The sequence below is a fragment of the Globicephala melas genome, chromosome 14 (assembly GCF_963455315.2).
Source record: "Globicephala melas chromosome 14, mGloMel1.2, whole genome shotgun sequence".
NCBI lineage: Eukaryota > Metazoa > Chordata > Mammalia > Artiodactyla > Delphinidae > Globicephala > Globicephala melas.
In genome coordinates, this window is record NC_083327.1 from 80,342,656 (window position 1) to 80,483,478 (window position 140,823).

At 45.5% G+C, this 140,823-nt stretch overlaps 1 protein-coding gene across 4 annotated transcripts; it reads left to right on the forward strand.

Annotated features, from left to right (window-relative positions):
* The first annotated feature begins 2,581 nt into the window (after window positions 1–2,581).
* On the forward strand, window positions 2,582–116,776 carry FNDC1 (fibronectin type III domain containing 1). Of its 4 annotated transcripts, XM_030853027.2 has the most exons (23): window positions 19,499–19,607; window positions 45,876–46,070; window positions 48,409–48,495; window positions 48,921–48,989; window positions 64,562–64,768; window positions 69,615–69,713; window positions 71,202–71,319; window positions 73,246–73,433; window positions 74,147–74,254; window positions 76,916–77,104; window positions 78,562–81,162; window positions 82,965–83,065; window positions 84,992–85,103; window positions 86,221–86,607; window positions 94,103–94,171; window positions 95,607–95,750; window positions 98,431–98,661; window positions 103,494–103,602; window positions 108,303–108,382; window positions 110,446–110,475; window positions 111,252–111,413; window positions 112,772–112,894; window positions 116,029–116,776. In XM_030853027.2, exons 1-23 carry the CDS (start codon window positions 19,499–19,501, stop codon window positions 116,142–116,144), a joined length of 5,634 nt encoding a protein of 1,877 aa, XP_030708887.2. In that variant the 3' UTR covers window positions 116,145–116,776. The 4 variants fall into 4 exon arrangements, with proteins under 4 accessions (XP_060139894.1, XP_060139895.1, XP_030708887.2 ...); XM_060283911.1 differs by lacking the exons at window positions 19,499–19,607; window positions 45,876–46,070; window positions 48,409–48,495; window positions 48,921–48,989 and adding exons at window positions 2,582–3,015; window positions 3,177–3,349; XM_060283912.1 differs by lacking the exons at window positions 19,499–19,607; window positions 45,876–46,070; window positions 48,409–48,495; window positions 48,921–48,989 and adding an exon at window positions 3,930–4,012.
* Window positions 116,777–140,823: the final 24,047 nt, after the last annotated feature.

Below are 140,823 nucleotides of genomic sequence, written 5' to 3' on the forward strand. Positions count from 1 at the left end.
TCATGGTAAGTGGAGCAGTTAGGGCTGATTTCTATAAAATTACCCCAAATGTTCTCATTCATCTAGTTTGTCTAGGTAATTTTCTGCTAAAGGAGGTCTGGAAGACAAAGCAAATCAAAACCTTTTCTTCGTGAGTTTAAACAAAACAACGGCGTAACCTACAGATAGCCTTGCTTTCTCAGCTTCCTCAGGCACCGTAGCCATTATTCATGCCTCATTTGTGTGTGGCCCTTCGGTCTCTTACCCATCCGTGAACGTTTCTTATCCAAGCCCACAAGGTGGTGGTTCCACCTCTAGTGGCCCCAGCTGTCTTTAACCTGGTGTTTGAAATAAAAATAGCCGGTACGGTGAAAACTGCGTGTCAAGTCTCTAACCGTGGTTTATTTTACACATTTATATGCACACGTTCACACACACACGCATGCGCACGAAGCCTTCAGCTGAATTATGATTTGCAGGTGTACCTGTCTCCTCAGCGCGCTGCGTTTTCCAGGATGCAGATCACGTTGTATTTCTCTCTGTAGCTCTAGGCTCAGCAGGATGCCTGGTATTTTGTAGATATACAGCCTTTTTTTTGTTTTTGAAAGAATGGACGGATGTATACTCATGAGGAAATCGAAATCCCAACTTTATAGGAGTAAAACCATTTACCAAACTCGCCTACCCAAAGGGCAGGGTTTGTCTCTCAATGCAAAACTTTGTGAGTAAACTAGATTTGCAGTGACTCTTGGAGCAGGCTTTGCTCTACACACTGATTTTGATTCTTCACCCTGGTCTCTCTGCTTGGCTCCTTTCACAGGGCGTACACTGCTGTCAGGGTCAGAGTCACTCACAGTATCCGGGATCAGCCAGCTCTCTGAGGGTCACACGGAAGAACAAGCTAGTTTGTGACTCCTTGTGCGCTAACAGGAGATGAGGTTTTCTTTAGTGGCTGAAGAGAAGAGGGAAGTTTTGGGCAGAGAAGCCTGGGTTGAGAGGGGAGACAGGCAGCAGCAGGATGGCTCTGGGGACCATTCTAGAGAGAGCTCTGCAGGCTGGTACTGGTGGTGGGTCAAAGGAGCTGCTTCTTGAGACCTGCAGCCCAGGTGATGTGGCTTTGGGGGCACAGAAGCACAGTCCCCCAAAGAATTTGAGGGGGCATTCTCTTCCCTTCCGACCTGGTGCCCAGCTCAGCAGCAGGGAGCACAGGGCACAGGAAGTGGTAGGTCGCTCTGATGTTGCTGTCATGCACTTATGGGCAGAACAGACTGGGGCGGGGGTGGCGGTGGGATGGGGCAGTCCCGAAGCCTGGGTCCTGATGCCCGCAAGCCTCGCTGCTCACTGCAGGCAAGTGAGGCCTTGGGACACTTCCCCTCCACAGAGGATATAATTTTTTTGTTTGTTTTTCAGGAAGGTCAAATAGTCATAGAGATACATCTGATAAAGCCACATCGCCTCACACCATCATGAGATGAGTGCATTTCAGGTATGATTGTCCCCATTTCTCCTTTCCTCCCGTGCCTTCTCCAAGGGTCCCTTCGCTCATAATTAACAATGGCGTCTTTCCCTTCCTACATTCGTTTATTTTTCCCACCACTCAGTTTAGTACTTATTTCTCTCGTCTTGCATATTAGTTTGGTTCACTCATCTAGGTTATATAGGCAGCTCTTTGAGGATGGGAACCTGGTCTCACTTTTCTTTTCAATACCCAAACCATCTACTACATTCTGAGTACACAGCTGATATTCCAGAATTGTCTGTTACCTGAATGAATGGCTGGAAGCAGAGTGATTTTCTACAGGGATGAGCCCAGGAGGCAGTAAAGCAGTGCGCTTGCTTCCATCCGAGTACAGCCACCCGTGGTACCCATACCTCTTTGCTTTTTTCAAACAATGCATCCTTCCCTCCTACCGTACACTCTGTATGCTCTGTGAAGATCCTAACTAGTGAGTTTTGGAGAGAGAATCTCTGAGAACTGTCAACTCAGTTTAGCTTAGAAATGTATTTAGAATTCTGTGAACAACTTTTTCTTTTCACGTCTTTTTCTTGCACGCAGTAGGCATCCAGTGAAAGTTTTTTCAATAGATGCAGATAAATAGAAATAAACTAATAAAAAGAGAACACTCCTCTGATTTGAGTAAAAGAATGAATTCGTATTATTTGTACCCCTATCACACTTAGCTTGGTCAAACTATATCTTTAGGACCCGCGGGAAGAGGAGGAACAGTTGCCAGCAAGCTCTTTGCTTGGCAAGTGTAGGAGGAAGTGACTCCACGTCGCCGCATCTTTACTGTGATGGCTCTCTATTTCCCTCTGGTGGCAGATCTGTGCACTGCAATGGGTGTTTCTGAGGCTCCTGTGAGGTTAGATTTGAACAGAACGGACTTGAAGGGTTTTAGAGGTTTTTGATTCCAGTATTTCTCCAGCTGGAGTGTTGTGACAGATCCTGGAAATGCCTCTGAGTTCTCTACAAGATCAAACCTTTGCTTGGATTTCGGTGATAATCTGAAACAGATGTGTATTCTGGGTTATGTGGATGGCCCCCTTCTAAGCGCTGCCCTGCTGCTCTGTTTTCTCATTTGTGTTTGTGCTCATGGTCAGGCTGGTGCCACGTATTCCTACTTCAATTGCCAAGGGAGGCCCAGTGAGGTTCGGGCTCCCTGTAACAATACAGGTTTTGCACGAAGCCACTACAGTAGAAGCACCCCCGTGCAAAAGACTCCCACTGTCAATACTGCATTTGGAGGTGCGGGGGGAGGTGAGGCGCAGGGTTGCTTAGAAACGTGACATTCTCTCTCATGTCGGTTTTGCTGGTTGAGTCCTGTTGACTTGTGGCGTTGCTACTATTTATTTTTAAAATGTTTTAAACAGGTGCTTTAGTGATACCTAAGAGCTATAAGCCTAAATGGTTCACACCTTACTTTATCATTGTGTAAATTTATGTGTTATTCCAGAAAATGAAGTAATCCAACTGTGGGGTGGAGGGAGCAAATTTTCCCTTTAAAAGTGGTCCAAATGATGCAATGCGGGTCCCAGGTGAGTGACGTCATTCTCCCGGCATCAAGCAGTAGTCGGGGGCGGAACCGGAAATGCCCAGAAGGGATGAGGCTTTCGGACCCACAGCCCTGTGTGGTCTCCACCACCCACCTGCACTATCTGGATTTTGTTTGTTTGTTTGTTTTTTCTGCGGTACGCAGGCCTCTCACTGTTGTGGCCTCTCCCGTTGTGGAGCACAGGCTCCGGACGCGCAGGCTCAGCGGCCATGGCTCACGGGCCCAGCCGCCCCGCGGCATGTGGGATCTTCCCGGACCAGGGCACAAACCCGTGTCCCCTGCATCGGCAGGCGGACTCTCAACCACTGCGCTACCAGGTAAGCCCGCTTCACTTTGTCAGTGGAGACCTGATCTGTAATCATTTAAAAATAATAGGCATTGGGGTATGTTCCTCCTTTTCATGTTGATTCAAGTCAAAGTGTATTTCCCATTGTTCATAGCACTTTTCTTAGTAGTTTAAAAAAGTATAACATGTGATTCTTGCCCAAGAACAGTTTAAAATTAAATTTGGGGGGAAGACATATGTGGGATTTTAAAATATTTAATGATAGTGCCGCAAAGTAAGACAGTCAAGGAGCGACACTGTCCCCTTGGTCCAACCTGCCAGGTGGCCCTTGACACTGCGTTCCTTCCTTGCATCCCCGCAGTAACCCTTTTGTAAAGTCTCCTGGGAAGTCGAGAAGGAAACCCCCAGCTCCCTCGGTGCCTCAGGTGCATCTGCCGAGGGCTCTGGAGCCTCACTCTTGTCACCTGGAAGTGGCCCGGGAGCGGTCCTCAGGTCCATCCGTGGGAAGACGGCAGGATGGCCTACAGGGGGAGTTCAGTCTCTGCTAAACCCGCTGCTTCCGAGGTCTGATCGCGTGCTAGGCTCCTCGGGAAGAATCCAGGCCCCTGCAGTCGGGGTCTCCTTCTGTCAGCAGCGTCTCTGCCATCGCGTGGCCCAGTCTGCCAGGCTAAGAAAGCAGCAGCCTCCCGCCAAGGTGGGCCCATGGCCTTTGTCACCAGTGTCTGCACGTGCGCGAATGTGTTGGTGCAGGTGTGCCTGTGCGCGTACAAGTGCAGGCTCGTGGGAGGCGTGGCTGGTGTCCGGCCCTCCTGGGGAGTAGAGCAGTCCTGGGTAGAGGATGGGTTTTTCAGCCTGTGAGGAAGGGTCCATCGGGGACCCCGAGTCCCGACTTCGGTATTCCTGACTCCAGAGGTGATGTGACTCTAACCCAAATCCCCAAACACAGGCTTGCGGTGTTTCCTAATCCCAGGCTGATTAGCCCGAAAGCCAGTGAGTGTGGCTCTATCTCTCCAGGACCTACAGACACAGGTCCTGTATCTACAACATAAGGAAGTATGTAAGCAGAGGTTCCAGAGTTTGTGAAAACTAGGACAGTACCCGTTCTTTTCATGCGTAAATTAGCCATTGTTCCTCACACAGGGGCATTTTGTGATTTCTCACCTCTCTCCAGCTAGTCTAGGGTAGCTTCCCTCCTGGGTCGCTGGTTGGATGCTGTCACACCTTGTTCTCTGTCAGGCTGGCCTGGCTCCTTCCTGGGGTACCTGTCACTTCTGCTGATGTCCCATTGACCCAGATGCTTCACATGGCCAAGCCCAGCTTCAAGCGGGTGGGGAGTAGACTCCACTTGGCAAGGCAGGAAGAAACTGCAAACTCACAGCCCAAAGGGGTGTGGGTCCAGGGATTGAGGCTTTGGGGGGAATCTCCCCCACATCCAAAGAGCAAGGATGAAGACACTGGCCCCATCTTCACAGGACTCAGAGTCTGGGTGGGGGGCAGGCAGGGAGATATACAGTTCCCACGACCCAGTGTCAGAATGGAGCAAACCCAACAGTGGCCCACAGTGGGCTCCATGCGGTGGGTGGAAGCGCCAGCAGGCAGGAAGGAGACTCTACAAGGCGGAGCCAATGGCAGGAGAGAGGGGCTGGGTCTGCAGCCCCGGCAGCTGCACAGTGAGGTGTCTGGGATGGGGGGCCGGCTGCAGGGGATCCTGGTGGGTAGCAAGGAGGAGAGGTGGAAGATGAGGCCACCAGCTACAGCTAACCGACATCATTACAGACAGGGTGGAACCATGTTATTATTTTTAGTCAGTCTCACATTCTTGGTCAGGTGATTCTTGAAATTTTAAATACTTATAATAACTCCAGCAAGTTTACTGGAAAGTTGTGCAGTTGGCATTTACTGGTGCAAGTGACACAGGATGGAAAAGATGTGGATGAATTTATATCACTAGCCTAAGGATGATTTTTTTCATCCTTTGTCAATTTCAGATGCACTTTGATATTTCTGTGGGAGTTACCTTTCTTATCCCAATTATATGGTCAAAGGGAAACACATTTAAAATTTTGTAGCCGAGGAGCTTGCAACTTCAGCTTTTCGGATTAAATTCAGCCCAAGAACTCTGCCGACATGAGGGGCAGAAATTGCTGGAGATGTGTTTATCATGGCCTGCAGCCACTTTAGCAGAAATGGAATTTTGTTTGAGGTTGTAAAGAAAAAAATGCAGGATTTATGGAAGCACAGATTGCCTGGGTATCTCTGGAAAGGGTGTATAATGGGTGCTCCGGTAATGAGGGGCACCAGGCAGCAGCTTTGCTTTGCTCTGCACTTAATGACACAAGCCTGTGAAAAGTTCCCACCTCTCTTCCACCCCCTTTCACTCTCTGCTTCTCCACTGTCTTCAATTTCCCTCTCTGTTCCTTTTCCTCTCTTCTTTCTTGCTTTACCCTAAAAGAGGAAGTAGCCGTTTCTGCCCCCTTGGGAGTCCCGTCCATAAACTTTAAACAGAAATTGACAAGATCTGCCTAGCGGTTCAGTTCAGGAAACATTATGGGCTACTTTTTTAGAGAGGCAGGCAGCATTTTTCCGCAGGTGGTAAAAAGAAAATGCAAGGAGATGGATCAAAAACTAGAGTTCTTAATATAATCTTTGAAATGAGAGTTGTTAATACAATCTTATTTTTGTGTTCCCCTCCCACCCGAGTCCCCAGCAGGTATTCTGGGCTTTGTCGTAGAGTGAGTGAGAGAGGGAGAAAGAAGCTGAGTCAGGGCAGTTTCCTCATTCTTAAAGCTTCTGTTTGAGAGAGACAAAGAGGAGGGAGAGAGAGAGAAAGAGAGAGGTGCAGAGAGAAGAGATTTACAAAATATCTACTTGACTGCACAAAGGTTCTAGTACAAGGATGTTCACTGCAGCATTGTTTACAACAGTGAAATGCTGGAAACAACTTATATATCCAATAATAAGGCACTAGTTTAAAATTATCGTGGGGTGTGACAGCTTCCCAGCCCCCAGAATTTCTGACTCAGTCCATCTGGGATGGGGCCCGAGAACCTGCATTTTTAACAAGCTTTCAGGTGGGCTGATGCAGCTGACTTGGAAACACCCTTATATCACTCTGAGAACCATTGTTCTAAAGGAAAAAGGTGCTTCAAAGTTAGAAGCAATAATCTTCTTTCCAACTTTTCCATATTTTCTAGGAGTGCTCCTTTAAAATATCATATGCAAAATATTATAAAAGCATTCTGGAATTTTTATGAGACCAGTTTTTTCTTAAACTGAATAACACATCTGCATGAATAAATATTATTTACATACTACCTCCCAATATCTGTAAATTGAATTTCAGATAAAATTCATTCTCTGCTCTGTGTCCTAGCACTTGCCAGCTGACGTCTGTGTATGTTGACGACCACTATGTGCATTGTGTGGTGTTTTGCTGTTCCAGTTGATAAATTCTTGGCCCAAAGCCATGGCTCAAAAAGTCACAGTACTGCTGACATTATACATGAAAGGATCTCAGTGAACCAGAGGGGTGCACACCCCTGTTTGAAGAGTTTTTAAACATTTTCTTCTCTTCCCTCTGTTTTTTTTTACACTCACAGCCACTGAATCATGTGTTTCGGCGTCAGCACTTGCCTTCAGGAGTTCTTGTCCTGGTCAGTGGGGCTGCTATACTGGTCAGTGCCCAGGATCTGCTCACATCCTCTTGGACCCTCTCCCTCCATGTCTGTGGGCTCCCCAACCTTTTTTAAAGGACTTCCCTTGGCTATGGGAGGCCCTTATCCCCAATACCAACAGGCCCAGCTCCCTGACTCGCGTGGGGACCACCCTGAGGTGTAATTTATCCTCTGAGGTTCCTCTGTGGAATCAGGCTGCAGTGACCCTCTGTGGGGCGTTGGCTTGAGACTGAGCCTTTGCTGGACCCCCCGTCTCGCCTTCCTCACCTCCCAGTCGGCCCTGGGAGCACTGCTTTCACAATCAACACATCACCTGTGTATGAATCTTCATCATGGGGTCCACGTCTGGGGAATTCTGACTTAAGTCACGGGTCCTTGTACGGTGTATGTAATCTACACAGGATAATTGTCAACAATAAAAATGCATTGGTTGGTACTCTGCTGACCAGTAAGGACATAGAGTTATAAGGCACAGCTGATGGCCTGGAAGGAATCAAGATCTTGTTTGGGAGATGTAAAGCACGTAGAATAAAGTTCAGTGATCGCTGGGGGCAGGATATTATTTGAGACATATTTGCCCCTTTGCTTTCATCTTCAGGTGGCTCTTCGCCATCCTCCCCTCCCACCTGTGGAGTGCTGGGGGCGCCAACTTGTCCCTGTGTCCCACGTGCAGCACAGAAGTCACAGGAAGACCCACGAGTATGAAGAATGGTGTGGTTAGGCACGTGAGACGTCTCGGTGGGGTCTCATGTGACTAGATGAAATGGCCAGGTGGCACCTTCCCAAAGGCTGTGCACCCTCTGAGCTTCCTAAACTTAGGAAAAGGAGGGGAAAGTGACCGAGATTGTTTCTCTTCAGAGATTGTTTCCCTTCCTCTTGATAGGAGGAGGTGTCAAAATAGAAATCCAGTCAACACAGAAAACAAGAACTGAGATCGACGCGCAGCGCAAATGCAGGGGCGAGCGCCAAATCGATGCAGCAGGCGGCTCTGTGGCTCGAGCTTATGACAGCTTTATGGGCTCAGGGAGGCTCTGCAGTGCAGGTGTCTTCTTGTATCAAGTCTCTCTATCTTAGACCTTCAGGGAAGTCAAAGAGTTGGTTAAACCAATAAATAAGAAACATCCTGTGCAAAAATCACACCCTCGTGTTAGCTTTGCTTTGACTTGCTTCACTTTCAAGCTTGCCCAAGGCCGAGTAATCCCCAACTCAAGCCTGGTTAGAGCTAATCAGAAGAGTTTTGTTTAACAAAGCAGAGGGAGGTCAGCTCTTCAAAAGCAAAATACTCAAAGGATTTAATTTTTATACACGTAAATGCATCCTATTTACTGAGTCCCTAATTTGGCCCAGAGCTGAAGTGGCCCTGTGACCTCTTCAAGGGAAACAAGGGTGAGGGACTTGTTTGCTGGCTAGTTACTCCTCCTTGGCCTTCCTTCGTGGTATCTCTTGGAATGAAAGATGGGTGTGTCAGACCCTGGCTCCTTAAGGCCACGGTCCCCAACCTTTTTTGGCACCAGAGGCCGGTTTCGTGGAAGACAATTTATCCATGGACCGAGGTGGGGGGGAAGGTTTCGGGATGATTCAAGCACATTACATTTATTGTGCACTTTATTTCTATTATTATTACATTGTAATATATAATGAAATAATTATACAACTCACCATAATGCTGTCAGGAGGCGGAGCTCAGGTGGTAATGCGAGAGATGGGGAGCGGCTGTAAATACAGATGAAGCTTTGCTCGCTCGCCTCCTGCTGTGCGGCCCAGTTCCTAACAGGCCACGGACTGGTACCAGCCCGTGGCCTGGGGGTTGGGAACTCCTGCCTTAAGGGACTTCTGTTGTCAATTACTTTTCCTATTTGTAGTATAAGGAGGATGTCATTCGCCTTGCTAATTACTGAGAATAGAAAAGAGATGAATCCTTTTAGAGACTTTGGCTGGTACAGAGTATGACCTGAGAAAGCCAGTGCTTTTATGATACATAATGTTAACAGTGATATTGACAGTGAGATGCTGACTAGCGCCTTGTGTCAGTCAGGGTTTGATCAGAGAAGCAGAGACACTAGGGGAGATAAATATATCTCCCTGTCTGTCTATCTATCATCTACCTGTCTATCTATCCAATACCTATTTGTAGATATAAATATACACATACATACAGATAGATATAGTAATAAATATAGATACATAAATCTTAAGGGCTCAGTTATAGAGATTTGACCGTGGGCAATTCTGGGAGCTGCTGCAATGATCTCTCTGGGAGCTCGTGCCTTCGTGCAATGCTGGAGCTTGAAGTCTGAAAGGCAGGCAGCAGGGAAGCAAAGATGGATGTAAAGTCTTGGAAACCAGGATCAAGCTGCAAGCCAAGAGCACGACACTGGAAGCTGTATCCACTTTCATCGCCTCTGACCTAGATGGTGTGGCGGCCCTGCAGGGACTGGGCCCTTTGTCACTCAGCTAGTCACTCTGGCCCGGGGTCAGAGAAGCTGGAGGGGATCTGCGGATCAGGGTGTTGGCAGGGGTCCATTCCTTCTGGAGGCTCAACGGGACAATCTTCCTAGTCTTTTTCAGCATCTAGAGACTGTGAACATTCCCGTTTTGTGGTCACATCGCTCTGACCTCTGCTTCCATTGTTGCATGTCATTCTCTGACTCTCCCACCTCCTTCTTCCATCTTTTAAGGACCTTTTGATCACATTGGGCCCAACTAGCTAATCCAGACAATTTCCCCATCTCGAGATCCTGAATTAATCACACCTGCAAGATCTCCTTTGCCGTGAGAAGGTAACACGTTCACGGGTTCTGGAGACTAGGACACCTTTGGGGGCCATTATTCTGCTACTGCAGGGCGTGGGTTCCAACTGTTTAGTGCCACACTGCCATGTATAACTCTGAAATGGCCTGTGCTGAACTCTGGTTAGCAGTGAAGTTTACTTAGCTCTAAATGCTGGTAAGCACTTCCTGAGTAATGTAGGGTCTAAGGCATGAATTAAGCGCTAGATCACTGGACACTATTGGACTCACAGAGGAGAACCTCATATGCTGTACACAACCCCATCTGCAGTCTAGAATCGTGTAGTTGTGACTATAATTACTCAGTGTATTTTAAACTTTTCTTTAAATTACAAAAACAACCCATGAAGATATGCTCGTTGTAAAAAACTTCAAAATGAAAAAAAACAGAGCTATAAAGAATAAAAGGCAGACAAGCCTCTTAGATAGCCTCATCCACCAGAGGGCAGACAGCAGACGCAAGAACTACAATCCTGCAGCCTGTGGAACAAAAACCACATTCACAGAAAGATAGACAAGATGAAAAGGCAGAGGGCTATGTACCAGATGAAGGAACAAGATAAAACCCCAGAAAAACAACTAAATGAAGTGGAGATAGGCAACCTTCCAGAGAAAGAATTCAGAATAGTGATAGTGAAGATGATCCAGGACCTCAGAAAAAGAATGGAGGCAAAGATGGAGAAGATGCAAGAAATGTTTAACAAAGACCTAGAAGAATTAACGAACAAACAAACAGAGACGAAAAATACAATAACTGAAATGAAAAATACACTAGAAGGAACTGGCTATTTAAATCCTGTCCTAGAGGGACAACTAGGTCAACCAAGAGAATCTGTGTAGATCTGACTCCCAAAGAAACAGGTGTGAAGGGATCAGCCGTCATGGAAAGTGCAATTGAATGTTCCCCGAGGGGCGCTCTGAAGTATCCACAAAGGTGCCCCTGAGAAAGAGTGATGTCAGCCTCCAGGACCCTCAGTTGGCCAAGAACTCTCCTGCCCACCTTCTTCTCACTCTCTTCCATACTCTTGATGCTGGAGGGGTCAGAACTCATTAGCAAGCTGAGGGCTGTAAAAACCTCAGGAGGGCAAAGGGCAGCAGCTTCAGTGTCTGTGGGCTTCTAGGTACAGCCGGCTCCAGGAGAGGTCGGGAGAAAGTCTAATTCAAATCAAGTTTGGAATTTTTATGACTGTACAAGATTAGACATTTTTAAGTATGGAATTGACACTGTGTTTATGACTTAGAGCAACCATAGGATTTGTTTTCTCCCTATGAGTTCACACAAGTCATGACACTGCCTGAGTTTTCTCCCTGAGACAGAAGAGGAACTGATCCCACTGTAGATATTTTAAAGGAACAGCGGAAGACAAAACTAAAGTCATTTTCTTATCAAATCTTATGAGGCTTTCCTGTTCCATATACATCTCGAAATTTTTTACTTGACCTTTACTAAACTTTATACAATCTTCTGAAACATCCTCTAATCACTTACTGGCATGCATTAGACATCATCCTGCGTCAGTATGGTTTCAATCCATTGATTTTCCTGGCTGCCTAGAACTCTAGGGTCTGGATGTACAGTACTTTCACCAGTCCTTTATTCCTATTATTTTTGTTATTTACTATTAAGAATAATATTGCAAAAATATTTGTTTACCACCTGTGTGACACCTATGAATAGGTTTCTCTGGATGGATCACTGATGTGGAGCTGCTGTCACATAGAACATGTTGACCCCATGTGTTTTTATCTTCGTACCCTTCGTGCTCTTTCTTTCTGATAATAGCATCCCTCTTTTCCTTTGGGGAAATGGAGATGTAATAACAAAACACCTCAAATTTTTGTCTTCTGCTGTTATTTAAAAGCAAATACAGTGGGGGCAGTGCTTGCACTGCCTGGGGAAGAAACTTAGCATCCTGTCCTCTTGTGGGGAATTGGAGTCATATGATCCAACTAAGCCAATGAGATGCTACCTCCCGAGAACACAAACAATGGAAAACGGTTGGGGATGGTTTGTCCCCAAAGGGGTACCTTAATCAAGCTGGCTAAACATTTCTGCCCTAAGGCTCTACTGAGTCCTATTTTTCCTGAGATTTTGTTATTAATTCTTATTCTTCTAATACTGTGGGGGGTTTTGTTTTTTAAATCTAGCCCAGGTGTGTCTCTGTTGTTTGTTCATGATATAAAGAATATGTGTATTTAATATTTTGACAAATACCTCTAGTTGTCCTCCAATCTGAAGTAGCTGTTTAAACTTCCACCAACAATTGGCAGCTTTGGGACTTCATTTCACTTTGATTTGCTTTAAACAGGTGTGTGGTGTTATTCAATTTTTCTAATACAATAACCACTTCGATTTCCTGATAGAGTGATTCTGCTTCTGAGTAAACTGTCATTTTCTCCTGTAGGTCAGCCAATAAATAACTTATTATTCCTAGAATGCGACAGACTTGCATTATCTTGCCAGAAGTATGGTTGATGAAATGGCCCAGGGTCAAGTTAATTTGATTTATAACTGGAGTGATTCACAAGGACATGAACTACAAACTTTGGACTCGAAGTATTCCGAACTGAGTATTCTCGCATGGTCACCTTGGCAACTGTAAATAATGACATAATCATCAAAGATCAGCAAAAAGAACGGTCAAGTACTGTACAAAAAGTTCCTTTAATTCACATCGTGTTTGCCAATTATTTTATTCTTACTTTAAATGTACATTAGAAAAACCAGCTGTTGAAGGCATATGAAAAAAAAGTCAGATCCTGCCACTGGGCAAATACCGTCACTGAAAGTAGTACATGTAGGATTCATTGCCCCGTGTGAAGAAGCATGTCCAGGTGACTTATGGACGATTGGAGCCATAAGTAAAGGTGAAAGAAAGAGAGCACTCCGTTACCAAGAATTGTCCCAGGGAGAGTGTGGAGGAATGAAATCATGCCCACCACCAACTTCTTGAAACACTTCCTGCAGTGTGAATAACGGGGGAAACTGTACACTTTTGACTTTTATCTCCTCTCCTCTCTCCACCTACTTTTGTTGAAATTTAGAGAAGAATGGAAAATGTCCAGAGAAGAGAGAATTAAAATATCCTGGCACAGGGGCTTTGCAAGGTTTTGCCTGAGAGCTGGAGTGCTATTCAAAATAGTTGACAGCCAGTATGGTAACGTAAATGAACATATAAGGCAAAATTAAATCAGTTACCGCCATGTGTTTTATAGGCTCTTATAAAGGAAGATCACTTGAGTAAATAAAGTTGTGTTGTTTTGTTACTAAGATACGGGGAAAAGACTGCCTTTCACATGACAAGCAGTACAACTGACAGCGGAGAGATGGCCAAGTGCCTGAAATAGATAAGGACCAGTTGCCAGGGCCTCCAGCATAGGCTGCTGATGAGAGTGGACACCGCATTCTGCTCATACTCCACAATTAAGAAAGGTGTTTTCTGTATGGAGTTTCTTTCTTTCTTTCTTTTTAAATAAGAGAAAATCAAACAAAAATTTAATAGCATGTGTATGTGGGAGAGACCCAAGAAAACCGAGTAACCCCTGGGGGTTCTTTATAGATACTATTTCAGTTTATGGGCTCTGCCTTGTGTTTTGAGTTTCTTAAGAATTTTTTAAAACATGAAGTGATGTTAAGTTTCATCTAATGCTTTTTCTGAGTCAAATAAGAAGAGCATATCGTTTTTCTCCTCTAGTCTATTAATGTGGTAGAGTACATTTCTGCTAATGCTAAACCTCCCCTGAATTCCTGGGAAAGAGCATATTTGGACAAGATATATTTTTGCTTTTATACTTGACTAGATTTGGTTTGCTAATGTTGTTTAGGATTTTTGCATCAACGTTTATCAGTTAGAGTGTCTTTAATTTTCTCTCACCTTATCATCTTTGTCTAGTTTTGGCATCAAGATTATATTAACCTCATGGAATCCTCCTAGGGGAGCACTTCCTCGTTTTACATCTTCTAGAACGGTGGTCCCCAATGTTTTTGGCACCAGGGACCAGTTTCCTGGAAGACAATTTTTCCAATGGACCAGGAGTGGGGGGGTGGGGAGGAAGATGGTTTGGGGATGATTCAAGCACATTACATTTATTGTGCACTTTATTTCTATTATTATTACATGGTAATATATAATGAAATAATTATACAACTCACCATAAAGCAGAATCAGTGAGAGCCCTGAACTTGTTTTCACTTGCCACTCACTGATTTTTGATATGAGTCTGCAAGCAGTTGATCTATTATGGTCTCTGTGCAGTCAGACCTCTCTGCTAATGATAATCTGTATTTGTAGCCATCTCCCAGCGCTAGCATCACCACCTTGACTCCACCTCAGATCATCATAAGCAGCGAGCAAGCTAGATCCCTCCTACACCCAGTTCACAGTAGGGTTCACGCTCCTATGAGAATCTAATGCGGCCACTGATTTGACAGGAGGCGGAGCTCAGGCAGTAATGTGAGCGATGGGGAGCGGCTGTGAATACAGATGAAGCTTCGCTCGCTCACCCGCTGCTCACCTCCTGCTCTGAGGTCCAGTTCCTAACAGGCCATGAACTGGTGCTGGTCCGTGGCCTGGGGGTTAGGGACCCCTGTTCTAGAAGATAAGAACAATTTTTCTTTGAAAGTTATGTAGAATTTGCTCATAAAATCGGCTGAACTTGCTATTTTCCTCGTAGGAAGATTTTAAACTACTGATTTAATTTCTCTAATAATTGGAGGACCATTTGGGCCTTCTCTTTCTTCTTGAGTCAAGTTTAATAAGTTATAATTTTCCAGGAATTTATTTCGTATAAGTTTTCAAATTTATTAGCATTATATTTATGAGCACATTAAGTAATTATGATGAACAGATAAAACAGCTATGACACTTCATAATATTTTCTTTTCCTTTTAATATCTGCTGTTTATGTAGTTGTGTCTTCTTTTTTTTAAGTTCCTATTTACCCTCTATCTGTGCCTTCTTTCCTATTTTTTCTTAATAAATTTCACAAAATATTTAGTTATTATTCTAAGGACCATTTTTTATTTTTATCTTTATTTATTTATTTATTTATTTTGATAGGTAAGAAGTGGATTTATTTAGAGACATACACATTCCATAGACAGAATGCGGTCCGTCTCAAAAGGCAAAAGTGGCCTTGGGAAAAACACACTCCACAGACAGAGTGTGGGCAGGGATTTCCAGGAATTGAGCCACCACATACTTTTGGGCTTTTATGGTTGGCCTTGGAACTGTCATGCCGCCTGTGGGTATGTCAGTTAGCAAGTGCATTACAGTGAATGTATAATGAGGCTCAAGGTCTACTGGAAGGTGAATCGTCTGCCATCTTGGACCTAGTTGGTTCTAACCAGTTTATGTCATATCCTCAAGGGCTATGTCATTCTTTTAAAGGTTGTGCCCTGCCCCCTTCCCTCCTGTTTTATTTCCCCCTCAGAGATTTTACTCCCATATTCTTAAGGGAAGCAGAGGGGCAATGGTCCGTCTTCTGTAACTGCTTCAAGGCTGAGTAGGGGCATTGACCCTGCCTGTCAGGGAGTAAAGATCTCTGGATGCCTGATCTAGGGGCCCCAGTAAGGACTATTTTTTAAAATTATACTCTCTGTTGTTGCTGTGGATTTCTTTTCATTAATGTCTGCTTTTTTTTTTTACTATCTCCTTCCTTTTCCTTTAAAGAGTTTATTCTCTATTCTTGTTCTTTTCTTAACTTCTTAATTGGGCATTTAGCTTATTTTCAATGTTATAATTTTAAATCCAGGTGTTTGAGGTTACATATTTTTCTTATATATGAATATTTAAGGCTACACACTTTCTAATTTTGCAATATCCGATGTGTTATGATATGTACAGAACTTATTATTGTTCAGTTCTGAGCATTTAACAATTTCTGTTATGATTTTGTCTGTTTAATTTCTAAATATAGATTTAAATTTTTGATTTTTTAATTTAATTTTATTATTTTAAAGAATAAATTTATTTATTTATTTTTGGCTGAGTTGGGTCTTCGTTGCTGCATGTGGGCTTTCTCTAGTTGCGGAGAGCAGGTACTTCTTTTCATTGTGGTGCTTGGGCTTCTCATTGTGGTGGCTTCTCTTGTTGCGGAGCATGGGCTCTAAGTGCACGGGCTTCCATAGTTATGGCATGTGGGCTCAGTAGTTGTGGCTCGCGGGCTCTAGAGTGCAGGCTCAGTAGTTGTGGTGCATGGGCTTAGCTGCTCTGTGGCACGTAGGATCTTCCTAGACCAGGGATCAAACCCATGTCCTCTGCATTGGCAGGTGGATTCTTAGCCACTGCGCCACCAGGGAAGTCCCTAAAATTTTATTTTTGACTTTGATTTCTGACTTCACTGCACTATGGTAAGAGATCATGGTCTGTATGACACCTATTTTTTTTTTTAATTTGAGGCTTCTTTATGGCCTAATTCATGGCCAATTTTTATAAATGTTCCATTTGCACTCAATAATAATGTATATTCTGTATATGACCGATAAATCGAGCTTGTTAGTTGTGTTAAATATTCTACAGCTTTACTACTTTATCTGATCCATAATTGAGGAAGGAATGTTGAAATCTCTCCTCTCTTGGTTTAGAAGCTATACATTCTATATTTTTTAGTTGTTACTCTTAAAAGTTTGCTGTACTTAATTAAAAAAATCTAAATTAAATTTCCCAACCTCGTTTCTGGACAATATATGTTTACTTTAACCCTCTTAAAGTAAACCTTCGATGAGCCTTCCCCTTGAGCTTCTGCACGCTATGCCATGTAATCATTTTCTTAAAACTAAACTGAAGAGTGAAATCCTGAAATTACAAAAGTCTTAATGGAGAGTCAATGACCAGGGTAAGAACAGTGTGACTTCTTGTATTGCCAATTCTCTTTCTCTGTTCCCTCTCATCCAATTCGTCAGAAAACCATCCTACCTGTACCTTCAAGCTGTACCGAGAGTCTCATCAGTTCTCATCCCCTCCATGGCTATCCTTCCAGTCCAAGCACCATCTGCCCTCACCTTGATTATAAAGCCTGCTTACTCGCCTTTCTGCTTCCACATAAACCTTGTCATGCCACTCTTCTGATCAGAGTCCTCCAATGCACTCCCCTGCCCCACCACTGTGGGATAAAAGCCTAAATCCTAATGTAGCCTTCATTGTCCTTACTACAATGTCCCCCGTCTTTTAAAACTTATCTCCTGCTCACTTTCAATCACTGCTGTTTTTAGTGTTTTAGATCCCCAGTGCCCAGAGGTGTGTCAGGCACGAAGTAGATACACAATAAATATTGGTTGAGTGAGCAAATGAATGGCAACTGATCTATCAGTATTTCCTGGAATTTACTGTGTACTTGGTACTGTGATGGCCTTTTTGGGTGGCAGACAGGACATAAAGGTAAATCTTGATTCTCATCCTCCTGAGGACAGGGGGAAGGTACTGGTTAGAACTCATGGGTTGCGAGCTAGAAATCCCACTCCAATTTAGCCAGAGAAAACTTTTGTCTCCCGGAAGCAATCTTCAGGAAGGGCAGAGCTGGGGCTGGAGCCCAGGACTTGCCCACCTGTGCGATTCTTTCTCCCTGATTCGTTGTCCTCCATGTTTTGGCTCCAGTATCTCTGGATGGTACCCTCGAGGCTGGAGTCAGACACACAGGCCCCTCTTGGCTACCGTATCAATTTCTTGTGACTGTTGTAACAATTACCAGTTTGTGGGCTTAAAACAACCCAAATTTATTCTCTCAGTTCTGGAGGCCAAAAGCCTGAAATTCTTTCCACTGGACTGAAATCAAGATGCTGGCAGGACCGTGCTCCCTGCAGAAGCTCTGGGGGAGAATCTGGTCCTTGCCTCTAACAGCTGCTCATGCTGCTTGTGTGCTTGGCTTGTAGCCGCATCACTCCCATCTCTACCTCTGTGCACACATTGTGTCCTCTTCTATATACCTCAGATCTCCTTCTCCTTCTTATAAGGACACATGTGATAGTATTTAGGGCCCACCAGATAATCCAGGATAACCTCTCCAACTCAAGATGCTTCACTTAATCACATCTGCAAAGACTTTTTTCCCCCCCTCTGTATACGGTAACATTCACGGGTTCCAGGGATTAAGACATGGACATCTTTGGCGGGGGGGTGGGGGTGGGGGGGCATATTTCAGCTTACCTCGGCTACCATCCTTCAGCATCCATGAATGACCGGAGGAAAAAACCTTTTCCACCAGCTCCAACGAGAAAAGTCCTTACTCTGACTGACCCTGCTTGGGCCACTGGCGATCCTTGGACCAACTAGGTGGGAAAGAGGGTGGTTGGGAGGGGACAGGCCCCACTGGAGCCGTTTGGTTGGAGTAGAAGAGGGGGCTATTATTCCCGGAATAAGAGCAGGGAGGGGAGGGTGCTGGGCAGACCAAGGCCATAGCTCCATTAAATGGCGGTGGGGAAACATTGCAAAACTGGGGAGTAATTAAACATTAAAATGGTTGCAAACTGCAAGAAGAGTTCTGGGAGCTCATAGACCTTGCAGGATGAATGAAGAACTGGGACCCAGGGGAATGTTTTCCTGAAAGGAAGGCCATAGAATTCTGCCTTTCCTGGGTGCTCACTGGGCAAGCGGTGCCTGCCAGGGCTTAAAGGGGCGGATGTGGTGTTTCAGTTCAGAAAAGAGATGCTGTGTTTCTTTTTCGTCAGTCGAGAATTCGTCTTGCAATCTTTTCCTCTTTGCAGAAGGACACAAGTCTGGTCAAGTTGGGGCCTGTCACGACGGAGGGCTGACTCGACCTTAGGTTGTGAGCTGCAGTCAGATGAGGTCTGCGAGGACGCTGCTGGGCAACGTAGGCATCTGCGCCCAGAGCGCGGACCTGCCCGGGCGCAGGCGTCCTGGTCGCCTCCAGGGGCTCTCCCAGTCCGCTCGGGCGGGCGGCGAGGCTTCCAAGGCGGGGAGCCTACCGCAGATAGGTGGGAATCGGGAGAGGGAGGCCTAGGCCGTGTTAGCATCATAGAGACCGGAGGAAGCGAGGCCAGGCGAGTGCTGGGCCTTGAGAGCTCCGCGCTTACAGAACGCTGCCTTTGAACCCAGTTCAGGCGCTCCGCAGAAACCACAGCGAGGAGCAGCAGTATCTAAGGACCTTAAATCCTCCTTTCCCGGGTGCGGGGTGTGGGGAAGACCAGGGAGGGCTGCAGGAACGACCGCAACAGGCTGATAGAGGTGAAGGGGCCTGGCTCGGGTCCCCAACGTTGAAGCCAGAGGTATTTATTTAAGGTGACAGAGGCATGCCTGGGCTTGGCAAGGAGATTGGACGTGATGGGCCATTCCCGCAGCCGGAAAGCCGGAGAGGTTAGACAGCGGGAGCGCACGCCCGCACAGCAATCACTGCGTTTCTAGACCCGCCCAGCGGTTTTCCCGGGCGCTTGGGCACCCTGAGCCGCGGCCCTGCGCCCCGCCCGCCTCGGGCCATCACCCCGCCACCCTCGCCACCCCCTCAGCCCGCATGCCGGCAGGGGGCGCCCGCGCGCGGCTAAAAGGCGCGGCCGGCGGCCGGCGGCCTCAGTGCGGAGCGCGGCGGCCGCGGCGCGGACAGGGAGCGAGCGGCGCGGGGCCTGGGCGCACGGGTGCGGCGCAGAGCGCTCCGACGCACACCGACGGCGGGGACCCGACGGCGGCCCCTCTGCGCTCCCACGCTCCAGCCCAGCGCCCACCCGGCAGCCGCCCGGCCCAGCCCGCCGCGCACCCCGGGCTCCCGATGGCGCCCGAGGTCGGGGCGTCCCCGCGGGCTCGGCTCCCGCTGCCCTGGGCGGCGCTGCTGTTCCTGGCCGCGCTGCTGCCAGTCGTCTCCTCGGCGGGGGCTCCAGGTATGCGCAGTCCCGGCCTCGGCCGCCCGGCTCTCCGCGCCTCCTCACCGCTTCCCTGTCCGCCTTCCGTGCGCCGCTCACCCGCCTGTCGCTCGGGGGACCGCCGGCCTGCTCTGTACTGGCTGCATGTCCTGCCACTAACTTGTGTGTCCTCATCGCTCGCGAGTCGGGGCGCGGAGGGGCGGCTGGGGACGCGGGTCCGGGCGTTCGGAGCCTCGCGCGCTGGAGGCGGGCCCGGGGACACGGTTGGCGGCATGGGGACCTCAGCGCAAAGCGGTTTCAACTTTGCCGTCGAACGCCCGGAGTCGGGAGATACAGCAGTCTAACATTCCGGGAACATTCCGGCAAAGAAAAGAAGGGGGGGGGGGAATGAAAGAAAGGCGACCTCTCGGCTCTGCGGTGGGGGGAGGGGTGACGCTTTCCTTTGCCCAGAATTTCCCCGTGGGCATCCTTCTTTCCTCCAGTTCACCTGCCCCGAGGCACGGATGCCTGGTGAAGGACGGCACTCGGGAGACCAGAGGGAGGCAGAGAGGCAGGACTGTTCTCTAAGGACACGGGGAAAGCTGTGGGCCGCCGCGGGGCAATCGGGTACCTCGGTGCCCAGGGAGAAGCCGCGCTCTTACGTTGCATCTCGGTGGGAATTTTGGAGCTGGGAAGGGGGCATCTGTCTTGAGAGGAGGGAGAGGGGAGAGGGAGGGTCATTTCGGGAGAAGCTCACCATTCCCCGAAGGCTGAGGCTGGAGACGGGGTGGATGATTGCTTTGGGGGCCGAAATGTGAGAAACGCTTTTCAGAAAATGCAAGCGCGCTGTTTTCAGATTTCTTGTACGTTTCCCGCAGAGCGAGACAAATTTTTCATCCCTGAGCCGTTGGTGGCCCTTGTTTCCACCTCCTGTGCAGGCATTTTCACACTTGACACTGTGTGGCTTTTATTTATGTCATCGGTTTGAAGTCGACATTTTTGTTGACACTGCTCACTCCCAGCTGGGTTATAAAAATTCAGATGCGATTCGAAGGAGGGCTGCTTGCTTTATGACGCTATTTAGTGTGTCGACTGCCCTCCTACTACAAGGGAAAAGGGAAAAGTTGGGGGTCCCATTGCCTTCTGAGTCTTTTTGGTGGATGCATCGTGCATAACGCTTGTCTCAGGATTATGCCAAGCGCTGGGATGCTAAATGCCACTTTTTCATAAAACGAGGGTCCAGTTGTAGGTTGTTTTCGTCTCTGTTAGCTATTTCTAGGAAAGCATTCACTGAATATTTGTATAGTACTTATCAAGAATAAAACTATTTTAAAGCCTTTCAACTCCCCCCCCACAACCCGTGGCTTTTTTTTTTTCTAAATTAAAATTCTCTGAATTGGAGAGAGTTTTTGTATCAGAAAACAGACTGAAAGTGGAGCCAGTGCCACCCTGGCATTTTGCAGCCTTGTACCTGTTAGGTTCCACTGCCACCTGCCCGACGGGTTTACATTTGCGTGGGTCCGAAGTCTGGGCGGCGTGTGATCGCTCCCGGAATCCTGCTGCCTTCCGCGTGCTGCTCCTTGGCTCGCCTTCCGCTCTGTAAATCACTGAGCTGTGGAATGTGGGAGCTGGAACGCTTACTGGCACTCCTCTCTACTGTGTTGACGTGGGATTTGCAAGAAAATGATGACCAGACTAGAAGCAGACAAAGGAGGACAAACACATTTTGAAATGCATATCTACTGCATTTAAATGATAGAAGGAAGCGACGTCGCCTGCAGAGAGCTCCACGTGCTGGGGAAGAAATCGGGGGGCACGTAATTTATTCACCGGCTTCTCTGGAAGGCTTCCTGCCTGTCTTGCTGTAATAGCTGCAGTCACTGCTCCAGACTTGTACTCTGGTACTTGCAGCAGGGCTGTGGACACACTGCTTCCTCTCTCACTGAACGAATGCGTGGGCTAAGCTGCTCGAGTCAGGCCCTCCCCCATCCCCCAGACCTTCGGGATCAGAATCCCTGTCATGAAATCACCCAGAGCCACCTTCCTAGTGGCTGACCCATCACAGCTCAGAGGAGCTTTCCTTAAAACAGGTGATTTGCAGGGCATGCTGAAGATCTAAATAAACCCTTCAACTTGGTGGTCAATTAAAATGTAAAACAAAATCAGCAAGTGATGCATGCTCCCCCCCATCCCTACAATAAAATACTACGCAACAGTTAAAATTGTGATTGCACTTGCCAGTCTGATAAGATACGTTTTTCTAAAAACACCTGAGGACACACATACTCCCATACATTTATAGTGGTTATCTTAGGATGCTTTTGGGTGATTTAAAAGCTTTTTTCTTTAAAGCTTGAGGACCCTTTCAGGGAGTCCGCAAGGTCAAAGCTATTTTCAAAGTAATACTAAGACTATTTGCCTTTTTCACAGTGGTGACGTCTGTAGGGAGGGTACAAAAGCTTAGTGAGAAAACAACTGCGGGTGCTGTAGTGTGAATCTTAGCGTTGGTGCCACCGTGAGCTGGTAGTCACTGCATTTTTCAGGCTTTTGAAGTTGAGAAAGGATATGCCAGTTTCCATGAAGAATGTCCTTGGTACAACAGTAAAAATGATTAATTTAACCAAATCTCTACCCTTGTCTGCATGTCTTTTTAATATTCCGTGTGAGGAAATGGGAAAGGCACAGAAAGCAATTCTGCTGACTGCCCAAGTTCATCAGCAATCCCGCAGAGAAGCAGTTGTGTGATAGTTTGACTTGTGAGCTGAACTAGCCGCTTTTTTTCATGGAACGCCACCTTTACCGGAAAGAATGGCTACAGACAGACCAGTATTTTGACTTGAGTATTTGGCAGACATCTCAAAAAAATGAACAAAGGCGGTCTGCCACTTCTGGTAAAATAACTGCTAGTATGTCTTGCCAGTGAGAAAATTGAGCTGTCAGGTGAAAAGTAGAATTTTGCCATGTCACCTCCAATGTCCTAAACTCGAAAGCTTCCCAATACTTAGAAACTTTCCTAACAAGTTAGGTGGTGATATAAAAGAACGCGATTTTGAAATACTGTTATAAAATGTGTCAACATTTAGATGCTCTGCATAAGCAAGTGAACTGGTAAATCCAAGTGACCCATGCACAGTGTTACAATATCTTGCCTGGCTAAAAGGTCCATCAAAGTGCAAAATAGCCCAGTGGATTTTTAATGTAACAAAATGTGAAAAATTCTTTTTATGGTTTCAGATTGTACATTGCAACTAACCTTTAAGAAACTGCTACTTGATGAGTTTTGGTGTAGTATCAAAGATTTTCCAAAATTATCTGTAAGGCTATTAAAATACCTTTCCCATATCTGTATGAGGTCAGATTGTCTTCAGGTACTTCAGCCAAAACAACATACTGCAATAGGTTGAAGGCATAATCAGATAGGAGATCCCGCTGTCTTCTATGAAAGAGATTTGCCAAAATGCCAAAAAATGCCATTCTTCTCATTTTCTTTGTGTTTTGGAAAACAGTTATTTTTCATAAAATACAGTTTGTTATGTCAGCTTGTAATGGTTTACTATTGCTATTTTAACATGAATTAATAAGTACGTAGTTTAACCTCTTCCTAGATTTAATTTCTGCTCAGTAGATACGGATAGATAAAATCCACAAAAACACAAACTCTGTGAGATCCTCATTAATTTAAGAGTAGATAGGAATCTGAGAAAAGGAAGTTTGATAACCACTGCCTATAGAGGGGATGTAGGTTCAACATCAAGGCGCCTGGGTTTGAGTCTCAGCACTGCCATTCACCTGCTGTGTGGCTTCGGGCCAGTTGGTCAATCCCCACTGGATCAAGCAAATGGAAAGATTCCTTCCACCTCTAGAAGCCCTCACAGATTCTCCTGTGGCCCAACCTACATGCAGCTCTGTAGGGTTCCCCTCCTACTTCTGTCCTCTTTGAGAGGAGTGGGTGAATACACCCTTTCCTTTTATCTTGTACATTGGAGCCCCTCCTCCCCCAGATGAAAGAACTGTTTTATTTGTCAACTGAGCACACAATTCATTAGTAGGAATTAGAGGTTGTAATAGAATTGCAGAGTGATAATTTATGTCCTTGGAAAGTTATCACTGGTCAGTTCCAGATCATCATCTTACCAAAACCATTCATAGCTCTATTTAAGACACAAAGGCCTGAAAACCGGCCCTGTTGGGGGTGAGGGGTGGAGGGGTGTATTCGTTTCCTGTTGCTGTTATAACAAATTACCACAAACTTAGTGGCTTAAAATAACACAAATTTATTATCTTACCGTTCTGGAGGTTAGAAGTCTGCAATGGGTCTCATTGGGCTAACATCAAAGGTTTTGTTCCTCCTGGGGCTCTAGGGAGAATCCGGTTCTCGACTTTTTCAGCTTCCAGAGGTGCCCGCGACCCTCAGCTGGTGACCTCTCCAGCAATGGCATCCCTGCACTTCCATCCATGCATCAGCTTCTCTGACTCTGACCTTCCTTCTCCCTCTTTCACTTAGAAGGACCCTTGTGATTACATCGGACAACCTCCCATATCCAGATGGTTAACTTAATCACATGTGCAAAGTCTATTTTGCTGTGTGAGATCACACATTCACAGGTTCTGGGGTTACGACATGCACATCTTTGGGGACCATTATTTTGCTACTGCAAGGGGTGAGGGTGTGGGTAAAGGGAGCCTAGATGTAAGCATTTCAGGAAAGGCCCCATCATGATTTGCTGATTAAGGAGCAGAGCTCTTTTCATTGGTCCCTATGGAATTTAGGAATTTCTTGAGTTCTAATAAAACTTCTATTCAGAAGCTTTTATTTCAGTTAGAAAATATGGACGTGAGTATTTAAATGTATAAAGATAAAGGAGAGAAAAGAATATATATGTATGTGTATTCACGTGTTTAACCATAGAATATTTATGTTAGGATACATCTGACATTGAGACCTTGGCTGCCTTTGGGGAGAACTGGGTAGCTGAGGGCAGAGAATGGATATTATTTCATTATTTTAAATAATTTTTAAAAATATTTATTTATTTATTTGGTTGCACTGGGTCTTAGATGCGTCAGGCGGGCTCCTCAGTTGCAGCATGCGAACTCTTAGTTGCGGCATGCATTTGGGATCTAGTTCCCTGACCAGGGATGGAAACTGGGCCCCCTGCATTGGGAGCGCAGAGTCTTAACCACTGTGCCACCAGGGTAGTCCCTGTTGCATTATTTTAGTAGACGTATTTTAGAGCATTTGGATTCAGGGAGATATTGGTTAAACACATGGCGAACATCGTTTTTTCCTAAGACACTATCCTTGTCTTAGTTACAAAGAAGATGAATTTAATTTAATTTGGGGGAATTGTGTTATTAGTATCATCTTATCAAGGAAAATTCTGCAGTATGGATCAGGTGATGAAAATTTAGAAATTGTGAATAAGGAATTTTTGTGCCCCTGAGTAGTAGGTGATGCCACGTGGAAGATGCGGAAGACACAATTTTCTCCCAGTTCCTTCCTTTTTCGGCTCCTGGCCCGGCAGGCGGCAGCACTTGCGGTCCACAGCCCTTAGAGGGCGCTCGGGGCCTTCCCGCCGCGTTGACCCGTTGCCGCCGCCCGCTGGCTCCTCGCGTTCCAGCCCCCGTCGCCGGGGCTTTACAGAGACAAGAAACTTAGGACATACGTTCAGTTACCTGCTTTGGTTTTCCCTTAGTGTTTGCCCTTTTTTTTTTTTTTTCAATTTTGCTACTCATTGGAGTTTCCTTCAGATATTAAGCTGGGAAGGACAACTCACTCACTGAGAGTGGACCTGCCTGCAAGTTAGCAATTTTCAGTTGCCCGTTGGTGACAAAGAATTTGAAGCCTAAAGCTGGGGTCAGCTGCTGGGGTACCCCTGTTATATCTGCAGGTTCTGGTCAAAGCTGCAGCAGCTGCAGGATGGGTGAGCACAAGGGACCCTGAGGGGAGGTACCTACCTCCTGGGCACTGGAAGTCAGTTTTGAGTGAGTTTGGGTGAAACCGTCTCTCTCAGTATCTCCCCTCCATGCTCACTGGATTCTCTTTGTAACCAGAGAGAGTAATGCAACTCCTAAGACAGGTTTGGAAGTGCACCGAAATAACTGGAGAGCTGCTAATTCTTCTCCTGTGGCCTCCTATATGTGGAGGCCATGATAAAATGGTAACATCATCATAATCCTTAAAGTACAGTCTAGTTAATCCTGTGTTCACCTTTATGAGGAGTTCTTAGGTTGTGCCTCGACTTTCTTTTTAATATGAACTGGCAGTTAAAAGTGCCGCAGTTTACCATTTTCCCTGTATGTCATGTCATTTCATTTTCACTGCAGCCTTGTGAAGTTGGTAACATCCTCATCTTACCCCGAGGGGACTGTCCCAGAGTCGGACATCTAGTTGAGTGGGGGTCCTGGGATTTGGACTCCAGTCTCCTGGATTGAGACCCCATGTTCTTCCTGCAGACTCCCCGGCTCCCGCTGGCTTGGACGTTTCCTATGTCGGTCTCTTCGTTAGGCCGGTACAACCGTTTCTGATTTGCTCAGGATGCCCTTCCAAATCTGTGCTTTGGTCACATTGCTGTTGAGAAATGATTCTGTTGTACACGGAAGCATGTTAAACTCTGGTAGGGCTTAACTTCAGATGGGGTTTTAGTGAACCCTATTCCCTGTTACAAAATCGATTTGGCATTTGGATATAAGCAAGATCCTTATTGTGGGGAGTGCCCTTTACTTAGTGGGCCCTGGAGGCCAGTGCTCTGTGTCTAGTTTGTTACATGAACCCTTCAACCTTTAACACAGGGCTTCTCTGGGAATGTTTGACCCGTGTGATGGAATTCATAACCCTGAGCCGCTGGCCTTGGATTTTCACCAGAAGGCTCCCAGAATTCAAGTTTGATTACAGCGGAGGGTTAAATCAAGGACCAGCACTGAGAAGCAGGAGCAGCTCATCTGTGGGGTTGACAGACCTGCACCTGGTGAGACTGTAGTATTACGAGCGTGAAGGGTTTCAGACTTCTCAGAAGAGATGCGTCATTGAAATGCTGGGATTTGTCTTTTAGGAATTATTCTCTGGTGTCACAGCTCTTCATTCACTCCAGTAGCCCTGACCCAGCCGCTCATTTGCACTGTGACCTTAGGCACTGTGACCTTCAGGCCTCAGTTTTCTCATCTGCGAAATTAGGGGATTGGACTAGAGATGTGGAGAAGGGCCCCTTCCAGCTCTCACTTTGTGGGAGTTTCCTTTGGAAGGTGTCCATTCATTCATTCATTCATTCGGCAAGCACAGGAATGCCGAGTCCAGTACACACAGTCCGTCTGTGACAGCACAGGCACGGGGAGGGCAGGGGAGGGTACAGGCAGTGGGATGCGTGTTAGGACTGGAAGGTCCAGGACAGCTGTATTGTTTCGTCGCAGGCAGATGGTTGGCCAAAGCCAGCAGACACGGATCGGGGATGCACCTGTGTTGCTGTTGTGAGAAGGGTGGATGGTGGGTCCCTGCACCCTAGTGCTGTGGCTGGAACCACTTAGCATCGTAGTAAACAATCCGAGCAGGTGTGCAGCCACGGCTCCTAATTTGAGACGACACCGCATTTGTCTGCAGGTGCAGTCCCACTGACAGTCACCCGCAGCTGGACCACCCAGCGCGGGGCAGGGCCAAAGAGGCGGGAGACCTGCTGGGTCACGTGTGGCCTCCTGGGAGCTCAGAGGAACAACCCGAGCCAGGCCAGGCCAGGTGAGGGCGGCCCCGGCCAGGTGGGCCCTGCCAGCTGGAATCTGAAGAACCAGACCTGTTGACACCGATGGGTACTTTGGGTCGACAGAGGGGAAAGCTGCCGGCACAATCTCACGAGGGCAGCACCACCTCATCCTCATAGTGTTTTTTGTTTGTTTGTTTTGTTTTGTTTTTTGGTACGCGGGCCTCTCACTGTTGTGGCCTCTCCCATGTGGAGCACAGGCTCCGGACGCGCAGGCTCAGCGGCCATGGCTCACGGGCCCAGCCTCTCTGCGGCAAGTGGGATCTTCCTAGACCGGGCACGAACCCGTGTCCCCTGCATCGGCAGGCGGACTCTCAACCACTGCGCCACCAGGGAAGCCCCCTCATAGTGTTTTATAAAACAAAATCCTCTACAGCGAAGGCTCAGGCTCTCCGGACTAGCAATGGCACAGCTGTGTGGTCGTCACACTGATGCTTCCACCTAGAAAGTGGAGAGCGTGGGTGAACCTGTCACACGGAGGCCAGGGGGGCTTGCTGTACTTATTGTAGGTCAGTGTAAAGACAGCTTTACGGGAGCATTTCCCCAGGCAGAAGGGTCAGGACTTCGGACGACATTATGTGTGTAAAAGGTCATTTTTTTTAATGGTTTTTAAAAGTTTTTATTTTCAGAGAGCTGTAGATTCCCTTGCGTCACCCAGTTTCTCCCGAAGGTCACATCTCGTGTGACCGCAGTGCACTGCCCTGGTTGGGGAGCTGACACTGGTGCAAGTCATCAACTTTATTCAGAGCTCACCAGTTTCACATGCTTTTGTGTGTGTGTTTCTGTGTAATTTCAACACACGTGTAGATTGTGCAAGCACCACAGTCAAGATACAGAACATTCCATCGGAAGGACCCCTCCTGCTTTTCTTTTATAGCCACGCCCACCTCCCTTCTTCCCCTCCTCCTTGGCAACCACTAATCTGTGCTCCATCTTTGTAATTCTGTCATTTCAAGAATGTCATATCAGGGACTTCCCTGGTGGTCCAGTGGTTAAGACTCTGAGCTTCCACTGCAGGGGCGAGGGGGCTCCAATCCCTGGTCAGGGAACTAGGGCCAAAAAGAAAAAAATGTCATGTCATATCAATGGAATTGTATATATAACCTTTTGAGATAGGTAAAAGCCTATTTTTAAAAAGTATGTATTTTTGCCCATTCTGCTTGAGATCACTACAGTTAGTTTGCAAGTATTTTGTGTGTACTGAGACATTATGGTGAGTAATTTGGCATGGCAGGGAAGTACTATGCCCACCCTGGTCCAAGCCACCTTACCTGGATTACTGCGATAACCTTCTCACTGGTCCCCCTGCTCCTGCCCTCTTCCCCTACACTCGGTTTTTAAAACAGCATCACAGGGGCTTCCCTGGTGGCGCAGTGGTTGAGAGTCCGCCTGCCGATGCGGGGGACACGGGTTCGTGCCCTGGTCCGGGAAGATCCCACATGCCGTGGAACGGCTGGGCCCGTGAGCCATGGCCGCTGAGCCTGTGCGTCTGGAGCCTGTGCTCCGCAACAGGAGAGGCCACAACAGTGAGAGGCCCGCGTACAGCAAAAACAAACAAACAAACAAAAAAACGAAAAACAGCATCACAGTGATTCTCAGGATGCATGATGTCACAGAGCCGTCCACCTCTCTCAGATAGAAACCGAAGTCCTAGCAAGTTTCAAGGCTACACATGATCATCTTCCTCACCAGGCCTTCCCTCACTATCAGCTTCAGCCCCTGGGCCTCCTTGCTGCTTCCCTAATGTGCTAGGCGCCTTCCAGCCCCAGTGCCTTTGCACTTGCTGTTCCCTTGGCCTGAACAACTCTCCATAAACATGTATGGGATATCCCGCACCGTTTTCAGGTTCTTTATGCCGTATCATCTTCCTGTGAGGCCCCACCTGACCACTCCCCACCATTTAACAGTACAATCTTACCCACACCCCACAGCACTTCTTATCCCAGTTTTATTTTTCTCCTCAACCTCTATCACTACCTGAGAGTGTGCGTATTTCACTTGTGTGGTGGTCATCGCCTGTCTTTCTCCTCTGGAACAGAAGCTCCATTTTGTCAGTTTTGTTCACTGAATTCTCCCCATTGCCTGGAACCCTGCCTGAAAATAGTGGGTACTTAGTAAATATTCACTGAATGATCAGATATGCTTTCTTTGGTATTAATTACATATGATATACATTCAATCTCTTTATGTCTGTTGACCTGAGGCCAGCAGGATATGTGTGGTTTGTGGGTGTGGGGCAGGCCCCTGCATGCTTCTCACTCTAACCTGTGGAGTCAGCACACGAATTTTGAGGAGTGTTGGCTTGTGTTGGAAGTCCCGTCTGCAGCGGGAGTGAAGAATCTTACTTACACGGTATTCTTGTTTCCTAGGGCTGCCCTAACAAAGGGCCACAAACGGGGTGGCCCTTTAAACAACAGAAATTTATTCTCTCGTAGCTCTGGAGGCTAGAAATCCGAAATCTGCAGGGCAAGGTCATACTCTTTCTGAAGGCGCTAGGGAAGAATCCTTCCTTTCTTAGCTTCTGGTGGTTTCCAGAATCACTGGTGCTTCGTGGTTTGTAGGTGTGTCACTCCAATCTCTGTCTCCGTTGTCACGTGACATTCTCCCCGTGTGTCATCTTATAAGGATATTGGTCATACTGGATTAAGGCCAACCCTGGTCAAGCATGATCTCATCCTAATTTGATTACATCTGCAAAAACCCTGTTTCTAAATCCCGTTCACAGGTGCTGGGCATGAGGGCTCAACATATCTTTCTGGAGGACGCAATTCAACCCACAACATATGGTGTGCCTTCATACCAACACAGTTCCTTTTCAGTAGGTGAAAGAATTCACACAACTTCCAGCCCTGGGCCGTAGTTGAGAAGTGGGCAGATGTGAGTCACTGTGTTGCATTGTGTGCTGAACTGTCAACCCAGAGCTCCAAACACCTACGCACGTTCAGTGAGCCTAGTTCATAGATCCAGCCTGGCTAAAGCCTTCGTTCATAAAATAAGTAATTAAATAGTTAAATCAGGTCTGCTATGGGCAAGTTACTCTGTTAGGCTCTAAGGCACGGGCTACAAAGACTTAATAAAGAAGTTGGGATTGATGCAACAATAAATAATGGCCTCAAATGTGATCAGTGTAGCAATACAGGATCATCTAGTACTTTCTAATCAACTTCCGCCTGCCAGATAGGGTGTTAAGTTCTGAATGTTTTTACACTGATAACACGTAGAATCGTAAGATCAGCAGGAGAAATCACCAGATTTGTCCGAGGACTTGGCCTGGCAGGTGCACTTGGAAGTTGACACAATCTACGTTTTTTTCCTATTTAGTAAAAGTTGGGATGTGTTGCTGTCTTTCTTTTATCGAGGTTGTATTGTCTAGTGGAGTCTTCTAGGTGGTGTGATGTGGCAGCCTTGCTCTCCCAGAGTGTCTGACTCCCTGACATTCTTTGTGTGACGGAAAGCCACCATGTTCTCTTTCTGCTGTAATGCCTCCCTGGCCCTGCTGTTGATAATACTATTTTCTACCCTACCCAACGATTTCTTTCTATTATTTTCTGATAGACTGGGAGGATTGAAGCATCTTCTTACATTGAATAACTCTCAGAAGCCACATACATAGCTACAGATCTCCAAGCAGACCGTAGTCAAAGGGAAGAGAAAAGAGGGACAGAGAACACCAAGCTCCTTGACTTTCCTGAGACCTGGGCTGATCTTATTTTACGGTTGTCATGATGACATTTTGACTGTAACACCCAGGGAGAGAGAGGCCTGGGAGATGAGGCACCCGCTACCGTCTCAGTAGACTGTGTGTCTCTTGTAGAACATGAGGGCTGTCTGGGATGAGTTCCATAGGGTCTGATGAGGCTCTGAAGTTGTAATGAGCTTTCCTTGCAGGGAGCAATTCAGGAACATTGTGAGGGTTAAAGGGTAGGCTGGGTTAGAGTCTTAAGAGATTAAGTGTCCTATTAGAATGCAAGTTGTGGAAAGCAGTGGCCATGGGAGAAACCTCTAGCAAAGGCTGTCCTTGAGTTCCACTGATGCCATACTTTGTTCTCCGATCATCCTAGCCTGAAGAGGACAGTCTGAGCCCTGATAACGTTTATTGTTAGCAGCACTCAGATGATATTTAATGTCGACGCCCTCGCTCTTCCGTTCGGATGCCAATATAGTGCTTTGCTCAGGAGACTGAAGACCTTTGCCTTTCTTGTATATCTGTGATTACCTCACTTGTATCCCTGGGCAGCACCTTGCCTAATAACCCTGCATCACCCAACTGAGTAACACATTCATAGATGCTTACCCTTGAAGGTGGGGGAAACCTATTGGAATGTGGGTAGAACCGTCTCGTCGTGGAAAGCATTGAAGACCATTTTAGACACGCAGTTGATAGGCAGATTGAAGAGGGGAGATTGGATCAGGTTACCCGACTTTCAACTGTCAAGATTTAAAACTTCTAAGTATATTATGTAAGCGTATTTCCTGAGATTGAGGGAAACGAGGACCCACAGCCCACGCCTGCTGTGTGAGGAGGGGGCGCTGGCCAAGAGCCCAGGTACTGGGAATCCTGCCGGGTCGTTTTCTATTGGGTTGTAATTGGTGACATTGGTCCTTCTGTGGCTCTTCTGCTTACTGTTGTATCTCACGTTTATTGAGTGCTTTATGATTTTCTTTCACACTTTATTCTCACAAAAATCCTTGGAGGGTAGCTATAGAAAAGGAACGAATTAAGTTTGATATTTGCAGAGTGAAACATCGGTGGCATGTTTGCTTGGTTGGGGGGCTTTGAATGGGAGTGGACACGTCCTAATAACAAGCGGAGAAAAAGTGAGCTCTTCTGAGCCTTTACTCGACACTGACGGACATTCCCTTCTTCCTGAAAACCTCTCCACTCCTGTCTTCCAGGATGCAATTTGAATCCTGATTCTCTCCTTTACCACTAATGTTTCAGATTTAAAACATTTTGGTCCCCGTCATCCTTTAGACACCAGTGTTCTTTGGGTTTCATTGGAGATGCTAAGTAGACAGTTGGATGCGCTGGTGCTCAGAGGAAAAGCCAGAGCTAGAGTTATGAATTCGGGAGCCATGAGCACATGGGTGGTGTTTGCAGTCCTGGGACTGGACATGCTAACTTAGTGAAGGCCCAGGAGGCGTACGCAGAGAAGAGGGGCGTCCAGAGCGGGGCTTGGAAGCACTGGAACGTTTTGAGTTCTGGCAAAGAGGGAGGAGCTGCTGAAGGAGACAAGTGATGGGAAAGGGAAACCAGGGAGTATGGTGTCCTGGAAGGCGGGAGACTGTGGCTCAGGGAGGACAGGAGAGGTACTTCCACGAGGAGAATGATTCAGCTGTTGCTGGAAGCAGCGTAAGTGAAGGAGCGAGAAGGAGAATTTGGCAGCATGACATCTTCCTGACACTTAGAAGAGCTCGTTCAGTGCAGTGAGCTCACGTGTCCCAGTGAACTCAGCTTCCACTAGTGACTTTCAGTTTTATACCTTTGGTTCTGATTTCTCTCCAGGCCTACATTTATTCCTTGTAGTTATAATGGCAGCTGAGAGGCAACCAGGTATAGGAGGAAGAGCATATGGTCTATGATTTCAGACAGGCCTGAGTCTAGTAAGTGACCACGATCACTTACTAGCTGTGTGCCCCTGGCGAGTCACTCAACTCTCTGAGGCTCAGTTTCCTCATTTATACAAATGAGGATACTGTTTGGGTCAGCAGATGTAAGCTTTTACATATAGAATGGATAAACAACAAGGTCCTACTGTAGAGCACAGAGAACTATGTTCAATATCTTCTGGTAAACCATAATGGAAAGGAATATATAAAAGAGGAACGTATACACATGTATAACTGAGTCACTTTGCTGTACAGCAGAAATGAACACAACATTGTAAATCAACTATGCTTTAGTAAAAACAAAACATTGAGTAAAAACGAGGATACCAAAGCACGGTTCACTGGGTTGTTACGGAGATTCAAGAGCTAGTGGTTGGTCACGTGAACTCTTTTTAACCACCTCTGGATCCCCAGCGCGTAGCCCAGAATCTGACACGTGGTAGGGGCTCAGTAGATACCTGCTGCAGAAGTAAATGAAGTGGCTGGCGCTGAGTAGCTACACAGCAAATGTTCACTTCCTTCCTTCTCTCTTGCTTCTCTATTTTTTCCTTTTCACAAATGGTCCCGTTGCAAAACTTACAACGTTTTGCTCATTGGGCGTGTTGTGCATTTTTTCATCTTCATCGGTAGACGGTTTGCCTCTGCCCATTCGTAACCAGTAAGTGATTATCTGAAATATTAAAACATTTTAAATACGAAAACGTATTTCAGAAAGTGATTATCCTTAGCAATCTGGGTTGTCACTGGGTCCATGTGGGGCTGGCTTCTGGTCATGTCTGCCTCATTTACTCTGTTTCATACCTTCCTGTCCACAACATTTGCCTCGCCTCTCTTCTAAGGGTATTTTTCAGGGAGCTTTCTGAGTAAGATGAGCGGTGATTATAGCGACAGTAATGCCCAAGTGTTTAACATAGTTAGACAGTGACTTTCACATTTTGGGACAAGGAGTGAATTTTCAGGGGTTTTTTGGCTGGCACGCCAAGCAGTTTGCAGTAGGCTGAGTTTAAGCTGCACCAGCTGTCTCTCAGCTGCGAATTGAATTTGAAGAATGTGCAAAAGATCCCACAAAAGCCTGGCAAGTACTGGGTTCTCGTAGGGTCTCTGATGCCATCCAGCAGCAGGGAGGAGTCCTATGTTCCCTTCTCACATCTAGGCATTTTCTTTTCAGGGTCCCTTGTTTTCCTGTTGTCATAGATAAATATGTCTGTGGAATTCCTCCAGTTCCATTTCCCTAAACCATTCTGGGAAGCTGGTGGTTTAGATGGGGAAGAATTCTTGTTTTTGTCTCTGGAACAGTAGCTTTTGCTTACATTGGTTCCTGAATAAAATGGCCACAAGGGCTTTAAAACCTTAACTCCTAATGTTCAAATTCTGCCAGCTCTGCTGGTTAAGTTCACCCTTTCTGGCCGCATCATGATCTGGGTAGCAAGTCCATGGCATACTGACAAATAAATCACTGACACTGTCAAAATTAAATCCCTCAGTGTGTGTGAAAAAAAAAAAAAAGACACATACATGTATAAAACCAAAAAAGAAATTAAATTCCTGGAGTGGATCCCTTAGAAACAACAAACAGAATGAAATTAAAGTTAAAGCAGTTCTCATTTAGAAATCAAGAGAAAAAGTGATTTGTGTTTATGGCTCCAGAAATGATGACATCAGGTAGCAATGGACTGGGCTGCTGATAACACGATATCTGGTGAGCAGTGGCTCAACAGGTTAGGGAATTGTTTATCTTACTCACCGATAAACTCGGGAGCAGAGAGGTTCTCAGGGACCCAGGATCTTTTTGTATTTCCACTCTGCCACCCCAGGCCAGGTCATCACTCTCAGACTTGTTACTTGATTGACGTTCCAAGATGGCTGCTGCATCTCCCGGTATCACATTGACATCCCGGGGAGGGGGAGATGAAGATACAAAAGGCGAAAGCATAGGACAGCAGATCCAGACCCTTTGATAATGCTTTCCCGGAGGTGGCGGCAGTAACTGTCTCATATGTCATTGGCTAGAATTGACCACATGACTACCCTTAGCTATAGGGGAAGCTGAAGGGTTATGAATATTCAGTATCTCAGCCTCTACTATAGAAGAAGGCAAGGGAGGAAGAAGCAGCTGGGCATGGCTCTCGGGTACCCCACCCACAGTGTCTATACAGCAGTTTCTGAATTCAATGCAAACTGCTAAACTGTTCTTAATTAGTTGGGACACTTGGCTTGAATGGGACTAATAAAAATTCAACTTAAAACGTCTCAGAAAACATCCTGAGGGAAAAGGCAGATTCATTTTAAGAGAATCCTTTGCGCTTGAGAATCTGACTTTGGCTTTGCCGCTTGCTGTTTGTTTTGAAACAGAATTCTTTGCTGCTTCATTTTTGGGTCAGTTTTTGTGTTTTTCTGCTTTGTAGATCTTTCCCAAGGTGCTGGGGGTCAGGAGAGAAGAAAGAGAGAAGATAATGAAGGGGAATAAAATGAGGTTAAACTATATTAGCAAGTATTCTGGCTTCCACTCTTCACCCCAGTATCCCCCCAAATACAAACAAACAACCTAGAATCTAGAACATTCTAAGCAAACTTTGTCCATCGGGAGCTGTTAACCCTTGAGGTGATGCGAGAGTGTTGGAATGACAGCGTTGTTTACCAGCATCAAGGGACTGTGGCTGTGTTGAGGGTGCGAGTGGCCTTGGCTAGGAAGTTGGGAGCCATCTCCTGTGGAGAAGGGGACAAAGGAGAAAGCGCTGTCCATGTGGCATTGGGCTCTTCCCTTGGGAAGTCCCCATGTGCCCACAGGAGTGCCTGGTGGCCTCAGGCGTGACCAGCTTGTGTGCGGCCCCCAAGGGGAGTAGTTTCCCGAAGCCAAGAGTGGGGATCGGCTCAGCCCATGACACGAGGCTGCCTGAAGCCGGCGCAGGGTGGAGGAGGCTTGCACACAGCTGGATGCGGGTGCAGTGGTGCTGCCAGCGAGAGAGGATGGAAGTGGACTCAGACAAACTCTACTTAAAGACTAGCCAGTGGCTCGAATTTTGAGATTTGGATGGCTTCACCATTTGGCTTCTTTGAGCTAATGGAGAAAAAATGTGATTCACAATTGTATTCAGTGACCATCCAGCACCTGTATAAGCACAGTGGCATGTACGCATATGAATTTGGCCTTTTCCTCTGACTAGAATGGTGCTTTGTTGTTATCAAAATACTGGAAAATGCCCAAGGGGCGAGGGACCTTGCGGGGAATTCAGGTTTAGCAGAGGCTGCTGGCGTGCTGAGCAGGGGTGCAGTTGCCCCCAGGGCTCGGCTGGCCCCTCTGGCCATTAGGAAACCGGGACTGATGCTCCAGCCGCACACAAGAGCTGCCCGGGCCGTTTGGAATCTTCTAGCTTCTCTACTCACATACACCCTTCCCAGGTAAATACGACAGGACATATCTGCCATATTTGGGGGCATGGGGTAGAATGTAGAATCCAGTAAGTCACTATGAACCTGGAGAAATTGACCGGGTTTTGAGGGATGTGAACCAGGGGTGAAGTCCGGAGAGCCCTGGCTACCCTTGACCTCCCGAGGGACCCAGAGCACCTGCTTGCCTTGGTGTTTCTCTCTGCGTGAGGCCGGTATTGTGTGGATCCCCATGGTGGGCTCAGAGGTTCTGTCTGCAAAGCTCTTTCAGCTCCCTGGAGTGTTTTTTATGTTTAAAGACCCCAAAGATCTAGAGTTTGGTTTCATTTTTTATTCAGTTATACCTAAAGAACTGTGCCGACCGTGGGGAGCACTTTGATGGAACCCCATGCCTAGCATGAAATGTCGGAAGAGGAGCCAGGCCATTATTTTCATACTCTGACTCTGTCTACCCAGCCCCAGATTTTCAGGTGGAAAACTCAATCAGCCACCTGTAAATTTTACTAGTATCAGATTTACTTCGCACAGTTGCAAAACACCATGTACTTCCCCCCTCCCCTTTTTTTTGGAAGGCCCTCCCCTTTTTTTTGGAAGGGAAGGGTCATAACTATTTGGCAAATAGAATTCCAACATCCATTTGAAAAATTATTTAAAGAGCAGTCATTTCAGTGTTTTGCGCACATGCTGCCAACCATCTGGTTGTTTCTGCATTTCTGGATAGCCCTGTGCTGTCTGGTATCTTATGGATAATTGTTGAATTTTTCCAGCTTTCCTGGGAATCATAGTCAGATTTGTAGATCACATTGCTTCCTCCCCCAAGCTACACTGCAATTTCAGTACGTCCTAACCTTTTTTGGCGTATCGATTGGATTTTTGGTCAAACATTTGTGGTTACACTGAGATCTGTGTTTTCTTCATTTCAGAGTCTGGGAAGTATTTGGCGGTTTTCAGTGGAAAGTCAAACTTGAATTTCAGACAAAAAAGCAGTAGAGAGACTTACACAAACCTGAAGGTTTTTTTTGCATTAAAGAGAAATCCTTGCTATACTTAAGAAATAATTTTAGCATTTGGGGGTTTTAAGGGGCCAGTTTATTTCCAAGGCTTTTAACATTCCTTTGGGGGTTTTCTCCTTAACCAGGGTTGTCCTCTCCTGCTTCTCGGCCTCCACTGCCAGACTGGGTGGGCTACGAGGCGTCCTCAGCTAAGAATGGCAGCCGTCCCTGGCTGGTGTTTGCCTTAATTTCTTTGGGTGTGTCTGCACTGGCAGCCTTTTGTGACCAAATGTACTGGCTGCTGGGGTAGCTTCAAAAAAGTTATTTTTGACTTCCATAGAAGACTTTGATTAATAGGCTCTTAATCCATTAGGCTCTGACTGCAAGTGGCGAAAACCCAACTCGAACTAATTTAAATTCCGGAATTCATGGCTTGTGGAACCGTACCTTGGGAAAGGGCAGGGGTCGAGCTGGTCTTAGGGGTGCCCAGACTCTTTCTCTCCATCTCTGGTCTCTTCGCCGTGTGACAGCAAGAACTGGTCACCCACAATGCCAACCGAGAGCAAAGGCAATGTTCAGGGTCCAGCTCCAGTGAGAACAATTCCTGGGAAGTTTTTGGGGTTGGCTGGGTCACAGGACCAGAGGTCTGTTACCAGAGAACTGGGGGAGGCTTCACTGGGTAGAGAAAAATAATATGTGTCCTTCACACAGCACATTTTTGGTTCCCTGCAGAGATTTTAGGGTCTTATTAGGACTCTTTAGGAATGTGGGGAGCTGAGAGACTTTGGATTCAATTAGTTTTAGTCCAGGGAATCCTGAAGAATCGATGCCAGTTCCAGTGAAAGATGGCAGAGGTTGCAGTTCTGAGAGAACCCTGACCCCGCTCTGGGCATTTGAATGAATCTCTCTTCTGGCTGAGGTGAAACAGGATAAGAAGTAAGGGAATAAAGCAATTTGGACTTCAAATCTTTCTATTTTATTTAAGCTGTGAGGCTGAGAAGCCTTCACTCTTGGACTTTTTTTCCCTGGGACTTTTGTAATAGGAGAGACAAATTGAAACGGGGACTTTTTTATGTTGCTAGTATTATATTTTCAGAGTATCTTCATTTTGTCATTTCATCTCGTTGCTGAAATCCCGTGGGCTATTTTGGACACCATGAGGTGGGCAAAATTGGGGACTGAAATAGGAAAGGGCAGAAGTGGATTTTCAGGCTAGAGGTCAACTTGGCTTTGGACTTGGTTAAAGAATGAGCCTTCCTCATTTCAGAGCTTTTTGGGGACCTGGGGGCGGGCAGTCCCCACCTACGACCCCAGAAAGATACATGGTGGGACAGTGATTAGTACTGGGGGAGGCTCTGAAGGGGGGGCAAGTGGTCCTGACCCTCGCTCTGAAGAGGCAGCCGCACTTGGCCTCAGGTTGAGGTCATGCCCAGTGGGCTGAGGGAACAAGCTTCTGGGGATGCTCCGGGACTTCCATCGTCCTCTCTTCATGTTTGCTTTGGCCTCTGTCCTCATCCTGTGCTCCCTCCCCTCCTTGAGGCGTGCAGATTGGAGGGGTGAGTGGTGAGAGCCCAGGCTCCATTGGTCTACTTTCTCTACTCGGTGGCATTCACGAATTAGAAGAGTCAGGCACACAGGTGTCCTCTTGGAGGCTGCTTTGCTGTAGGAAGGCTGCATTTGGCTCCAATCCTGCTTACCCATGCGGAGCGCTGGGTGGAGGCCCAGGCCTGTTGCTCTCACCCAACCTGTGAGGCAGTGGTCCTGAGCTTGTCTGCTCTGCAGGCTCAGCTGTGTCTACCCAGAACTGGAGACGGGAGGGGGGACGGGAGGGGGGACAGGAGGCGCGATGGAGGTCACACATTAGATCCACCTTCTCCAGTGCAGCCTCCTCAGTAATAAACCTGATAGTTTGATTTCTGACTCCTTTATCTACTTTCTCAAATTGGTTGAGCTCAAATGTTCCTGAGGACCGCTTTTGTCCCCTACCCTTCAAATCCTGGAAAAGCTCCTTCACATACTTAGTCAGGTGAGATAAAATTATATGTGATTTGTTATTTATCAGCTCAGCTCATCATTGCTGTTTAACGTCAATCTATAAATTGTATAGTACAATATGACCGTGAGTTTTGAGATACAAATCTATTTTTCAGATTTAATTGTCAAGTCAAATCAAACTATCGCTTGAGTCATTTCCCTCAGTAAGTATGCAGTAGAAAACTCAAAGAAGAAATACTTATTTTTCTTGTAATGACTGTCAGTTATTGTCTCAGAAAATATTGGGTTCTACCAACTAACATTTTATCGGTGGATTTTCCTACCTCAGCTGGGGGGTAACATCCTTGTCTAGATGATTCTGTGAGAGGTTGCTCTGTCCAGTGCAGTCACAGGAATGAAAGGATTTGAGCTTGTTTTTCAGCTACTGTTCTGTTTCTAGATGGTAGGTTGACCGTGAATCCAGTTCACAGTATTCATTCATTCCTCTGATATTCGTTGAACTCTGTGTGCCAACGCTTTGGTGTAGCGGATTTGACTAAAGTCAGTCCACTTGGAAAGCTGCGATGGAGCAGGTACAGAGGAAGCATGCAGGTGGCTTGATGGTGGTCTCACAACTTCTCCCTCACGTCTGCCATCCATCTCCCTTCCCTTCTCTTTTTGCCTGTCTGGAGAATGTAATGAAGTAACTGGAGGCTGTTTTTTTAAAGTAGAACAAAGCAAAACAAACAAACAAACAAACACAACACTTTGGCTCCAGAAAGATCCAGTTACTATTCTGAATCACAGTCTTCAGCAGGATTTCCTCATGGATTGTGTCATTTTTTGGAATCACTTTTATCCTTGCTTCATTGTATGAATGGATTCTGAACTTTCCTTCTCTTAATCTGAGAAGTAGCCCTTGACAGAGCTCCCTTTCTAGGAACATGTTTATTTCTGGCTGTTGCAGATAGGTGTGTACCCTTAAGGATGGGTGGTGAGTCTGAACCAAGAGTTTCATTTTCAACACGTCCAGTTTGGAACTCACGTGGGCCTATCAAATAGGCGGTAGGGACTCTCCGTCTGGGATGGTTAGGGCAGAGCCGGGCATGTGGAAGTCATTGACTGTACGAGTAGTTGAAACCTAGGCAGCACCTCACACTCCCCTCCCTAGACTCATCCTGAGATGGGTCCTCCTTCCTTGGAGCCTAGGCAAGTTTTTTTTCACAGCTTTTGGGTCTCTTGGGAGAGAGAGGGAATTCTGGAGGTGGGAAATGAATTCTTGAACAGATCTGTACCTCAAGCCTTCGGGGGCTGGGTTAGTGCTGGTTCTTCTCCAGACTTTAGCATATGCACCTTGACCTGATGCTCTTACTGATGGACCCAGACTCCCACGGGAGTCTCAGCATTCACACAGGACATTGGGAAGTTGTCAGGATCAGCAACTAAATGGTTTCTTCTGGAGTTAAGGAAGAGGTCACCAGCTGGCTGCCAGTGGACTGAGTCTGGCCAGCTGAGGGTGTGTGTGTGTGTGTGTGTGTGGGTGTGGGTGTGTGTGGGTGTGGGGGTGTGTGTGTGTGTGTCTTCATACAGTGTGTGTGTGTGTGGGTGTGTGTGGGTGTGGGTGTGTGTGTGTGTGTGTGTGTCTTCATACAGTGTGTGTGTGTGTGTGTGTGTGTGTCTTCATACAGTGTTTCTTAAAACTTAAGTGAATTAGTATAAAATTGGGAGACTTCACACAAAAATCAGGATTTCTAGCTTCTTAGAAAAAACTCCCCAGAATATTGGACAGTCTGGATCCTGAATTCCTTTTGGTCAACAGGTGCCAGAAAGTAAATTGTGCCTCTGGTCGGAGCGTTACAGTCCTGAATATGTCTTCGCTTATTTGTTTCATCTTCCTGTCCTTGGAGGTGTTGGGGTTGGGGACCCTCGGTTGACCTCATTAGTCTAAACCATCCTAATGTCTTTCTCTTCAACCCATTAGCCATGTAAGTGAGTACTGAGTGTGTGGTCCGTATCCGATGCCCAGAGAGATGCCAGAGTGGGGAGGTGGGGAAGGGACAGGTGAGGGATTGAGCCCTGTCCACTAGGATAAATGAGCCCTGTAGATGTTGGGCAGACCAGGCCGGCCGTGGGACCTAGCTCTGGACCCAGCCTTCCCGAGGGCTTTCGTCAGCCCTGGAGAATCCCTTGAGGCCACTCTGCGGACTCTCTGAGGACCGACATTGCAGAGCCCTTGGAATCTTGAACTCCATCCTTGAACAGATGTGCATCCACACTTGGACCCTTCAACCAAATTGGCCTGCTAGGGCCCTCTTGAATGAGGCCTGGAGTTTGGAGCCTAGACCAAAGTGAGAGCTCTGGGTGCTGACTGTCCCTACTTTTTATTCGCCAACGGACCAATAGAGGTCTCATGGGAGCCATGGCATGGAGATGTCTAGCTTGGCAATTCCCAGGTGTCTGATATATCATCAAAATACCATTTTGCCGCTCAGTACCTGGTAAAACATTCCTGAATCTGGATGAGATGTACTGATATGAACTGTAGGATGACTCTGTCATGGTATGAAATTGCTCGAGTCATAGCAGACTCTGCAGGCCGCTGCTTCTGTCTCGAGCACCTTACCGTCTATCTCCATCAAAGACAGCCTCGAATGGGGGGTGATGGGGAAGGACACGGACAGGAAATTCTTTTTGTTTCCTCTGAAATCCCTTAGGGTGCCGCTTGAGCTCACGTCCTCCTTTTGCCTTCTGTGGAGATGAAAAAACAGCTTGTCACAGCCCTAACCTGTCACACACACTCTGTGAGGTGCCCTCCCAGCATCCCCTGTACTGGGTCATGTGATTCCTGTTCTATTGACTTTGGGTTTGTCCTTCTTCTCTTTGGATAAGCTGTTCATGGCATACATGGCTTTAAAGAATATATCCCTGTATCATCTTCATCAGATGAGAATACTGAAAAGTATTACAAGAGGGTTCTGTGCTTCATTTATCTAGCAGACAGGAGGGTCTGTTCTAAGTTTCTAAGAACACTTAAAAATAAGGAAGGAGCCAGTGTATGTCGTGTATCCACTTTATGCTACCGGAATGCTGAACTGGAACCCAGAAAGCAGTCTGCAGGCCCTGAAACCAATTTCACACTCCTTATGTCTCTACTTCACATTTAAGGAATGAAGTCATGGGACCTACAAAACAATGACCACGAATAGAATGAACTGCTGTGTTTCTAGCCCCAAGAATAAGTCTTCTGTCAAGTAATCCAAGTTCACGCACATTGATCTGTGCCTGCTTCTCCCTTAGATAGAGGCTGGTTTGATGAATACTCTCAGAGCGCAGGCACTTGGGGGGGGAGGGGTAGGCCTGGAATGACCACAGTTCCTTTCATTTAGCCCCCTCCTATTCTTCTTTTCGTCCAAGCCTTTCTGAGGCATGGGTGATGTTGACTAGGCAGCATCGACAATGATACCAATTTTAAATATCAGAGTTGATGAGAGCCCAGGGAATGAAAATGTCGCTTAATTAAGTCACTGTAGTATTTCGTTTACTTGGCGCAATTTGTATGTGTGTTGGGGAGTTGGGTGGGGGGACGGGTTATGGTACATGGGTCTAAAGCCTTTGGAGGATCTTAAATTCAGGACTGATTTTACAAGCAGATTGACCCTAAGGCTGCCTCTAAGGGATGATTCCAGGGTCCCCAAAGGTCTTCGTGTTCAAAAACGACCTTTATTAGGTAACTGTCCAAGGCCTAAAATGTCACCATTAGGAAGTTGTTCCTTTGGCCTAAGATTTTGTTATAAGAATGCAAGTATTGTTCACTTACTCCATGCCTTCCAGAGAGAGGAGAGGATGAGTACAGGTAGCAGGAGGCAAGGTGACTGTAGGTGAATGCAGGGTACCCCCCATAGGGGAAAACGGCTGGGAAGGTGGGATAGATGTTGGAGCAAATGATGAACGCAGCTGGAGGCCTCACAGTTGGTTTTAGGATACTAGTGGCTTCCTAAATTAATTTTCCATGAGTGTGGTCATTGGTCATTTATGAGCAGGAACAGAGTCTGAGGGTCTGTGAGCTGTGGACACAGCAGGATTTGCATTCGGTTCCACCCCTGTTCCACACAGCTGTGTGACTCTGGGCAGTTCTCCTAACCTCTCTGTTCCAGGCCTTGCTTTCTTCATCTGCCACATGGAGGGAGTAAATAACACCTCTCAGGTTGTGTGTGTTAAGAGCACCTATTGCAGTGTAAGTTTCAGGGCAGAGGGTGGCAGGTGGTAGGCACTCAATAAGCCCTCTTTTCCTGTCCATTTCCCTCTCCCATTTTTATACTTCAGAGTTGTTTTGCACCATATGGCCTTTTTCTTAGTGCACAGTGCTGATACAGGCAGTTATCGAGTTGAGACACACTGATGGTACTTGATCATTGGCAAGAGGAGAACAAACAAACTCACGCATGGACCCACTTGGAAACTGATGGGGTAAGCGGAATGCAGTGATGTGCATTGGGTTTTGGCGACCCAGGGGGATCTGCCTCTTGTTCTTCTTCACTTTCCTCATCTTATTGGAGCTCCTTGAGGTTTTGAATGTTCCCCTGTGCTGGGCTGATGCAACCATTTGACTGCAATCCTCATGTGACTTAGAAATTATTCCATGCTGTGTCCAAGGACAGATGTAAGGCAGAGCAGGAATGAACAGTGAACATATTTATAGATTGTTCCTCTTTTCAGATGTCAGTAATGAACATAAATCATCTTCAGACCCAGGCCGTCGTGTACTGATTGAATCACTCGCACCCAGAGGAAAATGTGATGGTGTTAGGGCTTCGCAGTCTCACATTTCAGACCATCTGTCTGAAGGGAGGTTTGGAATCGAACTGTAAAGAAAAGCATTATTCACTTATTCATTCATTTGTTTTCTTCCTTAGGAGAATCACCTAACCATGAACATCCTTTCATGGTGCTGGAGTCCTTGCTTTGTTTCCACCGAGATTTTGGTCAGGGTGAAATATTGGATTCCTGGGAATGATTTCTGCTGTGTGGGAAATGGGGATTGCAACTAGAAAAGGTCAAACACGTGGCAGAGAAGGAGGGGAGGTTTTTGTAGTGAAGCCTTGGGAGAAATAAAGGAAACTGAGGAAAGGGAGCCCCGGTCCTCAGACAAAGTAAATCCTGAAAAGTTTCTCGTAGGCGAGGAAGGGTCAGTGAAAATTACGGCAGAGTCGCCATGATTGCTAATTTGAAATATCCAGAAACTCACTAGCGTGCTGTCTCTATTGTCTCCTCAACTCAGAATTTCCCTGATGGTGTTAAGCTTCTGGTCTGTGCTTTCTCCCATCTCGGGTTTATAGGACCCTCACCTCTGACACTGCGGAAGGAATGCTTTCTGGGGTCTGGTCCGTGCTCAGCTTCTGACACTGTGTTTTTGTCTCCAAAGTGGACATTCTTCCTCTAGTGCCTCGAAAATTATTATATTCATACTCTATTTTTTCATTCCTTGGACTTCTTTAGTGGGGGTCCCAGGAGTTCTCTCCTTTTATCATTTTTACTCCTGAGGCAGCAGGGTAATTTGGGGAAGAATAAGTGATATATGTTAGAATCAGCCATACTTATTTTGTTCAGAATCTTCATTGGTGTTACAGTCATATACTAACCAATCTATATGTTATCACGAAACACTCCTTTTTCCCTTTCTTCTTCTATGAGAGTCTAAATTCATTTTTCTTAATGTTACTAAGTTTAAATGTTTCTGTGTTTTTAAGATTACTTCCCCCCCACCCCGAGAATGCCTTGCATCATTGAATAATCAGTTTCAGATCCAGATTTGCCCCAGAATTGACTGTTGCGTGAATATTAGCATCTGTTTATGTTATGTTGCATTGCAATATCGGTTACATTATGAGCTGAGATATTTTGTTTGACAAAATATTATGTTTCATTTTGGTTATTTTTGAAAATCAAGAACACTCTTTTGGAACTTCATAACTGGAGATAAAAATGTGCTTCTTCATAATTTGTCCTTCCTCTTCTGGGACAAGATATGGAAACATTTAAATTAGCTACATGCAGGTAAAACCAGCGGGTTACCTCTCTTTCAAGGTGTTGATCTTGGTTTGTTTTCTTTGTGGAAATGAATGATTCTGTTATCTCACTTTGGATACAATGGAAATTCTTCCTGATCATGGGAGTTTTATGTTATTCTTCTCAGAGTTGTTCGAAAGATTGTCCAGCTGTACCATGTAAAATCCTAAGAATTTATTTAATACATGAAAGCTTCTGGAGAATATGTCAAATTACTATTTCATTAATCTTGCACTAGCAAGGCAACATGATCAGGCTGGGGAACGCCTAGAGTTTATTTTGATTTGTTTTACTTTGGGTTTAAATTTACCACCCACAGTTCCCTGAAGTACATAAAAGCTTGTAGGTTTGGTATGTCTGCTTTGCTGTCGCACTGTAATGATGTCCAAATGTGATGGTACTTAAAGTCTTCAGGATCAGACAGATCGAGAGTCATTTCCTCTTTCGCTAACCATGTCAGAGAACATTGGAAAAAATTCGTTTTCCCAATCTGCCCTTCCCGTGAGTTGATAGTTGCGCTGTTTGCATAGCTGACCATCCACTGAAGCCAAAGCATGTGAAACTGCTGTCCACTAAAATGGGCCTGAAAGTCACGTGGGACCCACCCAAAGATGCTACCAGTAGACCCGTGGAGCATTACAACATTGCCTATGGGAAGTCACTGAAAAGTCTTAAATACATCAAGGTGAATGCGGAGACACACTCCTTCCTTATTGAGGATGTGGGTAAGTGACACTCTGGTCTTGTTACTGGTCAGAACTAACTGTACACCTACATTCTCCTTCCATTCTCAGGGTGACTATTTGTGGGACAAAAATGGTACCCAGTGGTTCCTCGGGGATGGACAGCCAAGGTCAAGTGGCTGTTAAGCAACAGCCTTCATCTTGCCCATGGGCTTCCCCAACCTGCATTTGAAGTCCAGTACTCCTGGATCTCTCTCCACATTGATGTCGGGAACAATTTTTAGTTTCTGGATGTGCTTTTGGAAAATACATCGACCCTTTTTTATCTTATAGGAGCTTGACAACTGGACAAGTCTGTAGCCTGATCTTGAGACTTCTAACTTATAAACCATGTTATAATTAGGGATTACTCAAGTAATATGTCCCTGTAGGGGTGTGTGATGTGTCATGCTTTGCCACATGTGGTTCAAAGATATAACATTTCTCACCATTAGATTTGATTCTGGAAGTTTGGGGTATTTAGCATTTTGCCTAAACATATTCTTTTATAAGGGCAGGTGTAGGTGGTTTTGAACTTAGGCTTTGAGCTGCCTCCAGTGGATCCTCTATCTTCTGCTTTTTTGGTCCCACTGGCCTGAAACCCTGTTTATTCTACAGTCATCTCATGGTCCAACCTTAAGATGGATCATAGGAAGTAACAGAATTCAGCACCTGTGACAACCAGGTTCCCCTCCGGCCACGTTAGCATTCTGCTGCCTTCCTTCAGTGGATCAAAACCAGCTCGTGGCTTCTTAGTTTCCTGGTCACCATCCAGTACACTTACTCCTTCTCTACCTCCTGCACTGTGATATTAAACTTTCTGGGTAGCAGAGCAGAAAGTGCACGGAGGAGAGACAAAGAGGGACAGATTCCCGTCTTCACGGTTCCAGCGAAACGTACGTTTCACCGGATCTGAATCTCCTCCACGTCACTAGGGCCCCACAGGGTCCTACTGTGAGGTTAAATGGAGTTTCTATCCCACCAAAGGCACGAGCAGCGTCACATGTGCTTGCTCAACCCTTGTTAGGGTTGCTGCAGAGAAGAAAAACATGCAGAAAGAAAGCCCTAGAACTCACTGCAGACTGAGAGTGTCTCCCCAGCATCTTTCTGATGAGTTAACCGAACAGAATCAGAGACACGCTGATGACATTTCTTTGAAATACGAATAAGCTCAGAGCGAAGAGAGAAAGTGCCTGGCGAAACCTGGTTTTGCTTTTTGTCTGAACCTAGAGCATTTCCCAGTTAGTCCGGCAGGTCGTGCCAAGCCCTCAATGCCACCGGGCCCTGCCGTGGTCAGACAGAAGGCGGACCAGTCTTGAGCATAGCAGGGGTCCCAGATGTGTAGCTGCCCCTGGGCCTCTGGCTTGAGAACTGAAGTTTTGTGAAAGGAACACTCCTCACTTTGAGCAATGCAATTAACGTTATTGCCTTTGACGGAGCTCTTACCTCTCCAACCCTGCATGCCCTCAAGTGCCCACAAGCTTTCATCTCTTCAAGGAATCGGCACCTTCACTTACCTTTCATAAGATAATAATTCATTTGGAGGAAAACCAGCACTACTAGAGTTTTGCTTTTCGAAGCCGCAAGTTCAGGGTACCCTCAATTTGTAACACGGTGTCTAGTTTTCCTTTTGCATCCCAGCAACTTCAGGGTCTCAGCCAAAGAGACCTTCGCTATGTGTCCTTGACCTGTAGATGCATGTCAAAAAATGAAGCCCAATTATTTCACGCTTAGCATATCCAAGATCCCAGGAAACGTTTTTCTAGATTTTTGTTGAAATAGTCAAAGACAGCATGTACACATAGTAAGGGAAATATTTTATTATGAAAAGAGGAACATTCCATGCAGCTTTATTTATTGCATAAATAAAGATTTCCCATGAAGATTTCCCATGCACTAAATTTTATGAGTTACACTGAAATTTTCTCACTATTTTTTGGAGGTTGCCATTTGGAGTTTCCATTGGGAAATATTCTTCGTAGTTACTAACACTGTGGGTTAAACCAGTTATCTAGTGGACAGTGCATGCCTGTTTCCTACGTTGATTTCACATTAAAAAAACGCAAAACTTTTCTTGTTGACTGTTCATGCATCCAGGTTTATTACACATGTCATGTACTTTGTATTAAATAAATTTTGTGTTCTTTTGGTCAGATGTGCTTCAGTTGCCTGGGATGAATGTCAGTGATTTTGATTAAAGAGAAGAGAGAAAGCTATAGTTAGACTGGTCACTTAATTCAGATTTTTATATTTGGTTATAACTGGTATAAGGAAGACGGTGACTTAAATTGTCATTCTTGGAGATTTGAAACGGTGGCTTGATATAAACCATATGTTTCAGAGCCGGGGGTAGTGTACTTTGTGCTGGTTACTGCAGAAAACAACAGTGGAGTGAGCCGTCCAGTTTACAGAGCTGAAAGCCTGCCTGGTAAGTCTTATCTAGAATTGGAGGCTGTATTTTTGTGACTTAGATTGGGAGATTCTTTGCTTCATCAGGTCAATACAAATCTAGAATCATTAAAGAGTTCCCAAACAAGAAATTTTTAGACTTGTATGGCAAGCTGAAAGATTGAAAACTAGGAGAGATTTATCCCTTCTTTTAAAATAATTTTGATGTAGGTTATTAGCGTATTGTCTTAAATTTCGGAGTACTCATTAGAGTAAACTATGTATAAAAGACCAAAAATGTGTGTTGTCCATACAGGTTAGGGGCCTAGTCACTCGTATGGCCTGAGCAGATCCTTTGGAAGATTGTTGAAGAGACCATTGAAATATGCGTTTAGGGATGCACTGAAATGTGGGCAATACAACAGTCCTCCTTTCTAACGATCAAGTTACATTTTCCTAATTTAGGAGGTGAATGGATCAAGATTGATGGTTTTCCCATTAAGGGTCCAGGACCATTTAATGAAACCGTCACAGGTACTATTTGCTCATTCGGTTCATGTCTTCACCGAAGCACCATCTCAAAAGAGGGCCGTGCTTCTGTCACACACACATGTGCTCACAAACCTTCATCCGGTCCCCATCGCTAAACTAACACACATGCCGCACGGTTTTGGTCGATCTGCTCTGCACCGGATGGACCAGACTGCAGCCAGTCTGCAGTCTGCACTCCTCACTGCTCTTTCATGTTCTGGTGTGGGGGCATGTCTTCGTCTACATCTGGGGATGCTGTTGTGCTGTTAACAGGCAAATATGGTGGTTGAGATGGCAGTCCTGGCCCGATGAGGATATTTGCACCTCTTCTACCTGTGGATGCAGAAATGAATGGGGCCCACCAAACAGTGGCCTTGATTGGCTGACATTGCTACATCAAGGCTTTCTCTCTTTTCTTATCCATGGGCTATCTTGTGATATGTTAGATAACCTGCCTTCCATCTCAGCTCCATATTTGTATATATGTGTGTTTTATCATTTGGATGTTGATGTTGTCTGGCCATATTGTTTTACTTGTTGGGAGACGTGTTGACATTTCCTGTGTGCTTCATGAATATATTTGATTCATGGTTAAACAATAATGCAAAATGAAAGCAGTTATTTCAGAGTGTGGTTGGGTGATATCCCAAAGGCAGTGTGGCAAGGAACAGTGTTTTTAAATACATCGATCTGGTATTGTTGTTGAGAGGAAGGTGAGTATGTGGAAACCAATGACCCTAATCTGCTTCTCAGGTCAGATTTGATGGGTGTAGGCAGTTTTCAAAGTCCGCTTTAGACAAAAGGAGAGTGGAAGAACAAAGCAACCAGAAAAGGAAACTGGATTTCTAGGAAAGGTGATATGTTCTTGTTTAAATACGTTGGATGTGAGGGGATGTAGTGGCGATGTCTTATAGGTGATTGGAGATGAGGGCCTGAAAATTGGAAGAGAGAAGCAAGAGGTAGGTATGGGTTTAGGAGTCAAGCTGTAGAGGGAGAACTAAAGCAGGGAGAGTGATGAGTGGGTGAGAATTAGGGGAGACAAGAGTAGAAGCCAAGGATCAAACCTTGGAAGACATTGACAGTACAAGAGTCAAGAAGGTAGTAGTACACCTAGAAAATGTGCAAAATAGGAAAGGATGTTTATTTCAGAGGTTGTCTTCCCCTAAAGATACACGTGTAAACATTCACAGGCACACATAAACCTTTTACTGACAGATGTACTGTGCCTTGTATTTGAATTTTATACTTTGTATTTTAAATAACCATTTTATTTTTATCATCTTCCTGATAGAGTTTTCTGAATGGCAGTTTTAGAACAAGTAATTTCCTTACTTTTTCTTAAGTAGTTAATTTCTTATGCCTTCTTTAATAGAAACAGGTGTGTGTGTGAGAGTGGGTGTGTGTGTCCTTTCTGAGTAAGCACATGTGACAGAAACCCTGGGAACTGGGAACCACAGACAATCATGCCCCAGCTCACTCTTGGTTTTATGGACTGTGAGATCCTTTAACCTGTCTCTGCAGGAGCCTCTGTAGGCCCTAGTTGCCAAAGAACGCTCTGCTATAATACATAACACTGTATTTGCCATACATTATGTTAATAAAGATGCTGGAAGAAATTGCTAGCCAAAACCTTTTGCAGTATATGATACAAAGCAGAACTTAAAAAAAATGCATATACAGAATGCATAGACTTGGTTACAGTGCTCCAGAAAAGAATTACATTTCATTGTTAATGAAAAAAAAAATAATTTATGGGAAATTATCAATAAGGGATCAACATGCATCTGTACCTTTTTTAATATGGCCTAGGAAATATGCTATGCTATTTTTCTGAGGAAATTGTTAATATATGATAATCCTGTTAAACAAAAGAAGTACTATTCTGCATTCCAGGTATCTTCATGCAAAGGAAGGGATTTGTCCTAGAAACGCAGACATTAGCATCTGCACCTGGTGTGAGGCCCCAGGGGTTGGCTCTAGTGCTTTGATCAGTAATACGTCACGTTCTTCCGGTGTTTATTTGAAACCAGAGGAAAATCCGTTCTTTTATTCTGCTGGAAACAGTGGTTTCAGTTCAGATTTCAGAAGGCCTCCTTTGCTGGCTGGAATCTATCTTCACCTCATGGTCTTTACTTAAAAACAGGACTTTAATTATTTAATTCATTCGTTCAGGGCCTGCGGCTTTCCAGGCAGAGTTCTGGGTGCAAAGGACGCCACAGTGAATAAGATAGACAAGGGCCTTAATGGCCTTAACGAAGACTGCGTTCTAGTGGGAAAGAAAGACAGTAAACCTATAAGCAAAAAGTAACGCATACAACCTGTATGAGTTTGGTAGGGATGCCATAACAAAATATCGCTGACTGGTTACCTTAAACAATAGATATTTATCTTCTCACAGTTCTAGAGTCTGGAAGTCCAAGATCAAGGTGTCAGCAGATTTGATTTCTCCTCACATGTCAGCGGATTTGTCTCTCTTTGGCTTATCTTCCCTCTGTGGGCATGCATCCTGGGTATCTTTGTCCAAATTTTTGCTCCTTCTAAGGACACCCATCAGATGGGATCAGGGCCACCTGAGTAATAACCTCATTTTAACTTGATCACTTCTTAATAGGCCCAGTCTCCAAACACAGTCACATTCTGAGGTAACTAGGGTTTAGGTCTTAAACATAAAAATTTGGGGGGTGGGGAGACACAAAATTTAGCCCGTAGCATAATCATAAATTCTTTGAAAAACCAGCAGCGCTGTGAAATAGGACAAGCAGGGTGGCGGAGCCTGGGGGGTGCCAGTAAGATGGCTGAGAGCCTATGAGGACTGTCTGAGAAGCCACAAGAGGGGAGGAAAAGCGTGCAGGGAGTCCTGGAGGTGGGCTGGACCTGAGTGGTTCTCAGATGGTCACTCAAGCAAATGTGGACACTCTCAGGACTCAGAAAATGATAGGACCAAGCAAAACTGCAACTCTAGGGCAGAAGTTTAGACTTCCTCTTCGGGTAGCTCATCGCATATCTTTTTGTTAGAAAGTGTTCTTAGTATGTAAATGTGAAATCTCTCCTGTTGAGTTGTAAACCCACCTGCCTTTGCTTTGTCCCAGGGAAGAGATGCTGCAAGTCCCTTCACTTATTGGAATCCTATTATTTAGTTTTCCTGCAGACTTTTCTGAAGTTGTTTTAGCTTTTTTCCTGTGACGGGATCTGGGTAATCTGCTCTGTGCAGAACCAGGCACTGGGAGTCAGAATGAGGACCACGGTCCAGGATGAGGACCACGGTCCACCTCTGCTTCCAGCCAGCCCGGGGCCTCAGAGGACAATTCATCTGCTCTCACTAGCTCTTCAGCTGGGAAATTTTAGCTCTCAGTAGGATCACATGTATTTTTAATAACGTTATGGTTTTCTAACAACCTAGTCCTTTGTGCTTTCCTTAAGCTATGGTGCCCAAACTAGACATAAAATAGAAGTCATATTGATGCCTCATATTTTCTTTACATTATACTTAGTTCATGAAGCTTACCTTTTTTTTTTTTTTTTACAGTTAAATTATAGCTCAGAGTCAAGTTCAGCACAGAGTTCACAATTCTCTTAGGCCATTTCCAACCAACACTGGCATGATACCTGTGGTCCAGCCATTACTTTCCTCATCACAGTCACCCCCGATCCCCAGGTTGCTCCCTGAATCCAGATAGCTTGAGGGCACTTAGCTTATCGTGCGCCTTGCCACACCTATGTCCTGGACTGCATCCACCTCCGTGACAATGGTCCCTTTGATAGTCTCACTCCTGTCACTGAAGATGAAGTTGCTCCCCTCCACAATCTAGAGTCATGAAATTCCCCATCATCTCACTTCTTCAGTGCCCTCATGTCAGAAGCTTGTTTCAGATCCAATCAGGCTTTGGGTCTGTAGACCCTTCCCCTTTCCAGAGTCCAGAAGCCGTCTCCTGGCTCCTTTCTTGCTTAGTTTATCTGGGTCCCCAGCATTTCAGCCGCACTCGTGTCAGCATGGCCATATGCCAGACACCCCCTCCCCCCAGCTCTCTGGTTTTCCCTCCTGCGTGCTAACTGCTGAGCCTTGTGGGAGAAATAAAGAGCTAAGCTGGTATGCATTGTGACAGCTTCTTATAGCTGGTTTTCTAACTTCATCTGGGCCCTCGGCTCTGCTCGGCAATGATTTGTCCTTACTCAGTTTCCTTTCTTTCTCTCACAGTGGCTAGTCCAAAATTTGGCCACTTTCTTCAGGCTCCTTACCCCACCTGCCTTCCTATCACTTCTAGCAAGTAACCTTGTTTCCTGCCTCCCTGGGAAGTAAAGGTCATCAGGGTGACATCTCTTGTCTTCCCCCTCTTGACTTCTAAGCCTTCACGGCTCCCTTCCCTCCTCCTGGCTCTGAGGAAAGTTTGCTGTTCTCTTTCAGGCTGACTTGAGACACGGAAAGCTTCTTTGCAAGCGTGGTTAGACCCGAGGGCTGTTCTGGGGTCGGATTCAACTTTGGAGCCTCCCCTCCCCCATAGGAGCTGGCTCAAAAGCTGATTGGAACAGGTGTCAAATTATTTGACGCTGAAACAGTGAAACTATGAAACCCCGAAAACCAAAGCTTGGCCTCTTCCCTTTCTTCCCTGGCACTCCTTTCATAGGAAATGTCTGTGGACATATCAGGAGGGCATGCCCCGAGCATGCGTTTTGGTCTTTTCTATCAGTAGTTCATCAAAATGAGCACCCATCTCCAGGTGCATTTTCTTGCTAGTTTGTTTATATAGATGTGACTGATGTGGAATTTGAAAATTCTAACCCATTGTCTTGAGATGGGCTCCTTCCCTAATCTCTTAACTTAGAGCATAATTAACCCATCAAACCGTAATCGTCTCCACTGCACTGTTGCAGCCCAGACTCAGGCTCAGCCAACAGTGAGAGCTGACCTTCTGAGCCCCTCAGACATACAATGATGGGGCTCCCCAGGAAGGCTCCAGGCTCTGTTCTAAGAAGCTTCTCAGGTTCTAAGCTTCCTTCTAAGGTTCTAGGGTTCCTTTCAGCTTTGAAATGTCATGAATTAATGACACTAAGGCACTTTGAATGAGTGATCCTAAGCTCTGCAAGCAGTTGGGAAGCATTCCTGAGAAATGGCTGTTTCCCTTAGTCTCCACCCTACTTGGAGTGTCTTAGGTCAGCAAATCCAGGAAGCGTATTAGCCAAGGAAGAAACACTGAATTATAGTTTCTGGGTGTTGGGGTGGTGACTGAATGCACAAGGGTGCCCAGGATAAAGAACTGTCTCCAGTGATACGCTGGAAGTGGCGCCCTCCCCTTCTCTGGCTGCAAACGGCAGGCGTTCTGCCAAGTGAGCCAAGGAGACGGTCGTGGTAACTCACTTAAACTGATGTGTGTGTGTATGACTCTGGGAGAGAGTAGCCTGGGTGGTGCAGCAATTGGCGAACCACAGACAGCACTGCCGCCCTGGGCAGTCGTCAGATAATCCTGGAGCCAGATCCCGGGGCTGCGGAGCGTTGGACTTGAGCTTTAAGTGTAGCCCAGTTCAAACTTTTTAATTATGAATCAAAGACTGTCCTCTTTGCACGCACTGGTTTCAATTTAACAATTCTTTGGCCCACAGGGAATTAATACTGTCTGTGACATTATATTTTCAGTAGCTCTCTCATGCAATTATTAGTGTTTTTTTAAGTGTGCAATGCACAGGGCAGACCTGGTTTGTGGTTCCTGGTCTGGGTGGTGAGCTCTTCTGGGGCAGGGCAAAATGATTTACTCATCTTTGTATCTCCAGAGCCTGGGCCAAGCGCACAGTATGTGCTCAAGACACGTTTGTCGAGTGAAGTGAATTTGGAGGCTGCGTCTTCTCCACACCTGTGCTCTGGAGGACGTGCAGTGTGTCAGGAGGTCGGGCACCCCCGTCCCGTTTAGCTGCTGGCTCTGGGGCTGGCCCCGGGCAGGCCACTTTGCCGTCACTTTGCGGTGCTGTCATTAGTCAGAGATCCTAGTTCTTTGCCCCCCCCCCCCCCCCCCCCCCGTTTCTTGGCGGGGCCTGGGGGAAGGATGGCGTTGAATGCATTTGGAGATTGGAGTTCCTCAGGGCTGGCTGCTCTGTGAAGACACAGTCAGATCCACCTGCTGCGGGGTTACCTCTCTCCACGTTCATCCTGGGGCTCAGGCCTCTATGTGAGGGCCTGTTTCAAAGCCGCCTCTCACATCAGAATGGTTAGACTTCACCAACCTTAGAGGTTGTTCTTTAATCATAAAAAGTAGGCAGTAGAGGCTTGTGTGCAGAGCTGTTGAACGTCATTTAGCCAGACGTTCTTGGGTGGGAACTCGGGAGTCTCAGCCCAAACAAGAATGCCATGGGAAGGACTCAGCGCCGGCCAGCTGCCCGGAAGAGGCAGCAGTGGTGAGCAGCCTTCCAGGACAGCAGGGCTGAAACCCACATTTTGCGGTGTTTCATCTCCATGTCTACACTGATGAGTGTCAATATCTGTGCACAGATTTTCCCTTCAGTGAACTGTTAGGAAACGAGCGACTGTGAGCGAGGCCCTTCCCCCCATGGACGGGCGCGTATTTCAGAGGCTCGTGAGTGGCTGCTTCGAGTGGGTGGGGCAGGGGCTGTGGACAGCTGGGGAGATGAACTGTCCCCACTGTCCCCACGTGTGTGGCCTTGAATGGAATGTCGGCCGTCCTTGCCGTCAAGTCTTAGAGGAACCTGCAGTAGTTAATAAACCTACCGGCCCGATAAGGCCAGCGTCTTGGGGGCTAGATGCCACTTTCTGACTGCGTATCTGTCACCGGCTTTTCTTTCGACGTCTGAGTGAAAAAGAGGGTGGGAGGGGCAGTGACATCACTGAAGAGGGTTGCAGCTTCTCATACAGGCTCCCTGCAAAGGAAGCTGTCAGTCCTGAAGGAAAGCACTTTCTTATCTCAGTTGTCAACCTATTCATATATTGTAACGGGATCTTTCATTTGCATGTTGGAGAGTGCTAAAAATTGAAATAATGAATAGGAAAAAGGTCTTTCACACCCAGGAAACAACTGCATTGCTGAGTATCCTACTCCCAAATGAAACAAATGCAGAAGAGCTTTAGACTAAAACAAACCAAACCAGAAAAAAGCTTTGAATAATTTTTCTTAGAATTTTTAACACCCCTGCCTCTTAGCTTACATTGACCAGCAGGCTCTGTGTCCTCTGTGAGGTGAGGAAATGCTAGATGTCCACATTTCAGCCGTTAAGGAGCTCAGGAGAGGATGATTGCCTCCTTTGCTTTCTGTGGCCCTCTTGAGTCCTCAGGAAGTGTGGCTGAGAACTGAAGCACCACCAGATGGGCCCAGCAGATGCTTCTAATGATGTGTTTTCACATCCCTCGTGGAGGAAGCTTTGCAGCGGGTCACCTGCAGGAGGTCCCCGTCCTTCCTTCCACCCTGAGTCAGGTGAGGCTGGGCCAGGGATGGGGAGTGAGTGAGCTGGGCCCAGGCAGGTGGCTGAGCACGTCGGCAACTGTGTCACTGTTCCAGGCTTGTAGTTGAGCCACTGCCCTGAGTAGGACACAGAGACCTTAGCTCTGCCTTCGTGGTGGTGGAGAAAAATTATTGGTTTAACGTAGGGAGAGACGCCCCTCAAAGGGCTTATGATCTGTAAGACTGAGGGATGTGTCCATGCAAACAGTTATAGGACTGCTGATTTCTTGTTCTGGTCGTAGAGCACGGCTTCGTCGCCAACTTGTGCAGGGTTTGCCTGTGTCGTTAATGTCCTGCTGGCTGCCATCATGGGGCGACCTGGCCTTTGCAGCCTCAGTCCTGTGCGGTGACATTGATGGTGTAATTTTCACTGATATTCATAGCACCACTGGGGTCAGAGTCAGCCACTGATTGGCATTTTTGGATGACATCCTGAAGCTGCTGACGTACTGGTCATTCTTGGGGCTTCTCAAACTGGGTTCTCAGAACTCGGGAGAACGTGGCACTGCCAGGAGTCCAGGAAGGCATGAGGTAAACGACGCAGATCCGACGGCTAGTGGTTTCTTGATGGCCGGTTATTTAAAATGTTATTTTTGACTTTAAAACAGACACCAAAATATTATAGAGTAGTCTATAAAATTCAAATGCAATTTTGGGATAAAACCGAGATTGGGGCTGAATTGCCACGCTCCAGGCTTCTGGGGGTTGAGCTCATTTTCTCTGCTGTTACATAAACCTTGGTGAAGCATCTGAGGAGCTCTGTTCAGTGGTAAAGTGAGCCAGCACTTTTGTGAAACAAACAGCCGAACAAAACAACATGGTTGGAGTGGAGCGGTCCCGGGTTGGCTGAAGCATTTGCTTTGTTTCTGAGACAGTCCTGCTGGATTTTGTGGACCCCACTGGCCTGTGGGGTTGGCCTCTAACTGCACCGTCCCTTTCTATACCCGATGTTGAGTAGGATTCCCTGTGGCTTCCTCATCTGGGGACAGCCTGGCTGTCCCCGCGTGGTCCTAGGAAGCAGGAAAGAGGAGTCTCTGTGAAACCTGGACGGGGGGCGGCAGAAATCTTAAACCGAGGGCACTTGGGTTTGTCTGTATTGAAAGTTAGTTTTAAATGCTTTATAAAAGGCTTCCCCAATCCTTAACATGATTCGTAATTGACATTGATCAGCTCGGGGGAGATCAAGGTTTTTTGGTTTTTTTTTTTTTTTCTTTCAAGACCTTCTCTCTTCTCCCAACCCCTCAAAAAGCAGCAGCGATGGACTGACTCCAGACGATGGTTTAGGGGTGCTGCTCTGGTGTCTCTGAAGGACGCTGAGATGCGTGCCTGTCAACACGCATTCTCCCCTTGGTGTCCACAGTGCCTCCCGGAATGAGTCAGGCAGCCAGGCCACTGGGGTAGCTGACCAAGTACTTGGCTTTTCGTCAGATGGTCGCTCCTCAGAGACGGAAACACGGATGAATGTAAGGGGACTAGTGTGATGAGTGGATCCTGACGGAACAGATGGACCCAACTTCCCTGAAGAGCAGCCAGGCCCTTGGGAAGGAGCTTGGCTGGCATCTTCTGAAGCAGGGGTACCCACGGCATGAAAGTCTTAGGTGGTGATGCCTGCCTCTGCAGACCCGTCCTTCACCAGAGGTGTCTGAGAAGCACCAAGGGGGCCCTCGTCCCGGACGGGCGCCACGCTTATGCCACAGCGTGCTGCTGGCGACGCCAGCCCTGCAGCCGCCGTGAGTTTCGGAATAACAGTGCAGGGAGCCAGGGCAACAACTCCGACAGACCTGGGCTCCGATGCCAGCTTAGTGCCTCTTGCTGCCCGGCTTCAAGATTCTCCCTTAACCTTCCTGAGCCTCGCTTTTATTGTCTGTCAGTGGGGTGTTTATTGGGTTATTGTGAGGGTGCTTGTCAAATGACTTACGTCGTAGGGATCCGATAGATTAGGAAGGTTGGTGATGCCCTGACAGACGCTATTCCAAAATGAAGCCACGAGATTTCCTTTCTCCTTGTTAAACAGCTGGGCCTGTCCGAATAGACAACAAGTCGGTACGTCGTTCAATGTACTGAGGTCCTGCAGAGCTTTGGGACTCATCAGAGGTGTTGCAGGAGGATTATGTCAGAATTCAGCCAGGAAGAAGGAGCCCTTGGCAGACAGAGGCTGTGAGGTGTTGCTGACCCGCCCCCGTGTCGGGGGGGGCAGGGGACCCAGACTCACATTGAGGGCAGCAAAGCACGTGTCTCTCTCCTCCGGCTGAGACAGCTCATGCCACCCCCTCTAACGCATCTTCCCTCCCCCTCTCCTGCCCCCTCTCCACTTCCTAATCATGCTTATTCATCAAAAGCACATACAAGCTCTGGAATCTCACCCAGACAGATAGACGTGGGGGGGGGGGGTGTTTTCACAAGCCCTCAGGTGTTCTGATGCACAATGCAGCCTGAGGACGGCGCCTCGCGGCCGGAATCCTGCCCACCCTCCGACCAGTGTCTCTGGTGGCCTTGAGGTCTGCTGCTTGGGGAGGCCGGGGAGGCTGCCTGGGGCAGAGGCTGGGCAAGTGGAAGGCCAGTGGGCACCCCGGCATGAGGATAAGGGCCATCTTCTCAAAGCTTGGAGGTCAGCACAGTGGGAGTCAGGTTGGTCCGTAAGTGGGACAGACCACTTACTCTGCGAAGCTCTAGACTGAGTGATCCCTCACATTCTCCTGGAAAACGAGAATGTCCTGCTAGCTGAGACCAGGCTGGGGAAAGCGGTCCCAGACAGCGGTGGCCGTGTACTTTTATGCCAACGAAGAGGAGGCATCTGCTCAGAGTGATTGGTAACTGAGATGCTGATGAGGGCAATGAACAGTGCTTTCTATTTATGGTGCAAAAAAGTCACCTGGATGGAGACAGCCTCATATTTTAGAGGCTTTGGCAGTAAGTCCGTCTCTTTTGCTCACGTCTGGTTCTTTGGAACCCATTTTTTTAGTGCCCACTGTGTGTCAGGCATCACGAAAGGCTTTGTGATACACCCACAGCTCACTTTCCGGAAGGAGCCACCCACCCATCCACTGAATCTGATAAATGGGCGATTTCATTTTTATCGCGACCACAAACACAACAGGCACTGTGTGCTTGATAGATGCCAGTACGATGTGAAATGCTTTACGTGGACTCGATTACAAAACCCAGTGTGCTGGACACTAGTTTACAGAGGGGGAAATTGAGGTTCGGGGAGGATTCTCAAAATCACACAGGCAGTGAGAGGTACACTCAGATTCAGACCCCTACTTCTGAGCCTGTGGAAGCCCAATTGAGAAATGACACGTTTAACGAAGCCTTGAATTGTAAACGGGCAAAGCGTCATGTTGAATTTTGGATTTTTTTCTTTGTGATAAAACAGATTTTAATTCCCTCCAATTTCAGAATTCTTGCCAGTTTGCATAGCTGGCGATACAAATCGGGAGAGACATTCTTCTATTTATTTATTTTTATACATACATTTATTTATGGCTGTGTTGGGTCTTCGTTGCTGCGCGCGGCCTTTCTCTGGTTGTGGTGAGCGGGGGCTACTCTTCGTTGTGGTGCGCGGGCTTCTCATTACTGTGGCTTCTCTTGTTGCGGAGCATGGGCTCTAGGTGCACAGGCCTCAGAAGTTGTGGCGTGTGGACTCAGTAGTTGCGGCTCACGGGCTGTAGAGCACAGGCTCAGTAGGTGTGGTGCATGGGCTTAGTTGCTCCGCAGGATGTGGGATCTTCCCGGACCAGGGCTAGAACCTGTGTCCCCTGCATTGGCAGGCGGATTCTTAACCACTGCGCCACCGTGGAAGTCCTGGGAGAGACGTCCTAATTGTGCCTGGCTTTTGGATACTTATCATAATCTACATGGCAATTGTTTCACCCAGCTGACCTGCCTAGTGTACGGTGTGTAATCACTGTAGGTCTTCTGTGATCGACCCGTTCTGTGGTTCCAGGATCTACCTGGTTATGTGGTACCCAGAGTGATGGACGGAGTCTGTCCTGCCAAGTTTAAAATACACTCGGCACTAGTGGATGTGAACTTGACTACTCTTGGCAATTGTGACTTCCTGTTTTCAAGATAAAAGATTTACAGGGATTTATTAGAAAAATTTCAGAAGGCTTCTGTGAGGCTATCACATACGGTTTAGAGAAAACAGATAATCTCCTTGCAAGTGAATTTGAACCATATGAATAGTTTTTCTTCATGTGCGCATCAGCTTAAAAGAGGACTCCCAGATGATCTATAAAAGATCTATAAAAGCTGTTGAAAGTATGTATCACCAGAATTTTAAAGGAAGGAAAATTTGAAAGTACTTGAAAAAAATTGTGGTTGGCTTTTCTAAACTCAGAGATTTGAAGGATGGAGGGCTGTGTGTTGAGGGATGACATTGTCACCTCACTCTGGTTTCCAGAGTCAGCGGCCTCTGCGCAGTCTGGGGGCAGTTGTCTGGGACAGTCTTGGGGGAGGGGCCTTGTCTGGTTCCTTAGCTACCTGCTGAGTCTACTGTCTGATCCATCAAAAAAAAACGCATACACGCACGTGTAATGCCTACTGTGCAAGGCATTATGCTCTCACTCAGAAGGGGCCTGTCCAGCTCAGAACCCTTGTCCCACATTCATTAGCAGAAGAGGTTGGGTGTTTGGTGGGATGGCTCGTGGGTAAGGGGAGAGCATGAATGGAGGGGGCGTAGGTGGACAAGAAGGGAACTTGGCCTCAGTGGCTGAATTCAGGTCGCTGCTTGGCACTTAGCCGTGTGGCCTTGGGTCTGTTACTTCACCTCTCGAACCTCAGTTTTCTTGTGGGGATTATGACATCGATCCTACTCACCTGGGAAATGTTGGAAGGACAATTAAAGTGAGCCACGCAAGAGCTCGTGACAAACTGGGAGGTTGTGTAGCGGGTAGTCAGTGTGGCTGGTTGTACTGTAGCCTCAGCCCTGTTCCCAGAGCTTGCTCGGCAGGCCTCGCCTCGTCCTCGAACCCTGGAGTGGAGGGTTAGACAGCAGGCCGGAGCCTGGGGGAAAGCCTGCACAGTCCGAGGGGGTGGCATGGCCGACGTTCAGTGGGCCTGGCATGGGTCAGGGCCTCAGGCAAAAACCTGTGCCGTCTGGGACCGAGCTCCTTGTTCCTGGAAACACGCCTTTCTCCTTCTCAGGGACCCTGTCATTTGGGGGCATTCCAGTGGTCTTTTTCCTTATTACTGTTTGTTCAGAATTTTGCTATTGAGTGTCAGGGGCTGTTTGTCCTGGAGCCCAGCCCTACAACACTCCCCAAGGTCCCCCCGTAAAAGTGCGCTCTCCAAGGATGCTGATTCCACCGTAAAATGGGAGGCTGGAAGGGTCCCAGGACAGGGGCAGAGCCGCAGAGCGGGGAATGCCATCTCTGGTCAGTAATTTATTTTTCAGCTGACTCCTGCGAGACCCATGCGTGTGTTTTCGGTAGCTTTGCCCATTTTGCTGGAGATCATCCCGGAAGTCCCACGCTGATGTGCTGCCTAACGCAAAGGACGGGAGCGTGGTTGTGTCCCACGGGGCTTTAGCACAGGAGCTGCGGAGGGCAGCCCTGAGGCCGGTCAAGTCGGTGACAGCAGCGTGGACACCCACCACGTTTACTGCTGCCGCTGGGGAGATAGGCTGTGGTAGCCAGGTGGGTTGGGGGGAAGCTGCCAGTCCCACTGGGAAAGCGAGCAGAGCCAATGGCCTGTGGCAGCCTGAACAGGAGTCATTTCTCAGCCCCGCGTCACTGAGGTTCCCTCGAGGAGGTATGAGCTTTTCTTAAAAGTAAAGTAAGCATCGTATGTTGTTGGCAGAGATCGTTTTCACCTTATAGACTTTTTAAAAAACATAGCCCTGACCCCTGCCCAAAGCTGGGCACTCTGGAACCAAACACCAGCCGCGAGGGGTTCACCTCGGAGGGGCCGTGGCATCACTCGTGAGAGGGGCTTCAGTTTTGTGGGTGGTGATAGTTTGTATTGGGGGCGCACGGAGTAAAACATGACTTAGAAGATGTAAAGAGAATGAAGCAAGGTTTTTTGCTTCCTTTAAAATTTCTTCTCTCGACCTCTAGCCCCCTGCTTATGGCTCATGTCAAGTTTATTTCATAACTTTGCATAAATCTGAAAATGACACAAACTCCATCCCTGAAAAGTTAAACTCGGTTGTGTATTTTGTTCTGAGGAATGCCCTCCAAAAATGTGCTAACTTCAAAAACCAAACCAAAGCTTCATTGAGACTAAACATGCTCCTCCTTTTCCAGATTTTGCTTTCCACAAATGGTTTTTACAAGATATTTTCCCTATTTATGTTTAAAAAACTATTCTTACCCTCGCCCCACACAAAGTCTGTTCAGCAGTGACACATGCTGATGGAGAAAATCCATGTCCACAGTCACCCACAACACTTAACAAGATTCGCCAGCCTGTACCTTTCTAGAAACACTGGATGTCACGTTGTTATGAGTATGTAACAAGAGATTCCCACTAGGAACGCATAAGAGTAATCAACTCATAGGATTAATACAGGAACTCATTCGGTTCATCAATGCCGTGGCATTAATGACTTGGACTGTTGGTACTGAACGCTTTGGGCAAATTATTTTCTTTTGAATTAGAGCGATAAGCATATTTGTCATTTCTGTGGTTGCTTGGAGGTCCCTAATCTTTATAGAGGCTAGACCTTGAAATGGAGAGCCCACCCCTGAACTTGGAATAACACTGAAATTGTAGTATAACCCCAGCGAAAGTGGTTACACTCACATCACCAGGGTGCAAGACCAAGTTTTGTATAGTTAGTTCATTGACTACATTATTGGATTAAAAACAAAAAAAATCTCAGTAATCTCTACTTTGTGAACTGGGGAAAATATTTGTTGAACCGTTATACGGTATTCTCTCAGTAGCCTTTAGGAATGGCGGTGCCCAGTGACTGACTAGATAGCGCCAGCTAATATTCAAAAGGATATTCCTTTTGGTTCGATTCAAGACATTGGAGCCAGGTGTCTGGGTTTTCGGAATAACCATCTCCAATGGCTGTTTACTGTGCTATTGAAACTCAGTAACTCATGACATTTGTTTTTGTATTTTGTTTTAGTGTTGAAATGTTAGCTTAGGTGGGAATTTGCCAGTTTAATAAAATTAGTCAGAACTGATGGCGGGGTTGATATACGGAAACTCATTAGGTAACTGGATCCCCAGAAAGGGCTAGAATGTGGCCCACTGTCAGAACCAGGCAGTGTAGTTGTCACATGGTCCACAGCCCTTGTTCCCAAGCTTATCAGCTCTAAATTGATGTAAAAACAAAACGTTGAACACTAAGTATTGGCCACTGGAATGCCTTGCCTTGAGAATGTTAACAATGAGAGAGATTCTTTTTTTTTTTTTTTTTTTAATTTGATTGTGCTGAGTCTCACTTGCGGCATGCCTATGGAATATAGTCCCCTGACCAGGGGTCAAACCCGGGCCCCCTGCATTGGGAGCACGGAGTCTTAACCACTGAGCCACCAGGGAAGTCCCTAGAGCGGTTCTTGAGATTTTCAGTTTAGTAAGAAGAGTTCTCTAAATGGATTCATTTAGCAGGAAGGCAACAACAGACATGGGGAATAGCAGCTGGGTTTGTCTGAAGGGGCAAGACTTGGACATGTAAGAGAAATTAAGATCAAGACCAGAGAGCGGTATTTAGTTCTTAGTGATTCACCATAAAGACAAGAAAAGCCCTTTTTTTTTTCAACTGTATAGTGGAAAAGCTTCCAGGAGGACAGTTAAAAATAGCATGAAAGTGTTTGCTATATTTCACGCTGACCTTTTGCTTTAATAGAAGATATATAGTTTTGGCTTTAAGGGGGCAAGAGGAAATAGATGAAAAGGAACATTGTAAAACATCCAAGATTTCTGGCTGGCAGTCTCACACACAGTATGTTTTCACTTTAAGTCCTTGAGATCTCTCCGTGTGCAGTGTGGGGAGGAACGTGGACACGGAGTGTTGATGCCCTTGGGGGAAGGATGTTCTTACTAGAACTGGTAACCAAAAATGGATGTTTTAAGCCCAACTGCTAATTGTGGTGGTCAGTCTTTGGATACGCTTTCCATCCTTGATGGTGAGCTCCAGGGTTTGCTGTTTAATGGTCTCTGTGTCATGTCCTCTTTAAGAAAAGGACGTGCCCAACAAGCCCTTGCGGGTCCGAGTCCGCTCCTCCAACGACCAGCTGTCCGTGGCGTGGAAGGCGCCTCACCTGTCTGGAGCTAAGAGTCCACGCAGATCACGGGGCTTCCTTCTGGGCTATGGAGAAAGTGGCCGGAAGATGAATTATGTTCCACTGACGAGGGATGAGCGAACACACGAAATTAAAAAGCTAGGTGAGTTTCATGTTCATTGCCATTCGACGTTTTAATGACGTTGGCTGTCATTTCAAGATTTTGAAGCCTGTTCGTGACAGAACGTCGTATTTCAGTTGTAACGTTCGTTTTCCAGGTATTACAGTTATTCAAAACCTCATTCTCTGTTCTATCCTCCGTCCATGCCTCCATTCTTTCCACCTTCTGTTAGTGGTGGGACAAGGCTGCCCAACAAGTGCCCTTCAGCGGCTTCCTGACCCAGTTGCACTGGGTCATTTTTCTGGATGTGAGGGGGCGGGGCTAATGCTTTCCCATCTCGGCTCTGCTCTCATCGTTTTGCTCTCTAAGCTGCATCTTAGATCCTGGGCTACTAGACCTCGCATCCCATCGAGATGAAATGTGGTGGCAGCTGATGGAGCCTGCGGACCCAGCCCGCCCTCCTTCCTCTTTGCAAACCCTCATCGGGTGAAGGAAGCATCAGAGCATAGGCCGTGGAGGCTGGGACCGGGAGAGGTTATGTGCTTGGTTGCTTGGTTCCAGGTCTGATCTCTGCTGGCCTTGCTCCTTGATAGGCCTGGACAGTGGACCCGGCCCACGCTCCCAGGGGTGCAGCAACGATCCCTCACGCCTGGCGCTTCCTTGGGGGTGGAGACACTGCAACACTCGTGCAACACTTCTGCTTTTCTCCCTTCCCTCATGCCCCCTTACCTACGTGATGAGTTTCGCAGGAGGCGCTGGGCAAGCGTGGCTCGGCCCCTCCCTATCGCCTCCTCTGGGGGAAGCCAGGCTGCAGAGTCCACGTTCTGTTCTGCCCCTCTGTGCCCGAGTCGTGGAGGGCCCGGGCTCCTGGGGCAGCAAGGTCTGTCTGACTCTGGGCTTTGGTGTTAGAACGTACACCTGCCCCGTGTTCTCCAGCTTAGTTTGTACGAGCCATAGATATTGTGGCCTCCACTGCTTATTCTTGTTCACTTTCTAATTAGATCAGTGCTCAGTCAAGGAAGAGGGTGTGATTTATTGGGCCTTCCCAAGGCTCCAGTGGGAACGAGGGTCTCTTCACGACGCGGTCATCAGGCGTGGCTTGGCTCCCAGCCTACGCAGTGAGGGGCTAGAGACTGACCTGGGCAGATTTGAGCTGGTGGAGACACCGAGCGGAAGCCAGGCTGGACTCGCTCCCTGGAAGATTCTCGGAAGTTACCTTCACTGCTCTGCTCACACACCCACTGTTGGAAAAGTCTGTTGGGTGCTCATGGCACAGGGTCAGCCTGGCGTTCTGTGGGCTTTACGGGGTCTCCACGTGGTGGCACAGGCAGCGGTGAGCCAGGCATGGCATTGAAGCCTCAAAGTAGACTCCAGACTTTTTCCAGCCCGAAGAGACTAGCTACCTGTCTGCTTCAAAGCTGCACGAAAACAAGAGGGATCGTGGGAGCGAATGGAGAAACCCGAGCTGTGCATGCTTCGTGAAGCCTGGCTGCAGGATTAGCAGTGAGACCCAGAGCTAGAGGCTCCACACCTGGAGCCACAGAATAATCTGGGGGCTCTTCATTCATCCATTCATTCATTCCTGGGCCTACCCCTTGCCTTGAGTGGTTGTACTGTGCAGGTTAAGTGGCTCTGTTTTGGTGATTCAGGCCAAATTCTACCCAGGATATCAGCAGATAAGTAGTCACTAGTTTTGCATTTCTGATACTGTAGAGAGAGCATTTTGTAAGTGGAAAGTTTTCATTGTGCTGCATCTTTCATAGACACCACACATTAAAATGTCCTTTGGTGTCAACAAATTTTTCATCTGACTGGTTCTGTTAACTTTGTTTTCTCAGTAGTGAACCCCTGGCTCGCCTGAGTGTAGCAGAAGGATTTTTGTTTGTTTGTTTGTTTTGCTTCCTGAACTTGAGCAAATGTTGGAACTGAGGTCAGTGGTGGGCCCTGATCCTGGCCTGAACTGACAGCTCAGGACTCTGAGGCTTCCAATACCACCGGCTAGCTTAGGAATTTTCAACAAATAAAAAGCGTTGGGAAAAAAAAAAAAAAGCATTGGACTTGCCATTGTGAACGATCTAAGTGGTCACCTCGAGGAGGAGGTCTCACTGGACACTTGCTCCATCCTGGCCAGGAGGATGGAATGATGTGAAGAATTCCTGTGGATGTCGGCGTGGCCCGCTATGTTAGGGGATGCCTGTCTCCTTATTTTATCCCGCATAGGATTTTAATTCCATTGATGACCGAGATGCCATTGAAAGTGTGGTACTGCAAGGAATGGCCAAACGTTAAGGAAACTTGGAGAAAAGTGCTGGGCCTGCGGTCCTTGGAGTCATTCATTAAACACGTCCTCCTGGGCATCTTCCATGTCAGGCACCATGCTGGGTACCAGCTGCCCGGCGGTCCCTCACAAGGGCCGACGGTACCCAGAGTGCTTAGTGCTCACTGTTGTGAAAGCAGCTGGAGAGGGAAAAGCAGGCACCGGAGGCAAGAAGCTCGGGGCCTTTTGCGGGGGGAGGGAGGGCACCAGGGTTGAATCCTGTGGTCAAAGGAGTCCCTGGGGGCATGGGAATACAGAGGGAGAGGAGGTAGCCAGCCCAGGTGAGGTGGGAGCCGGACAGTAACGAAGAATGAGCAGGTGTACATTTGGAGTCCTTCAGAACGTTTCCACGGACCTTCAGAAGTAGTTTCTGCCACGTTACGCCGAGGTTGGGAAGTGAGGGAAAACGGTGGCTCTGACAGGGAGGGTTGGGGCTTGGGGTCCTGTGGTCCCTGGGCTGGTGATGCTGCAGTCATTTTGGAGATTTTATTTCTACCCTTTATTCAATAATCAGGAGCACAGAAAGACGTGTGCTTTTATATCACTGTGTTTTTATTATATTTCTATGAAAAAGAGACGGACTGGTGCATACCCAGCTGTCAGGTGCTTTCTCAGGCCCGGAGTCAGTGCCCGGTGAGCCCTGGGCCCTGCCCCTTCCTCACCTGCATTAGTAAGAGCCTGGGGTTTGGAGCCACACAGAGCTGGGTGTGAGACCAGTCCTGCATTTAGGCCATGACCCTGGGGTCAGTTCACCCCACTGAGCTGGTTCCTCATCTGTGAAAAGGAGACAATGAGAGTAGCTTCCTCGTGGGGCTTTGTCGGCACTAAATGAAGAATTGATGTGCAATGCTTAACGCGGCACAGAGACTAGACCCAGTACGTGTGAAACCATTGTTACAGTTTACTGCAGTGTAGACTGTTCCTTTGAGATCATCTCGGGCCAAGCTGACTTGGAGAGCACAGCAAATCAAGAACCTGGGCGTTCAGCAAATCCAAGAACTTGAAGAGGTGCATCGCAGATATGTAAAAAAGTCAATTGTGGGAAATTATTCTTTTCTTGGTGGTTCCTGATAAAAGATAAGCCACTGCTTTTCACATTTAGTTATTTGTACATGTTCCCGGATTGTGAGGTTGAATGGCAGAGTGTTTTCTTTGTTGACATTTGGTGTACTTGCCAGTAGCAGCAAGAAATGAACAGACCTGAAAGGACTCCAATGTTGAGAAGTTTAGTTGGATGTTCTATGAATTCAAGTGTTACAAACTTGATTCTTCCCTTTTGTAAAACACATAGTTCAAAATTCTCTGACAGAATAAGATGTGAGAGCCTCAGTCTAAAAATTCATGTGACAGTATGAGTTTCACCTGCCCTATGTGCGTGTGTATTCACACACACACACACACACACACACACACGGGAGGGAGCAGGTTGTCCAGTATTGCCCCCTCCCTTGAAATGTGATTAGACTTCAGACGTTTACTTTACATAAACAGGGCTCTCAGTGTGAGTGTTTCTGAGCACGAGTCTCCTTTTATGTTTAACTTGACGTGCTGTTTGTAAAAACGACAGGTTTATTTTCCCACTGCCATATGGAAGTTTGCAATTCCTGCAGGCAGGACACCAGTGTTAGAAGTTTCCTTTAGGGTCTCAGTGCCGCCTTGTTAATGTGCGTTAGAAGTATGTCAGGTTGCCTCATTTTTATTCTTGAATTGATCAAGGCTGCTACAGGAAACTAGGTCGCTAGAACCTGGAGTTGGGCATTAGCAACTAGATTTAGGGAAGATTATTAGTCCTTTTAGGGGTGTGACCTTGGGCAAATCAATCCATGTTTATGGCTTTATGTCCTTATTTGTAAACTAAGAAGGTCAAATTGGAAGCTAGCCAAGGTTTCACTGGGGTCTCAGACTCCATGATTCCATAGCATTTGAGAGTTGTAAGTTTTAGTTCATTATTGTAATTTGTTTCCAAATAAAGTTTTCAAGTTTCGGGTAAGTTGGACATTAGTGGGCCCAATGCACAATTTGGGGGGTGGGGTGGAGGTGAACTAACTGAAAGAACAATCCAGAAATAAAGGATGAATTTACTCTTCCATTTGCCCTTAGCTAATCTTCAGAGACCCCGTTCTGAGGATTTTAGTTCGAAGGGCACAGCATCCCATCCGGGCTGCAAGCCTGGTGCACTGGCTCTTCTTGTCTCTCTCCCTTCTTTTTGATGACAAATAAAAACAGTCATTCCCTCCTCTATATTTGGAGGTAAAAAAATTTAGGGAATTGTGTGGGTAAATATTCCGTTCATTTCTTTTTTAAACATTGTTCTTCTTTCTTTGATGCTAATGAGCTAGAAACCCATTTTCCAGGAATTATAGGTAAAAATCCCTTCCACATTTCCTGACATAAATCGTGTTCTTTTTGAGTTTAGTTCCTTACAGTTCTTGGTCTCACCTGTAGTTTTCCTGAATAAGTAGGAATGCCCAAGAGAGATGAGAAGGTAAGAGGAGAGGAACACAGACGAGCAGGGGTGTGCTTTCCAGAAAACCAGCTGCAGAACCTCATCTCTTGCTTGTTGGTCCACAGCCTCCGAGTCAGTGTACGTGGTCTCACTGCAGTCCCTGAACTCCCGGGGGCAGAGTCAGCCGGTCTACAGGGCTGCCCTAACAAAGCGGAAGATTTCAGGTATGTCTCCAAGGACGCGTCTGGTCAAGCCATGGTCTAGGGCTTGTTTGTTTCTGAATGATGCTGGCTGAGCAACAATGCACATGGCTTTTGTTGAGTATAAAAGGCAACAGCAGGGCAGACTTGGTCACATTTTGGAAGCATGTGTGTTTCTTTTCTACTCAGAGGCTAGAGTGTTCTTGTGATGAAATCTATCTCTGTGTGTATTTGAATGGCTTCGGATCTGTCATGATAGGAGTGCCGAGCCTTTACTCCGTTTAACAGGCACAGTCTGCTCCATGCATAAGCTTCCCTTGGTGAGAGACTGGGAACAAAGGGAGAGAAGGACGAGTAGGTGTGGACGGGCAGCGTGCAAGAGACGCACTCAAACTTTAGTTCAGCTAAAATTGCCTAAAAGTAGCATTGAGAAGAGTGAGAAAAATTGTAATAGTGTCTTGCTGGTAGCCTGATCATTGGTTACTTACTAAGGGATACTTTTTTCCACATCCATTCAACAGATATTTTTTATATCAATCATATAGTAACAAATTAAATATACCTTTTCTGATTCACGTGCCTTAATTTAAAGAGGGAACCTACAGTGTAATGATTTTCATGAATTCACAATTTATTTGAATTATATAATATAGCATATATCTATATATTATACTTTTATACTGATAATTATTAGAATGGTACGTTGTATAAGAAAAATCCCACATGTATGTTGTTTCACTTTTTAAATTCTTTAATTGCTGCTCTAGAAGAAGTCCCTGTATCACTTTTCTAACAGACTCCATATTTCCACCTTCCCCTACTTGTAGTGAAAGCCACATCCTTTTGAAACATGATCCCTGAAAGATGAAAAGAAAAACACAAAACAGACAAAAACCCCAAAAAATTCCAAGAGACTAAAAGCAAAACTGAAGACATCTTGTGAGTCTCGGTGTTACAGATTGAACAAAAACTATAAACTTTGTGACGTTACTGTATTCCATTGGAAACTGGCAAACTGAATTCTCTTTTCTGTCTGAATATTACTTTTAATCTGCCTTGGAATCACAGATTCTCAATATGACTTGTGCAATCGTTGAGCTAGAATTTTTATTTCATGCCATGATTGCCCAGGAAATGCTCTGAATTGACCCTTTCTTCCCCTAAACTTTTGCCTCCTGTAAAAATTGCATTATTTCCCAGAAACTCATGGTGTATATTGAGAAAACGCTGAGTGATTTGGAGTATCTCTGACCAAGGGCAAAGCACCTCTTTTTGTGCTACTGTTCTTATGTCGATTGGGTTAGGCAGCTTAGAATGTGTTTAAGAAGAGGAAGAGTGGGGATTTTGGGTTTTCTGCATTGACCAGTCAAATAATTGCTTGACTTTCTATTCATTTCGTTTTATCTACCTCAAGCATAAGCAATTAAAAAAATAAACTCTGGGGACCAGAGGGACTCGGGGCAGAGCCTACTGTTGGGGACAGCCTTTCCATGTGCACAACTGTCATTGCAGAAGAGGATGAACTGGATGTACCTGAAGACATCAATGTCCGGGTAATATCGTCCCAATCTGTGCTGGTAGCCTGGGTGGATCCTGTTTTGGAAAAACAGAAGAAAGTTGTCACATCAAGGTACCTTTCCTTCTTTCTTTGTCGTTATTTTCTATATGAGAGACATGGTTTTTCCGGCCCTGAAGAGACGTGTATTTATTTGAACGATTGTATTTTTGGACGTATGTGAACGCTGACCTCTTTTGTAGCTGACGGGTAGACTGTTGCATGACAGTCTAGCTAATCTCGAGTGTGGTACACCTTGCCCACAAATCAGATTTGTGTAAGACACACAGTAGGACCTCACCTCTCATCTGTTCAAAGTCTTAACTTGTGTTTGGAATTTTCCTAGATTCTGTTTCTTTCTTTGCCCCCAGGTGTGTTTTGCTTTGTCTCATGAATGTTCTGTTCACGCACAGGGGACGTGGGTCCACCTTGGGAAGAGTCTTACCATCTTCCTGTTATCCAGGAAGAGTGGCAGCAGGAAGGGTCCCATGTAGAGTGGTGGACGTTTGCCTGATGCCTTGCACACAGTGGTTCTTCTTTAGACACTGCACTGCTTCCGGTCCAGCTCCTCTGTGTGTAACAAAGTGCACGTATTTTGTCCTAAGCCACGATCTTATGCTCTTCTGGTTTTTACATTCATTTGCAATAGCGATGGAGGAAAAACCATAAGGTTAAAACAATTTTTGTGCTAAAAAGGCCACTGGTGAATGCCATTTCTAGTTAGTGGTAGATTAATAGAGTCACAAAAATTTTGTGTGTTAAATGACTAAGTAGTGTACATAGCCAACAGAGAGCCAAAGATTTGGTCTAGTCACTATGTATTAACTTTTGAACCTATTTGCAACCAGGAAAAGTGATTATACTTTAGAAGATGAATGGAATATAATGCTGAGAGTGTGTGTGTGTGTGTGTATATATATATATATATATATGATATATATTATATATGTAGTATACATTAGATATATATTAGATATATTATTTGTACTAGATAGAGCTTCTGTCACTGTCTGCTAGTAAAAAAAGACATCTGCTTCTTGTCAAAGACGTCAGAAAATGCATAGTGATTCTCTCCCAAGCCATAGGGCCTCCCCCAACATGAAGTGTTCCTGATTACCACTGGACTTTGATTTCCAACATCTTGATGGAAACAAAAGGGCTTGAGTTTTCTTAGCAGAACTTTTATTGCGAATTGGTGTGCTGTGTCTGCAACTGAAGTCTTATCCTAACTAATTAAATATCGTAATGAACAGCACACTTTTAATGCATCAAATGCTTTCTACTGTAAAGTGGCCACAAAGAAAACTTCTTGGAAAAGCAGTCCAGTAAATGGCATTTGCAACTCTTAAATGTCAAGTGTTGAGGATGTCTTAGGTCGGGGCTTGCCCAGTATGACCATGTTGGGTCACACCGTACTTCTCTGCCTGATAATCGCACAGCAGAGTTCCTTTCATAAGCGCCTCTCTCCTGCCCTGTTACACATTTTTGTTCCATCTCATGGTAATAAGTCTACTCAAAACCACATGGTGCCTTTCCTTATAGAAAACATGCCTGCTTTGGCATGAAATGAGTCTTCTTGTCTTTCTTTTCTGGAGAGCCAAGGTACTTCGGGCCGGTTCTGGTTCTTAATATCGCCTCTTCCACACAACGTACACACACACACACACACACCCCTAATAAGGCCCTTGCCTCAGAAAAACAGTCTCCCTTCTATCCCTTCCTTTTAATCGCTGCTTGACCTTTTGAACAATAAGACATTTTGGTGTTGAAAGGACAATAAGGTCCATCTCCTCTGGGCTATTTTAGACACATCTTCCTGGAACTTAAGTAGATCCTTTGAGCCAATAACAAAGTCAAAAGTTTAGAATTTTCTCCTCTTTGATTTCTCTACTTACCTCCAAAAGTCATCACTTGTGGGGAAGGGAAAACGTCAAGGAATCCAGTGTTCAGGTGCAGAGAATTGGTCAGAGGGGTGTGCTGTTGCCTTGCATTTTCTTACAGACAGTACACTGTGCGCTACCGAGAAAAGGGGGAGTCCGCAAGGTGGGATTACAAGCAGGTCTCCAACAGACGAGTGCTGATAGAGGACCTGATTCCAGACACCATGTATGAATTTGCAGTCCGCATCTCACAGGGTGAACGAGACGGCAAATGGAGTACATCTGTCTTCCAGAGAACACCAGAATCTGGTCTGTATTCAAAATGGCCTTTGGACTTTCAACTTGGGAATTACCACTAAAAGAAGATTTAAAGACAGTTTAAGAAGCCAGTAGCGATAAAGGCCAGCAGTGGCATTTTTCAAAGTAACATTAACCCTAAATTTTGGAAGCGTTTCTATGTATGAACACAAAGAAGTTTCCTTGGGTCCATGTTGTATCCTTCACTTTTCATGAGCATGTTATTCTGACACGCGGAGCACATTAAAACCACGGGGGGCCTCCATAAATCCCCACTGTATGTGTGAATGCCCCTGGACAACACATGGCTCTAGAATAGAGGAGAGACTCTTCTTTTTTAAGGCTGAGGTCATGTTTGCTTTTGGGGGAGAAATTTGTTCTATATTTAAGACTACAATTATTTTCTTTTAAACTGTGTCTTTAGAAACCTTATTCAAAAGAAGTTGAAACTGGATTTTCATCTTCTTTGTATATTTCGATATTCAGCAACGAGGGAAATTCTGAATTCCTAAAAGCATTTCCCTGTGTATGTCTAACCTTACTATATGAGTTGGGAAAACTGATATAAATCACGCCAAGAGCAAGTGGAGAATTTTCTCTCGTGTGTAATGAAAGTTAACACAGCAGCTCTGCAATAAAAAGTGTGTATGTAGGGACCACATGTCATTTCCTTTTAGAATACCCATGAGGGCACTTTTAAACCTTGGATCCTTGTCCTTTTGTAGCTCCTACCACAGCGCCTGAAAATTTAACCGTCTGGCCAGTCAATGGCAAACCTACGGCTGTCACGGTAGCTTGGGATGCACTGCTAGAGACGGAGGGGAAAGTGAAAGGTAGGAACCTCATTACTTAAGGTATAAGAAGCACATGGGCGTGAAATACCCCAAAGGGAGCTGTGTACATTGACTCTGATAAAAACTGGTTCTAATCGCAGGCTTGGTGACTGCACAAGCAACAGGGAAGCAACGTACCTATCAGGGGTGCTGAGGCAATGGACAAGGATGTTTCATGAGGGGTTTTCATTGTCAGTAAGACCCAGGTCATCGTGAAGATGACTTTTCATCTTGCCTCTATGCAGGGATTTTGATGCTATTATCGAGAGGGCTGTTTTTAATTGTATGGATGTGACATCACAACCTTTAACCAAACAAAAGGACACCCTGTTTTTCACGCTGTGGGCCTTTTCATGGTGCCAGTAAGATCATGGCAGGTAGGAGTAAGCAGAAATCCCATGGGACTATAAATATTTAATGGGCTTGAAAATCAAGTAATAAAATAAAATGTTAAATAGACTTTTTCCCTGTTTGTCAGCATTTTGAACAATTGATTTTGGGTGGGGGGGCTGGGTGAGGAAAATATGACCTTAAAATAGAAAAAAATACTGTAGATTTAAAAAAATGAAAATAGCATAGAATATCCACAACTAGTTAAATTTTAAAATGGTCTGTTGAGAACATTAAATAAAAGCACAGATAATTTCTTTTTAATGTAAAAACATTCAAGAACCTTTTGGAAGTCTATCTGGAGACACTTAAAAGGGTGGTGTTGAGGGTTCCCCTGACATCACCTATACAAATGTACTCTAAGGCTACTTTTTATTGTTGCTTGATTTTGGAAGAAAACTATAATATGGAAAGTTTGTGTAAGCTTAAGAAAATTCAGAAAATTATCACTGATCTTCTTTGAGAATTTCTTAATTGAAGAAATTGGGTGGTTCTGTTTTATAGTCAACTGTAAGTTATCTCTTCTGACCTATAAGGATATCTTTTCACTGAACGGTAGAAATTACGGAAGGTGGAGGTAGGACAGTATTTTCTAAACTTAATGCTTTCTCACTTCCCACGTTTTGAAAGAATATATTGTACTATTCTTGTTCATTTTTTCAGTGGAATAAATCAGAAACAAATGAAGAGAAAAAATAGTTAGGATACCCCGTTTTTAATCGTTCTTTTTATGACAGTTTGAACATTGGCTTCTGTATCATTATTGTGATGCGGAAAAGACTTCTGAAACTTGAATAAAGACATGTTTTAGCTGACTACCTTTTTATAAAAAAAAGTTATGAAGTTATTAAAAATAAATCAGCTATTGCTCCTTTGGTGACCTTACTACCTACCATGCCACTTATTTTTTTCCCCTCTCCCACATCTTAGTTTATATTTATAGCTCTTTGGCAAAAGAAGCTCCCTGGTAGTCAATTAAATATTGCCAGAAGTAATAAATAGCTACTGAGTTTTTATGTCCGAAAGAACTCATGTACCTCACTAACCTAAAGGTGTAGTGGTGGGATTGTAAATTCATAATTATCCTGGGGCATTTTTTTATGCCTGAGAAATAGAAAACATAATAAAAGAATATACTTCGACATGGTTAAATTTTTTCCAGATGAATTGAATCCACAAAAAAAAAAAAATCAGAATTACAAAATTTTGTAGACAGTGGGTTCTTTTAATTCTTACTTTTGACCACCACAAATGACTAGTTTGTTCATTTTCAATGAGAAAAGAATGCTGGGTTTTTTTGTTTTTCAGACAAATGTACTTTTTAAAGATTAGAGCTTAGGGAAAAGGAAAGACCATCCAGGCTCCCCTAGGAAGTATGATAACTGCTTGGTCATTCTGTAATTTAAATTATTTTTCTTGGTTACCTCCTACTCATATTAATTTGATAAGTTTTGTAAATCTTGAGTTCATTGGCAGGAAAATAGGCATGACAGTTTTTAGTTGAGGGTGAAAATTATGCTTTAAAATGTGGCTTCCTTATGTTGCAGTTCCATATAAGCATAGAGATATATGAGTCCCTTGGACTGAATTTGCTATGATTTTCAAAGGCCCAGGGCATTATATATTTATAGATATAGCCAATTAAGGATGGAGACATGAAACATCACATAAATCCGTGACTCAGCAACTTTTCCTCACAGTTTTAAATACTGTGAAAAATCTTTATCTGAATATATTAAGAACTTTCATAATTCCTACAAAAGTGAAATTATATTCCAAATATGGAATTTATCTGGCTTAATGCACAAATGCAGATAGCCCAGATTAATAAAATGGAACTCTTAAAGGTGTCAGCAGCTCTTCAGAATCAGTTCCTAGGAATTGTCATTTTTTTCCCTGTGGTTTCTTGTCTTCTGCATACAGTCTGTCATAGTAAATTAGTAAATAAACACAATGAAGAAAAAACCCAAACACAAGGGTAAATATTTTTGGTAAATGTATGAAGACTGGCCTCCTGGGGTCCATGTATTTAGTTTGCTGTAAATGGAAGGTTGCTAGCTGACTGACTCCGTAGGCCCGTCTGGTAGCCTGATTGAATTGTCAGTTCACCTTCTACTGTGTCTTTATGCTCCAGCTACTGACTTGGCGTGCATCGCTAGAGAATTAATTTTAGTAATGCACGTTCTAATTCATCCTGCCCATACAGTCTGTCTACTGGACACAGGACTGTTTTCAGTTTCCTCCTTCCAACCGTCTGCCAAATCATTTCAGAATACATTCTTTCATACGCCCCGGCTCTCAAACCATTTGGAGCAAAGTCCCTCACCTATCCTGGAGAGACTACTTCTGCCCTAGTGGATGGTCTGCAGCCTGGGGAACGCTATCTTTTCAAAATCCGGGCCGCAAACAGGAGAGGAATGGGGCCTCATTCCAAAGCCTTCATTGTCGCTCTGCCAGCAAGTAAGTAAGCATTGTGTATTTGTGGCTCTCTTTTTCTCTCTCTTCATTACTGCTAATTGTGGTGTGTTACTTTGAATCATGCTCTTGGGTTTAGAACTGCTCTGTGGATGAATTTTGGGGTTAAGGTACCATATTGATGTCTGTAATATTTTTGTGGTCCCTTTAGAAATTGGTCTCCCCAAACGCTAAAATGTTATTGATGGCTAACAGCATTAATTACTATTATAATAGTAATTATGAATTATGTAGTAATTATGTGACTAATATATTCATTATGTGATTCATCTTATATCATTGTGTAATTTGGGGTTTATGATGACAGGGAAAGAACATTAAATTTTAGAGGCAGAATGTGACATTTTTAGTTCATTTTAATGAATAAATGGCACATAAAATTTTTATAGTTTGTATGCCATTATTCTGGGGTGCAGCCTTACTCAGAAGAATTTCAGTTACCTTGTTTATCTGCTCAGTATCAAACCCCAGCAGGTTAACAAAAACCAAAATTGGAGTGGGGTGTTTCTGGACTGTGTTTTCTTTCCTGCTTGTTTACATTTACACCAGATATTGGGAGCTTTCTCCTTCATTATATGCTGTGAGGATCCACAGTATACTGCAATATTACACAGTTCTATTATTAAAAAAACCTGAAATAGATGAAGTTTTGCTCTCTCTGGATCCCCCATTGCTATATAAGTCCTTCTCCCCTTACAGCATCCCTTCCCGCATTCCATCCTGCTCTCAATAAAGGGTAAATTATAGGGTACACATAATGCAATGTTTTGCCTACCCCAGGGGTCTTTTTATTTTAGGCTTTATTGTGGGATTACAAATGTATCCATTATAAAAAGGATTTTAAGCAAGAAAAAAGCAAGTAAGGACATGTTATGCGGAATAGGGGACTCTGTAATGCCTCAAAAATTACAAATTTGTAGCTCGCCCCAGTCATTTGCAAATTATACACGACACATCTCCGTATAGCTTTCAGTATAGATCATTCAACATTTTGTGCCAGGCTTGTGTGTATTTCTTGCCTACATTGTCAAGAATGGCTATAATGCACTTGTAATATCTTGACAGTTATATTAAGAAAGTCCTATATAAGATTTTGTGCTTACAAAATCAATGAATTACTTCCAAGTACTCATTTCAATTACTTCCAAGTACTCGTCACAAGCCTGAAAAGCCCGGCTTCAAATAAGACGTGGCATACATAGCCTGATTCAATTTATAGAAACTCAATACACATATTTCCTAGGACTATATTACTTAAAGCAAAATAGAACTTTAAAAGAGATTTGCTGTAACTGGGAAAGCAAGTGTCAGGTCTAAAGGAGGAGAAGTCATCGATTATTATGACTAATTTTAAACACCTCCATACTGCCATCTTACTCATTTTCCGTTTCATATCTTTCATATTTCTTCTTTGACATCAAACTGTTTAAAATCTATTACAGCCCCTACCAGTGAGTCTGATGTTCAGCAGAAAGCAGACACGGAAGATCCTCACGAGCCTGAAAAGCCCGAGCCGTCCTCATCTTCGCCCAAAGCTCCAGCTTCCTCAAAACACACTCGTTTGCCTGTTTCTCCCCAAGGGAGAAACGTCAAGAACCTGCTTCTTGACTTGAAGAACAAAATATTGGCTAATGGTGGGCTGCCCAGGAAACCCCAGCTTCCCCCTCGGAAGAGTGAAGGGGTGGATCCTCAGTCGACAGAAATCACCGAGGAGGAAGTGCTGGATTCCCGAGGGCACCCGCCAACCTCGCCCTCGGAGACCCAAGACCAGAAGCCCCAGCAGAGACCACCAAGTAGACCTGTCCACCCGGTCCTCCCTGCGGGGCGGGCTCCGGGGAGAGCCCGAACTCCGGGGCTGCCCCGGAAGGACGGCGCGGACAAGCGTGGCTCGTCGCCCGCCTCTCACCCTCGCCCAGGGGCGCCCCCCTCCGCCTCTTCGGTCCCTGCCACACCCCCCGAGGGCCCCGCTCACCGCCCTTCCAGCTCTGATGACAATGACTCCGTGGACCAAGAGGAGGAAGGGCCAGCCGCAGGCTCGCCGCAGCCGCCTCCCCGGAGCGCAGCGCACGCCCGACCCGCCCTGGCGCCCGGCCGGCACCCAGCCTGGGGCGCCCTGCGCGACGGAGGCTCCGCGAACCACGGCACAAAACCAGCCTTGCCCTCTCGGAGGGCGCCCCACTCTGAGGATGGGGAGGAAAATTCCAGGGCTTCGGCCCCACCCGCAAGACTGTCTCCATCCCACGGGGGGACATCTCGGCTGCTGCCCACCCAACCACAGCTCGGGCCCCCGCTCTCCAGGGGCTGGAAGGATGGTCACGAGGCCCCAGCCGCCAAGTCCACCGCGCCGTTACGGGCTACCCAGCCCTCCTCGGCCTCCTCTCGTCTCTCCTCAAGGACACAGGCCTCTGAAGGCGCAGATGACTCGGACGGCGGCGGTGACAATGATGCTGAAGAGAAAGGGAAGCAGGCTGAAGCCACGGCCCCGACATTTCGGTCCCGGGCGCCTGTCTCTGGACATTTCAGTGCGCTCAGGAACAGGCCCTTCGCTGCCCCCGGCAGATATCCACACAGGCTTGGCGGCGGCCGAGGACCCCGGTTACGGCCCTCCAGCTCCCCGCCGTCCACCGTGGGCCCCCGGGTTCACTCGAGGGTGAATTCTCACCCAGCTTCTGACCACAGGCGAGGCTTGGGCGGCCATGAAGACAGCGAAGAAGAGGCAGGGGACGAACAGCCGCTCCCGGCCACCGTGGCGAATGACCACGCGTCTTCCTCCTCCGGGCAGCCTGTCTCCCGGGGCGCGGACCACCTGAGAAGAGGCCCTCAGAGAGCGGCGAGCCCGCAGCGGAAGGAGCCCCTCGAAGAGAACCCCAAATCCGCGGGGACCTGGGCAGGGGCGCATCCTCAGGCCAAATCTCCGCCCTCTAAGGCGCAGGATGTTCAACAGAGCACCGACGCGGGCGTGGAGGGCGGCTCTTCCCAAACGCAGCTGTCTCCTGCGCCTCGCTCGCAGCACCACCGCGGGACCCGCGTGCCCCGAAGGATGGGTGCCGGGTCCGCCGCTCCGGAAAAGCAGCCTTCATCGGCCGTCTCCGCGTCCCAGCAGCAGCCCCGCGGCCCGCAGAGCAAGGAAGAAGGGCGTCCGCCTTCCAATCCCCAGGCCGGGCGTCCCCACTCCACGTCGCAGGAAAGCGCCTCCTTCTCAGACCCTTACTCGTCCAGAGGCAGGCAGTCCCTCACGGCGAGCTCCCAGGGGGGGCTTCCCACGTCTCCCCAGAATCAGAGCGAGGATTCCGACGACAGCGCAGAAGCGGAGACCAGGGGCATCCGGGCGCCCGCATACTCGGTGGCTGCCAAGGTCGCCACCCCGTCCCTTCCCAAGCACCGCCAGGTGGAGGCTCAGGCAAGAAGCGCCGGCGACAGTCATCTCCGCAGACCCTTAGGCAGGCCCGGCAGCCTCCACCCCCAAGCCCGCCCCAGGGTCCCCGGCAGAGCAGGGCCCCAGGCGGTGGGGAAGAAGGACGGTGCGTCCCAGGCCACGCCATCCAAAAGGGAGCCCCTGCCGTCAAAATCGCAGCAGTCGGTCGCGGCCGAGGAGGAAGATGAAGACATGATGTTTTTTAACGGAGGAAAGGACAAGGACCCACTGTCTTCCTCTGTTCCAAAGTGGCCCTCCTCCTTCATCCCCAGGGGCGGCAAGCACGTGGATGGGAACATCGCTAAGGGGGAGACAGAGCCTGCTATCGTGCTTGCGCCTCCCCGAGTGAGCTCCCCGCAGGACAAGAACGCCACCCCAGTGAAGCGTCCTCTTCCTCCACCTCCGGGCAGCTCCCCGAGAGCCACGCACCTCCCGCCCAGACACGCCCCTCGCAGCCCTGCCACCCCAAGTCCCACGGAGGCCCCCCCCTCCCCGCCGCGGTTCACCACGCGCGCCCCTGCCATCTACTCGTCCACCACCCCTATGCTCTCCTTGCGCCAGCGCATGATGAACTCAAGATTCCGGAACCCTTTCTCACGTCCGCCTGTGAGACCCCCTTCCAGACAAGGTAATTTGTTTTTAACTTAACGTTTTCTTTACGGCTCTCAGCAGTGTTCGTAGAAATTCCTGAGAGCCTTTTATTTTATCGAGCATCTGCTCTGTCCAAGCATTGTGTTAGGAGCTTTGCAGATGTAACATGAGCGCATACTCATAACCATCACCTGGGTTTGCATTGCTTCTCCTGGTCTTCAGATGAGGAAACCAGTGCTTAGGGGTCTGAGTGGTTTGCTGGAGGCCAGACAGCTGTGAAGTGGCTGAGCTGCAATTCCATTCCCAAACACTAACTCCACAGCTCTCGGCCATTCCGCTATCCCATACTGCTTCTTTGAGTTCCTTAACATATGCTCTAGATCTGACAACATGTCGTAGCCATGATGCCAAACTCAGGTTCCTGTGTTTTACGTTATTTTTACCTGTCCCTGTGCCAGGGCATATTAAGGAGTCCACAGGAAGGAGTACTCCCTGTGTGGGCTGGATCGTGTGCTTGTTGTTCTGCATATAAAACCCTCAGCTGAAAATACCCCGGGACAAACTCACATGTCTTGGGTGAGGATTGCTCAGACATTGCAATCAGTGAGTGTTGCTTCAAACCTCCAGAAAAGGCATGTTGAAGATGAATGTCACACAGCGGAGTAGCAGGCCGATGTGTGACTTAGGTTGAGGACAGAATGTAGGCAGCTGTGAACTGGAGTCTACATGGACCCCAGGGCAGGATCTAAGGTATTTACCCGAAATCTGCATTCAGTTAACTGGTGCCTTACCCTCTCCTTGCATGGAATCAGGGCTTACTAGAACACTTCTGAATGAATGTATTAATATTTGTTAATCTGTGCAATATGTTGTTAATTTAGCCCAGCTTAAAGACATAGAACAGTACCCCACGTGGAGTTCAGTTTTCCATTAAAACGGACTCTTTTACACAAACCTAAGACCCTGGCAATAGAGGTAAAACCCACATTCCCTTGTACATAGAAAAAACTCAATAAATTTTAATTTTTCGTTAACTATTTGAGCGAGAGAAATGTCTCTGACCTGCAGATAGCTGTCAGGAAGCCCAAGCACTTTATCTGGTGGGCCAGGCTGGAGCAGAATGCTCCCAGTGGAGGCCTCAACCAAACTGCAGCTGATCAGAAAGGGTGTGAGGTGAAGAGAGAGGGCAGGTGCCAGGAGCAGGCAGACAGCAACTAAGGCCAGCCAGCTGGGCCTGCCACTTCCTCTCTGAACAAATACTACCCAAGCAGCCCCACTGCCCCACTGAAGTCAAGCTTTGAGTCAGCTCTGGGTTTATGCTCTGCAATTGATGAGCGGGACCCAAGTCAGCTAGAAATAGTGAGCGTGTGAAGTATACTCTGTGGAGGAGAGCAGGACAGCATCTCGTACACTTTAGAGAGAATTTTCCCCATCGTTCCGACTCTCCTTCCCTCTACCTTCCAACTGGCTAAAATAAAGCTACAGCTACTAGCTTTAAGGTCTTAAGCCTTATCTGGAAAATTTACTTATGCTGAACACACTTATTCCCCCAGTAATGTCAGAAAACTGTGACTTTACCATACTTTTCATAGGCATTCATGTGTGTCATGTACAAGTCACAATTTAAGACTATCATTGTCTAATATATCTGAGCTATTGGTTTAAAACTCTGTTTAGTGTTCCTGTTTGAAAAGATGTGTTGCTAGATATAGTTTGGTATGAAGCCAACTTTCCAGGAATGTTGAATTTACCAGGTTCTGTTGTTGGATTTTTTTGTTTGTTTCTGTTTTGGTTTGTTTTTTGTTGTTTTTTTGTTTTTTTGTTTTTTGTACTGTGTAGGTTATAATGGAAGACCAAATGCAGAAGGGAGAGTACTTCCTGGTAGTAATGGAAAACCAAGTGGACAAAGAATTATCAATGGTCCTCAAGGAACAAAGTGGGTAGGGTAAACTTCTTTACACATACTGGTTATTTTCATGCTGTTGGGAAGAGAAAAATGGTGGGCATTGTATAATAAAAAACGAAGCGGTCTTTTTTTTTCTTCTCTAGTTTTAACCACTTGTGTGTCGATATACTTATACTATATTGTTTCTTCCAGTGCTCAGAAAAATCCCTGATTCTCCTGAGTAACGAGTTTGCTTTCTTCTCATAACTAATTAGGTCAGACATGGGCCTTTGTTCCCATTTGCCTTGATAGGTTAGGAAGGTCACACAAATGTTTGGGCCAAACAGTTACAGAAAACCTGAGGCCCAGCCTCTCAAATGAACTTCTGTTTTCCCACTCCTGCCTGATAGCTTTATTTTATTTCTTGTTATTGTTCGATTAAAGAGTATACATATTTTCTGTAAATTGTCTCAAATCCTTTGTAAAAGGAAGCAGGGTAAAAACAATTGAACAAACCCAAAATCCCGGAATCAAATAGGCAGTTTTTAATCAGATCACCTTTTGAATCTTCCAACAATTTGACCAAAATAAAAAATAAGTATTAGTGCTTTATTATGTTTAAGCTAAATGACTTTAACTTCCTGGGGTTAAGATAAATGTTTAGGAGTTTTTGGTGGGTTGGGGGTGACAGGCAGAACACCTTACAATGTTCAGAGTTTTAAAATATTTTTTCAGAGAGTCAAAAAATTATTTATAGTAGAATTCCCAGTCAAAACTTCCCATTTAAAACAATAAGGTTTAGGAAAACGTACTGAAGAACTTCGAAGAATTTTCAGTCACAGGTGACCTAAAGATCCATTTTATCATTTCTCAAAGGAACAGAAATTTATGGAAGGAAGAATGCAAATTAAAGCGAAGCGTCATTGTAAACAATTTTGAATTGAAACGGTGTGGAGTAGATTTCAAAAGGAGGGTTTATATAAATAAGTTTTATTTTAATTACTGAGACAGCACCCAACAAAGTGGCCTGCTTGCAGGGGCTCCTCCAATGGCCTGATTGTGCAGAGTCATGGTTTTCAAACATTGGTGAACATCGGAATCCCTGGGGGGCTTGTCAGTGCGGTCTGGGTAGGGCCAGGTAATTCTCATATCCGACAAGTTCCCAGGTGAGGCTGGGGCAGCTGGTCCAGGACCACACTTGGAGAACCAACAGTGTAGAGCATGAGTTGTTTCTTAACAGAGGTAATAATACCTTTTGTTCAAGTTTTATAATTCCTTAGAATATGAACATTTTGCATGCATACTGTATTAGGCAATTTAATTACAAATTAAATTGGTTTTGTTATAGCAACTTTGACTTTTAACACTCACAGCTAAATAGAAACATGTCATGTTCATGGCAAGAAGTTAAAACAATTCAGAAATATATGAAAAAGATAATACGCATCCCAAACCACTTCTTAGAAATAACCCCTGTTAACAGTTTGGGATATAATCTGTCCAGAATTTTCTCTCTGCACTTTTAAGTTTATTTACACAAATGAATATATTTTAGTTTTGCAACATAATCGGTCCTATAATCTAAGTCTGCATCAGGATATGTCAATAAATATAGAATTTCCGAATCCTTTTCATGGGCTGCATAGTATTTCACTGGATGGATGGGCCATAATTTATTTAATCTCTTTCCTCTGTTGATGAACACTTAGGTTGTTTCCTACTTTTTACATACTACAGCATATTAAATGGTAAAAGTATTTTGAACATCTTTTGAATATTTGAGAAACTTAAAACAATTTACATATTATATAGATAAGCAATTATAATATGAAATGTGACTGTTTCGTACTTTATTCTTATTAAACCTTATGAATGATGCTGACAAAAATAATGTTTCCTATTCACATATGTTCATGCAGTTGGATTAAGGTGAACATTTTGAAATGTTCAATATATCTTTTAATCTGTGTCATGGATTTAGGTCGTGGATCTTGATCGTGGGTTAGTATTGAACGGAGAAGGAAGGCACCTCCAGGATTCACAAGGAAATCCCCTTCGAGTTAAACTAGGAGGAGATGGTCGAACCATTGTGGGTAAGTGAGAGTGTTTTTTAAGGAGCAAAAGTGTCCTGACTTAGCTGTAGAGTGACAACTTCTCTCTTTCTCCTCCTACTCATTTTTTAAAAATTTTTTTTATTTTTTGCGGTACGCGGGCCTCTCACTGTTGTGGCCTCTCCCGTTGCGGAGCACAGGCTCCGGACGCACAGGCTCAGCGACCACGACTCACGGGCCCCGCTGCTCCGCGGCACGTGGGATCTTCCCGGACCGGGGCACGAACCCGTGTCCCCTGCATCGGCAGGCGGACTCCCAACCACTGCGCCACCAGGGAAGCCCCCTACTCATTTTTAATGGGGGCCCTTGAGCCATGTGGAAAGGAGGTGCCTCAGAAGGGGGCAGAACTTAGCTTCTTCCCTGATCCAACTGTCTTCTTACAGACTCTCCACCCTCTAGAAAAGGTGGCTCTTGACTTCATTCTTGGGATTGGGCAGCCGAGAGCAGGAGTCAGCAAAGCAGCTTCTAAAGCCGAACCCTGTCTGCTGCCTGTTGTGATACAGCCTGGGAGCTCAGAATTGTTTTTACATTTTTAAATGACTGCCAGAAAATCCTGGAATGATAACATTTGTGACATGTGAATATTATATTAAATTCACATTTCACCATCCATACACAAAGTTTCAGTGGAGCATGGAAACATGCATTTGTTGGTGTACTGTCCGTGGCTTTTTTGCCCTGTAGTGGCAAAGTTGAGTAGTGGCGTCATAAAGCTTAAAATACTTACTCTCTGGCCCTTTATAGAATAAATTTGCCACCTTACTGTCCACAGTAACACTGAACTCTTTAGGGGTAGGAATGAAGAGGGCGAAAGAATTACTTTCCTTACTGGAGACTTCGAGTTATTGCAGGTAATGGGGCATAACAATGAAATATTTATATATTTATATAAGGTAGTACAGAGTAATGGATAATGTAAATAGCCTAGAAATTTCTGGATAGCAGCAGATACTGCTCCCTCACCTGATGTCCCTTTAATTCTTTCTTTGCCTTTTACTGATGAAAATAGAAGCCTGTGAGAAGACATTTTCCACTTGCTTTTTGCTTTCCCTGTGTCCTTTCACCTTGTTGCACAGATTTTGTTTGATTTTTGTTTCAGATCTGGGAGGGACCCCCGTGGTGAGCCCTGATGGCCTCCCCCTCTTCGGGCAGGGGCGATATGGCAAACCCTTGGCCAGTCCCCAGGATAAGCCCATTTTGAGCCTCGGAGGGAAGCCCCTGGTGGGCTTGGGGGTCGTCAAGACAACCACCAGTTCCTCCACCGCCAGCACGCGACCCCCGACCACCACGCCCCCTCAGCCCACCACGACCAGCACCACGCGCCCAGCGACCACCCGAACCACTACGCAGTCAACCACCACTACCACCGCCCCCGAGCCCGCTGCTCGCATCCCCACCTGTCGCCCCGGGACCCTGGAGCGACATGACGAGGATGGCAACCTCGTCGTGGGCTCAGATGGGATCCCGGAGTGCCACCCCGAGGAAGGTAACCGTCTTCGTTGTGCCGGTAACTCATGTGATGGCGCGCTGCGTTGCCGACTAGGGCCGCAGAGACAGCGGGGCGGTGAGTGGGGTTGCACAGTGGAGAGGCAGCTGCAGGCACTTATAGCTCACGGGGTTTACTGACCGCGCTGTGTCACAACTAGGATGGTCAGACTCAGCAAACAAAAATACTGCGTGGGACGTGCTTATATGAAAGCTTCTCTACAATTCAAATCTAAGTGGGCATCCTCTGTTTTATCTGGCAACCTTTGTCACCACCCAAGTCAAAAATCTGGCTGAAACATGGGACATTGTTAGTTTGGACCAGTGTGCTTCCCAAAGTGTGTCCCACTGGATATTAGTAGATTAGTACTGGTTATAATAATAATTAAAATATAATAATAATTATTATTATCTAGTAATTTTTTAAAAAAGGTTCTGTGATTACCTGTGTGGTGTAAACAAGGTTAAAGGAATTTCTTCCTGTTGGACTCTAACTGTTGAATAGTCTCATTGTGAATTTTCAAGTAAAGTAGCATTTCCCAAGCATGTTTGATCAGCAGTCCCTTTGGAAAACGCTTATCCTTGCGTGGCAGCAGGGGCCGTCCACTGGCTAAGACTGAGCCCTTTCCCTGCTCTGGGACACCCAGCCAGGGCTGTCCTGCGCCCCTGCTGTGTCATCCTGTATTTGCCTCAGGCTCGAGAAGGCAAATTCACCCCCTTCCCTCGGGTTCAAATGACTTGCAACGCAGGCTGTAAAGCTTCTGTCTTTTTAAGCTAACGCAGAGTGAAGACCCTTCATTTCAGGAAATCACACTCATGCCCCGAACTCTTATATAGCATCATTGACCTGATAAACCCAATCAGTTTGAACATGAATGCTGTCTCCAAACTGGGAATTCTGTTTGAAGTTAGTCTTTCCATGGACAAGTTCTGAAGAAACAGGAACATTTGACATATCTGAAAAATTCACACCAAAGAACAAGGAACACACTGAAGAAGAGGACGATTGGGAAGAAAATTCTCACACTACCAGCTAACCCAGTGAGTACAAATTGGAATTTACCTTTGGGTTTCCGGTATGAAAATATTATGTATCTTCCTTACTTCTGCGTACGTTGATGTGTTTCATTTTTTTAATTGAAGTATAATTAGAACAGATATTTGTTTAATAATTGGTTGTAAACAGAAGAGTGACTATCTTGGATTTGGTTCTAATTACTACTACTGTTATTATTAATATTTTACATTTTCTTTTGTCTCCTCTGATGTAGGCTTTATTGCATGTTCTTCGCATTTCCGTTGTATTTCGGGGCTTTTTAGTTGGCATGAAGGTCCATATTTTTCTTGGTATTTTTGTTTCTTCTTTTCTTTGCAGATCATGCTAGAGATGTGTATTTTTTACCTCACTCCTGTCCATTCGTCTGATAGCCTAGCCCAAGCCAAATTAGTGTCCAAGTGTTAATAATAATTTATCTCTGAAAGCAACTAGACTCCAATAAAAATAAAAAAAGAAAAAGAAAAAAGAAATGCAATGGTAGTAAAAAAAAAAAAAAAAGTAACAATTTACCTCTAGACAGCATTTCGAAAATAAGTACAAAGTCTTGGAAAAGCAATTAAATTTGGGGAGAGCAACCTATCATCCTCAAACAATATCATAATGTACTATAATTTATGATTTTAAAAATACTTCTGTATGGCTTACCTTCCTTGTTTATTTCTGCTGCTCCACTAACAACTTCATTAAACATTTTCTTCCTAGTATCATTTCCAATCATAGTTGTTTTTATTAAAAAACATCTTTAATAATAGCTTTCTTGAGACAGAAATCACATACCATCAAGTTCTCCCTTTTAAAGTGTACAGTTTTTAGCAGATTCATAGAGCTGTGCAACAAGCACCACTATCAAATTCCAGAACATCTTCATCACCCTCCAAAACAAACCCTAGACTCATTAGTAGTCACTCCCCATTCTCTGCTCCTCCCAACTCCGGGAAACCACTCATCTACTTTCTGCCTCTATAGTTGCCTGTTCTGGACATTTCATGTAAATGGAATCATGTGAAATGTGTCCTTTTGTGTCTGGCTTCTTTCAATTAGCATAATTTGTTTTCAAGTTTCCTCCACATTGTAGAATATGTCTGTACCTCATTCCTTTTACTGCTGATTAATATTCCATTGTGTGGAGAGACCACATTTTGTCCATTTATCAGTTGATGGACATTTGGGTTTTTAACACCTTTTGTCTATTATGACTGGTGTCACTATGAACATTCACGTACAGGTTTGTTCTTTGTTTTGAATTCCTGGTTTTAATTCTCTTGTGTAGAGTTGCTGTGTCAAATGGTAACTCTCTGTTTAGCTTTTTGAGGAACGACCAAACTGTTTTCCATCGCAGCTGCACCATTTTTATTCCCACCAGTAATGTATGAGGTGTCCAGTTTCTCTCCATCTTCACCAACACCTGTTATTATCTGTCTTTTTCATTCACAGCGGGTGTGAAGTGGTACCTCATTGTGGTTTAGATTCGTAGTTCCCTAATAACTAATGATGTTGACATAGCTATTTTTTATACTTTCTGTGTATAGGTTCTGAAATTGAAAGTGAGCATGATCAAGTCTTGTGTCTAGATAAACCCTGATTTAGGGAATTCATTTGATAAATGTTTCTTTATCATTGTACAGTGATTTCATTATGAGAAAGCCCGTGTGGTAATTTGAAGAGGATGGAGTAGCTCTTGTTTTTGTTTTTCTGGCTTCATTCATAATTTTGGAAAATAATGTCAGCAAATGATCATTAATCATCTACTCCACATGGGTTGGATTCTGTGGGAAACATAGAAAAGTCGGTGACGTAGCTGTGCCTCTGAAACCTCACAATCTAATGCACAATCTACCTGAAATTACAGTAGATAGAAACAGCTCCCTCTCATTAGGAAACCAAGTTGTTTACGGCAGAGCAAGATGGGATAAAGATCCGTTTCTGCAGGCCTGAGGCTTTGGTGTCTCATGTCTCCTTTGGTTCTCTCATCTCTGTTGTCAGGTCTCATCATTTCCCGCCGATTCTTCCTCCGTCACGTTTCTTAGACTTCATACCTCCATTGCTAGGCTGACCCTATTGGCCCAACACTCAAATGATTCCTCCTTACTGGGCTTCCTTACACCAGCCTCCGTGTGCCTCCTACCCAGATGTGCAGCTCGACACACACTCCTTGAACGTGACTCATCCAAGCCCTGCGCTTGCCTCAGAAATAGAAAGCACGGTCCCCGCTTCCTCCACCACTGGAATGCAACTGTCAGGGCTAATCCTGGAGAGGGGTAGAGGTGGAAGGGAGCACCTTAAGGGGGAATTGGCTTCTAAAGACGGCTTGTAATTAGAAAATCACAGTCAAAATTGTTCACGAAAACCCTCTGTATTATCTATAAAGTACAGTAGAGTTTGCCATGTCTTAGTTGAACACGTTCCAGTGGCCTCGACCTGCAGAAACACATCCTGTAAATGGGACAGTGAGACTCAGGACAGATGCTGATGTCAGCGGAGCGACAGTCCCAACTCTCCCCCTCACACTTCACTCCCAGTACCGCCTGTACTGTGTCTCCCTCCTCTTGCTCTGCTCTCGTGTTCGTGTTTTCTCTCCAGTACTTTTTTTGTTGTGTTCGGTGTACAGTGGGCCCTCTGTACCGCGGGTTTCACGTCCACGGATTCAACCAAACTTGGATTCCTTGTACTACTCTATTTTATAAAAAGGACTCGAGCATCCACAGATTTTGGTATTCACAGGGGCTCCTGGACCAAGTCCCAGTGTACATCTAGGGACGACTGTAGTTCGGTTTATAATGTACACCCACAAGTGCTGGGGCTCCATGTGCATACAACCAATGTTTATTTACCAAGCAAATTTTGGCCATGGCACTTTGCAACCTAGTAACCTGAAATTGCTGTTGTAGGGATGATGATTTAGAACCTGTGTTGTGACCCCTGAGAGAACACCTCCCCTTCCAAGAGTCCCCTCTTCAACCCCCATATAGCCGACCATTTGTCATCATCTTCCATTGGCAAAGTCCTAACATTTTGTGTCTAGCCCTCCAATTTTAAAATCATCTTTTCACGTCTCTTAGTCTCGGCTCCCCTGGTTAAATCCTGCCCCTCTTTCCCTTGAAAACACTGCTTTAAAATAGTGTTTTGGGAATAACCTTGTGTCATTAAATCATTCCAGTAATTTAAGCATTTGTTATAGAGGCCATATTGTTTGCATATTCCTGTAAGCATAGATGCATATTATATGCTTGTTTCCAGCGTATTGGTGTTCTTTCTCTCTCTTACACACACACACACACTTTTTTGCTTGCTATGACTTCTCTATTAAATAATAAACTCCTTGCAGTAGAGATAGCGTCCTCTGCTTCACCTCAGATTCCTCATGGTACCTAATTATGCATCTTTGGATATCTACACCATACCCCAAGCCATAGGCATTCTCTGTTTTCTACTGAGAAGTCTTTTACCAGCGATCCTTGTTTTTCAGGTTCCAATTCGACAGCAGATCGGATGGTATCGTGTGTGTCTGGAAATGTTACGAGCCAGCTGAACGTCTTCAACAATTTGTAACATGACCTTGGTGCATGTTTTAGAAGACCATCAGTCATCGTGGAAAACAGTTCCCTCCTGCCACAGCTCACTCTCGAGACAGAAAATACAAACAGAATAATTGAAAATTCACTTGAGCTGGACCAACCAAATAATTTGCAAATATCCTTGGGTTTCAAACGGCTGGAATTTACCTTCTCTCTAAACTTCTAATGAGAATCTTTTTTATAGTTTAAAAAAAATATCTCTGGAGCTAAGACCCGAACATTTTACGCTCATTTTTTTCATGACTTTGGATAAACTACTCAAAAAAATAACCTTGAGTACCACATGGTTGGTGGCTGGTAGATACTTTTATATGAAGAGGTGGAAGCTTTTGACATTGATTCTGGGTTGGCTTATAAAACATCCAGTTTTATGTAGCTCCAAATGCTTCAAAATGCCATTCAGGTGGGGCAAATTCTGAGGGTCAGCTTTTCCCCCAAAATTGTAAAACTATTTCATTACATCTGCAAGTTTCTTTTACTTGGAATCAAGATGGTGCTCTTTTAGAAAAATTATGCCTGACTTCATTTGGTCTTAAAACAAAAAAAGGAGCACTAAATCACTCAGTAGGATGTTTACTTTTGCCAGAAGACTTAACTGTCACTCATCTCAAGAAGTGATCCAAGTTCGCAGGTGAAAGGCATCGTGTCTGTGGCCTGGTGCTGGACCAGAGCGTTTCAGCTCCTCAAGGAATTGTATTTAGTATCAGGAGTCCAGGAAAGAAACCCTATAGCTTCCCCTTTTCTCGTTCACTCCGGGAGGCAAACATTGTACAGTTTATTCATTTTGACCTGAGCAAGAATAATAATGAAAGGAAATGAACCTGAGCTGATAATGAGGTGAAACAAGACTACATTCTTGAAAGTTAAATGGACACAGGGAGGAAGATGGTTTCTGGGACACAACAGCCAGGTAACTCCAAACGTTAGGTGGTGTCAACCTGAAAACTGTCTAATTGAAACCAGCCCAGAAGTCATTCCTCTTGAATCCAGACATATGGACATTGGAATGACCTAAAAAAACATCGCGTCTAATCGTTTTTCTCGAAATGCCCATCCTGAAAGGCAGATCATTTACAACTTCTCTTTGTTGACTTTCGTTGGCCCTGTCAGAACATCCCCAGCGTCACCACCTCCATGGTGAGGCAGGTGGGGGGCGTGTCACGGGCCTCAGGTGTATGCGGGGCTTTTCATCGCAGAGGGGCCAGACAAGCAAGGCAAGGTTCCCACTGTCCTCGGCTGGTGGAGTTTGTTTCGGCAGCATCGCACTCCTGAAGTTATTCAAAGTAGGCTCAGACAAGGCTAGTAGAATGATTATACTGGTGTATCTCTCAGGAATGATCAGTGATTTCCTAGCAAGAAAACCATTCAAACTTGGTGCCTGTGATATTTTGAGTGAAGGGCGTCGGTATACTTTCTAGTTCAATTCCCCTTTCATTATGCTGCGGAATGACGATTCTAATAAAGTGCCTTAAGGTTTACAAGCAAAAGATCGGTTAGTCCAACTTTTAAACAGGGGCGGCAGTGATGAAGTATGAAGAACATAGTCTTTGGAGCCGAGGCCTTCAAGTCCAAGTCTGTTTCAGCGCTTTATCCTTTACCAGCTGTGTGACTCCAGGCATGGTATAAATCCTTTGTGTCTTTGGCTGAGAAGTGGGTATAATGAACCCCATTTATCTTATGTGAGGATTAACTCGAACAATATATATGTGACAGTGCCTGATGCCCAGAAGGCAAGTGATAAATCCTAGTTCCTGCTTGCTGTCCCCTCACACCCCCTCTGCCTTTTAAGTGTGCCTTGAATTGAGAGTTCCGTATAATTGCTGTGGCTTCAGGTCAAAAGGAAGAAAGGAATTCCTCTGAATTTTTAAGGTGCCTCAAGATCTTACCGGCTACAAAGAAACGGTCTCCTTTTTGCAGCTGCGTTTTCCTCCCACAGGTCGAGAAGTAATATATTGATCTCCTCCCACCTTCTCAAAAAAGCTTCTGCTGAAAGGACCCAGATGGTGGACGCAAAAAATGTGGTTTTTGCTTTCACTCACCTTTCTTAACCAAGTTGTCATTCCATGCTCGTGATATCAGTTCAGTCATTAATAATAGTCATTTTAACAATGGTTCTTATAATTAGGGCTTTCTGGAAGACATCAAAAAATCACATATAAAAGTCTATTAATTGCATTTAGAGGATAATTTTGTAGTCATAATAGATCTCATGGTTTTGTAAATAGAGCCCTACCCGTTTGTAAACAAGTTTGTAATCATTGGAATATTATTTCCAAACTTCATATGCAAGTTAAGAAGTCTAATCAGTACAGATTTATCTCTGAGTCGGTGAGAGAGGGTGGGAGCTTAGAGGGGCAGTGAAGCCAGATTGGGAAAGAGGAGAGGCAGGAGGTCACCCTGCTTCTGGAACATGTGAGTGGCAGGATCCAGGGGTTGGAGAGAATGAGGGTGCCATGAATAAAGGAGCTCCCGGAAGAAGGAGTTTTGTCCCCATCCTGGGTACCAGCTGCCACTCTCTGCTCTCCCAGAATGCCTGTTCTCAGGCCTGCAACATCCCGGGCCAGGGGGAGCCTGGGCGCCGCAGAGGTGGGAGGAAGGTCAGGAACAGCCCCTTGAGCTGGTCGAGGATGCTGGGGAGGCATCTTTGTTTCGATCCTTGAGGGCGCCCCAGGGCCCTTTTCTGAGTACAAAGGAGAGAAAATCTGGGTTCCAGCTCCCTTCCTTCTGAGGAAGCTGAGGAGCCCCTGGCAGGGGGCGCTTACTCCCCTGGAACCATCATGGGGCTGGATCACTGTGCCCTCGGCGTGATGCTGAGAAGAAACCCTGGGACGTTTGCTGACCGTTCCCCTCTCCTCCTTCACTAGATGAGTTCTCAGGATTGGAGACCGACACGGCAGTGCCCACGGAAGAGGCGTACGTGATCTATGATGAAGGTACTAATGTTTTTAAACACATTATTTGCATACTTTTCTGATGAGAGAATCTTATTTTAATGACTAAGTGGATGACTTCAATTTCCGTTTCCTTCGGAACTCAGGGGTGGGTGGCAATGCTTAGGGAAGGGTGGTTATACCGTCCCCCTCCAAGCTACCCCCCAATACAGGTTAACCTAAAGGAAAACAGTGTTCTTGATACACAGATGCAGCTTGCAGACCAGTTCCCTGAGCCCCCCTTTCCCTCCCTCTCAGCCCCTCCCTCCTCTAGAGATCCTGGAGCTGCTTCATTCTGAGCCTTCCTGTCCCCCATCCACACCGTTAGTAAAATGACTTGGTTTAACCAGGTCTCGGCCTCCAGCCTTGACTCTTCCCATTCTCATTCTTTCCTTCCTCTCCTTTTCTAATTACATAAAAAAATACAGTGCTCTAGATGTGCTGATTCTTTTTTTTTTTTTTATCATAGCATGTTTTCATGTCAAGGTAAGTTTCTAAGATAAAGAATACACACACCTTGCATGGCACCTGGAACACTCACTCCATCAATGGTAACTAATCCTGTCATTGTACTTACGACCCTGCGATGGTTCTGTGTGTTTTGTAAGTTGCCTCCGAAATTGAAGGAATTCACGTGGAAATCTTGTCCCCACCCCAGTGCTGGTCTTTGACACTCGGGATGTCTGTCCCCATTTTTGTGCTCTGCCTGCCTGCTGCTGTCTGTAGTTCCAAGGCTCTTAAATCACGAATGTGGGAATAATGTTACCTTTGATGCCATCACGATCGTTCCATGTAGTGGTTTAATCCCCCAGTTTTCAAAAAAAAAAAAAAAATGGACTTAAAAGAAAAACAGCAGATGTGAGAAAGCAAAGGAAGCTTTCTTAGCATCTTTGAAAATAGCACCTTTCTTATGGTTTGGAGCTGTTGAAAGGGAGCAGAGTTTTCTTTTTTGTTAACGGATTAGTTCTCTGAATAGGATTAATCCTACACCCCTCCCCAGAGAAAAGCCCATACACAGAAGATAAATTTTTTAAAAAATCAAGTTTCTTTTCTCATGTGAATTTTTTATGGCTTTAAAAGGGAAAATTATTTAGGCAGAGAATGGTCTTGGACCAGTAACAGGAGCCTGCAAAACGGGGTGAATTCTAAGTTTCTGTCCAGCTTTGATTCTAAAAATCTCATTTTTCTGGTCATCGTGTTTCTTTTTTCCTTCCTTTCTTTCACCAGGAGCTGCTTTTCCGGGAGGACTGAAGTGGGAGGAGATACTGTTTTGTTAGCATCACATTCCGTTCAGGCATAGCATTTATTCCATGGAGCGGTGGGGTGCGTGCGCGCACGTGCTTCCGTGTAGAGATCAATCTTAAGAAGGTCTCTTTTGATGGTACACGGTGCCCCTTTTCTGGAAGTGCCCAATTACAAAACCATCGCATCGTTTCAGATTATGAAGCTGAGACCTCAAGGCTGCCGGCCACCACCAAGCCCTCCACCCCTGCTGCCACTCCTGCTGTCATCCCCCCGGAAGGCTCCATCAGTTCCTACCCTGAAGAAGAGTTCGATCTGGCTGGAAAGAAGCGATTTGTTGGTAAATAGAACTTCCTGAATCAGAGAGCCGTGGGTTTTAACTTTCGTTCCTTGAAGAAGAGCACAGCTAATCCCTTGGACTGGCCAAGGCCGCGCACTTGCAGCAGTGGCTTATTTTCCCGGATGAATTTTCCATTTGGGCTGATTCAGCGAGTCATTCCTGTTTAGATGCACATGAGCTTGCTTTCTGCAGAAGTCGGGAGGGGGGTTGAATGCAGGAGAACGTTTGGGATCCGACAGAATAGAGTTCAGAGAGGCTGCCTTGTGTGGACAAAGAGGAAGGAACACTTTCGATAATCACCAGTCCAGGGAATATGAGTATTTTTACTGTAGCCAACTTTTCTGAGATGAGACTTCCACTAGGCCTTGCCTGCACTTCATTAGCTTCTTCCTAAAAGATGAGCGGTTTACTGAATTGAGCTACTTAGAGTTTCAAAGAGCTGAAGCTGTTTTCCTTCAGTTTTTTTTTAAATTAATTAATTTATTGTTGGCTGCGTTGGGTCTTCGTGGCAGCGCGCGGGCTTTCTCTGGTTGTGGTGCACGGGCTTCTCATTGCGGTGGCTTCTCTTGTTGCGGAGCATGGGCTCTAGGCGCGGGCTTCAGTACTGTGGCTCACGGGCTCAGTAGTTGTGGCTCACGGGCTGTAGAGCGCAGGCTCAGTAGTTGTGGTGCACGGGCTTAGTTGCTCCGCGGCATGTGGGATCTTCCCGGACCAGGGCTCGAACCCGTGTCCCCTGCATATGCAGGCGGATTCTTAATTAGTGGTCACCAGGGAAGCCCATTCCTTCAGTTTTTTCTTCCACTCTTTTTTACATTCTTTTCCCATATAGGTCATTACAGAGTATTGACTAGAGCTCCCTGTGCTATTTATTCAACAGGTTCTTATTATCTTTTCTCTGTATAGTACTGTGTTTGTCAATCCCAATCTTCCAATTTATCCCTCCCTCTTCTTCCCCCCAGTAACCACAATTTTGTTTTCTGCATCTGAGACTCAACTTCTGTTTTATAAATAGGTTCGTTTGCCCTTCAGTTTATTTCCTATAGTTTTTGTTAGCCTCAAGGACTTGCGACCTAGAAATTGATTCTATTCTTCTTTCTCAATTATTAAAACAATTTCAGGAAGATATTTTGTTTCACTAAACTGTGTTTCATTCCCTTTGGGAGTCTTCTCTTCCCATGCCCTTAATGAACTTTGCTAACAAGACAGATTAACATATTACTAAGTGGAAAAACAATAAGTTATTACTGAGTGGAGACAGGCAACAGCTTAAACTAATATCACACTTTTCTGTTTCCAAAACAAATGTTCTGCCATCAGCAGAGAACAACTCTTGCCAGCCAAGATGTAGTATTGAGTGTCTGAACCACACGTACTTGAAGAACAAGAATCTCTGTGTGTGTGTGTGTGTGTGTGTGTGTTATCTGTTTGAAGTGCTTTCTTTTTTTCTTTTTTTGAATTTTAAGAATCTTAATTAGAAGGAGGAGTCCTGAGACAAATGGTAATGCTGGGCCATGGCACGCAGAAGCCTGGCTGAATCCCCCGAATGTGCTGACTTTTCTCTCTGTGGTTCCGTGACAGAAATAGAAATGCTTTCAGTGCTATTATTAACTGCTCCAAAGAACTCTTAAAAGCCTGAAAGGCTTACTATTGTCTGGCTATTTTCATATGCCTATAACTCTATAAAGCGTAGTAGACGGCTCCCCCAAACTTCCTGATGAGATCATGAACAAGCTCGAAAGGCCTAATTTTATACAGAGTATTGGAATATAGGGGATCTAAAAATTGCTTTCAGTCCTCATAGCCACTGAGAATGAGAACCTGTACGAAAAGATGCAATGGAACGTTTAGAAAGTTCTAGAAATTGTTACTTGGGGGTCTTGAATGTAGCAAGCTCAAATCCAATTCCTTGGCTTTTCTAACTTCTAGAGCATATGTAATAAGAAGAGCTGTGGACTAGAGGGAAAAGCTTCTGTTTGCCCGCTGCTCTGGGGGCCTCTGTCAGCATCCGTAGGCTCAGCTGGAGTGTGGGTTATCAGTTCTTGTCCTGCCTTAATTCTGGGGCCCGTGTATCTACTGAGATCACGTGTATAGAGAAAGCTTGAGCCTATCCATAAATGTGAGGTAGCTATTATCGTCCTGAGTGGTGATGTTGTAGAAGGGTATTCAGGCCTGGCCTGTGCAGACATTACAGGTAGTTATGTGAGTCCCTGAAGTCCCAGGGAAGGCCACCCAGAACTGAGGCTAAGGCTGTGTATCTTGATCAGCGTATGGTTTTTTCTGGTCCCAAGACAGCCTAGGGAATGAACTAAGGTTGAGAGAACTCTAAGTCGGGCTGATTCACACCCTTCTAAGTTTTGGGGCGTAAGAATGGCAGAATGCTGCAGGCTTATGTTATACTAGATCGTAGCTCAGAGATGTTTCAGAACCACCGAGGTCATAATCATGGACGTTGATGGGGCGGTAAGCTCTTTTTGACACCATGATGTTGAAAGATATAAATATATAGATCCATACAAGAGGGCTAGGGATGCGCGTCCAAGTTTGGCATCAGGGCTGATGACCCTGGATGCTTAGTAGGAAGAGGCTGAATCAGGGGGTCTCCTCCGTGGAGCAGACATCATGTTTCTGCCTCCAGAGAAAGCCTTCAGCAATCCGACTGGGTATCTTTGTTCTTTTCCAGCTCCTTACGTGACGTACCTAAATAAAGACCCGTCTGCCCCATGCTCTCTGACTGACGCTCTGGATCACTTCCAAGTGGACAGCCTGGATGAAATCATTCCAAACGACCTGAAGAAGAGTGACCTGCCTCCTCAGCATGCCCCCCGCAACATCACTGTGGTCGCCGTGGAAGGCTGCCACTCATTTGTCATTGTGGACTGGGACAAATCCGCCCCGGGAGATGTGATAACAGGTGTGTCCAAGGCAGATGCTCAGAGTTCCTGTCAACCAGTAGGTGGGAAATACAGACAGTAAGGGATGGATGGATGATGGATGAGTGGATAGATGGAAAATGGATGGATGGATGGATGGATGGGTACATGAACGGATGGATTGGATAAATGAATGATGGATGGATGTGAGGATGGATGGACAGGTTAAATGGATGGACAGGGGCATGAACCGGATGATGAATTGGATGGATGAACGCAGATGTCTTCTTTTAAAAGAATGAAATAGAGGCAGTATGGGAAGCCTTGTGGGGTAGTATGAAGAGCACTAGATGAAAGTCAGAAGTCCTGAATCCTAGTCCCAAATTGGTTTTTATGACTTTGAGCTACCTACCTCATCTCTCTGGACCTTGCTTTCCTCCTATGCAAAATGTCGTTACGTCTCTTATACTCTGTAATCCTGCAAATAGCCAGGGAGTCCACAGAGCCACACTAAGATGAGATCCCACAGCATGGGTGATGAAAGAGCTCCTACTGTGCGCTACCCGGAGTCACAGTCAACCCTGGGGTCGTGACAGCCTCTTCCCTTCTTTCCATGTCTGCTGGGTGCTTCCAAACCAGTCTCCGTGTCCCTGAATTCCTTAGATGGGCCCCAGATGTGATGGCAAAGTGCCCAGGGATCTTCCTCCTCCTAGGTCTTGGCCTGTGAGATGTTCATGAGTTCCTTTGATTCTGCCAAGGATATATTTGAGGATAAATTTGTTGAGATAAGTTCCTACAGTAAAGAATTAATGTTTTTTTGAATAGACCCTTCTTTTGCAAATGATTCTTTTTGGGTCAGTTAGTTATATAAGAGGAAGGAACATATGTGTGTGTGTGTGACTCGGGACTGGGGATGGTGCTGTAAGTCAGAGTTTGACATATTATCTGTCACTAATATGCTAGTGTGGTTCATCAAATTCAAAATTTTTAGTGCTTTTGCTTTATGTCCCCAACATTATCTCTTAAAACGATAAGAAAATATCCAAGCACATCCAAAGAGCAACTTTTCTAATGGAGTTTGCACAGCAGCCCCAAAACCAGGATAAGGAACACAGGACAGAGTGCCTGGGTATTGTGCCGGGTAAGGCGGAAGGGCCAGGGGAGAGCGAGGGTACAGATCGAGGGGGCGGAGTCTTGGTCTAACTGTAAGTGACGGTCGCCCCCAGCCTGTGAGCTGCATGGGCTGCAGAGGCCAGCTTCTGTGAAGTCCAGCATGTTCCTAATAGAAAACGAATAAATCAACGGAAGAAGGAAAGCTTGTAGTCAAAGCAGCCAGAAAATCCTTTTATTAACTGAATATGATTTTATGAATGGCAATTTTGAAAAGCAAGCAAGTAAGCATACAGAAAAAAAATAATGGAAAATCTTAGCTTAAGCTATTTAGCTTTTGATCTCTTGCATAACAGATGTTACTTAGAATAAATATTACTTAGAATAAATATACCACTGTGCCCTGAGCCACGGGGCTTCTGAAAAACAGAAGGATGGATACAGGATGAGAGCGCCAGCCACCTTAGACATGCCTCAAGGGCTGCCGCGTGAGGAGCCTTCAGAGAACTCCCGGTAAATGTCACCGGACTTAACTCCGAAGCAGTTCCTGTATCATCCCATAGAGGGCGTGCTTCTGAAACACATGCTCTTGTTAACTTCACATCCCAAGCCTTCCTGGAGACTTTGAGGTCATCTCATCAACACATACCCTACACCTAACCCTAAACCAAACCTCAGTGCCCTAATCACGAGTACTCATGCCACGAGCATAGATAACATGGCTGAAGAATTGATAGGGATTCGGGCACTCCCGATAGAAGGTTGTGCTGATACTGCGAAGCTGTTTACTGTGGAATAGTTCAGTGCACGACAGCCCTGCAATATGCAGGGCTGTTTAGACCCCAGAGGCTAAAAGAGAATATCGTGGGAGCTCTTCATCAGCAAATGAATCAACCACCAGCTCTTTTCGCTGTAGAACAGCGAGGCAAAGTGGATACACAGATACCTCCTAGACCCAAACAGAACATCACACTTCTGGGCCCACTGCAGAGCATTTGGGTCCTGGTAGCTCTGTGAGATATTGAGCGCTCTGCTGGTTTCCACCAGCTGTACTCTCTTGCACAGGCGGTTGAGTCAACATGTAACCAGGTGGTATCCAAACGATATGAAACTCCTGCAGAGTGAGTAGGCCTGCAACCCGTTGCTTTCCCTGATCAGTCCCAGTGAATGAGGCAGTTACTCCATCGGGAGTGACTCCATAGGAAATCACCCACATGATGGCCTCTGAGTTTTTCAGGACAGGTTTTGATAAGAACAGAGAAAGCAGGAGTTACACGTGCTCTGATAGCACATTATAAAAATTCAGACCCAAGGATAAGCAGAGAAACCCGCGTAGCATGTGGGACGAAGCACAGGGTTCTGATGGAGTTGATTTCAAGGCGGATTAGCCGGGCAGACCCGTCAAAACGGGGCTCCTCGGGCACATGTGTGCGGATGTGCCTTTGTTATATGCAGCATGTGTGGCTTGATGCGGCTGTCCTCAGAGGAGGAGGGAACCCTGTGGAGAGAGCAGCAACCCTTCCCTGGTCCCCATGAAATATTTGTTGAAAAAAGAGAAGAATGAATTCCTCCAGAAAGCAGCGTGGAAAGGCTTCAGAGCCCAGTGCCTCTGCTTCTGCTCCCTGTGCGCTCGGCAGTTAGCTGTGTGACTCTAATCCACCCTTTCCATCACCAGAATAGGTCTTAATGGAGGCAGTCAGAGAGAACAGGTTGCTAAATGAAGTCGTTTGCCTCTTAGATGCTTTTGATGCTGTTGATCTTTTCCTCCTTGACCTGCGATCCAATTCTCTCAACCCGAGTCTCTCTCACGGGCTCACCCTCTTCGACCAAACACTGAAGGTCGGACTTGCTGAGGGCTTGGGCCTCAGTTCTCTTTTCCTCTTACTCTGCGTTCTCTCGCTCCAGGATGTTACCCACGCACACGGTTTTAATTCATCTGGGAGGGGAGTCATTGGTTTATAGCTCAAGGCCCAGCCTGCCTCTCCTCTGAGCCTCAAACAGTAAAATTATGTCTGCTTGACATCGTCACCGGGATGTCTCCAAAGCGTCTCAGACTCAGCGTGTCCAGAACAAACTCATGATCCTTCAGAGCCCCAGACGTGCTCACCTGGGCTTTCTATCTCAGAGGAGCCCTCACTTTTCCACCCATTTTTTGCAAGCTTGAAGGTTTGGAGTCATCTTAAAATCTCCTTTTATTTCCCCTCCATATTCAGTTCATCACTAAATCCTGTCAGCTTCACCTTTCAGGTTTCTCTTGCATGCATCCATTTCCCTCCATTAACACCACGGAACCTGAGTTGTCGCCGCCTCTCACCTGGCTATTGTGACAGCTGTCTAGCTAGACCATCCCATCCATGCCCCACACCGTGTCGGTCCTCCATTTTGCACCAGAGAGATGCGCTGAAGACAGTCTTATTGTGTCACCCCTTCAATGTGTTCCCTTTCTTCTAGAATGAAAAGCAAAAGCCTTCGTGACCAAAGGGCCCTGCATATTTTTTCCATTTTGTGCTTCCTCAGCTTCGTTTCTTGTCGCCCCTCCTCCCACCCTGCCACTCGGAGGCTCCGCCTTCTCCTGGCTCCTCCCTCTTCAGCATCTTTGCCCAGGAATTCCCTCTACCTGGAGTCCACTCCACCTCCTACCATGCATCTTAGCTGCTTCCCATCCTTCAGTCATCAGCCCCATTTCGGGGCCCTGGGGGAGCTCTGCCCGCCCCCTGTCCCCCAGCACGTGGGCTGCTCCTCAGTTCTCATCACGGCTGTGTAATCCTGTGTGTCTGCCGGCCTACTGCTCCTGGAGTTATAGATAAAACGAGTCGCCGTTTGACCTCCAGCACGTAGTGCAGGGTCTGACACGTAGAAGGCACACAGTAAATGTTTGTTGAATGAATGAACGAATGTGAACTTGGACTGGATTTTTACCCCCTCTCTAAGACTCAGTCTTCTCGTGTCAGAATGAGGGCAGGGAAACCTATGTACTAGGACCAGGAGGATTCATCGAAGTAAAACTTAATCCAAAGGATTCGGCATATGTTTGGTGCGTAGAAAGTACTTGACAACGATTTCCTTCCAAGGTAAGTAAAGAATGTGTGAAGCTGTGACGTGAGCTTCCCTTGGCCTAACGAGGCAGCCTTGAAGGCTGGGCAGGTGTCAGGGCTGAGGGCCCACCCGCTGAGGCCCATTAACAGCAGATAAGGCAGAGAAAAGAGCTGCCTGACTGTTGTCACTAGACATCGAGGGAGGTCGAGGGCAGGCAGAGATATTCAACAGCTAGAAACTAAAGGAGAGCCGATAGCAGTAGGTGAGGAGATCACCCACTGTGAGTCTGGGGTCTTTCAGCCACACACGGCATTCACCATCACGGTTTCTTCGTTTCACCTGAAGGACGATTGTATACATCTCTACCAGGAGCTTCTTAAATACTTGTGTGGAGGTCACTGCTCCTTTCTTCTGCTGCGCGCTCACAGATGTTATCAGTTCTAAGGAGATGAGGAAGGCCAGGGAATGTGGGAGATGAGAACACGGAAGAGAAGTAGGGAACCAGCTCGTCACCAGGAAGTGTCTTTAATTTTGTCATCTGCATCTGGTTTCACCAGTGGGTACCAGCGTTCTATCCCATCTGACCCAACACACTCCCCTTCTTGACTTCTCGCACAGAGCTGCCTCCACGCCACTGTTTCCTTCCCATCATCCTCCCCTGGGTTATGTCTCTGGTGTGATGTGGTTCCTTGATGCTCATTGGGTTCTGCCTCCTTTCCACTTGTAGGTTACTTGGTTTACAGTGCATCCTATGAAGACTTCATCAGGAACAAGTGGTCCACCCAAGCTTCATCAGTAACTCACCTGCCCATTGAGAACCTGAAACCAAACACAAGGTATGATGTGTCAGTCATTTACAAACAGAAAACGAGACCTATGTGCCTGGTCATGGATATCCTTAGGTTGAAAAGAAAAGGATTAATCAAAAATGTCTTTATGGTTTCTTTTGAGTTCTCTAGTTAGCTCTCATAGACTGTCAATGAATGCTCACCATATGTCATGTATTTTTCTTAGGGGAAAGCACTATGGGCGCCGTAATTGTTAGATTATTGTATTTCTATTTTGTTCCCTCTTTTCCGGAGACTAAAACTACCCACCGTTGGGGAAGGAAAGGTTGCTCTGTGTGTTGAAAGGGGATCGATCTGTTTGTACTCACCCCATGGTGGCTTAGGCAACGCAAGCTTTGTACGTGACACGGATGGAGCAGCAATTACTCAGACTCTATACTGAACAAGTTCAGACCATTCAAGAAAGATGTATTTTACACATTAATAATGGTTACAAGAAGCGTGTAACCTAGTCGGGGCAGTGGCTCGCTAGCCAGAGGGCCATCTGAGAGTGAGCCCCCAGCGTGAAATACGCAGAACTTGCTTCGAGGGTACAAACAGCATGAGCGTGCACTTCCTCTTTTACACTATCTGGTTTTGCTGGTAACAGCCATCAGGAAAGAACACAGTGGTCGAGCTGTGGTATGCTTGTAGACTGGCTCTCTGGGAAAAAAATCAAAACAATAACAACTGGTTTATGGTATTTGCCAATTCCTCCCACCATGGCCAGTTCTGAGCTACCCTGGCTCTGCGGAACGCCTGATGTTTAGCGGTCGGCTCTCTGAAGCCTGTAGAATGGCTCTAGCACACCGTATGACGTCAGGCCACTGTGTTTCCATGGCAAAGTGTTCTAAGTGAAGTGACTCGGACCCAAGGTCTCCCATTTTTTTATAGAGTCAGAGGAACACAGAGGAGATTGGAACAAAATACTCTCCTTAAACAGAAATGTGTTGAAAGGGATAGAAATTGGACAATATCCTTGGGCACTGAGAGACTTCTGCACTAGCGGAGAACTTTCCTCAGGGCCTGTTAATGTCCTGGGCTCCCTTGGACTGCGCTTTCATAAACCGTTATAAATTTTGAGATTCAGCAAATAAAAAACAGGAAACTGAGAGAGCACTTTTCTTAGCTCTTCTCTGATAGTAACGAAAAGTTGATTCATTGCAAAAAGTAAAACTAAAGAAAACGAAGTCAACATGCCATTTTTTTATTGTGGGCAGAGTGAATGTTCTTACAGCACAGCCTCAGTATCAGCTGAAAGAGGCCTTGGGATGTTTGGCCGCATGGCTCCTTGCAAATCCCAGTGCCCTGCACCCTCTGCAGTCCAGCGTTCCTGTAGCAACTTTTGGTACCAAACTGGTGCTGAGTTGTGAATAATATCAGGGCCCGGTTACGTAGGATGGTTGATTCGTTCTTTCAGTAGGTATGATTGAGTGTCCGCGATCCACCGGTAAGTGCTTACTGAGTGTCTGCTCAGGCCAGGCACCGGGCTCCACGCAGGAGAGAGCAGTGGGCGTGGGGAGGACGTGGGGCAGGGGTGCACAGTACACCGTGGCCCCTCATGGCTCGCACAGCCTGGTGGAGACAGATAGTTTATAGATGCATAAGTATGAACCTTCCCCGGCCAGTGTTGTGAGGGAGAAGTACACTGTGCTCTGAGGGTACGATAGGGGGCTTTTTGCCTGAGCTTGGGGGTTAGCGTGCAGTCAGGTGAGCTTCCATGGGGGAAGATAAGCAGCACTTCACCTGGAGAAGGTGGGTGAGCAGGTCAAGTTGCTCCAGGCAGGAAGGGTGTTGGGAAGCCGGTGGGCTTAAGGAAGAGTAGGAGGCTGATGTCGGGGGCGGGGGGGGGGGGGAATGGGGAGGAGAGGAGGCTGGAGGCTGGACCAGCCGGTCCCAGAGGGCCCTAGTGTCCCCTGAGGCTCAAGTCCTGCGTCCACCCACACTGAGCGCCCTGATAGACAGGCTGGGAGCAGCAGCTGCCTCTGCCCCGTGGTTCGTGCGTCCTGCGGAGGGAGTGGGCCGGCTGGAAAGCAGGGCGTGTGCTTCCTGCTACAGAGGCTTCCTCCGACCCCCCAACAGCTGCTGAACTTTTACAGCCCGGGCAGCGTGCCACAATGTAAGGACGCTCATTTTTCCCCGCGTTTCCCCTAACGCAGGGCGTCTCCGATGGGCTCACTGGGGTGTCCACGTGTTTATTCCACGGAGGCTGCGTCTCCCCACCCTCTGCACAGTCCTCAGGGCTTCTCAGGACCCCCTTCAGAGTCCTCGTAAGAGACGCAGAAGTCGGTCCAGCCCAGGAGAAGACAGGATGTAAAAACTGGCTTTGGTTCTTTATAACTGGATCTTCTTTTCTGACAAGTTTAAGTGGGCATTGCCCACCTTATTCACCCAACTCAGCCCTGAATCACTTTCTGGAATCTTCATATTGTAAGTCCATACCTAAAGTACAGAGATTTGTCACCATGGAGGCTGTTGAAAAGAAGGCGCCAGAAGCTTGTAGAAGAAGGCAAGGCATGGATTGCTTTTGTTACTTGGGTGAGACAGAGACTCTTCAGGGTATGAAATGTACATTTTAGTCTGTAGAAAAAGTCTTATGTGGTTTTCGAAAATAGGAATTTTACTCCTTTCATAATCCCATGTTGTTTTTCAGCTCAGCATATTTAAACTTATTTTGACATATTAGGCGAGTTCAAGTGGAAATACATCTTTAGAACTGGGCCATGTGGGCTTTGCGGAGCACTGGAATTATTGTGTGGACAGGAGGGTAGATTTGGAGAATACGTAGGTTTCAGTGGTAAAACAAAATGGATACAACCAAGAAATCGGAATAGTCTCTCAGGCAATTGGTCATCCCTCTGCCATCTCCTCAAATGCACAGGGTGTTTCCCTCTGTGGGTCTGGGGAAGAGGTAGCAGCGTGGCTCCAGGGATGGCTTGAGAAATATTCAACAGAAAGGTCCCCTGTAGCCTCTGAATATCAGTGTCACTCTCTAGGTTTCGATTTCCTTTTTTTTTTTTTTTTTTTGCGGTACGCGGGCCTCTCGGGGCACGAACCCGCGTCCCCTGCATCGGCAGGCAGACTCTCAACCACTGCGCCACCAGGGAAGCCCTCCTATTTTTTTAAGGAAAAAAAAGTATCTGTAAAGTTGGACTGTTATCATTGATGTATGCCCAACCCACTGCTTGAACTGCTAGCAAAGTCTGCCTTTAACTCCACGACCGCTAAGTTAAAAGTACGCACAACTGAGAAAACACGGAATGCTGAGTGAATTGAGATTTGGGAATTCCTATGTTCTTAATTGTGCATATCTTTTTTATTTAAAAAAATGACATTTAAAAAAGGATTCTGTCCTAAATGAGATGTGAATATACTTTCTTGGAAAGCTTAAAAGAAGACTTGATTTTACCGAATGGGCTTTTCTTTGCTCTCTGTTTAATCAAACCCCAAGTCAAATATCTCTGTGTAACTGTGAGACCAGAGGCTCCCTTGGGGTTCTCAGAAGCTCAGAAACTCAGGAGGCTTGGTGCCAGGGCAGAGGTGCCGCGGACACATGCCTTTGCTCTCTAAATGTAAATAATTCTCCTTTTAAAAATTTAGGGTGTCTTAATTAATGCATGTGATCTGTGTGTCTGACAATCAAATACAGGATTTTGTAACATTGAAGTGTAGCTTCTGCTAGCTGGAAACCAAGACTCCTTCTGAACTCTCTGAAGTGGTGGAGAGCTTCCCCGCACAGGGATTTTTTTACCCACCTTCTTTACCTGGAAGTGTTGATAGTTAGGGGCTAAGAGAGCACAGATGACACCTGGAATCCCAGAGGGGAGGACAACACGGAGAGGAGCAGTAGGTAGAGTGGGTCTTAACTGTGTTGGTTTCCAGTATTTTCTCATCACCACTTTTGGTCCTAGAGCTCATCAGAGTCCAAAGTAAGATGCTCTGGGACTCCCAATCTACCTGCTTGTCATTCTCCCTCTAGATGAACAGGCTGAGTCAGACAGTGTGCTTTCTAGCACATTCTCTGTTCCAAGAAAAAGATTAATCCACAGCAAAGCGTCTCCAGGCCTTTTCCTCTTCCCCTTCCCGGACTTGCTTCTCTTTCCTCGAGGCACAGAAGCTGGAAACTCAGTGACTTTACGGCTCCAGAGCCAAGGATAGCACTTGTCCTGCACCCAGAACATTGTTGTCGTGTTAGTTCCCCCGAGGAGACCGGCCTCAGGACTGCTTAGCCTTCTCCCTGCCAGCAATGGGTTTGCATCATCACACTGTCAAACATCCTGCTTTTTCACACACAGTCCAGTGATGAGAATTAGGTTACAATTGGAATTCTGCTTGGTAAGCGTTTCACCACTCCATCTTCCCCCTCCAGTCAGTAGAACTCAAGACGGGACAAGAGGAGACCATTGCATCCAAGGACGGGCCTGTGTGGGGCAGTTTAACCCTTGATGCTCTAAATAACACACACAATCTAAGTGGCCTGTTTGCCCAGTATGCCCCTCTGTTCCCATTAGTCACATGTTGTTTTGAAAAGTTATTCGAAAATGAGAAAGTTTAGAAATAACATGAAGAAATAGCGGTGGTGTACGCATCTGTGAAAAATAGGACTCAAACCCTGCCACAGAGGAGGTGCTGAATAGTTTGGGTGTTTGTCTCATTACACAAAAATTAAACAAGGTTCTCTTTCAAAAAATGTTTTCTTCCAATTTCAGGTATTATTTTAAAGTTCAAGCCAAAAATCCTCACGGCTATGGACCTATCAGCCCTTCGGTCTCATTTGTCACAGAATCAGGTATGGGTGACTTCATGTCCTCGTTTTTTTCCTTTTCTTAAAAACAAATAGTCTGAAATCATGTCTACAATAGAATAAAAACTGAAGAAGTGAAATCCTCTTCTCTTTAATCAGTTCATATTGGATGTCATTTTATAAGATAAACATGATTTTCTTATGCTAAGCTAAAAGTTGGATAATAAAATTTAAACTAATCTTCATTGGAAGTGCCTGGGAAGTGAAAAGGTCAAGTTCCAATGAAAAGGGCAGGGGGGAAATCTAGTTTTCAACCGTGTGGGAAAGATAAGTTTGAATCTATCTGTAGAGATTTAGTTACAGAGATAAATTCCTTTTGTTCTTTTAATTGCAAACAGCTGAAGAGCATAAATGTCATGTGACCTGAGGGGACGTTGCTTCTTTCAATTAGTCACATCTCTAAGTTGCTTCCTTTACTAGGAGACGAAAATGTCTCTACTTAACATGGAGGGTCTAATTAAAATACTGTCCATCTTGCAAGCAATATCACTCAGAGGATGTCCCTACTTTGGGATGCTGGTGTGCAGAGCTCTCAAGCCCTTCAGTGAAATGTCCCCGTGGTCATGGTCTGAGGCAGTACACACAGAGCTGGCCCATGGTGGCAGGTGCCGGGTTGACAGCCTTTCTGTATAGGAAGCCAGGCTGGAGAGTTGGTACCCATGGTCCCAAGACAGGCACTTACAGAAGCCCAGCTGGGTCGGCTCCACACTAACGTGGCTGTCGCTTCCATTTGGTTAGATTATTTCCTAAGAGCAGGAGAGTAAAACAAGCATTTACACTTACAGCTAATGGTATGTCACTTTATTTTATAGACAGCAGATGATGTCAGAATGAATGGTCTGTACAAAGGGGCAGCCCAAAGCAGATCTGGGGGGACGAAAATGTTCTGTGTGTGATCGTGGTGGAGTTCCATGAGCCTATACGTGTGGTAAAAATTCATAGGATGTGTACCCTAAAAAAGTAATTTTACTCTGTGATAATTAAAAAAAAAAAGGATGGCCCATGTTTACCTGGCCTGTATTTTATAAAAATGAACTTCGTCTAAAGCAGAATTCCTTATAATGTAGTTTCATATTAAGTGGCACTATTTGGGCTAAGATATAGACATGTTTTAAAACAGCTATATTGAGGTAGAAATGGCGTACAGTAAACCGTTCATTCTCAAGATGTACAGCTGAGGAAGTTTTGGGGTATGTTTATACCCTTGGAGCCATCCCGGCAGTCATGCTGGTGCACAGCTCCATCACCCCGACAGTTTCTTCCTGCTGCTGTACAATCCAGCCCTCCCTTCCCTGCCCGTGTGCCCATCCTCTCCCCTCTTCTCAGGCAACCACTCATGGGCCTTCTGTCACTGTGGATTCATTTGCGTCTTCTAGAATTTTGTATCAACAGAATCATACAGTGTGAGTTCTTTCGTCTGGCTTCTTTCATGTAGCATCCTTTTGAGATCCATCCATGTTGTCATATTTATAAGTAGTTCATTCTTTTTTATTACTTAGCAGTGTTCCATTGTATGTGCCACAGTTTGTATCTATTCACCTGTTAATAGACATTGGATTGTTCCTACTTTTGGACTATTACAAATAAATCTGCCATGAGCATTCATGTACAAGTATTTTTAAGGACATATGCTTTCATTTCTCTTGAGTAAATACGCAAGAGTAGAATGGATGGATTGCATAGTAGGTGTGTGTTTTTACTTTTTTAAGAAACCGCTGAACTGTTTCTCCAAGATGGACACATTTTAAAACATAAATGAGTATTGAATTATTTTGTGGTACCCAATGTCAAAATATTATCGTCAAGGACCCACACCATCTATATAAATAACAAGACAATATAAATAGAAAAGAGTATTTCTTGAAAGGAAATGCCTAGAAAGTAAAAACTAAGGGAATGTCTTGGCATCTGTCAAATGAATCTTATACTTTCTTTATCTATTCTAGCTTGGGTAGTTCTTTTAATTACAAAAAAAAAAAAAACATTTCAACAGTTGCATGGCTGTGTGATGTAATAGTGAAGTCAATTATTTCTTTTTCCTTCTACAGATAATCCTTTGCTTGTTGTGAGGCCACCAGGTAAGTTTCTCTTCTTGATAAACTTGACATTCTAGTAATCAAGTTGAATATTGAATATGAGATTGTTATGGTTACAAGTAGACGCGCTGAACCGCTTTTGTATTTTCGTAATTTTCTGACAACTTCTATGGTTTCTTTGCACCCATCATCCTAATCTAGGGAAAAGCATGTTCTGGAAATTTTTAAATAGGGCCGTAGCAGCCAATATCTATAAAAACCATTATGGGTGGCCGGTATCTATGAAAATAGATAACTTTATTTTCATAACCCCTTTGAATATTTTAAATTGCTGAAAAGATAGCAAAATGCATTAAGTGTATGACAAAATTTTACTTTGTTTTTCAAATAAACCAAGAAAGACCTATTGCTTAAGTTCAAGACTGGTCTTATGAGTGACAAGAACAGGAGGTGCCCGTGCTGAGGGATTTTGGGGGTGGGGAAGTAGGGTGACGTGCCCTGCAAGGTCAAATTTGCCATTATAGCTTATGTTCCTTAGCTTAAATTAGGCTTTTTCTTACTCTGAGAATCCTTTATAGAAATGCAAACACGTTAACTGCATTCAGGTACAAGGAACTCCCCAGTTGTACTTCAGTACAAAGAAAGAAGAGAAAAGACAGACAGAGAGAGAGAGAGACCACCAGGAGGTGGGAAAACTGCTCAGAAAAGCCCTGAGAGAAGGGGAAGTCCCAGTGAATAAATCAAATTCTCCGGTATTTTGTGCAAGAATAAACACTGTGAAACGCCATGACTTAGAAGGTGTGCTGTGTGTCGTCCAGGTGGTGAGCCCATCTGGATCCCATTTGCTTTCAAACACGACCCTGGCTACACGGACTGCCACGGCCGACAGTATGTGAAGCGGACGTGGTACAGAAAGTTTGTGGGAGTCGTTCTTTGTAATTCACTGCGGTATAAGATCTACCTCAGTGATAACCTGAAAGGTAGGTCTTTAGGGATGCTGTGCTATGGGAAGGTGTGGAAAGCTTTTAGTTTATTAGATGCTAACTTGACATAGCAGGTGCATCAGAATGCATTTGAGGTATGGACCCATCACATCTCAGTCTGGCTCAAGTGCAAGCCAGTTTTGCAGGCTCTATTCTGGAGTGACTAGTATTTACATTGGTACCCAGGAATATATGTATATATTTTAAATCTACTACTTTTTAGGAATGAAATCCAAAATTCTCTTAGAAACTTAAAGGCCGTTTTTCTTTGTTGTTAATCCCATAACGTTAACAATGAAGAAAAACGGCCTTTAATTTTCTTTAAGGTATGAGTGTAAGCTGGAAGTATTGAGGAGAAGTACCCCCTACGATTTTTGCCATTGGAACAACTTTACAGGGAAACAATGTGGATGGTGAAACATATATGAGGTGCACTATTTGTTCTGTGTCCAAAAATTACACTGTTTTCATCATGGTAGGGGATTAAAACAAAGAATAACATAAGTATTTACTTTGAATACTAACATTTCAAAGTACCATTTCTCCCCCGCTGGTTTTAACTCACCCACTTACCCAAAATTGTTTCGTATTTCAAAATTTGCACAACTTTTAATTTTTCTAGTACATACATTTAAAAAGAAAGAAAACTTGCCCTCAGCTGGTTTATATTTTGTCAGACGTCAGTTTTCTTGTTGTTTTGTTTCTTGCTGCTGCTCATCATTTCTAGATAATGTCAAAATCTCCCCAACCATCCCCCACCCTTGCAATTTCTCCGTGTACATGCCTCTCCCTACAACCAGTCTGTTCGTTTCTTGCTGCTGTTTTTTCCCTCTTGCACACTGTCCTTTTGCTCCGGGAGAGGCTACACAGCCATGTCTGGTATCCCAAGGTTGAGAGAAACACCTTTGCCCTACTGTGCAGCTCTGGTTCAGGACCAAGGACAGCGCCTCATGCTACAGACACACCCCCTACTTCTAGTTATGTACGAAAATAATTTCTTCTATTTTTTCTAGATATTCATGCTTTTCATAATTATTTCATGATACATTCTCTGCCTATCAGAGTTTCCTCCTTGTTTTTAAACCAAAGAGTAGAAAGGTCTCCCATCTACGGGCTGAAAATGCCTATAATATTAGTAGTTTCCATTTAATGAACACTTGCTAAGTATTTAGCACACACGAGCCTGCTGAATCCTTATAACACTTTGAAACCGGTGCCATTATCACCATCTTTCAAACATGGAAAGTGCGACACACAGAGCTGAAGTCATGTGCCCACTTCAAAGCTTGTGCAAATCCTTCAGCCAGCGCGGCGGTTCTGGAGCAGTCAGTGACTCATCGCCTTCCTTTACGCAGATACATTCTACAGCATTGGGGACAGTTGGGGAAGAGGTGAAGACCATTGTCAATTTGTGGATTCACACCTGGATGGAAGAACGGGGCCTCAGTCCTACATAGAAGCCCTCCCTACCACTCAAGGTAATGTGAACCAAGGCCCAGTGTAATATACTGGGGGGTGGAGAGGAGGGCTGACATAAGGAGAAAATTCACTGTAGCTCTGCATTTGGTTTACCATTTGAAGGTGGGTATTAGCAGAATTTTGGAGCATAAAAATAAGGAAGAAACAAAATACTCCTACCACATGCTGGGTTTAGGGTGAGCCTTGGAGAGGTAGGGACACAAAGGAATATTAGACCTTACCCCTACCCTCAGGAAACATGGTCAGTAACTGGGAAGGGAGGATAAATATGTGAAAGGTAACTAAGAGCAAGCAACTTAAAGTACAAATAATGACAAGAGTTAAGTCACATAATTGTCCCATTGTCAGGTAATTGTGCAGATTATAGTTACTCTCTGAGTTCAAAGGGTGGGGGCTGGGCTTCCCTGGTGGCGCAGTGGTTGAGAGTCCGCCTGCCGATGCAGGGGACACGGGTTCGTGCCCCGGTCCAGGAAGATCCCACATGCCGCGGAGCAACTGGGCCCGTGAGCCATGGCCACTGAGCCTGCGCGTCCGGAGCCTGTGCTCCGCAACGGGAGAGGCCACAACAGTGAGAGGCCTGCGTACCGTAAAAAAAAAAAAAAAAAAGGGCGGGGCTGCCGCTTGAGGCTTCCAGGGAAGGCTTTCAGAAGAGGCAGAGTCTGAGCTGAGTCATAAAAATACATGCAAAGATTAGAGGGCCTTCCAGGTGGAGAATGCCATGAACAAGAGTCCAGGGAAAGAAAAAATAAACAAATACAAACCAACCATGATATGCTTCAGGAGATCATGTATCAGCTATTTCATGATGGCATTGCAAGGTGAAAGTAAGTGTATTAATCTCAAAGTTAACAACATGTAATACATTACTAACTGCCCCAAGCCCCCAAATAAACAAACAGAACAACTGAATGAAGTCCAGCAGTTTAGTGACCTGGCATTTTTTTAAGATATAAGATGCTCTGATCTTTAACATTTTTTAGTTTGGAAAAAAATACCATAGGTGGTACAAAGATTACCCATTTTCAAAAAATTAAGATACATTAAAATACACAAAACAGTAAAACAAGTATGTTAGGCAGGGTTCTCCAGAGAAACAGAACCAACGGGAGATGGAGAGAGGTAAAGAGACAGAGGTGGAGAGAGGGAAAGAGAGAGACAGAACAAGATATATGTTAAGGAACTGGCTCTATGATTGTGGAGGCTGGCAAGTCCAAAGGCTACAGGGTGGGCCAGCAAGCCTGCTAGAGACCCCGGGAAGAGCCAATGCTGCAGTTAGTCCGAAGGCAGGCTTCTGGCAGAAGACCCCTCTCTTCAGGGAAAGTCAGTCCTTTCCTACTAGGGCCTTCAACTAATTGGGTGAGGCCCACCCACATTGTGGAGAGTAATCTGCTTTACTTAAAGTCTGCTGATTGAAATGTTAATCTCATCTAGAAAATAATTTCACAGAAACACCTAGAATAATATTTGACCAAATAGCTGGACGCCATGTCCTAGCCAAGTTGACACAGAAAATTAACAATCACAATAAACATACATAATATACCACATCTCCTAATTGTTTCAGGATCTTGCAGGGCCCCAGGGTTAGTATTAAATGCATCATTTGTATTTCACTGTGTTTCTGTGACTGTTGTCATGGTTTTGGCTCTGAACAGAGGTGCTTGTTCATCAGAAACTCACTGGCGGAATGGCAGGTAACCTTTCATCTTACAAGAGGACACAGGGCCAAAGGGGTGAGAGCGGTTGTTGAGTTGCCAACATTTTTTGAGGAGGTTGGAGCATCACTTCTTCTTGAAAGGAGAAGTGGTCAGAACTGCTACAGGATTCTTTCCTCTGAGAGGTTTACGTGAAAGATCTGAAAGTCTACCGCGGATTCCGAGAGGTAAATCTTGGAGGCCCACGGTTCTAGGCAAGTCAGGGGCCCCAGATTCTGTGGGAATCTTGGTTAAGGTTGCTTGCCCAGCTCAGGGCCTGCCCTACTGGGAGTGCTCCATTGTGATTGACTAAAATGATCCTCCTCTGTGGGGGGAGAGAGAGAGAGAGAGAGGTGTCACACATGTGGAGACTGGATTATCCCCACAAGTCATCCTTGGGATAAACCTCAGAGGGTGGGTGTTGTGACTCCACACAAAAATGGTCGTATTTATTTGGAAGTAACTTTTGTCACAAGAGCAACTTATCAGAAATCTTCTGTCCGAAAGGAGATTGTTAGGATGAGGCTTCTTCCAGTTGGTTCAGGTGCTTTTGATGCTACGATACAGACACCAATTCCAAGTGTGGGTTCTTTTCCCGCACCACCAGGCAATTCTCCAACACCAGCCGGTGCTCTACAGTTCAAATCTGTACTGAAACCATTTACCCAGAGATAGCATCAGATGCCACAGTTTCAGACCTCAGTCCTACAAGACTGCCCCCTTCATGCACCTTAGATGCCAATCACAAGTCCACCGTGTCACCTGTCCTTCTGATAAGGACAGGCTATAAATCAGAGGTTCCCGTGACCCCCTGTTTGGATTTGATTAACTTGCCAGAGGGGCTCACAAAACTCGGAGACATTTCACTTACTAAATTGCGGCTTATTATAAAAGGAGGGAACTTGGGAAGAGCCCGGCGGAGGAGATGCTTAGGGCAAGGTATGGGGAAGGGCAGGGAGCACCCACGCCCCTTCGAAGCACCACTCTGCCTGAATCTCCGTGTGCTCGCCAGCCTGCACGCTCTCCGAACCTGTCCTTTGGGGGTTTTCTGGAGGCTTCATTACATTGGCACAATTGACGAAATCATTGGCCAGTGGTGATTGAGCTCAATCTCCAGCCCCTCTCTCCTCCCTGGAAGTTGTGGGCGGGGCCGAAGGTTCCCGCCCACAATCACGCGGTTGGTTCCTCTGGCGACCAGCCCTCATCCTTAGATGCTTTCCGAAAGTCACGTCATTAGCATAAACTCCGGCGTGGTTGAACAGGGTTTACTGTGAACATAATGATGTTCCACACAGCTTTATAGCTCTTGTCACTCGGGAAATTCCAAGGGCTTCAGGCGCTCTGTGCCAACAATGGAGATGAAGACCTAATATACATTTTCTATTATAAATCACAATATTACTGATTATTCTTTCCCTTTCTTTCCTTTTACCTTCCAGGCTACTATCGCCAGTACCGCCAGGAGCCAGTCAGCTTTGGCAACATAGGTTTTGGAACCCCCTACTACTACGTGGGCTGGTATGAGTGTGGGGTTTCCATCCCAGGGAAGTGGTAACCACAGGACGGTCGTGCTGGCAGCTCGTCCTGCCCGGCCCCCTCGACTAACCTGCACTAGGGCCTGTGAGCAGGGAGAAGGGATGGTGTCCCAAGCTTCACTGTCCCCAGTGTCAGCAAGGCCACACGGTGGACACCGGACACTTCAGGCATCTTTGATCTGGAGCTCAGTCCTACTTCTTGGCCTGGACCACACACAGGATTCAATGTTGCTGTTAACTTTGCTTCTCCACATGTTTTGCTTATAATAGCTCATCCCAGAGACGGCAGACGTGCGCAGCTACCAGGACGCCTGGTGTGATTTTCATACTTTTTAGGCACAAAGTTCAGACACTTTGGTATCTCCAGGGATCAGCATACACACGCTGTGCTTGCTTTGTGGAACACCACCCATGTTCTTTTTTCTCACTGGACCCCTCCAAAAGTAGCTAAATTTAAGCTTTGGATCCCTTTCTATGCAGTAGAACTGAATTACTAAAAATGCCACCAAAGGAAATGTAGCCTACTTAAGGTTTATTCTATGGACTTAACCCACCACTAGACCAATTGTGTCAAATCTTACTTGTAAATTCTCAATTTTGATATATATATATATATGTATATATGCATATACATATCCACACTTGTCTGCAAAGACTGATTAAAATTGCTAAGTTTGTACTTGTTCACTAGATAAATGTGTGTGGGACTTTTTGGAGCAGAGGTGCTGTATATTAACATCTTTTTAGAAGGGTCCAGAGAACAGGTACTCTGTATAACACGGCAAGAACGGCAAGGCACGTGTTCTTCCTGTGAGCGCTGCTGAGCTGTGGAAATGACTGGGATGCAGCGATGCTAGCTGTGAGCCGGTGGCAAACTGCGTGATTGCCACCTTCCATCCTCGTGTGAGAAATGGACTGGTGGTCTCTGTGTGGACACATCCAGTCAGTTTCCAGATTAAGATTTTAGGTCCCAGATGATTTTGAAATCCAGTTTAAAAAGACTTCTTTTGCCTTTCCCGCCTAGCTCAGTATCTACTCCTTGAAATAGAAGCATCTTAGCCCTCTCAGCTGCACCACGAGAGGGTTTATTTAATGACACTTTAATTCTTCTTAAAACATCGTGTCCTTTCCACGTGAGTGGCACCTCCGCGTCCTCAGGCAGCTCTGGGGAACGGAGGGTTTGTCTTTCCTAAGTTTCAGGGTAGAAGAACCAGTAGTGGGAACGAGCCAGAGGCAGACACACTTCTGGGGCCCGGGGGCTGTACCACTACGTAAATGATGTAATGGCAGAAAGTGTTCCACCTACTGGAATCAGTCATTTTCGGTGCCAGCAGCGTGTTGAGGTGAAGCCTGATGTGTCCGGTAGGTTTGGAGATAAAACAGGAAACAAGTCACTGCGGGATTTTTGTGATGGGGCAGCGGGAGCTGACATCTTCCCCAGTGGCCACAGTTCCTTCTTCTACGGTAAACGACAGTGAAGAAAATGCAGGCGTTCTGACAGTCTGGGAAAATACTAGAATAGGAATCTTCTGGGTTTCTGGGGCTCTTGTACATAAAAGGGGAATTGTTTTAAAGGGTGTCTAAAAAACACCTCTTTTCCACACTAACATTCAGACATGCTTCACAATAACAAGCAAGGATAAGATCTTTAAATATAAGTGAATTTTCCTAATAAACCCATCTTTGTTCTGGGGCCTCCCACAGAAGAGATGGGGGATCAGGTCCAGCATAGAGGTGCAGGCATCTCTCCTCCGTGATTCACACTTTCATACACTAAACGTCGTGTTCCCTGTCGGCCTCACCCTGAAAGGTTTTACACTCATTTCATACACAGAAGGACACGTTTCCCTCAGAAGGATTTTATCCTTACTTCCCAGAAATACAAAGATTTCACTGGTGTTCATTCAGGCAATGTTTTTTGAGCCCCACCTGGAACCTTAGACTGTATTTGATTCTGGAAAGCTGAACTTTGATTACAAAGAGATGTTTGCAGTTCTTTATAGAAATTACTGCAAATCCCAGATGATAGCACAACCGAAACAAAAACACTGAATTTATACAAAAAGGTGATAGTATTCTCAATACTCTTGCCAAATTAGGTTATGCAATAGTTCAAATGAGTCCACCACAGTGGTCACATCAAGTTTCTAGTGCTGTGTGGTCCTGGAGGACACGTTTTAGGGACTCCATTGGCAGCAGGATGCCAAGAAGGGGACATTCAAGATAGTAGAGGGTCTGGAAACCATTCCATGTCAAGTTAGAGTTTAATTACCAAATGAGCCTTGTTGGAAAATACTGAGCTGTTCATTGCTAAAAAACCTTAAATATAGCTGGAAATGTCTAAACTAGCAATTTGAGGCCCTCAGCCTGTTTTTAATTGGCCTGTGAGCTCAGAATGGTTTTTCTATGCATTTAAAGGGTTGTAAACAAAACAAACAAACAGTCCAAGCAAAAACACCAATAATGTGCAATGGAGACCATGTGTGGTTCCAAGGCCTAAAATATTTACCCTATAAGACAGTCTGTATAGCTGTAGATAAGAGTTTTCTTGAGGTTTAAAGAAGGCTTTAGCAAAGTCCAGATTTTAAAACTAGCACATGCTACGTAATAGATGTCTGTTGGCCCTTCTCTGACTTGAGTTGTATTTATTATCTAACTAGCAAATCTGAACTCTGCATTGAGCAGTTGATCCGGGTCCCCCAGTTTCCTGTCGGTCAAGCCCTCTGTGCTGTGGTCTAGGGAAGTATTATGGTCTCTAGGGGACTTCATGCATATTTAATATAACCATTTGGTTAGAGCATAATTTCCAGCTTTTACCAGATGAGTTTTGACTTATTTTTTTCCCCTTTTTGACCTATTCAAGCCATGTATCTTGGTCAGTTCAGGAGAGTGGGGAATTTGAGAATGTGGTGATGAATGGGGTTAAAACACGTTTGCCTCTCTGCACAGAACACAGATCTTAGTCACTATGTATAATTATAACCCCACTGGTGGTCCAATAGTTAGGACTCTGCACTTCCACTGCTGGGGACACGGGTTCGATCCCTAGTCAGGGAACTACTAGATCCCGCATGCTGTGCAGCGCAGCCAAAACAAAACAAACAAAAAAATAAAGATGAGGAAACGGAAGAAAAGGACTGTTCAAGGATACACAGCCTCAAACTGGGTGGATCCGGCCAGAATGAGCCTTGTGAGTGGTTCCTTTCAGTATATATAGTTATCTTAAAGTCAGGTAGAAAAGTAAAACTCAAACAATGCAAAAATCCTTCCTTAATGAAAAGCACAAATGTATTTCTTACAAAATTCTAAAACAACAACAACAGTAAATTCCACCAATAGAATCAGCCCACACTTCTGCAACAGAATACAGGTTGTAGGTGCCTTAAAATCATCTCCTTAAAATGTAACTATCTTGCAGTTGGAGACAAGAAGTGAGTCTAAAAATATCTTCCCAATCACCCCATGTCCCCATTCTCAGATTAGGCTGAGTCAGGAAAATTGTACGAAAACACAAAGTGTACTTGTCACGAATGGCGATCGAGTTTAAATATTAATTGTAAGATGATCAATGTGCACATTTAAAAAATCATGATGAGAGCTAAGCACATAAGGATTTATGATAAAAGGGAAATAAAATCAACACAGAAATGGAGGCTGATAAATTTAACACACACCAAAAATCCTTGGTCCAAATTGGGAAAGCAGTTCTCTCTCAAGAAGAGATTGTTTGTTGGCCAAGAACAGAAATGCCCTCAAGTTTTAAGGAAAGGGTTTAAGTGAGGTTGGACCACGTGGTCTCAGGACAGGGAATAACTTGCAGGAGGTGCTGCCAGGTCGTGGAGGTGAGCGAGCAGTTGTTCTTGCCTCCCTGTCAATGAACAAATACGCACCCCTTCAGCCTGCCAAGCCGTCTGAGTCCCTCTCAGCTCCCGGTGGTTTTCTGCAACTGTTTGTCAGACCACGCCCATGGTCTTCACGCTCCACCCCGCGTCGCCACTCACCTCTATCCGCTTCCCCTCCCACTTCGGGAGACCCCACCTCACTCCACCAGGCAGATGGCAGATCTCCACGCGCCTGCAGCCGCGTCCATCCTGCCGTCCTCACAAAGAGCTGCCCCCTCCGGCCCAGGACCAGACTCTGATCTGGAACTGCAGTGTCTCCCTTTTGAAAGATCCTTCCCCAACATTCAGACGTGCTTAGTGCTTCTCATTTAAAAAAATTTTTAATTCGAATTAAAAAATTTTTTCAACACCCGTGGTCCCCTTCAGCTACTCCCTTCACACTGTGCTGGCTTTGAGCTCAGTTCCTGAATTAATCACCCCCATTCCATCCCCTCACCCCCCACTCCCCTGTATTTCTTACACAGCCACACCCTGGCCTCTCACAGCTCAGCTCTCCCAGGTCTCTCCTGGTGGCTACATCCTGTGGACACTGGTCAGGCTATTTCTGTTGTGATCTTTCGGCGGCACGTGACAGCGTGTCCTTCTTGAGCCATCTCCTACCTGGATCTTCCCTCCCAGCTCCAAAGGCATCCGAGCCTTCCTGGTCCTTGTTTAAGGGGCTTTGGTGTTTCAGGGTGACTCTGGCCACTTTCTCCCCTGGCTTTTCTTTCAAAAGCCTAAACACATAAAGAGAGTATTTGAGGTGGGGGAGGAGGAAGGTGGGTATTATGGGGTCTTTGTGGAGTGGGGGGAAGATGGGTAAGAGCAGTGCAGGAGACATCCCCCCAAGACAGGGGGAGGATGCTGGTTGGGGTTCTAGGAGAAGCAGGGCCCCACAGACCTCTCTCTCTCCATCTCCCTGGGAATACAGCGGGGTGAGGAGGACCGTGGGGAGCTGATGAGGCTGGACCTGGGTGAAGGGAGGCTTCCAGCTCACCCCATCCGAGCCCATCCCACCCCACGGGGCCGGGAGCAGGAGGGTGTCTGCCTTCCAGGGCCATGGAGGCCTGGGTGGTGGACACTGCATTAGTGACAACCATGCCTCTCTTTCACAAAGCAGATGTCAACTGAATCCAAAATACATGCCGGACATCCTTCTAGACCCTTTTCCAGGCTGCAGGGTGCCCAAAATACACACGATCCCTGCCCTCATGGAGACTGTATCCTCACGGGGCAGGCAGAAGACACACAAGCCAGTAACCAGGTGTCAGCTGGTGGAAGTGAATGGGACAAATAGAGCAGATGACTGTGTCGTGGGCAAGTGGGGACCTAAAGCAGCGAAGAGGCTCCTCAATGGCTGGAGAGAAGGGAGGTGGGCATGGAGGGAGCACCAGCAACACCTGAGACCGAAGTGTTTCTGCCTTGGCATGTGGGATCTCAGACTTGACTTTTAAAGGCAATAATAAAATAATGCTCATTTTCTGGTCTTTGAATTCAGTAGAACTAACCTAGTCGACCTAGTTATGTTGCTAAAACTTTGACACCGTAAAGGAAAATGTCTTGTTCCTGTCCCACCCAAGGGAGGGCTGACCCCAATCCAAGTCCACCCATCCAACTAATCACCCATCTTCAAGATCCACACATCTAGGGGAGAGGAGAGGGACAGCAGGGGTCGTGCACCCAGAATCACCCAGCCGGGCCTCGTCCCTCCTCTCAACAGTGATTGGCTACTGACTTTATATTTGGGTGGAAAAAGGGTCCTTTTGTAATTTTCCCAGAACAAAAGGCATTTACCTCATGATGAGCTGAAATCTCCCTTCCAACAGGAAAATTAATTGGTGTCTACCTTTCCTGGAACTTTGCCATACCAGTTTCCACTGCTCACTGAATTATCAGCTTTATGAAGGCAGAGGCTGTAACAGAGCAGGATCCTATGGGGCCTCCCCAGAACAGATGCCCCCCCACCATGTCATCTGCCTGCCTTTTGTCTGTAGAAACATTTTAGTTAAAGAATAAGTTTAATCAGAGAAGTGAGAAATTGCAGAAAGAAAGGAAAACAGTCAGGCAAGACACAATAATCATAGTTTAGCCATTAAACGAAGTCAAGGACTTCTAGTTCCTCCTCAAGAGCGATAGGTAATATCCTGAGTCATAACCTTTGAGCTGTTTTTCAGATACCAAAACCCCCACCAGGTGGAAGAAGTTAACTGTGTGCTGCCCACAAGCACGGAGACCCCAGACTGGCTGGAACCAGAAGGTTGATGATATTGACTCCCAATTACATCACCACGAACCAGTCAGAAGCATGTCCACAAGCTGATCACACACCCCACAATCCCCCTCCCTCACCCTGTTTTTAAAAACCTCTCCCTGAAAGGCTTTGGGGAGTTCATGTCTTTTGAGCACTAGCTTCCTGGACTCCTTGTTTGGTACCTGCAATAAATGCTGCACTTTCTTTCAGCACAACCCAGTGTCAGTAGACTGGCTTTACTGTGCGTGACCAAGCGGACCCAAGTTTGGTTCGGTAACAAGGCCACCTCTGTTATTTCATTTACTATATCACATCCTGCCATCTAACACAGAGCCTGGTGCTCTGTGCTCTTCTCTAAGTGCATTTCTTCCATGTGTCCTACTTTGTGCACTCTGCTGGCCCTGTTCACTTTGTTTCAGAGAATTTGAGGCCAAGATCATTTTCTCAAGGAAGTCCCATTGCCATGAGAAATCTGTCCAGTGTCTGACAATGGTCCTCTGTTAGCTTATTTCCAGTTCTGTGACAATGTTTTTGGTTTCTGTGACTTTTTTCCATTTAGAAATTGGAGATGAGATACACTGTAGGTCATTTGTAACATAGAACCTGGAATATAAAAGGTTGGTAAATCAAGCCTATTTCGTTTTTTTCTTTCTATCTGATAGCAGGGAAACTTGTAGTTGGGCAAAAAAAAAAATTGAGCAGGGAAGGAAAAACCCATGCAAATAGGGGTCCCAAGAAGTTTACTCCTTCCCCTGTCTTCCAGAAGGCTGGTTGATGCCAGGTAGTAGAAGGGCCTGGGTGGGAGCTGTGTCTCAGGCTAGGGAAGAGGTGGCGAGAAAGATTCTAAAGATGGACTTCTATGTTGACTTCTTGCCTTCCTGCTCCTCTCTGGCCTGTCTTTCATGTCTTTGCAGTCTACTTGTACTGGACAGGACCCCTCAGAGCACCTGCAATTTATACTTCAATCCACTGTCCCTTTCTGAGAAAAGCAGCTTTGTGAAGGAGCAAAAGTTGGCTACACTGTCCAATTCTCGTTGGACAAGAACAGTTCTGGAACTATAGCATGACAGTAGGGAATGTTGAGATGCATCCATCAGATTACATATCCCTTATGGAGTTGATAGGTAGGTAGATAGTAGATAGATGAATGGATGGATGGATGAATGGATGGATGGATAGATAGATAGATAGATAGATAGGTAGATAGATAGATAGATAGATAGATTAGGGAGAATAACAGCATCAAGATTTTCAACAGTGATACCAAGAGAGAGGCTCAGGGAGCAAGAGAGACGCCGGAAGAGCCACGCTGGTCTACAGGTACCACATCTGTCTGTTTGGTCCAGATGTTTGCTCTCAATCAGAAACCTTGGTTTCTGCTCCACAAATTCTTCTCTATCCTTGCTGTCTGCAACTGTTGTCCCATTTCTTCAAAGATGATGCAGCCATCTGAGCAGATATAGACCTTATACATATTTCATTAATTAAGCAAACATTTATTATTTACTAACTTGTAGAAGGCCCTGTGATGATGGATTAGTATCCCACCAGTAAACAGATGTCACCTTCAAATTAGGATAATTAAAGGAGGTTTAAGAAAGGGATTGTTTATGTAGGTGCAGGTGGGGAAGCACAAGGAATAGTGCACCAGTGGGCTGTTACTACCTGCAGCCTGGAGGGCCAGAGGGATGAGTGGTTGGCAGAATCCAGGAGAGTCTGACAGACAAGCCCAGCTTTAGAGAAGTGATGACCTCACTCCATGGATCAAGCAACCCTGCAGGGAGGGAGCCCAGGTTTCCTCCTGCTCACTCTCCTCCCTTCCTTTTCTCTTTCCCCTTCCTCTCACCTTCCCTCTTATTTCCTGCCAGGGTCCTCGTTACCCAAAGCCACCTTGAAGCCAGGTGGCAAGGAGGCTGGTTGATGAGGTTGAAACAGGTTGGCTCATGCCACAGAGAGCAGGGTGAAGAAAGGAAGAGAGCAGGTCTGCAGAGACACGATTAGAGGCATCCACCACTTGTGGGAAGTGATAATGCATTTTTTGCAATCATTCATTACTTTCGGCCCATTATGATACCATTAGCAAAAATTAGTTAAAGACAATTTTTAGAGAGCTCATTTAAATAGAAAGGTCCTTCACACTCCCTTTTCTTCTTGGAGCTGGTAGACTTTCAAGGACATTTAGTTTAAATCATTATACAGTTAAGGAAACTGAGACCCGGTAAGCTGAAATCACCTGCCAAAGGCACACAGCTAGTTACAGGCCCTGCTCTCCCAGCAGCAGGAATGGCAGGTGTGAGCACCTGGCTACCATTCCCATTTCCCTGATTGTGACGGACATTGCTAGTTGATCAAGGCAGAAGAAGCTGCATCACTGTCAACACTGACCTCTCAGCAGTGCTCTCAGTTGAACAGCACCCGTAGTCAAATTCAAACATGCTTGCGGTCCCCACACTACACTGTCTCATCCCTGTAAATGTCTCTTGGGCTTTTTTTTTTTTTTGGCCATGCCGCCCAGCCTGTGGGATCTTAGCTCCCCAACGAGGGATCGAACCTGTGCCCCTTGCAGTGGAAGCGTGGACTCCTAACCACTGGACCGCCTGGGAATTCCCAATGTCTCTTAGTGTTGATTCCTGACAAAAACTAAACTTTCATTCTCAGGGCCCCATATTATGTGGTTGGAATGGAAGAGAAATGATAGTTTGAATGAACTCAGTGTTTTCCACCCCAGGTTTTGCCTTGGTTGACAAACTTGGCTTTGTTCAGCAACAGGTTCTCATTTAGTTCGATTTATCAAGGATTTGCTCAGCGTTTGTTGGGTACTCAGCACTGTGCTGTTTGCTGCTGAGCCCAAAGGGAGAGAAGCTGGGTTTGTTGCCCTCAAAGGTCTAGTCAGCTTCGGGGGAAAAGCACCCACGCCTCGCCCTCGCGCGGGGCTGAACCTGGGGTTACTCCTCCCAGCCGCCTCCTGTGAGCCCAGACTCAGGAGCGCTCTGTCTCCTCCCGTGTCCGTCCCTGCGCATGTGCCGCGCATGCACTCTTCATGGCCCTCCCACCTGGCCCTGCGCAGGCATCGCTTCCGGACCACCCGCCACCCTAACAAGACCCCAGTAAGCCCAACCCCACTACCCAACCTTGGAAGGTTTGGAGATGTATGGATTTGCCTCAGGATGAAAAAGTGCAGCAGTTCACAGATGGATCTCGAAAGCTCCCTATGGGAGCTGGTCCTGCCCTAAGATTCCTTCAGGAATGGCTGTGTATGGCCAGCTGCTCCCGGGCACTACATGCCCACGCTGGCCCAGGACTTCACGGGACCCAACTGCAGACCCAGGGCCATGTCGGGAGAGTGGATGCAACCTAGCTTGTGCCCTCAGTACCTGGTGACGTTTAGCAACAATGTCAGGCTTTCTCCACTGTTCAGCGTTTATCCATCCTTTCTTTAATTCAACAAACTTTCCATGACAACAAGTGCCAGGGAGTGTGCATGAATAACAGACACATAGAGTTCATGCCCATCTCAGAGTTCACACTCTACCCTAAAACAATACTTGAAAAACTGGACTTTTTTTGAAGCTTGGTGAAATAATATCTAAGTGATGCGTATCTTATGTTTGTTTCTCTGTGTGCTGTCATCTCTATTGTTCTATGCCGTGTAAAGCACAGCTGCTTTGAGACTCTCTAAATTCCATTTCCAACGTTTCTGGGCTGCCTTGTTGTATAGGAAATATTTATTTGGTGACGACTGCTCTGTTCAGCTTTTGATACTGAATTGGAAAATGTGGTCTCTCCTTTGGGAATGTTCTGGTTAATGAAAAACAAATGGTGGTCTGAGAGGTACAAAGCTTGTTGACCAGTCCAGAAGATTTTCTTGGTATAAATTCACGGCTTTTTCTGTAGTCAGGATATTTCATGTACTGACTGAGTCGGAATATACCTTGTAATCTGCTTCACAGTTCAAATACAAGGTGAATACCATTAATACATCCACCCATACATCTATAATAGCCAATTGTCCTTACTAAGTTCCAGAGACCTTTCCAAGTACAGATTCACTCTTTGTTTTCATTTTTTATTTTTAAGCCATTTTATTGAGCTATGAGTAACGTACAAAAAGGTGTGTATAATTAATATATAAAACTTGATGAGTTTGGAGATAAGTCTACACTTGTGAAACCAACACCACAATCTATGCCACAAACATATGTCTCACCTTCGAAAGTTTCCTCACACCCTCTTTATTTATTATTATTTTCGCATGTGATAAGAACACAGTGTAAGATCCACACTCTTGGGGCTTCCTTGGTGGCGCAGTGGTTGAGAGCCCGCCTGCCGATGCAGGGGACACAGGTTCGTGCCCCGGTCCGGGAAGATCCCACATGCCGCGGAGCGGCTGGGCCCGTGAGCCATGGCCGCTGAGCCTGCGTGTCCGGAGCCTGTGCTCCGCAACGGGAGAGGCCACAACAGTGAGAGGCCTCGCGTACCGCAAAAAAAAAAAAAAAATCTACACTCTTTGCAAATTTTTAAGTATATAATCCAGTGTTACTATAGCCCCTATGCTGTACAGTGGATCTCTATGACTTACTCATCTTGCATAATTGAAACTTTGCAGACTACTAACTCTTCATTTTCCCCTCTCCCATCCTTGGCAACCATCATTCTACTCTCTGCTTCTATGAGTCTGACTATTTTAGATTCCTCCTATAAGTGGAATCATTAGTACATGACCTTTGTGACTGCCTTATTTCACACGGCTTAATGGCCTCTGGGTTCAAACATGTCCTCCTTTTCTAAGGCTGAATAACATTCCTGTGTGAGTGTGTGTGTATGTATAATGTGTTTTTATTCACCTAAAATTTTTTTCTGTTCAGTAGAATTCACGCTTTGTAGCGTATATCTCTGTGAATCTTGATAAATTCATACAGTCATGTAACCACCAATATAATTAAATTCCATCACCCCCCAAATTTCTATTCCCCATCACCAGCCCTGTCACCAACTGACCTGTTTTCTATCTTTATAATTTCACCTTTTCCAGAATGTCATGTAAAAGGGACCATACAGACTTCTGAGCCTGCCTTCACGCTGAATGAGCTTAATGCCTTTGAGATTCGTACCTGGTGTTACTACATGGAGTCATCCTTTTACCTCCTGAGTACTGTTCCATTGTATAAATACGCCACAGTGTGATTATGCACTTACCAGATGGAAGGACATTTGAGTAGTTTCTGATTTGGGGTGCTTGTGTATAAAGCCGCTATAAATGTTAGTGTACAGGACTTTCTGCAAACGTAAGCTTTTATTTCTCCAGGAGTGGACTTTCTTAGTCATATGTTAAGTGTGTGTGTGTTTGCCTTTGTCTGAAACTGTCAAAATGCTTTCTAAAGTGGAGTACCATTTGCATTCTTACTGGTAGTGTGTGAGAGTTTCAGTCGTTCTACATCTTTGCCAGCACCTGGATTTTTCTATTTTAAAACTTTAGCCACTCTCACAGGTGTGGAGTGATGTCTCACTGTGGTTTTAATTTGCATTTCCCTAATGACTAATGATGTTGAGCATCTCTTCATGTGCCATCCAGATATCGTCGAAGTGAAGTGTCTTTTAAAATATTTTGTCCATTTCTTTTAATTGGGTTGTTTGTTTACTTATTTTTACTTAAGTTTACTATATGAAACTTATAAATGTTTTATATAGTCTGGAAATGAGTGTTTTGTCAGATACATGATTAACATGTATTTTCTGCCAGTGTGAGGCTTGACTACTTTTCTTAACAGTGTCTTCTATATAGCACAAGTTTTAAATTTTATTCATTTAGTTTATCAAGTTTTTCCTTTTATGAATTGTGATTTTAGTGAAATAATTAAGAAATTACAAAGATTTCCTCTTATGTTTTCTTCTAGAAGTTTTATAATTTTAGCTCTTAGTTGTAGGTCTATAATCCATTGTGAGCTAATTTTTGTGGAAGATGTGAGGTATAGGTTGATGTTCTTTTTTTTTCTGCATATGCAGCAAAAATGTTCTAACATTATTTGTTGAAAAGACAAGCCTTTCTCCATTCAATTGCCTCTATTGAAATTCAGTTGATATGTATGTGGGGGTCTATTTATGGATTCTATGTTCTGTTCCATTGGTTTATCTTTACATCAATACCACAGTCTTTTTTTTTTTTTTTTTGTAGCTTTGTAATGTCTTGAACTCACACGAGTTATCCAACTTTGCCCTTCTTTTGCAAAATCATTTTGCCTATTCAAGTTCCTTTGCCTTTCCATAGAAATTTTAGAATCTGCTTTTCAGTTCCTACCAAAAAAATGTACTGTGGGACTGATTGGCATTACATTGAATCAATGATAAATTTGGGAAGAATTCATATCTTAGCGATACTGAGTCTCCCAGTCCATGAATTTGATATATCTTTTGATTTATATAGATCTTATTTGATTTCTATCATCAGTGTTTTTAGTTTCCAGGATACAAATCCTGTGTATATTTTGTTGGACTTATGTCTAAATAGTTCACATTTTTTTGGCAATACTATAAATGGTACTTAAAAAATTTATTTCCAATTGCTTATTGCTAGTATATAGAATTACAATTTATTTTGTATGTTGGCCTTATGTCCCCAATCATGCTAAACACACTTATTAGTTTTAGGAGACATTTTTTGACATCTTGGAACTTTCTACATAGGCAATCATATCATCTATGAATAGAGACAGGCTTATTTCCTCCTTCCCAATATATATGCACTTTACTTCTTTTTCTTGCCTATCACTCTGCTAGGACCTCCAGTATGATGATGAATAGGAAAGGTGAAAGAAGACATCTTTGCCTTGTTCCTGATTTTAGGAGGAAAGCATTTAGTCTTTCACCACTAAGCATGATGTTAACTGTAAGCTTTTCTTGTAGATTCCTTTTATCTTGTACTTACTCTCTTTTATTCCTAGTTTCTTTTGAATTACTGTCATTAATGAATATTGAATTTTGTCAAACTATCTATTGAGATAGTTTTTATTATTTTATCTGTTGATATAGTGAATTATATCATTAGATTTCAAATATACAACCCATCTTGCATTCCTGGAATAAACTTCATTTGGCCATGATGTAGTATTATTGTTATTTTAATATATTGTTAATTTCAATTTTCTAGTATTTTTGTTGAGCATTCTTGCAACATGCTCATGAGAGATAATAAAAAGTACAACTATTCTTCTCTGACGAACAGTCTGCCCTTAGTTCTTTGCTTTCTGAGAGCCAACCACCATTCCTAAATGCAGGCTGTTTCCTGTGTCTGCTGCCACGTTAGGGTGGATGAAATCCTGGCATTGTTATGGGCTCATTAATCACCCAGAACCATTGCTCGTATGCTTAGGTTTTGAATAAACCCCAAAGACATTTGCACAGCCTCTGTCTGCAGTTTTGAATGTCAACCACCGAGTAATAGAAACTTTGTTCCTACATCAATGATCCATCTATATCTCATGACTAAAATTTTATTCAGCTGGAGCCAAGAAGACTGTCTTTTCCTCGTGAAAAAAAGCTAAAGTCACTTTTATTGCAACTGGCAAATAACAAAAATCTTAATTTAGTCTGAAATCCTAACCTCACTAAGTTTTAGTGGCTTCTGATCTGGGCCAATACAGCAGCCCTCAGCTTATAAAGGATTCATACTTAGAGTTCATCTTCCTTGGTTTCTGCCATGATAACCAGTGTAAAGCAAATATCTCTAGATTTACTCCCCCTGCAAAAGCCACCAAGATCCTCTAAGACTTCTCTAAATGTTTTATCACATATTGCTGACAGACCCTCCTTAAAGAAAATCACCTGAATTTTGCTGCCATCATAGAATGATTTCTTAAATTTATTAAAGGTGGAAATAAAATATATATGTATCAGATTGGAATTATGAAGTTATACATGTCCATTTCGACAGAAAAATCAAGTTAGTTGTAGTATCTTTTGGAGGAAAGGCCTTCTTGAGTGAATACTGCTTGTATAACTTTTTCAGCATTGTACACCCAGCACACAGCCAGGCCTGAGCACTGTGAGAATTTGCTAGGAACTTATACTTAATGACATCCCCTTAGGGTGTCTGTAAAAACTGTTGCAGAACACATGCACTGAGCTGCTATAATCACACATGTAACGGTGTATAGGTTGCACACTGAGCAAGAATGTGGAAAGACCTAAAAAGATTTTTGAGGACTCAGTCTCTGCTTTCTATTAGTTTCCCCATATTTCAAATAATCAAAACCTGTTGCCAAATGTGAAATAAAATTGAACTGTTAACCTTCACTTACAAGAGAAGATACAAAGTACTTTGCTTATCAAACGTACCAAGTTACTCAAATGCCCCAGAACCACCGTCTGCTATGTCTTCTTTGCTGACCACACACTGGGGTCCCGCCAGCCACAGAGCTAGGTGAGACACAGGACCTTCCAAATGGAAGCGATGCAAGGAAAATCTTAAATCTCATCAACTCCAAAGTTTCTTTTCTCTTTCAGAGTGAGGAGAAAATTCAGGTACAATAAAGCAGTGAGAATCTTCATAAGAGACTGCCGATAAAAAAAAAAAAAAAAAAAACAGGCGAGGAACGATGATGAGTAGGCGGATTCTGGTCACGGAGATGTTTTCATTCCCTCTGAGTTGGGCCTGTGGCTGTAGAAGTTGACCTGGATGGGTCAGTAGGATGTAAGGTTTGTGTGACTCTTGCAGAAAGGCGTCCATACATCCAGAGCTTTTCTTGTTACGAACGTGATTGTCCTTATTTAAGTGGACAATGGCCATTACTGTGGCTCTTCCCAAATATTCTATTCTCCTCTTTCCAAGCACTGAGTAGGACGGCAAATTCCTTGTGCTTCCAGCAGCAGTGATGTGCACCACCTCCAAGCAGAAGCACTGAATTTCCTGAGTGAGGCACTCCCTTTTCCTGCTTTGAAGGTCACGAAGGCAAGTGTTGCCGTGGATCCTTGACCATCCCGGATTCTGGGTGACCACAGTGAGCGGAGTGTCTCCAACTCATCCTGCATGTGCAGCAAGAGCAAAGGACCCACACCTGTTGTGTTTCTCCTGTGATACGGAGGTCATTTATTAGCACAGCAGAGATTTATCTTTGAGTTCCTTACAAATTCAGGTCAAAATACACGTGAGGGGGTAATATTTTGGAAATATTAAGTTTTTTTCTTCCCCTTTTTCCCCCTCTATGTCATGGCTACTTCTTCTGTGTTCATTGTCTTGGGAGGGGGATGTGGTGGTGTGAAGAGCAGATATCCATTCATTTATTAAGGTATTAACTCATTTTGTAATTACTTATTGAGCTACCTGACTGACACAGATCTCAGTGCTGAAGATCAGCCTTGAATAATGGAGCCTGTGATCTCTCCTGGCTTTGCGTTTCCAGCGTCTCTGTTGGGAAATGGAGAGTGCAAGCATCAACAAGATAGTGGATGGCAGGAGCTTTGAGAAGAATGTGGCTGGTCTTCTCTTTTCCCTGGACAGTGGTCCTGCACTCCACCTTCTGGCAAGGCAGCAAAGCCTGGGGAAGTTGGGAAGAATCTGAGGGGGGCTCGATGGGGTAGCTCCACAAGAGCCCTGCCCAAGTGGCTGGAACTTGGGGAGGGACCAGCAAACCCAGGCAGACAAGGCGAGTCTCATCAAGGTTCCCAAGCCAGGAGCAGAATTATCCCTGTGCCCCAGGGGGAGGGATAGAAGTAACAGCTAAGCCCCTGGGTCTGCAAGAGGCCAGTCGACAGGACTTACAAGGATTGATAACCACAGACCTACTATCAGAGGGAGATCTCAGCAGACACCCGTTGAGCAGACACCACTGAACAACGTGGGCCTGTCTCCTCCCACACGCACGATGGCTTAGCTCAACGTACGCACTATAGAACTTAGCACGACTGCAGAAAAGGGGAGGGGCATCCAATGAACGGAGATTCCGTTTTTGCCACCCGGTGGGATCAGGGTAGCGAGGCTCAGAATCAAAGGTGAATTTCTGGTCACAGAGTGGCTGAGATTTATAACTACTAGGCACAAATAAGATTTCTTCCTGGAGACAGTCTGTACTTGAAACCCATGCTGAAGACCAGCAAAGCAAACTCAACGTGGCTGCAAGTAAAAATAAGCCATCAAGGCTCAGTCTGTCACTGACCTGGAAGAAGACAGCACAGAGAGGTGCCTCAGTGGGTCAGCCCCACTGCAGGGGGAAGACACGGCTTCTCCTTTGGCCCCGTGACCCCCCGCAATCCCCACCCCCGGGCTTCTCTCCTCCTCTGTGGTCTCACCTCTTCTGCCCTTTGCTGATGTCCCCTCTTCAAATGAGTCTGGAAAGCCCAGACTGCCCCCAAGGTCAGCCTTAGACCCATCTCTCTTCTCACACCCTGCAAAGGATGGACTGTTTGTGCCCCTCCACCCCAGGATTTGTATGCTGAAGCTCTAATCGCAGTATGGTGGTGACAGGAGGTGGGGCCTTTGGGAGGTGATTAGTTCATGAAGGTGAAGCCCTTATAAGAAGAGACACCAGGGAGCTTGCTCTCTCCCTGCCATGTGAGGACACATCCGGAAGAACGCCATCTGAGAGGCAGGAAGGGAGCGCTCGCCAAAACCCAAACATGCTGGCCCCCTGCTCTGGTACTTCCAACCTCCAGAAATGTGAGAAATAAATGTCTGCTGTTTAGGCCACCCAGTCTATGTTATCTGTCACTGTGACTCAGACACTTTCTACTCTATTTTCAGCTTTGTGCCGAGAATGGTACGCTGTTGAGGAGAGCTGAGAGCAAAGCTCCCTGGGAAGGACAGTTAACTCACAAATAACATTGTGGAAAGACAGCATCCAGTCTCGTGATGTTTGCAAATTTCTGTGGAGTTGGCTCCTTTCTGTGATCTAATTCATTCCTGTTTCCAATCATTCTTTTAAAAATGTTCACAAATCAATTTTCCATGATCTCCATTATCTACATCCCCATTTTTCATGACCACTGATAACTCAGCAGCCAAGGACAGCACAGTTACAAAATACATTTAATTTTGTTTAGATTTAATTTTGTTCCAAGATTATGCTTTGATACCCTGAAGATAAAAAAAAAATTTAGAAACCATGGGTCAATTTAAATTAACTTGTTGAGAGATATTCTCAGAAGAAATCTAGAATATTTTTAAGTGTTGCTGAAAATATTTTTGGCCTCTGAGTATATATGCATTCTCCACTGAGCATTTACTTTGATGATCCTATCTAGATGAACCATTTCATTCAATTTGATTCAGTTTGATTTTATTCAGTTCAACTCAACTCAATTCCATCATACTAATTGATATCAGTTAGTATGATGGAATTGATGTAGGCGATTATTAGCACCTACATTTACATATAGCAATTTGCTAGGCATTCAGTCATGGTCCCTGAATTTGAAAATTCATCATCTAATTGGGAAAGGGAACAACTCCAAGATTATTTGTAAGCCAAAGCATAGTAATCAGAAGAGGCTGGGGATGACAAAGATGAAGCAGTCATACCACACTTTGCTCCCATGTCCATGGCAGACATCGCTAATCACTGCTGCATTATCTCTGTGGCCAGTGGTGACCTCAAGATCTTTCTTGGTCAGTCACGATCAATTAATCCATATTGGTATGTTAACTGAGCCTCTTATCTATCCCTGGAATAAATTATATAAGTGCTCAGATGAATTCCAAATTGGAGAATTTCATTTGGGTTTGTGCCTGAAAGTTTTTTGCTTAAGAAAATAAAGTAGCTTGGGAATTCTAAGGATTTGTTGTTCAAGAATGAATTAGAACAACATGAGTTTTTACTGAGTTTTTCCCAGTCAAAGCACAGCATGAATTTATACAGTATTGCAAAGAAACATTTGAGAGACTAATCAGAGGGTTTTGAAATCTGTAATTGAGATTAAAATTTCAAAATCTGCAAACTGTATTGAGGCCCAGAAGCACAAGTTTCCACCGTACTTTACCACTATTCAATTACGTGATCTTCGGGAATTCTCAACCCTTCGGTCATTTGAGCCTCATGACTGGGTTGGGAAGCATAATGTTTTTACAGCAATTTTTTCAAAATAATCTGAATTCAGCATCCTAATATAAGTAACAGGTACAAATGCAACATTCCTGGTTGACGCTGGGGCTTGGAGCCTGGGCCCGGACCCCTGTCATCTGCCCTTCAGCCTCCACCTCAAACTTATGGAAGAGCCTGAAATACCTGCAAAGAACGTTAGCAATTTGAGGAACATATTTTGAAGACTCCTAGACAAGAGATTCTTTAGCTATTCTTCCAGCTCTACACATGTTAATGAGTGTAAATCAGCTAGATCTGATTCAATACAGTTGTGATGGCATTGATAAAAATAACAAACTCTGGAAATCATTTATATAAAGGGAAGATTTGAGCAGATAGAGCAGGTAGTCAATGCTTTGTGCTGTTGCGGGCCACTCGTCACTCACAAGGTCCCGGTCTGGGAACTTCTGTGCAGCCCATCTGACTGTTTCCCTATTACTCTGCTCCTTCTACCATGTGGCAGTGTGAGATCACTTCTGTGTATATAAAATGAGAGAAATGAATAAACTTTTAGTGGACTCGGAGGCCAGGTTTTAAACTTCAGTCTATTTTTAGTATTTTGACATTTTCTCCTTGACACCAGTTCAATAGCACATTAAAAGCCTTTCCAAAGGCTGTATTTATCATAAATACAGACTCATTGGATCCTGCAAGTCATTGAGACATCAAGGTCATGAAACTTACGGTTTGGCTACCACTTCTTTGGTATAAGTAAGAGTAAAGAAGTTATAAATGAGAAGCAGAATCTTTGATCTCTACTGGTAGCAGAACAGGTATTTGGCGATTTGGCTCTTGCATTCTGGGGTCTAGAGTTTCTTAGGCCCTGACAGCTCGGGGGTTATGGGGAGCCTTTACAGCTTAGTAACATCAGACCATTCATGGATTCAGTCCTGCTGGTTTTAGGTTGGAATCACACAAGGAAAAAAAGGCAAATTAAATCATTTAACACAATCCTGCTTTTTGATTGCTCACATGTAAATAACTAAAGAGAATCTGGAAATCTCTTCTCGGATAAACTTTCACGACAAATTTTCCGAGCTCTAAGGTTCTGAAGAACTGGATCTCTCACGGGGGACCCAGGAACTCACACAGACACTAGTGAGTAGCAAAAAGAACATAAAGAGAAATAAGCTTGGGCAACATTGAACAGGACTGGAAGCTGGTATCCGTCCTTGAGCTGGAGGTGATGAGCATAGGTTTTTTTTTTTTTTTTTTTTAATGGGAATTGTCTTTAAAAGGGGAAGATTGGAAGAGAATCAGATGTGCTAGGAAGTGGGGTTTGGAGCTGGAGACTGTATCAGACTGATCCTCACCTGCATTTTCTTCTTCTGGTTTCCTGACCCATCTGTTTACAGCTCTCCAGCGCGCTGCACCGAACTTTCAGTGGGCGTGGCCTCCCCGCCTGTCAGGGCTGCGCAGTCTCAGTTGTGCTCTTAGGAAATGCACCTTCCCGGGAGCCCACCTCAAACCTCTGAATTAGAATTTCTGAAGGTGGTTCCTAGAAATAAGTAGGTTTTTAAAGGAAAATCTTCAGCACTGCTTCCTTGGGGAAACCTTCCCCGACTTTGCTGTAGCATGGGCTGCAGTGCTGACTGTACACTTATTTGCATGATTATGTGTTATTTTCTGTCTTCCCCGCTCAACCAAAACTCTACAAGAGCAGAGACTGTGTCATTCTCACTCACCGTTGAAAGTCAGGTCTTAGCACTGCACCAGGCACATCACAGCTACTGAATCTGTTGAATGAACAAACAAATGAATAGGTAAACAGGTGAATGAATGAATGGAGGGCTAGGGGAATGAATAGATGAGCCGCTGGGTTTGGGAAATGCTATGGCGGTGAAAGTCCCTTCACAGGTTAGCTTTTCTGATCTCTGCTAACATCATACTCCTTATTACGGGATGTACGTTGCTATGATTATTACGGGAAGGCGGAAAGAAAATTAGGAGTGGAATTTGCAAGATGGATAAAAATATAAACTACATAAACTTTTGTCAAAGTGTACTCCTCTGAGTGGGGATCACTTGGTCACATTTCCAGCTCAAAGGGGGGCAACTGATGTCATGATGAGACTGATGCGGCCCAAACTTTGAGCCAATCTCATTGTCTTTCTTACGTTATCCTGGGTCTAAAGGAGACGCCCCTTCTGATTGTTTATTACTTACTGAATTCTGTCATGAACCATGTTCACACACTGAGGCAGTCAGAATCTAAATACCATGGGATTTTACACGGTACAGAGCCCCAGACTCAGCTGTTGAACAGAACTGGTTACTTTTCAAGTGAGTCTCAGAACCAGGGTGAATGTATAAGACCTTGCAGGGTTTACACAGTTTTCAAATAACCTCATCAGAGGGCCCAGAAAATGGCAAAACAAGTTACTCCAGGACATGGGCTAACTCAGCAGATGTGACTGAGACAGGAAGGAACAGGTCTTGGTTCAGGTTTACGGCAAGTAAGGGGCCCATCCCTTTCAGAAGTCGGGAGACGTGAGCGGTCTGGAGGCTGGAGAGCCAGGCCAGGCCTACAGTCAGAAGTCAGAGCAAGCTCTCATAACTAACGTCGATACCTAAGACGGGGTCCAGAATCCAGGATTACCAGGGCTCTGGCACAAGCCTGTGCGCAGGAGTCCAGAGTGTCAGCCAGAGTTTCAATGATTATGATCCCGCTCAGAGGTCATCCCAAGTTCAGAGTCAACAAACGCTGCACAGCACAGGTGCCGGGCGCCGACACCTCGCAGTTAATCCTCACCCTAAAGTTAGAAACTTGGTCTTACCACCACTACCTATAGCTGAGATTGGGCAATAGTTCCAGATAATAGATAAATAAGAATAGATAAATTAATAGATAAATAAATAATAACATTTTTGAATATTAATAACTTATTAACATGTATTAATTCACTTGAGTCTCAAAATTCAATAAATACTTACTAAATGCCCTCTCTACAACAGGGAATACGCTAGGTGTTAGGGATTTAAAGATAAGTAAAACATTGTTATCACCCTCTGATCTCAGAGTCCAGAATAGTGGTTCTCAACTGGGGTAATTTTGCCTGCCGAGGGACATTTGTCTGACAACGGTTTTGGAGGGGGGGCAGATGCTAGCAGGTCATCCAGTAGGTAGAGGCCAGGAATGATGCTAAATGTTCCACAGGACACAGGGCAGCCTCACAGCAAAACATTATCTGGCCCACAATGGCAATAGCACAGAGACTGGGAAACCCCGAGTGAGAAAGTGACATCCACACGTAAAGCTGTAAGTGCAATACAGTGTGGGACTCCCCTGGTGGTCCAGTGGTTAAGACTCCGTGCTCCCAGTACAGGGGGCGAGGTTTCGATCCCCGGTTGAGGCACTAAGATCCCGCATGTCACACGGCGCAGCCGAAAATAAAAAATAAATTAAAAAAAAAGTGTTAGGCACGTGATGGTGTCAGGATTATACAGGATGCAGTGGGGATTCGACGGACAATATGATCATTTCTACTGTGTGGGGGGCAGGGAAGTCTGCGAAGACTTTTTGGAAAAAGTGGGTCTTGAAAGATGAACAGGCGGTGCCCTGGCAGATAGATGGGGGGGCGGGTGCAGGTACACGCCAAGACCAAGGGCGAGGAATGCTGTGACCTCCTAGGTCTGGGAGACTGTCCAGCCCTTAGGGTTAGGTCCCATCCAGTTACAAAAACTACTTTCTGAGGTGTCCAGAAAAAAAAGATAATTGCACATCAGTTTTGCCCTCAAGGAGCTCATATTATATAAGACCAGTCATACCTGTAAATCAAAATAATTCCTTTCGTCAAGTTTTCGTTTTGACACAGAAGTGAGGAAACATAAATTAAGGACACTTACAATATCAACTCTGAAGTGTGTTCTAGCCATTCGCCATTGTTTGATTCACTTTGAAGTGTAAGGGCAAGCCCATGAAATTGATCTTCCCACTTGAGAGCTCAAAGTTTTCGTATGAGAAGTACACAAAAATTAAATAACTGCATAGTAAGCTTCCTTTACCAAGGAGGGCATAATGAGATCAAAAGCCTATAAAATATTTTTGGAATTTGCTAGAACTTACTGAGGGCTGTCACTTTGTTCATAATACTTTCTCCCTTCAGTCCTATCCCATAGAATTAAACCCCGCCTGAGCAAGCCAGCCCTCTTTGCTGGATATTCACCTACAGATAGAGGCTAGGGAAGTGCTTTATGGAAATGCTGCCTTGTATAGTCAGAGCTCGAATGTTCCCCCATATACGAAAAAAAAAAAAAAAACACAATAATGAGACATCAGGATAAAAGAGAAAGATCAGTGTCTGAGAACGCAGGAGAAAATACACTAAGTAAAGCCTTGAGCGGGAGATGGGTTACATAAAACTCTGGCTGATGTGGCACAGACTTTCCTGAAACCCTGTTATTCGAACTGTCTTCTTATGGCATAGGATAGGGTTACAGGAGCGCCATGTGCCGGGTAATTGATTGAACCGTTAAAAATAACAGCATAAAAGTTTAGAGCTTTGGTGGGCTTGATTCTTTTCAGAAGAAAGCTGGACTTGCAAAAGTGCTGATGTGTATCTTTGCACAGTTCTATAAAACTGTGGTGAGAAAGGGAAATTTATATTGGAACTCCTCCACCCGTCAGCTGAATTTCCATTACGCTGTTCACTAGACTGCCCTGCTGGCTGCTGGCTGACTGGGACATGGGAAAGAAGCTCAAGTCCAAATGCACGAGGCTGCACCTCAGCCAGCCACTGGGAAATTTACCAGAGGAGGACATTTTCGCCAGGAAAGGTGAAGACACGTGTGCGACATGGGGACGAGAAGGAAAGAAGGTCCTAAATCACTGATGAACTTTCCAGCAGCAGAGATGACAGATGGTTTTATGAGCAGAGACAATCTCCTGCCTGGTCAGATAGTAGAGAAGAAAATAAATGTACCTAACGGCTTTCCTGTGTGCAAGAATGGCAGCCCCAGGACTGCTGGAAACCTCAAAACATTTATAAAGCAGTGTTCCTAGGGTGCTCTCTGAAAAGAGAAAACACACCGCCCTGTGTTTTCTCTTCCACAGATGTGGTGACTGAGCAGTGCTGATTCCTGGAGCCTTGTCCTGACCACAAGGTCAGGGGCACTTATGTAAAAGAGGTGGAAAGAGCATCCGTCCCATGATTTGGAAAAATTGGGCTGTTATCTTTTAAATCATTGCTTATGTATCCCTCTCGCTGTACTGGCTTCTTCCTTCACTGAGTAATTTGACTTTTCTTCTCATACCCCATGTTCCAGGGGAAGGGGAGGGAGAGAGAGACTCTGTCACTGGAGGGGTCCGTCTTCTCTTGGGCAGATTCCTCCTTGCACGAGGGTGCCCTGGCAAGGGACACCTGTGGGCTGAAGGCTCCCAAGTCCCCTGCCAGGTCCGCCAAGCCCTGATCCCTGGCAAACTCACTGGGCAGCCTTTTTCCCATCTATCCTTGTATGTGTGTAAGCATCCACCTGGATGGGGCACCGTCTACTCGTTCCCTCAAGGATGCCGTATGTGCTGGGGGGGGCGTGTCTGCAGCCCCTATTCTCATTGAGTTCTTGTTCAGACCAGTCTACATACATGTCCTCCCTCTTCCCACTCTTGCCCTGCTCCTAATGCTGCAGGATCCTGGAGGCACTCCAGCTGCTAGACCTAGAATGCAGAGATGGGTGGGGGCAGCCCACCTGTGATGTTCCAGATGAATTGTTCCCGTTGGAATGGCCGAATAGGTCCTGGCTCATGGCTGGATGCTGTGCTGTTAGCTGCATGCTCTCCTGTGTGTGTGCGTGTGCACATGTGTCCACGTGGGCTCCATGTGAGGGTGGTAAGCCCTTGCCTCGTGAACATGGACAGTCGAGGCTTTTGTTACTCAGAACCATCCCAGAACCGGGAGGAATGGAAGAGGAACGGCCAGAGATAGACCAGGTTGCCCCGTGCTTGAAAGCAGGCAGAGAGGTGGAATTCTGGGAATGCAACACCGGTTCAGCACAGGCGAGAGTGCTGTGTGTACATGGTCGGCCCCTGTGCTACGCAGAGGCCGTGAGGGGACTGGGAAGCCGTCCCCTCGAGACCCTGACCTAGTTTGGAAAAACAGTGGCTTAGAGAGCAGGATAGACTGGAAAGAATCCTGCTGGAAAGAGTCCTGCAAGTAGACAAGAGGCACACTTTCTAACCCCACCTTTGCCCCTAAACAGCTGTGTGACCCCTGGAGTTGCTAGAAAGCCACTTCTGCTGAGAGCCTTTTGTGGTGCTATTACTGTGGCCTTGATATGTTTCAACCTGTGGGTTGAACCACTTTTGCAAACACAGACATTCTGGAGCAAAAGCAGGACGGGGAGAAAAGGTGTGAGCTGAGCCCTGACATAGTGAATCTGGAGTGTTTCAGAAGCTCCCAGTATAGAGCAGCCCAAGGTAACCAGTTGCAAATGCAGAGGGAACAGGAAACCACACTGCTAGGGTCAGTAGATCTTCCAGGCGTTATGGAGATAAAGAGATTTT

Excerpts from the sequence above, each read along its gene's own strand:
- FNDC1 (XM_030853027.2), top strand. The coding sequence starts at position 19,499 with ATGGCGCCCGAGGTCGGGGCGTCCCCGCGGGCTCGGCTCCCGCTGCCC. Across the intron at positions 103,603-108,302 it reads AACCTGAAACCAAACACAAG|GTATTATTTTAAAGTTCAAG; the intron begins GTATGATGTGTC and ends TTCCAATTTCAG. Across the intron at positions 108,383-110,445 it reads CTCATTTGTCACAGAATCAG|ATAATCCTTTGCTTGTTGTG; the intron begins GTATGGGTGACT and ends TTCCTTCTACAG.